Source organism: Simochromis diagramma, unplaced genomic scaffold (genome assembly GCF_900408965.1).
Source record: "Simochromis diagramma unplaced genomic scaffold, fSimDia1.1 OVJJ01000337.1, whole genome shotgun sequence".
In the NCBI taxonomy this organism is placed as follows: Eukaryota; Metazoa; Chordata; class Actinopteri; order Cichliformes; family Cichlidae; genus Simochromis; species Simochromis diagramma.
The window spans coordinates 605797-727692 of NW_024386982.1; the positions used below are offsets into that span (position 1 = coordinate 605797).

Consider the following 121896-nt stretch of genomic DNA (forward strand, 5'->3'; position numbering starts at 1 on the left):
TCCCCAAAGGTCTTTAAAAGGTCTTTATATGTTGGTATGACCAAGTGCAATTTGTCTATGTGCATGACTTCTAATTTCTGAGGATGTCCTAGTTCAGAATTATGTGTTTTCATATCAAATGAAAACAGTTTTACAAAGTATGCATCATTCTAACTACTACAAGGTCAACAACAAGTTTGGGTCCATTTCTTGCTCAGTAGCTCTGAATTTTTCTAACTCTCTCCTAAGCTGGTAGTCCTTGCTAATATTTTTGAGCTAAGAGCTCAAAAGGATTTTCAATATTTTGTCATGGTGCGCAGCGCTACATGCTGTTGATTAAATCCAAATACTTTTTACAGTTGTCTAATATCAGATGTGAGTGTAAAATATTTCAAATTGTTGTAGCAGAGTCCTGCTTCTGGTTGGCTCGTCTTTAGTTTGTCATTCATGTTGTGACAGTTGCCCGGGTGACAGATATAAATATTAATGCTGCTGACTTCCTGTGTGGTTAGCTAGGATACAAACCAAAAAACAAACCCCTTCACTTTAAGCAATAAGGTTGCAAAAACACAGCACATCATATCTGCACAAAGATATCCTCAGCAGGAAATAGCACACAGATGGCCGCCACTGACTATTTCACTTTAGATGTGTAAAGCCACAGCACTTACAGTGATGTTGATTTTATTAATCTCAAAGTGATATATCAACCTCTTCTTCCAATAACCATATCTCTTCATTTAAACACTTCCTTGGAATTTTAAGTCTTTGACTTTTTTAAACATTTGATGATATTCTGGTGTCCCTTCAAAAAAACAAAAGCTAGCCTACCTGAAGTACTTCTGCCCCCACTGTACACTTGTATGATATATAACACATAATGTTAATTTTAGATTATTGCAATCTGCCAGTTGTGGTCAGATGTTTACATAAACTCATGAATGCCATGAATAGGCATGAATATCTTGTTAATTTAGGGGGTTTTAATTTTTTTTTTTTTCATTTGAGTTACGAATTTGCATTTCCTCTAATCCACACAGGATCATACAGGCTGAAACACACATATATGCACTCATATCCTTATAAATAAAACACAACTTGAACAGATAGTTGTTGACAGGCTTCTGGCAAATTGTGGTTGGATATTTGACCACTCATCTTGGCAGAATTAGAAGACTTAATTTAAATTGGTATGGTAACAATATTAAACAATAGTCTGTCCAGTTTTTACCCTGCCCTTCACACCCACCCACAACAATTATTTTATTTGAGCTGAGCACATAATTTAGATAAAAAGTCTGAGAAATCGTTCAGAAACTCTTAGTAAGGCCCAGGTGGATGACAGATAACAACAAGTAAAACTGTTTTTTGCTATTTCCAGCTAAGGCTAAGAACCAGGCTTTCAAATTAATTCAAACTCTGTCTGGGTGTTTGGTTAATTAACAAGTTGGAGTGGAAGAGTTTTTGAACACCACTCAGACTCAGACAGTCAGGGTTTTCAAACAGGGGGCTAAACGGGGTCTCCAATTCAGTGATCCTGGCCTCCAGAGCTGCAAATAGGCATTTGATTACAAGTATCATTGTTACTAAAGTAGGCCAAGGAGTAAGTAAACATCTGACACAATGAGCAGGAAAGTGCAGGAGGAACAGGTGAAAAGACCATGCTGCTAGAGAGTCTGCTATGAGCTAATCTAAGCGAATCCCTAGAGACACATTTAGTGAATACTGTCAATATAATTAGCAGATCAATCAACAGAGAATGTATATTGTATAAAGTATGTGAAGACTATACTTTGAGATAAGATGTTGTCTATATGTTTTTAAGTAAAATCTATGCTATCTAATCAAAACTATATCTTCAGTCGATGTCAGCAGCATCACATGTGTAAAATGCCTCTTCCTCTCCTGAAATATCTGATGGTTTAACAGAATTACTTTGAGGCTGACCAAAAGTCAAATAGGAAATGGCCGCATGCTGTTTTTTTTATAAAATTTATTTATTTTTAATTTTTAGCAGGATATGATTCATGACTTTCTGTTCCTTAAACTTCTGCAGAAAAAAAAAACTGAAATAGCTCAATGGAAACTACACTACAAGACATGTTTTTTAGTGAATTAGCAAAAGAAAAAAAAGAAAAAAAAAACAAAAAAAATTAGAGATGTGAAAATGGTCAGATGTGTTGTAATGAGAATGGAATATTGATGTCAGGGATCCACCGAGGATACAGGATCAGCACAATTTCTACCAAACTAAAATGACTAATGACAAAATACTAAGAATTAAGTATTTTAGTACTTACCACACTTGTAGATCATTTTAAGCCACGGGTGTTCTAATAAGAATGGGATACTGATTTCAACTTTCAAAAATAAAGGGACAGGATGAGCATGCCACCAGATTCTTTCAGAATAATAACAAAATCCCTACTTCCTGCAGACCCGTGGTGTAATTCATCATATGAGAATCAAGCATATGCACGAGCCCTCCGACTCTACCGACAAGAGAAAGGATGCTATGAATCCTGGGAAATGCTGCTGGGCACTGAGGAACAAGTTTGTACACACACACACATTAAAACTTTAAGCCTGTCTGTGTTCTTCATTTCACTTTAGTTCAATTTATTTTTATAGTGCTAAATCACATTAATAGTTATCTCATGGCACTTTTTTTTATAAAGACCCTACAATAACATGCAAGAATTAGAAAAGTTCAACAATCAGATGTCCCACTACGAGCAAGCATTTGGTGACAGTTGGAAGGAAAAACTCCCTGAACCAGGCACAAGGAGGGAAAACCTCCTTGTGCTGCAACCAGTTAGAGTGTAGGGAAGGGAGACAGCAGAAAAGACAAACTGTGGAAAAAAGACAGAGATTAGCAATAATTTATGATTAAATGCAAGGTGTTGTAAAAACAAAGCCATAAACAGTGTGCTTGTGTATGTAGGTGCTTGCCTCCCAGGTGATGGAGGAAGTGTTGCCATGGTTACACAGTCAGCTTCAGTCCAGGATAAAAGGCAAGAAGACTGAAAAGATACGGCAATGGCTCGCAGTAAGTAAAAATATGACACCAAGTCTCTGCAAATTCTGAGTCTATCTATTTATGAAATGTTCCTGTTCAGGATTGTTTTAGTACTATGTCACTCGTTTAGCATGTATGTGTAGCATTTAGCAATATTCTAACTAGCACTACTGAATGGTACGGTAAAAGATGATCAAAGCATTAAGCAACATTCACAGGAATTATCATCTAATCAAGCAGCTCTGAGCAGCTTGCGAACATATGAGGTAATGAGCTGCTTTGCAAGATGTGTTTAACAATATATTTATATTTAGCAATACATAGGGGTATTTCTTTTACTACACTTTTTCTCCATGGCCATTTATGCAAATTAGAACAATGTTCAAAAATGTAAACAAATATTTAGATAGCTGTCTAAAGATAATGTAATGTGTCATTGGCATATTTAAATATAAACCTTGTATTACAAAAGTCCCTATTGTAATCAACTGGGGATCTTAAGCAAAAGTTCCTTGTTATGCTGCCCCCACGTGGCCAAAAAATAGCATTTTTTAAAGTGAACTTCAATTCAGCCATTTGATTCATGTTAGAGCAGCTCATGAGTGAATGAAGATGGTGCAATAAAAGTACTTTCAGAAGTATTGGGTTGGCTGTAGCTAAGGAGCAGTAGTAGAGCAGGTCAGCTGCTGACTGGAAGGTTGGTGGTTCGATCCCTGGCTCCTCAAGTTTGTGTGCCAAATATCCTTGGGCAAGATACTAGATACCACTTTTTTTATGTCCGATACCGATATCATAAATTTGGATATTGCCGATACCGATATGAATCCAATATAGTGTTTTTTAATCAATAAAACTGTTTTTTTAATATCTTGCTGCATTTTGTATAAGTTCATACTCAAGTTTAAAAACAAACAAACACTAAAGCTATTCTGTTATACCTGTATGCAAAAAAGTACACTGCACCCAAAATATTTCATAGTTCAGCAATACTAATCAATCTAACGGTACTGCACCTCCTTACCTGGCAGAGCTTCTTAGCATTTACCGCCCCAGGAGATCTTTGAGGTCAGCAGACCTGATGCTTTTAGATGTTCCCAGGTACAGATTAAAGACTAGGGGAGAGAGGGCTTTTGCTGTGGCTGCACCCAGACTGTGGAACAGTTTACCTCCTCACATCAGATTCTCCACAAGCCTAGGAACTTTTAAAACTGCTCTTAAAACTCACCTCTTCTCATTGGCTTTTAGCAAGGTTTAACTTACTGTTTTAACTTATTGTTTTATCAGTGAGGTGTTTTATGTACTTGCGTTTTATTGTATTTTATATTTGTATTTTATTGTACAGCACTTTGGTCAGCCTTGGTTGTTTTTAAATGTGCTTTATAAATAAACTTGACTTGACTAATAAACTTAAACCTACTCCATCCTCCCTATTCTGGTATTTTAAAGAGTAAGCAACCTAACTAATAGGGTTGCAAACTCCCAGCAAAAAAAAATAAAATACGGACCCACCCCCCACCTCATGATGCTTAATCGACGTAATCAAGTTTAATTTGATGCAGGGTGAAAAAAATGCACAGAAATCAATTATTTTTCAAGAATAATTAAATAGATTCAACATCTTTCTTCAAAAGAATTGCAGACTGCACAGATGGTACCTTCCCAAAGGAAAAAGTACTATAGCTTACTAGGGTATATTAGACTTAATAGTTACTATATACAGTAATGGACTTCTATACATTTTACATCAGATTAAAACTTTGGGTGTAAGATTCAGATAATTATTTATTAAAAGCTAGATATTTTAAATGAGAATAAGAAAGAAAAGTATGTCTTTGTGCCCCCTTTTCCCTGTTCATGCCCTATTGGCCCCCCTGGCTAAACTTTGCTAGATCCGCCCCTGCACAGTGTCAGCTGCGTAGAAAAAGATCCTGGTCTAGAAAGTAATATTAAATAAATTCTAACAACTAGTGATGGGATTTCCGGCTCTTTTTAGAGAACCGGCTCTTTCGGTTCGGCTCACTAAAAAGAGCCGGCTCTTTCGGCTCCGAACCGGCTCTTCAGGTTGTTTCGTTGCTTTAATTAATTTATTATTAACATTAATATAAAATTATGCACAAAAGGAATGACTAATGTAAAAAAAAAAAAAAGTGGTTTTATTTATATATGTTTATATATAAATATATGCGGTGGCCCCTAGAGACAAAACACGTACAAACTCCAAAACACATTTCTAGCATTTCTAGCATAAGTGATCTAGGTAGCTCTGAACTTCCAAACCTGAGCTACCTAGATCACTTAAATTACACAATTGAAAGCATGAAAGCATGTGTGTATTGTTTGTGTATTTATACACAAGCATTCATATATAGTCAAATAATTAAAAAAAAAAAAAATGTTCGTTTACCTGTTATTACCACACACCAAATCCGGTTGTTGGTACTTGCTGGGTTGTGTAGCCACTAGGTAACAAAAGTTCAACACTGCCCCTAGCATCCTGGAGTACTTCTGTTGTCTTTTGTACGTGTTTTGAGTTTTTATGTGCTTCTGAGTTTTTATGTGTTTTGGAGTTTGTACGTGTTTTAACGTGTTTTGTAGTTTGTACGTGCTTCAGGGTTCGTACGTGATTTGAAGTTTGTATGTGCTTTGTCTGTAGGGGCCATCGTCAATATACTTTTATTTATTCACTCCACATAAAATGTAATAAATAAATCATATAATACAAAACTCAACTATTCACATTTCAACTTTTAACTACTTAAATTTTCAGCTTTTTCCTTTTACAAATTTAAAGTGAAACAACACAAAACACTGCAAACCACAACACAATTAAATATAAATTATAATATGAAAACAAAAAGAACATGCATATTCTCTGTCATATGGACCTGCATGAATAAACTTTCTGAATCCTTTATCATCTGCAACTGAAAATAGTTGTGGATGATTACTATACCTTTCTAATGTGACGTTGTTGTCCCTGGCTCTCTTTCTCTCTCTCTCCCTCCTGCTCTGTTCCAGTGCTACTGCTACCGCCCCTCCCCCCTCTTCCCAGCGTACAGCACAAGGCTCGCATGCTGAGTGAAGTGGGGAAAAAGTCTTGTGGGGGAAAAAAGTGCGAGAGAGAGGGTGAGTGAAAGAGAAAAAAAACAACAACTTATGATAAAGTAAACAAAAACACAAGTACATATGTGCAAATAGGACTAAAACCAATACTGTATGTAAAAGTTTTCTTCAAACAGACCATCTTTTCCATATGTGGTTTAATCAGTGGCATTTAATATTAATATGCCACCATGTATTTAAAATATACATGTTAAACCATGTTATCAAAGCAGGCATGTTATATTTAGCTTCTTTTTTTAGAGTTTGTTTTTGTTTTATTTTTTAAGTGCATGTTCACAGAGACAACTCTTTTGAGATCTCATTGCTGTTAAAAAACCCCAGAAGCATTATGAGGAATACCCAACGTACACTCTTGTTTCTATTTAAACAGCCATGAGAAATGATGTGCTAGGTGACTGATGATCATGGATGGGTTTTTTGTGTTTCTTTTTGAAACACATTTTGTCAGTTCACAGCTATCTTTCCTCAAGGAAAGGATTTCTGGCCTTATTTTATGAACACTGCATTAAGTGTGGTCTGACAGGACAGATTTCGATTTAGCAAGTCTGTGGGGTAGCAGCTCAGAAACATCACATAAATGTAGTGGTTAGAAGAAGAGCTCCCCATAATACTGCTGTGGTTTTGACATCTGTTATAACCAAATTTCAAACTACAATAAAGCTCAGGGCGCTTTGAGACTGGGTTTGCATTTTTTAAATATTAATTTGTATGTGATGTACATACACTTTGAAATGCATGCAGAAAACTAGAGGACAATGGCAAAGACTAAGAAAATGAACTAATGGCACAGTACCACCTGGGAGTGCTACAAAAAATAAGAAACAAGCATCGTTTACCAATTTTCCTTCTTGGGAATTGTATTTGAAGTCATTGCTGTTTCTTACAATTTAAATCATTAGCCAATGAGATCATGAAAGACATGACGAAATTTTATTTTTCAGCTTGTAGTAACAGAGATGGAAACAGACAGCACTTCACTATTGCACATCAATATAAAAAAAAAAAAAAAAAAAAAAAAAAAAAACAAGGGGGCGGGGGGACAGGTGTTTAAAGCCTTTGCAGTTTCCTAATTTCTAATAATGCTAACATAGAATTTCACTTAAGGAGCTGAAGAATTTTACAGTTAAAAAAAATGTCAATGCGGCTCAGCAGACTATAGCCTGCTCTCCTCTCTGCTGCAGACTTGAGGCTAAACCAGCGGATCACAGAATGATTTGAACAAACTGTCAGCAACTACACTGCCCTGCAGGTAATGTAGGCACCAGGCTTTTATCTGTTGGTCAGCATTCAGCTCCTACATCAACTTGGACCTTTTAACAGTCACAAATTTACTTATGCAACATTTAACATGAACTGAAATCTATCCCCGACTAATACACAAGGAGGAAGTCTTTTTGTGGAGATCCAGTCTAGCTGGCCAGTGTGAAAGCACCCTAGGCTGTAACAACAATGTTCCCATTTTACAGTGACATAGATAAAAGAAACATGCTGTAAACTCATTAAATAAATGTCACATGTTGACATGGTTTTGGAGGAGCCAAAATGAAGGATCTCAAACAGTTCAACAATGACGTTGAATATTTTTGTATAAATATTAATTATCACATAAGAAAAAAAAGAAAAGCAAAACCTACCAACATACAGCAGCAAATTTTAAAGAAAGACGTAACTAGTTCTGCTTGAGATGAATGTAAATAGATGAAATAGCTAAGTGAAAATTGTATGCAATCTGCAGTGTTAGTGTGGTCTGTATTAATAATTTCAGCATTTGAAAGCACTGTCTGAATAACTACAACTATTCTTAACATGTCAAGATGAGGCATATGAAATGCTACACTGCAAGGGGCTGTCACTTTAATAAATTAAACAATGAGAGTGGAGTTGTAGATAATGTGTGAATATGCACTTGGTGGAGAGGAATAGATCAAAGACGATGTGAATAAAGCAGACTCAAAGTGTCTATGAGTACTGATAAAAGGGCTGCTCATCGGGTCTGAAGCCATAGGCCGTGGCTGGTCGTGCAGGTGATGAGCTGGTCTGGTCGAAAACATCGCCAATGTCTCTGGTAAACAAAGTTAAAAAAAAAAAAAAAAAAAAGTCAATTTAACAGTATGAAAAATAAAAATGTGAAACACTGGACTGGGATTTTATAGTGTGGCAAAAGAGGTGGAGGCTTTGATTGCCTGAATTTAAAATTCAGTAAGCTGTAGAATGGCTAGAATGTTTCTGTCTCCTGTTAACTCACCCTGCATGGTGCGAGTCTCCATTCTGCGGTTGCAGGTCACTGAAGAAGTCTGGGCTGACTGAGCCATCTCCTGGAGTTATTCCATCTAAAAGATTGAAGAACACAACAATAAACCAGCAGATACACTTAATTTAAAAAGTGTAAACAGACTAAAAGTCTAAATTTCAAGTTCTAGCCTATTTTGAGTCCCTGCTATGTAGTTACTTACCTGTAAAAGTCAGTTTTTGCTTTTGATGTTAAATGTGAATTTACTGAATGCAGTGACATTCAGTACAAATAATAATTTAATAATATCACACAGAAGACATCTCTTCTTATTTCCATCTCTTAAGAGAACCGTCAGGTGGGTTGTTTTGTTATTTTAAAATGACATAACTGTTAGAAAGATCCCAGTCTTTCGATTTCGATTATTGATTACTCATTCTGTGAATTTTGTGTGATAAACTGGAATAAAAACAAACAAAAATGATAATTTATGCCTAGAACTGCCAAATAAGTCATTTTGACCCCAGAGAAATGTAAAACACTAATCAGTACATACTTGGCTGTATTGTGTGTAAACAAAACAAACACATTATACATTTAGATCAGAACGCTGCTATATCATGATCAAAAGCTAGTTAAAGATAAATAACTATTAGCACAGGCGCTGTAGCCAGAGTTTTTGCTGGTTGAACACAACAGAGACCTGAGTGTTTGTACTAATCCGCACAACAGTGAAATCCAGAGAGGAGCAGCCAAACCGGATGGTTTTAAGGGGTGAGGACTGGGTGAAGGGCTACAGATGGGGGAACAGTCGATGGTCGGTGTGGGAAGAGGTCCAGTGGCATAAAACAGAGGTGGACAGATTGATACATTTTCAGTATTCTATGTTTACAATAATTTATTTATTAAAATTTGGTTTATTTTGTTGTAGCCGATTGTATGGTAAACTTTTAAATGTAGTCAATGAGCTGTTTCACAGTGAGTTCCTTGTTATTAATAGCTTCATTATGTTTGCTGTACTCTTTGTTTAATTGTGGACACTAAAATATATTTTACCTTTACAATCTGTAATGAAATAAATCACTAGACAACTTCTAAAAATTCATGTTAAATGCTTATTTTGTCAAATCCTAATCATTTATAAAAATTAAACATCAACTTCCTCAGGAAATGATTTCCTTGCCATTTCTGCTGTTGTTATGGGATGAAGTCAAAATGACAACCTGCCAGTCCCCCCCCCCAAAACAAACTGTCAAGTCTTGTTGGGAAGGTAAAATTTACTGTCAGGCTGGTCAATTTTCCTGTTCTACATGCACAGCTGAGTCTTTGCTCAGTGTACCTGCACTGTAGAAGAGATCAGTCCGGTCATTGTCGTTATCATAAAGATAAGGCTCAGACTCATCTGCTTGCCGACTCTCAACCATCTCCAGCCACTGGTTGTTGTGGAAACGGAACTTCTCTGACTGAATTTTCCTGCCCCACTCTTCGTCATATTCCTTGGAGGAGACAGACCAAAAATATGAAGGTGCATTTCTAGTCCTTATTTTAGAAAACAGACATCCATCAGTAGCACATTGTTAACTTACAGCAATAATATCAAGGGTGTTGTCACACACTTTTCTAATTTCTGCATTCTTGTCATGCATCAGATCAATGAGGTAAGCTGGAGCCTCTACAAAGAGGGTTAAAGAAAACCCACAGAAATCCTCAGATAGTGCTGTAAGACAGACAGACATATATACATACACACATACAGAGAGAGAGAGCGAGAGAGAAATGAATCACAACCTTGGCCAGCCGCTTGAAGAGGTACACCAGAGAGACCAAAGGCAGGAGAATAAACCAGCTGTTCTCCACAGAACCATCCAAGGTGTACTCTCAGTAGCATTGGAACAATATGAGAACAGCACCACCAAGACAGGAGACAGAACAATACTGGAAGTGCATATGTGAGAAGGACGCAACCCATAACGGCAATGCTCAGTGGCTAGTGGATCTGAGGGCAGACCACAGCAACCTTCCTGAACAGGATCCAGTAACCACCACAGTGACAGACATCCAAGAAAGGGTCTCCAATATCAAGAGTTGGACAGCACCAGGCCCCGACATGGTTCACGCCTACTGGCTGAAGAAGCTGACTGCACTCCACGAGCGTCTGGCGGCACAAATGAACCAGCTGCTAGCTGCAGTGACACCCAGAATGGCTAACCGAAGGCCGGACAATCCTGATCCTCAAGGACCCCCAGAAGGGACCGGTCCCCTCCAGCTACCGACCAATAACCTGCCTCAGCACCGCGTGAAAGCTCCTGTCAGGCATCATAGCAGCTAAGATGAACAGGTACATGGGTCAATACATGAGTGGGGCACAGAAAGGGATGGGCAAGAATACCTGAGGCGCAAAACACCAGCTACTGGTAGACAGAACAGTCAGCAGAGACTGCAAGACCAGGCTGACCAACCTGTACACTGCCTAGATTGATTACAAGAAGACCTATGACCTATGCCCCACACATGGATCCTGGAATGCCTAGAACTACACAAAAACAACAAGACCCTAAGAGCCTTCATCAGGAACTCAATGGGGATGTGGTGGACAACACTAGAGGCCAACTTCAAGCCCATAGCACAAGTCACCATCAAGTGCGGGATCTACCAAGGAGATGCTCTGTCCCCACTGCTGTTCTGCATAGGCCTGAACCCCCTCAGTGAGATCACTGACAAGACTGGCTACGGATACAGACTACGGAAGGGAACAGTTGTCAGCCACCTCCTGTACATGGATGACATCAAGACAGAGACAAGACATCAATTCACTGATCCACACCACCAGGATATACAGCAATGATATCGGAATGTCATTCGGACTGGAGAAATGTAGTCGGATGGTAACAAAGAGAGGGAAGGTAGTCAGAACTGAGGGGATCAAACTACCAGAAGGCAACATTGCAGACATAGAGGACAGCTACAAGTACCCGGCCATCCCACAGGCAAATGGAAACCACGAAGAGGCCGCTAGGAAAGCTGCAACCATCAAGTACCTGCAGAGGGTCAGGCAAGTCCTGAGGAGTCAGCTGAACGGTAAGAACAAGATCCGGGCCATCAACATGTACGCCCTGCCCGTGATCAGGTACCCGGCTGGGATAATAAGCTGGCCAAAGGAGGAGATAGAAGCCACTGACATAAAGACAAGAAAGCTCCTGACCATGCATGGAGGGTTTCACCCCAAGAGACTGGTGAGTGTCAGCACCACGGTCCAGGACGAGACAAGGAACATCCACGAATACATCACGAAGATGGCCCTAACCGACCGTGTGCTCAGTGAATACCTCAGGCAGCAGAAACCCAAGAAAGAGGGGGAAGACGAGGAACCATCATGGAAGGACAGGCTACCTCCGCTATCTGTACCACCGGCAGATAGTGGAGGTGGCTGATATCCAGAAATCCTACCAGTGGCTGGACAAAGCTGGACTGAAAGACAGCACAGAGGTACTAATCATAGCAGCACAGGAACAAGCTCTGAGCACAAGATCCATAGAGGCTGGGGTCTATCACACCAGGCGCAGGCTGTGTAAAGATGCTCCAGAGACAATCCAGCACATAACAGCAGGGTGCAAGATGTTAGCAGGCAAGGCATACATGGAAAGCCATAACCAAGTGGCCGGCATAGTGTACAGGAACATCTGTGCCTGGAAGTCCCGAGGTCAAAATGGGAGATGCCCCCCCAGGGTGGTGGAGAATGACCGAGCTAAGATCCTGTGGGAATTCCAAATACAGACGGACAAAATGGTGGTGGCTAATCAACCGGACACAGTGGTGGTAGACAACCAGAAGAAGATGGCCGTAGTGATGGATGTAGCGGTCCCGAATGACAGCAACATCAGGAAGAAGGAACATGAGAAGAGCGCAGTCCTAGGAACAGCTAAGATACTGCGCAGGGCCCCCAAGCTCACAGGCTTGAAGGATTGACTGCCCGAAGGGCGAGCAGGGAAATTTATATATATATATATATATATATATATATATATATATATATATATATATATATATATATCAATCAAAGACGGGATGAACTGTGGGAAGGATACGGGTGTCTTTGATGATCACATCTCGTGTAGCTTGGTGAAACACCATCTGATAGAAGACGTAGACAATCTGGCATACAAACTCATCGTCCTCCTGCTGGGCTATATTAAACACAGGAGACCCATGATAAGCAGTTTATAGACCAAGGACACAGGAAAGTTATATGTAATACATTTTTGGGGAAACCACTGGTATGCATGTTACCGTTCAGTAGCTCAATAAGTGCAGGAATAATGCCAGATTTAGCTAACATGACGGCACAGGCATCATCCATGGATACCGTTCCGATCATTATGACCACCTCCAGGATGAGATCATCCTCTGCTGAACCTGAAACAGACAGAAGGAAGTGTAGTTTTAGAAAGTTATTCCAGTCAAAAGAGAGCAGTTAAGTTAACCATTTTCTGACTTTTTGATAGTTTTGCAGTATTTATTTAGCACTAGTTATAAACAACTGCTTTATAGTAGAACAAAGAAATAAACATCTTTAATATGGGAACAACAAATACAATGTTAGTGTAGCTGCCGTCATGGGCAACTCTCGCATTTAGGTTCCTTTTATTAGATATTTAAGGTTGAAACAATAAGTAGTTGAAATATTAATAAATAAGAAATAAATAGTAATTCATGTTTCGTTGATTAGATTTATATGTTTAAATGTGTTATTTGTGCTAATTGTGCAATTAGATAGGAACCTTTTCTAAAGTTCCGTCTGTTGTTGCTAAGAGGGCATTTTTTTGGCTGTCACACTCAGCAAGCTAATTAAGAGAAGAGCCACGAGGTTTGCACGTCTAGAGAAAGTTATAAAAGAGTTGGATCTCCCCACAATGTAAAGATGAAAGTTTTATTCCCTTTGAGTGAGGCCAATGAGGTAAATGTTCTGTTTCTTATCGTTGTATGTAAATACGCGAGTGTTGTGTGATATTCCAGTGCAATTACCGCAGTGAGAGCTGTAATGTGTACTTTATTGATCCTTTTTTTGGAATGTTTCGTCATATATAACGCTTAAGGACTTTATTAAGAATATTCATTTAAGTTTGTATTTCTTTTTAGTTCTGACGGCATTGTATCGGCTGTGGTTGGACATCATTACATGTTAAGACATGTCGAAGAATCCTCCTGTCTGAAATAAATGTCAGTTAAAACGCAAAGAACAAGTTGAGCTTTATTAAGACTCGAGGGGAGTAACAGTTAGTTTTTTCTGTGAAAAGAACTATGGCCAAACCATAGCAAGTTTCCTAGTACTCTCTGTCCCAACAAGTGCACAAATTCCACTATATTAAAAGAGATGAAATGAAAAATTATGTGAAGGCACCTGGTTTAAGTCTGTCTTTAAGGTAAGGTACTAGATTATACTCCTTCAGCACCAACTCCCAGTCCAGGTCAGGGATGGTGAGGTTGGCTAGAGTCCCCAGACACTCCAGAACCCAATCTTCTTCTTCCTCTTCTTTAATCTCCGCTGCCAGGTCACCAACATAGTCCTGACAAAGCAAGAAGAGAATTTACACAATTAAAAACAAACAATCAAAAAACAAAACAAACAAACAAAAACACCCCACCTCAACCATCCTGAAAACAAGGCTGATGTTTACTATGGGTCAATACTGATCACAGCAATTTCCGTACACAATGATTATTAAATAATGACTGATAATAATGATAATTATGATAATTTTAGGTTGTAACGTTTTCTTTATTGCATATAACTCACTATGAACAGTGATTTGGTTTGGCCATCATGTTGTGAGATGTTTCTGATCATCTTCATGAGGAGGCAGTCTTTCATCTTCAGAGCTCTTTTCATAAGCATCTTCAATCCATCTCCTAGGAATGGAGAGACACTCAGAATAATCTCTTCCAAAAGCCATACAGACATCTGGTACCTGTGATGGTGAGGCAATGGTCTAATTTGTGCAAAAAGTAAAATACCTTCACACATGAGTTGTGCATTCTTCTTGTTTGCAGCCAGGTTGATGCAGATGGAGATGAGCTCAGTTTCAATTTCCTCCTCACCATGCTCGTACAGCATTTGCATTAGCTACACACAGACACACAAAATTGTACCTAAGACTTTAGAACTCAGGCACTATGAGTGTTCAGCTCGGTGTACATTTTGTACCTGTGGTATGCAGTCAGTATAAACAAACATGCCCTTGAACCGGTCATCCATGCTGATGTGGTACAGGATACGCATTGCCATCTGTCGGTTGTTCTCATCCCCTGAAAACACACACAATAACGATGATACCATTACCATGTTACAGTTTTGCATAAAATGCCAAGGGTTCACAACAGCTACACTGCAAGGCTATTAACTATAAAAGTAAAACGCAGAGATAAATGCATTTCCCAAATCTGGGATATATAAAGAGCATCTTTCATCTGGTGCTAAGCTAGTGCAAGATTTAAACCAAGGTTTTTGTGTTCATTAAAGAAGTTCCCTAACTGAACTAAGTGGCAAGAAGTTGACTGAAGAGGCAGTTGAATTTATATTGTCCAAAGAATCTCAAATATACAGTAGCTTTAAAAGCAGGCTGTAAACAGGACACAGTTTGAAGTAGGTGAGTTTAACCCTTTATTTTAAAGCTACCTGTGGCTTTTTTTCTAGTTTGGTTGTCATTAATTTAGTTTTAAATTCCATTCCAACTATTCCTTTCTTTGTTCTACTCAAACAACAAGTGAATCTCTGTACCCTACTAATTCATGCCAACTTGTCAGAATTGCTTGAACTGAACTTTCTTTGGTCAACAGCAGATTCCTGCAGTCACCTGTAGTTTGAAGACGCAACTTGTCTGCACACACCTACCATTTACTCGCAAAGCTGCAGTGAAAGGTGGAAAAGGTGCAACCAAAAAGGGAAAAACAGAGATCATTTGATGGACTGAACGGAGACTGAACAGAGATCTCCCTGTACGGGCGACAATCTCAGTTTCTCGTTTGGGTTGCATTTTTCAGTTTGATCACTGCTGAAGAGGACATTTTCAACCTAAGCATGAAGTGCTTTTATAACACCAGGAGAATGTGAACAATTTTTATTCAGGATGTAACAATCCACAGTGTTGATTGTGTGTCGACTTATCAGCAATACTTAAAAAGCTGTAAGCTACACGTTTGTTCCCAGCAGTCACTTTGCTAAAAGTACTGTGAATGGATCGCTATGTGCTGCATGCTATTAAACTAGCGTGCATCATTACCTAACAGGACAGTGAGTTTAGGTAACAGGCCAACTTCTACCATCTTGGCTCTAAGTCCAGAGTCAAAGGAGAGGTTGAGCAGCAAACGTAGAGTCAAGTTTAATAAGTCTTCATGTTTACAGGGAACCAGGCGAGCCAACCGCTCCACTGTATCCACCTCAGCCTACAAATCAGAGACAAACACAGATTATAGCAAATCTAATGATGGTAAATTCAGCAGAAAATAATTTATGCCACCGACAAGAGCTGAATGAACATCAAGGGCATCACAATAAACGAAAAAAGACAAATTCAGAAATCCAAAGCAAGGATTACTATTATTCTACTGTTTACCTACTTTCCAATATTAGAAGCTAATAGCTACATATTATGTGGAGCTTGTCAATAAGACACTACCATTTACAGCCCCCTCCCAAAAAAAACAAAACAACCTAACCTCTGCACTACAGAAGACTTACAATACTGGAAGACAACTGACTTACAGAATGTTTCCCCACAATCATTACCAGAGGAAGAAGGAATAACAATGCAAAAACAATGCAAACCGGGTTTTTTCCCCCCCTATTTTTAAACAAAGGATGTAGAATAAAAATAAATGAAGTTGACTTGGTTAACAACAGATCTCTGTAACATAAAAATGATCATCAGGACTGTTTCTCCTATGCTCCTGGCAAGCGTTATCGAATCTGAAAGTCTTGTTTCTACCACCCACCATGTCATTCTTATTCTCAAGAAAGATGGAGAGTTTTTTAAGGAAAGAAACCACCAGGACAAGCAGCTCCTCATCATCACGTTCAAGAACTTTGACCAACAAGCCAACAATGTTTTTATTCCTCATCTTCAGTTCTGTCCTCGTATCCTCAGCAAGGTTCAGCAAGAGGTAAAGAGACACTAAGAACCAGAGAAAAACATTCCAGCAGAAGTGAGGAGGAGAAACAGAAAATTAGAGATGATATAGTAATTTCAGTTACATCTGATCAACAAAAGTTCTGAATGAGGAGATTAAAAAAAAACAAAAAACAAAAACAAAGCCTACCTCTGAGCAGCTGTTCCTGCTTAGCCAAAAGGCCATGGTATTTTCTGAGAGCCTTGTCCTGGTCTCGTCTCAGGGAGCCATTCTCTGGTGCAGACTCACGTGCGCAAAAGAACATTAAGGAAAACATTATTTTTGCTGACTTAATGAGTACATTCTCATTAAGTCAGCAAAACTATAAAGGGAGAGAGCAGAAAAGTAAGCAAAAAACACCAATAAAAAGGATATAGGCCTTGTTTTTCTTGCGTAGCTCCTCACGCCATGCGTCGTATCTCTTCAATTCATGTTCCACCACACTCATACACAGGGCGCCTATTTTATAATGACTCACCACCCCGTGAAACTGGGAGAAACTGGAGGAGGAAAGGTAAGAGGATTAAACACAACAGTGAGAATAAATGTGATGGAAGTGAGCTGCTATGTAAGTGTGTGTGTTACCTGGAGAAGCAGAAGAATATATAAATGATGATGGTGGCTAGGTCTACACTCTGCTTCCAATCCTCCCTTAGTACTCTGGCCAAAGCACCAAGAGCTGTCTCTATTAGGAAAGACAAGGGAAGTTTTCACATCATAAGTACAGCAGATAACGGCACAATAATATATTGTGATGTAACATGTGCCAGCTAACAAATTTTCAGTTAGAAAAAGATACTTGGGGCAATAGAGAACCTATTGAGCCCATTTCCAGGAGCAGATTTTTGGTCTTGGAGTCTTAAAGTAGCTTTACATGTTTCGCAGTTCAAAATCCTTAATCCTTAGTCGTATAGTCTGTGTAGCCCATAACTTTATTTTCTGTCTCATATTTGCCGTTTTATGGGGTGCCTGTTAGCTCAGTGTGTTGAGCGGACGACCACATGCCATGCGGCTGAGAGCAGCTAGCCTGCGCCCACTTACAGTTTATCGTGGAATATCTAGGACAGACATTTCGCAAGCTTACTTGTTACAACCACACTTGAATTCATTGAGTTCTTTAGAGCAGTGTTTCCCCAACCACTGTGCCACAAGAAATGATCAGGTGTGCCCTGGAAGATTATCTGGGTCCACCTGATTAGCAATATAAGCCATTGGTTCTCCAACTGTGGTACGTGGGCTCCCTCTAGTGGTAGGCAGGAAGTCTCCCAAAAAAAGTTTTAAGATTAAATAATATACCATGTTCTGATTGATGGATTTCTGAAAACTTAAAACGTACAGCTCTGCCATCACTTCTGACATAAACGAAGACAGAAAAACTAAACAGCAGTGACGTTTGTAGGGTTACTGAAGTTGGTCTAGCTAGTATATGATGATGTGCTACATGATGGCTAGCGACACAGCTATGTTAGCATAATATAAACAGTGAAGCTGGAGGAGGAATGCTAACTTTTTCCACTCGATAAAAGTTAAAGCAAGGGTTCCTGATTAGGGGTGGGTTTTGATTATTGATTTATCGATTAAGATCAATTCTAGCTTGGATAACGTGATATCAATTCATTAAAATCCTGAATTGATTTTAAATATAAATTTATTTTGCCCGAAACGCCAGAATCTCAGGTTAAACCTTACAAGATTTCAACAACCACCAAAGAGCTAAAACAGTAAATGGGAGCAGGTACACGGATTCTGCACAAAGACGTAAACACAAAGCGCGGACCCGCCGACGCATCACAATCAGTGAGATGTCGCCTTTCTCACCCAGCGGCACAGACACGGTCAGGGCTGAAAGCAGGCAGCTCACTGATTCTGATGTTTCAGTGGGTCCATGCTTTGTGTTTACGTCCTTTTTGCACTAGAGTCTGAAGCTGCAGGTTTTATTTCTCTCCAAACAATATTGACTGAACCAGCAGCAAAAGAAGATCCAAACTACGCTTCACATAAACATCGTCATGAATTCCCTCTTACTTTACTGCATTATTCGCTCGCTTATTAGCCACCAGTCTGCAGAATATTTTTAAGGCCATCTGCTATAAAATCCCAGGCCAGGAAAATCGCCTTCACGTTTTTCTGTTTTATCCTCAGTTACTTTGACACAAAGGCATCTGCTGTGATGCTTACGCCTTCGATAAAGTCTCGAAAGTGTCAGCTTTCTTTTTACAAAAATAAAAATATGGATATGTACTGACACGTGATCAGAATTATAATATTTGAATCAAATCGAATCGATTTGGGACCTTGTGAATTGGAATCGAATAGATTCTAGAAATCAGTGACGATACCCAGACCTATTCCTGATGGTTAGGGACAAACGCAACTGCGTGGCAGGATGCTGTAAATGGACTAAACTTCAGTCAGGAAAACAACTGAGATAATCCATCCACAATACGAGGTTAGTCATTAATATACTGCTGCATGGCATAAAGCTTTGAACAGTGGTAATAAAAACCGAGAGTAGCTGAAGGTGATCACTGCCTTTTTTAGGGGCTTTTTCAGATTAAATAGAACAAGATACAAAGCATTAAAACATGTTAAAAACACAACAGCCTTGATAAACGCAGAGTAGTTTTGACCCAGAAGTAGAGTTCATATGTCATCACTTAAAAATTGGATATCCCACCTGCTGTGAATGTTTTAATGCAGTACAGTTGTTATTATTATCATCACTTGTCACATCCTGTTTATGACAGTTAAAATTAATAACATTGATATAAGAAACTGAGCCAATTTTGCCATACCTGGTGCGCGGGGAAAAATTATCAATATGCTTTTTGTGACATTTTTGTTTGGTGGTGTTCTGTGTGATTTTTCTAATGTGAAATAAGTGCCATGGCTCCAAAAGGTTGGGAAACACAGGTTTAGAGTGACCCACTCTTTCACTAATGTTTGTAAAGCAGACTGCATGGCTAGGTGTTCGATTTTATACACTTGTGGCAATGAGAATGAAAACACCTGAATTCAAACAGGTAGCCCAATACTTTAGTCCACACAATATATCTAGCATCAAATACCATCATAACACAGATGTCAAAATGGAAGTATTCTAACAATAACCCAAAGAGACGACCTTCGAGTCGATACTGAGCACTGGTTAGGTTCAGTTATTTTGTAGTGCAGAAAAAAATGGAAAAACATGCTAAGAACTTGCTACTGCTCTGGAGAAAATGACAATTATATAGAGCACAAGTAAAGCATGCTGCCTTTAATTATTAGACAATTAGAGAATCAAATGTTCTTTCTGTATGCAGAAAAATATAGCTAAATAAAAATCAATCAAAAAAGGTAGTAAACAATGATGAGCTCTCAGGGTGCGTTTGTACCAATGATGTTACACTAACTTGATTAAATGGTTTGAGTCAAACCATATAAAATATTTTTAAGAGATGACACACTTAAACTATCCAGGAATGTCAGGAAACTGCTGTAGGTACGACCATCAGAATTAAGATGGAGAATAAAAGTGTACCATTGTGCAGTAGCTCCTCCAGGTTATCAGGGTTACGGGCAAGCTGCAGGATGAGAGCTGAGCCTCTGATCTTCTCTGGAATCCCTTCATAGAGCAGTTCAATATACTCATCCACTCTAGTTATACTGGCCTCCTCATTTAACTACAAACACAAACAAACACACAAAGTTGTTGACTGATAACAAATGCATTCTTTCACCAGCCAAACTATTTAAACAACACATTTGAGCAACTTCGGGTTGTTGCTATAATGAAGACAGAACATGTGCTTACTGCTGTGTGAGATCAAACTACAGTGGAACAAATGGTTACCTCTATGCCTTCAAATGGTGTCAATTCTTTGGGCTTGACTGTTCTTTTTCCTTTTTTTTCTACTGGTGACAAAACACACACATACATAAACAGCCAAAACAAAGCACATCAGCATTAATTCCAAACTTGAAACTTTAATTGCATTAGTTTACATTTTCTTTTATTAGCATCACAGTGCATACTTTAGGTCTGCCATTACACAACCTCCTTACATGTCTTAATATTTCTAGAATGTTTACAGTACATGCTGGACTAACAAGCTGCCAATCTACATGTGGGACTGAAGTTAGCCAAAGTCGGAATTGGACAGTAAAGATTTTGGGCTCCAGAGCACAGGTGCAATGAAGGTGGTATGACTAACCGTTGCTCTCCACCGGGGATGATTTTCTGTTCTGCAAGTAGTACAGGAGCTGCTCCACCTGGGGCAGACGGGAAGCAGGGATCATCTTACACTCCTCCAGCACTTTCTTTGCCAAAGCTCCCACATCTGTACTAGGAGAAAGACTTTTCATGCGGATACTGGAGCATGAAAAAAAGAGCAGAAGAGAAAGCAGAAGCTAGCAGGTTTCATTAAATTCAAAATAAATATACTGATTGTAAAACTGTGGCCCAATAGCCTTTTTTTCTGGCATAAATAATACATTTTTTACTTTTTTAATCCTTTCCACAGGCAGAATAGTCCTCTTTTCACACACCTAATGCAAAAGACACTGTCATGATGTCACCCACTAGTTTGTTTGTGAGGTCCTGTTGTGATGTAAAACCTAAAGACAGATGCGCTCAAATGGTTATAAAATATCTAGTTAGGCCTGCCTTGCAACAAAACCTTATTTATCAGCGTTTATTAGCAGCAGTTAAGACCACAAAGTCATTTTCCAATCAGATAAATCCTTTGCTGCTGATTACTGGGACCTACTTTTCAGACCTAGAAGCTACATTTGTCTTTTATATACCGTATATCCTGCCCAATTATGCTAACGTCACTCACTGGCAGAATGAAATTAATGTAACAAACAAAACAGATAAATATGAGCCACTGACACAGATAAATGTTACCTTATTTGCAAATAGGTATATATATTAGTAAATGGGGCAATATTAACTGATAGAAATATGTCAGCACATGACCAAAACTTTGTTTTGTAACATGGCTTTGTTACCATCCAGCAACGGAATAAAAGTCCATTGCAAAAGAAATGATTAAGAATTATCTGTCCAGTTTAGATGGATTAGACTGACAAAGGCTAATTTGACATAAAAATCTAATCCAATCAATTTAAAAGCTCTTCTTTTTAAGGAAAAAAAGATTTAGAGTTCAAAAGGAAACTGAAATGAAGTGTTTAGGAGCTGTGAGTCAAGAGGCCACTTACATTTTTTGTCCCTCCTTGCGTTCTCCAAGCATATGTCCTCCACTCTCTCCAAGGATAGATGCCTCCACCTCATAGTGGACTACAAGGGCCTTCTGTGTGGGATGGACGTCCAGACCGCCCACAGTCACTTTGCTTTGAGCGATCAAGGACAGGCAGTACAAAATACAGTAAAGACATAAAACTCCAGTTATTTAATTTACATCATACCATATAATAACTGCATCGGACGCAAATCAGCTAGCAAGTTAATTTCACAACAAAATGACTTTAAATGTTACTACAGAAAATAGGTCGTTAATTGCCAAGCCAGTAAAATATCCGCCGCCCATAACAATAACACATAGGAAGACACGCCCAGACAGTAGCATAATATTACTATACTGGCTAACCGGCTAACAATAAAACACGATTCCACAGAGAGTTAAAGCATGACAAACACGAGCTAAACTCGGTGTAAACCCCTGATTGCAAATAAATTCAACACTACGTGCAATTAGCTAGCGATTATCCACCACAGTTTAGCACGGAAGCTTGCTAGCTATGTTAGCTCCAATTCAGATTTCCAATCCCCCTTCCTTCAGGTAGGGAAGGTAATAATAAACCCAGTTCAAAAATGTTTCCTTTTATTGGCGGATTTATAAGTCAGTGGAAAACGTAAAATCAGTCGTTATTTGTTTATAAGTTGTCATGCACAGTAGGCTCCTTTTAGAAATAATTGGGTAACTGTGCTAACGAAGGGGATGTGAATACAACCATGAAGGCTGATTTAAATTGTGAGAGATTTTAAGTGACCTTTCTGTCAACTGCATGTACGCCAAACTGACCGTTGTCGTTATTTATTTAAAACATAAACAATTATATGCTCGCATTCTGCACCGAGCAAGAAAACAGGAAATTTCCCAAATTGGAAAGGTAATTAAACATCGCACTATATAGAGAAATGCCATGGATCAGGGCAAGCTAATTAGCAAGAATTTCAATTTAAAAAACGCTTCCTCTTATCTTCCAAGTGTTGGTTAGACGTTCACAGTAAAGCTAACGTGATAGTATGGACACCATATATTACTTAAATTGGTGACCATAGCTAGCAAACACATTACTCTTAGAATAATAAACTCACGTTATGACTGACCGTTTGAGATAACGTGCATCATCCTGCATCTTCCTCAGATTTAAACTTCAATATTTTTAATGAACGTAACAGTAGTGATGTGTCGGGTAATCTCGGGGGTGTTTTTGTGAAGCGCGTATCGAGGCTTGCTTTGATTATGTATGCAGTGACGTTCGTACCACGTGACTGATTCAGTAACTGGTAGTGATGGGAATTACGGATCTTTTTAGAGAACCGTCTCTTTCGGCTCGACTCACTAAAAAGAGTCGTCTCTTTCGGTTCCCAACCGGATCTTCAGATTGTTTTGTTGCTTTAACCCTTTAAGACCTACCACAGAACCAAGTCCGCCAGAGCTTATATTATATTTTTACATGCTGTAGTGCCATTTTTGGGAGCATTTCAAGTTGCTAAACATCAATACAACCATTATAGCCCAAATTTTAATAATATGTATGCATTAAGTGCATAGTAATTACATAAATTGTCACAAAGTGCAATAAACTATAAAAAATTGAAAATCTTTTTGTTTTTTTAACATATATTTCTAGTTAGAGAAATTTAAGAGGCTTATCCCTCAAAACTGTAAATACAAAAAAGTTGTACAAAATAGTTTCCCACCACAGGAAATTTATTTTGAGTGTCTTCATAGTTTTATTTTTGAAATACACCAATTTTTATATACTGCAGGAAAAACGAAAATAAATATTATAATGCAAATTTGCAAAAAAACCAGCATATGCATCAAAATAAACTATTTTCAGCGGTTCAATTTGACTTCTAAGCATCCCAGAAACGACACAGAAAGTCATAAAGTCAAACATAACTTTTAAAAACACCACTATAGGCTTACAAGGCACTGATGGTAAAAAAAAACTACATTTCCGCGAAAATGACGTCACTTCCGGTTTCGGGCAGGTAATGGCGGACATGTGATAGTTCGCGCTGACATCTATTCCAACGTAGGAAGTGTTATGAATAGCTGATCATTTTGGCAAAGCATGTTTCTGGAATATTATGTTTTTGTTGCTGCAAGCGCTTTTTATGCAATTTTTGCAAAGCAATATGTGGAAGGAAACCGGGACCTAGGGCAAGCTGATGGCATAGCATGTAAGTACAACTCCTCCGGTTTCATATGCCAAAAAAGTATTGCGCCAGCTTACGTGGTTGCAGTGCTACCGGAATTTAAAAATAGTTAGGGAAAACGGACCGCCTTTAAAGGGTTAATTAATGTATTATCAACAACAATATAAAATTATGCACAAAAGGAATTACTAATGTAAAATAAATGTGGTTTTATTTATATATGTTTATATATAAATATATACGGTGGCCCCTAGAGACAAAGCACGTACAAACTCCAAAACACATACAAACTCCAAAAAGCACGTGCAAACTCCAAAGCACGTACAAACTCTGAAGCACGTACAAACTAAAACACATTGCTAGCGTTAACTGATCTTCGAAAACAGAGCTACCTAGATCACTTAAATTACACAATTGAAAGCATATGTGTATTGTTTGTGTATTTATACACAAGTGTAACCGGTGTGATTCTGCGTTGTGCCTGATAAAAAAGGTAAAAGAAAGAAAGACCTCCAAGTAAATAATTTGCCCACTCCAGCTCCTCTCCCACAGGGGAATTGTAGAAAAGGGCTGGCATTTATTTTTACATTAAACATAAAGTATGCATTTACACGTAACATATTTGACATAAGATAAAACAAAAACAACAACATGAAATCCGACATACCTGATAAAAAAGGTAAAAGAAAGAAAGACTTCCAAGTAAATAATTTGCCCACTCCAGCTCCTACGACCAAATACAAACAGTGGGGTATGAGGGTTAGCTCAACCCACCACAACTTCCAAGCTAGCAAGGAGTATATATTCATGCTAGCATTTATGGCGCCTGAAACACATTTATGATACACACATACTACACACTTATAACATCTAACAAAAAACAGGCTTAATAATGACAATAATTGAACTAAAATCGCAATCAACATCAGGATGGCTAAATATGAATTATATGTGTGTTTTAAGGTGTTGGAAAGAAATGACACTCATTGGCTCAATGAGGGACTGGAGCATGTAATACGTGCTGTTCCAGCGCGTCTGTACGTCCTGCTGCAGTCTCTTTATTGGCTGGTTGAGCTGTCCCTGAATGTCCTCGAGGCGGGAGTAGGCTAAGGCGGAATGTTTAAAATGCCCAACTATTTTCCGTCCCACTGTTATAGCATCAGCTATGCTCCTCTGTGCTAATAAGCGTGGGTAAATAAGCGTGGGTAAACTCTTTGTACTCGTTGTTGTGTTGGGATTTTAGGTGCTTGATTAAATTGCTTGTGTTAAATGCGCTACCTTTAGAGCCTCCTCTGGACAATTTCGCTGAGCACAATTTGCAGTCCACCTTTGTTTTCGCGTCTTCGTTCACTTTGAAATAGTTCCACACAGCTGATATGTCTCGCCTCGCTTTCTCCCCGCTCTGAGCTGCAGCCGGGGCCTGGGGGTGGGCACTCGGGGCCTGGGGGCGGGCACTCGGGGCCTGTGATTAACCCCTTACATGCCGCTCAAACATAGACAGGTCTCAGACCGTGGTATCGGTCCTCGGTATCGGGGGACTTTTAACGAGTACGAGTACTTTAGAAAATGTGTTATCGAGGCCGATACCTGATACCGGTGCTTCCCTAGATTGCACCAAAGTGTTGGAAAGAAATGACACCCACCTCTCCCACAGGGGAATTGTAAAAAAGGGGAGAGGCAAAAGGGGTACACTGTATTTATAGAATTGTACCAAAGAAGAAGAAGAAAAGAATGAGGAGGGGCTCTAACTGATAATGAACATAACTACAGGCTTGGAGGTCCTAAAAGTCAGGTATAAAAGGAGCAGTTCGGGGGTTTAGAACACATTTTGTGTAATTATAACAATGTGATTTATGACCCTCTACATTCACCCCCCAAGAATTACACAAAATCCTAAAGAGTACACCAAAAAAAATAAACCCACAATAACAGATACAGTGGCCTCAAACAAATTCACATCACATATACAATGAATTAGATCAGCAACATAGCTTCCTCCAAGGAGGATAAGAGACCTGAGACCCGCTTGGCGCCTAGCAAGATCCCAGGACACACTATAGACAAAATGAGGTGCCATTTACACCACACAAAACAGGCCATAATATCTATGGGCATCACCATCAGACTGCACAGACTGACAAAATACAGTCAACTCTGTGCTTGTATTATTCTTTTCCAAAAACAATAGCAATGGAAAACAGATGTGAAGAGCAGGATCCAAGTCGACTACAGTGTACACAACAGGTTCCCATTTGTCAGAGAGCTTCCTTTTTCCTCTGACTCCCTTGTTTGCCAACAACACCTGATCCCCTAGTGAAAGAGGCAGACCCTTCACCTTTCTGTTGTACTGGTCAGACTGGTGTCTCTGCTCCATCGTGCTGTGCTGCTGGGCTTGGAGCATGGCAGAGCGCAGGTCATCCATCAGTGACTTGACATAGGTATCATAGTCACAAATGGTGTCATCATGAAGGACATCCCGAAATATGAGGTCAATTGGCAACCTCGGGAGATTTGGCAACGCCACCCAAAACCAGAAGCTCTGCAAGCAGCTCACTCTCAAAACTAGCTCCCTGGTCAGAGTGAATGCGCTGAGGGAAGCCATACACACAGAAGAATCCATCCCAGAGCTTTTTAGCAACTCTCTTAGCTGTCTGATCCTGGCATTGGAATTGTGTACTAATTTTGTGAAGTGGTCAGTAATCACAAGGACATCCACAGACTTGTTGTTGCTGTCCTCAGCTGACCAGAAGTCAATGCACACAAGTTCAAGTGGAGCACAGGTCTTAATGCTTTCCAACGGGGCCCTAGCTGCTGGCTCTGGGGTCTTGCTGAGAACACACCTGCGGCAATTTCTCACATGATCGTGCACATCCTTCTCCATATCATACCAGAAGAAACGCTGACGAGCCAAGGAGAGTGTGCGAGGTTGACCTTGATGACCAGCATTGTCGTGTATGCCAGACAGCACCACTTGTTTTAGGGAGTCAGGTACCACAAACTGGAATCTCTTGTGTTTGGTCAGTGGGTCCCTCACAACTCTGTAGAGGACACCATTGAGGAATGTGAGCTTATCCCATTGTTTCAGGTGCCGCAATGTATGTTGGTTCTCATGACAGCGCTCACGTCTGGAGGGTCTGCGCTTACGCTCAACATAGCGGGCTACTCTGGAGATCACAGGATCCCCTGTTTGATGAGACAGGAGATCAGCATGGGACAGCGCATGAGTAACAACACAGTCAGGTGGACTGATGGAGGTCAGGTGACCAGCGAGGGATGTTGCACGCTGGCGAGAAGCAGACTCCCACTCACAGAGGGAAGACATGAGAGAAGACACGTCATCAGTTGACAGAGACACATCAAGCACAGCAGAGGGTGGAGCACTGCGTATCGATTGAGGTTGACAGGCACCTGGGATAAGACAGCACCCAGCCCATCCATGGAAGCGTCAGTTGAAAGGATGAATAGCCTCTCAAAATCAGGATGTGCAAGCACCGCACAGCTGAGGAGTGCACCTTTGAGTCCCTCAAATGCCTTCTCGCAAGCAGGATTCCAGTCTTGAGGGGTGAGCTTGCGAAAGGTTCCAGATTTCCAACTCCCATGGCAGCCTTTAGTCCTCTTCTGACCGGCAGTTAGAGCAAAGAGTGGTTTCGCAATACGAGAGCACCCTGGAATGAAATGCTGGTAAAACATCACCATGCCAAGGAAGGATCTCACTTTCCTCTGAGAAGGGGTGCAACCGTCACCATCCATAAGGTCAGTCTTCTGAAAACTGGCGATAACCCTCACTTTATCCTGATCAACCGAGATACCACCAGCATCCACGACATGACCCAAAAACCTCACAGAGCGTCTGAGAAAGTGACATTTTTTCTGCGCCAGCTTCAGATTGCTGGTCCTCAGGTGAGAGAAAACAATCTCAAGACATTTTAGGGCCTCCTCTTCTGAAGGTGCAAACACCAGCAGGTCATCAAGAAAACACACAGGAAAAGTTCAAGTCACCAAAGATGCTGAGCATCATCCACATGAAAGATGCTGGGCTGTTGCATAGACCCTGGGGAAGTCTGTTGTACTCATACAGGCCAAGAGGTGTAGTGAAAGCCGTGTACCGTCTGTCAGACTCATGGAGGGGAACGTTGTAGAACCCGGATGTGAGGTCCATGGTGCTGAAGAAAGCATTCCCACCAAGGGTAGCAAGACAGTCAGCCTGATGGGGCAGTGGGTGAGCATCCTTAACGGTTTTGGCATTGAGCCAGCGGAAGTCAGTGCATATCCTCAAGTCACCTGACTTCTTCCAAACCATTACCAGTGGCGAGGCGTATTCGCTGGTGGACTTACTGATGATGCCTTTCATCTCCATGTCTGACAGCACCTCTCGCAACTTATGATAGTGAGCCGGGGGTACTCTGCGATAGGGAAGCCTGAAAGGGCGGTCGTCAGTGAGGTGGATACGATGGACAAAGTCTTTCACCTCACCACAGTCCAGTTTGTCTCTAGAGAACACATCTTGGTAAGTCAACACAAGCTCCACCAATTTCCTCTTCCACCCATCTGACACTTCACAGCCCTCAATGTCAATATCAGCCAACCCAGCGTCTTTGAGTAGCTGTGCAGAGTCAGGCACAGAGTCTGATGAGGGGGGAAAACTGGTATGCTGGTCAGTCAGAGTCTCACAGAGACCTTGAGTGATGGGCAGGTCCTCTACAGCAATACAAGGAAAGATATCCGCAATCTTAGCATTGTGACGAAGTGTCACAGGGCTCTCTGTTGGGTTAAGGACTTTCATAGGGACCCAACGATCTCCCCACATGGGTGTTATAATGCGCCCCACCATTATGTTCTTTGGAGTGGAACAGGCTCACGTGGGTTCCACAACGACAGTACTTCCTGGAGACACAAGGGCAGAAGGTGGCAGCTTTCCCCAAACTACATATTCTTTTTGTGGCAGGAGAGTGACACTCTTCCGCAACCTGACTGTACCTACTTTATCTGGCAACACAGGAGCAGACCACCGTGAGATACAGCTCAGCAACTGCAGGAAGTCTTCACAATCAGTGCTAGTGTAATTGGAGTTAATAAGCTCCCAGTACTTTGTATCAGCCTTCATCTTCTGAATGATGGGCCGGATCACATTGCTCCCCACGATGAGCTCATCTTTTTGCCCAGGAACCACAAATGTTGGCACAAGAAACCTAGTCCCATATACTTCAATGTCCAAATCATAGATGCATTTCGGTTGTGTGAGAAGGCCACTGCAACCAACCAGCACCACATTTTCAGGGGCATGCTGCTGAATCAGAGCAACACCAGCAGCTCTTAGCTTGCTATCAGCCTCTTCACTTAGTGTGCATGACATACTTCCTGAATCAAGCATGCCTGTCAGGGAACACCGGCCACTGACCGACACTGGAGTGTAAAACAACTCACTAGCCCTGCCAACTCTTTGTGAACCCAGAATAACAGTCTTCTCATCAGAGAGGCTACTACAGCAGTTAACATATATGGCTTCTGGGTCTGTTGCATTTCTGAGGGTTTCATCAACACTGCCCATGCTACCCCTCTCGTTACATGGGCTGGCTAGTTTAAAGCAGCATTGGTGGGAGGAGGGACTAAAATGCTTGGTTTCTGGTGCAACTGTGGGCATTCACGCCTCATGTGTCCAGGGTCAAAGCAGCTGTGTCATAGCTTGTACAGCCTACAATGCACATGGGTTGTGTGTTCATGTGAGCCACACACTCTGCACGATGAGCACTGCGGTGCCCATGGGAATGACCTATGGGTTGTGGGCACCTAGGACCAGTGGCTAGTGATGCAGTGCACATGGACAGAACCTTGTCAAACAGTGCTACCATCTGTTGAACACCTGGCTCAGCTGGAGGAGGGCCGGAAACTGGCAAAGATGGGGGCATGACATGTAGAGTCAAAGGAGGACAAGCAGAGGGCTGCTGCACACTTACCATGCCATCAGAAGAGAGAGGCTGACATGTGGCTGCAGAGGGAACAGAGGGCATAGGATACGAGGCTGGCTCATGTGTTACTGGGACTGCTTGAGCACCGCTGGAGTGGGGCTGGCTGTTAACAGCAACAGGGCTCTGATGTGGGATGGACAGACTTGCTGTATTATGAGACAAAACACTAGACTGTCTCATTTTCCTCACATAGTTGTCCAGACGGCTCTGAACCTCAGCTGCAGTCCACTCCTCAGGGGTCTTCAGTTGAAAAGACAACGCAAGACTGTGGTCAGGACAGTGATTAATGAACATCGAAACAACCTCACTACTGGGGTCCTCTACCAGCTTGCCGCGCCTGTGGAGACACTCATCAGCAGCGTCAATAGACTTGTTCAACCGGATCCAGTAATCCATGGCGTTCTCACCTGGACGTGGCACAGTACTGTAGAAGTCTTTCATGGGCAGGCTGGAATATGTCAAGTCGCTGAAGTTAGACTTCAGTATGTCAAACACAGCAGTAATAAGATCATTCCGATTCAACTCAGGGCGGCAACGAAATGACACCTTGACCACATCTCTGGCTTTGCCAGTCAGTCTAGACATTAATATGGCAAACATTTCTTCATCTGTATCACAGCTGATTCTGTGCAGATAACATCTCATCATGTCCTCCCATTCACTGATGGGAACTAGATCTGTGTTGTCACCCTTGAAGTATGGCGGAGCTATGGTGTCTGACTGAACAACAACCTTCAGCTGGGACTGGTCATTGCAGCTCGAGGGCACATTCTGGGGAGACTGTGGTTGGGTGGGGGCTGGCTGGTGCATAGAGTTAAGAGAGGATGTGATATTTTCCCCAATTTGCTTTGCTAAGTCAGTAATCAAGCTGCTCAACATGTCACTAGTGACAGCCTGGGTGTGTGTTTGGCGTTCGCAAGCAGCTGGTGTGGAGCTAGCTGCTGACATTAATGGTGAGTGCATCACTGACTGGTCTACAGTGTGGGCACCAATACCAGGGACTACTGGCCTACCCCTCCCAAAATACTTTGGAGCAATCTGATGACCCCTCCCCAAACCAAAGGTCATATTACTCCCCGCAGAGAACAGATCAGGCATAGCGCTATCCACAGTTTCCTCACCTAACATGTTGGCCCAAGTGAGATATCACTGTTTAACAGCAAAAAAAACAAGCCTAACCCCCACACACAATTATGCAAAACTTCACAAAACAATGAAATGTGGGGTGAAAAAAACATCAAAGAATCAAAACACCATAGAAAATAAAATAAAATGTTGTTTTCTCCTCTCAATTAAAACAGGCTGTAAAAGCCAATATCAATAGAAAAAAAAAATTACAATCCGTGCCTGTATAATTTGAGGCAACAATATGAAACAGTGACTGAAATGATCATCTACGTATTTGCCCTTTAAGTTCACACGTGACAGAGATGCCTGCAAGCCAAATTGCGGGGCATCGATCACACACAACATAAAAACCTGTGAGTCAAAGTGCAGGGCACAGGACCCTGGCACACAGCTGCAGAGAGTATGCGGGAAAACAGCGGCAACAGAAGGAGGAGGAGGAGATTGCGGATTGGCGATGTGACGGGTCAGCGGCAACAAGTGTAACTGGTGTGATTCTGCGTTGTGTCTGATAAAAAAGGTAAAAGAAAGAAAGACCTCCAAGTAAATAATTTGCCCACTCCAGCTCCTCTCCCACAGGGGAATTGTAGAAAAGGGCTGGCATTTATTTTTACATTAAACATAAAGTATGCATTTACACGTAACATATTTGACATAAGATAAAACAAAAACAACAACATGAAATCCGACATACCTGATAAAAAAGGTAAAAGAAAGAAAGACCTCCAAGTAAATAATTTGCCCACTCCAGCTCCTACGACCAAATACAAACAGTGGGGTATGAGGGTTAGCTCAACCCACCACAACTTCCAAGCTAGCAAGGAGTATATTCATGTTAGCATTTATGGCGCCTGAAACACATTTATGATACACACATACTACACACTTATAACATCTAACAAAAAACAGGCTTAATAATGACAATAATTGAACTAAAATCGCAATCAACATCAGGGTGGCTAAATATGAATTATATGTGTGTTTTACGGTGTTGGAAAGAAATGACACCCACCTCTCCCACAGGGGAATTGTAAAAAAGGGGAGAGGCAAAAGGGGTACACTGTATTTATAGAATTGCACCAAAGAAGAAGAAGAAAAGAATGAGGAGGGGCTCTAACTGATAATGAACATAACTACAGGCTTGGAGGTCCTAAAAGTCAGGTATAAAAGGAGCAGTTCGGGGGTTTAGAACACATTTTGTGTAATTATACAATGTGATTTATGACCCTGTTACACAAGCACTCATATATTCAAATAATTTAAAAAAAATGTTCATTTGCCTGTTACTACCACACACCAAATCCGGTCGTTGGTACTTCCTGGCTTGTGTAGCCACTAGGTAACAAAAGCTCAACACTGCCCCTAGCATCCTGGAAAAAATTGCGAGAGAGAGGGTGAGAGAAAGAAAGAAAAAAAAACACGGCTCGTGTTGTTCATTTCAAAGAGTCGGCTCTAAGAGCCGTTTCGTTTGCGACCGACACATCACTAGGAACTGGCTCGCTGGTGTTCTGTTCTGACAAAACGTTCTACTTTGGCAAAACGTCCTACCATAAGTAGTTTATGCACATTTCTGCTGTCACAGAGTAATTCCAGCACAAATGTAAGTAGGTATGACGGTTTGCCACTTAACTTTGCCCATCAGAGTATGCTTGTAGCTCACATTCATAAAGCCAGGACGGTTTGCCACTTCATTTTACCCGTTAAAGTATGCTTGTAGGTAACATTCACAAAGGTAGCATGGTTTTGCACTTCATTTTACCCGTCAGAGTATGTTTCTAGCTCTTATTAACAAAGGTAGGATGATTTTGCACTTAATTGTAGCCGTTAAAGTATGCTTCTGTTCGCGCCAGATTCGAAATAAAATGGGCAGCAAAACACAGCTCACAGTACATGCTTTGGAGTTTGTATGTGCTTTGTCTCTAGGGGCCACCGCATATATTTATATATAAACATATATAAATAAAACCACTTTTTGGGGGGGCGCTCGTGTACACTGATGGAGTAGGACGCACTCTTCTCAGCTCCGCACTTTTCTTCTTTTTTTCCAACAATTTAACGCGACACCCTGCCTCTTTACTTAACTGGTCAACAGCACTACTGCTCTGCATCGACTACAATAAAGACTGGACGACATGCCGCCTAAAAAAGACGCAACACACTTCCAGAAAGCAGTAGCTGAAATCTCTGCGAGCACCGACGCCATATTAGCAGCTATCGCTAGCCTAAAAACTTCTATGGAGAGCCGCCTTGACACAATTGAGTCAACTCTGTCTAAGCTCTAGGCAGATATCCGGTCATCCGAACAGCGTCTAGATGTTATCGATGAGTCGCTTACTACAATGGGCGGCCGTGTTTGTATGCCTGAAGCTACATGCAAGGAACTAATGGCGGCCACCGATAACCTGCGTGGCAAACTAGGCCAGATGGAGGCGCGCTCGCGTCGGGCCAACATTAGGATTGTTGGAGTGAAGGAGGGTGCTGAGGGCGGTAAGCCTGCGGACTTTGTTTCATCCCTGCTGCTGGATGTGTTGGGAAAAGACAACTTTATTAACCTGAAAAAGTGGAGAGGGCACACCGCACCCTTAGACCAAAACCAACAGCTGGCCAGTGACCGAGGGCTATCATAGCCAAGTTGCATCATGAGAAAGACGTGTGGCATGTCCTGCGTCTGGCACGCCAACGTGCTCCGTTGAGCTGCGATGGAGAGAATCTGTCCATCTTCCCCTACTACACTGCGTAGGTCCTTGCGCAGTGGATGGCCTTCAATACGGTCAGGAAAAAGCTTAGCACCTCCGGAGCGACGTGCAGTCTGCGCTACCCGGCCCAGCTTCGGGTAGTTCACAACAACATCACTAACACGTTCAAGTCTCCTGCTGAAGCTGAACGTTTTGCAGACTCACTGTAATCGTGACCTGGTAATATATTTGTTCATGTTGTTGATGCGGCTGTATTTTTGAACATTCTCACTCTTCTCTTCCTATAGTGAGAGTCGCGATTCGTTCAATCATTTTTTGAATGCTTCTGTGGCGATAGCTTTCTATCATTGTTTTTGCTTTGTTGTTTTTTTTGCTACAACGTCTTAAAACTTTTCTCTATCGTGAAGTACTGAGAACGTTTATATTATAACTTTGGTTATACACAAGTCATTTTCTATGTTTGCGTCTTTTTTTCTTTTTTCTTCCCAATCAGTCGATTTATGGGTGTAACTATTGTTTTGATTAATGGAGTCTGGTGCGGAGCTGCCGTATACGAAGGATGTTTTTTTTCTCTTTTTCTTTTTTGTTTTTTTGTGCTCCTCTTCCCAGCAGTCCCCTTAATGCAGGCTGGGATGGGCCGCAGTGGTTCTTGTTCTTTTTTGCGGCCTTTTTCTTTTTGGGGGGGTGGGGTTCAGTGTTCTTGTTGTTAATTTTGTTCTAACCTTTTTTATGCCAGTCCTTTGTATTATTTTTCACCAGTCCATATGTCATACCACCTCTCATTTAGATGCGGGGTAACAATGCTACTGGTTTAGGAACGTGTCCTTTGACGTTTACATCCTGGAATTGCAAGGGCCTAGGCAGAGCTTTGAAACGTGGGAAGGTTATGTCACATTTGAAGCATTTATCTTCTGATATCAGGAAACTCATAATCACTTCAATGAACAGAGACGTTTAAGAGCAAATTGGGTGTCGCAGGTTTACCAGTCCACTTTCACATCTAAGGCCAGAGGTGTTGCTATACTCATACGGAAAACTACTCCATTTATATTTGGATCCGTCGTTACTGATCCGTGTGGGAGATTTGTTTTGGTCTCTGGGTCCATTAACTCTTTTCCACTGGTCTTGCTAAATATCTATGCCCCTAATTTTGACAACCCGTTCTCACTCCCAAAGCGTAACATTTTACACTAGGTGACAAATCGTCACCATATTACGTTTTCGGCTACCCACCACGTTCCTAAATGACGACCTCGGAAAAAAGAGGAAATATGAGAACCGTCTGGACTGAATCTACACATGTTTGCTCTTTTTCTTCAAATCCCTTAGAAACACGCTATTTAACATCATTATAGTCCTGGTTAAGGTCAGGAATAAGGTTATGGTCAGGGCTAGGGATAAGGTTAGGTTTAGGGCTGGAATACAGGGCTGGAACGTCTATTACTGCGGGAGCGTCATTGCACTGGATTCCAGCCATAACCCGCCGCGTACCATAAGAACGCCGAAGGTCTCCTTTTGCGTTCCTCAGGAACGCCGCGGGACGTGACAAAACGTCGACATGTTACGCCTCGGGAGTGAGAACGCTCTGATTTTGACTGTCCTGACTTCTTTTCCAAAATATTTGACCTAATTTCTGAATATAATATGTCTAATATAATAATTGGTGGCGATTTTAACTGCTATTTTGATCCTGTTTTGGATAGATCGTCTACAAAAACAGCCCCCACTACTAGATCCACGGCAGTTTTGAACAATCTGGTAAAATCACACAACATGGTAGACGTTTGGAGGCTTCAGCATCCAAATGACAGGCAATATTCCTTTTTTTCACCTGTACATTGTAGCTTTACCAGAATAGATTACTTTGTTACAGATTCTAGACTATTACCCAGTATTATCAGCTCTGCTTACCATCAAATCTTGATTTCTGACCATGCCCCACTTACCATGAAAATAGATTTAAATTTACAGCCTCGAATTTTCAATTAGAAATTCAATTCTACCCTTCTGTCAGACAAAACTTTCTCCACTTATATTTCCACTGAGATTTCAGATTTCTTAAAACACAACGACAACGGTGAGGTCTCTGATTCCACTCTTTGGGAATCATTTAAGGCAGTATTGCGTGGCAAGATCATCTCCTTTCTAACATTTTAGAAAAAAAACTAGATTAAATCGTCTGTCCCAAATTGAGTCTGAATGATCAACATTAGAGGAGGCACTTCGCCAATCTGATACTGAGGACATATCTACTGCCATTCTAAAACTAAAACTCGAATACAATCATATTTTGGGAACCCAAGTCGGAAGCGATATTATTAAATTGAAACAAAGACACTTTGAGTTTGGAGATAAACCCCATAAATTACTTGCCAGACAATTAAAAGATGTGCAAGCCCATCGCACCATACACAAAATTGCCTCCTCTACCGGTGAATTAATTACTGATCCTAAGCTGATTAATGACAGATTTGTTGAGTTTTTCAGCACACTGTACTCTTCTAAATCGAACGCCACTGACTCTGAGCTTTTTAGCTTTCTTAACTCTCTGAGTATTCCAACCCTTACAGAATCTGCCACCCAAGCGCTTGAAGCTGACTTCAGCATCACAGAAGTCAAAGCTGCTATCCTTTCTTTCCCTAGCGGTAAAGACTGCGGACCGGATGGGTTCAACATAGAATTTTATAAAGCCCATATTGATATAATCGCTCCACTTTTATTCAGAATGGTGAACTGCTCTATTGCACGGGCTCTTTCCCTGATAGCATACAGTGGGGCAAAAAAGTATTTAGTCAGCCACCGATTGTGCAAGTTCCCCCACTTAAAATGATGACAGAGGTCAGTAATTTGCACCAGAGGTACACTTCAACTGTGAGAGACAGAATGTGAAAGAAAAATCCATGAATTCACATGGTAGGATTTGTAAAGAATTTATTCGTAAATCAGGGTGGAAAATAAGTATTTGGTCACCTCAAACAAGGAAAATCTCTGGCTCTCACAGACCTGTAACGTCTTCTGTAAGAAGCTTTTCTGTCCCCCACTCGTTACCTGTATGAATGGCACCTGTTTGAACTCATCATCTGTATAAAAGACACCTGTCCACAGCCTCAAACAGTCAGACTCCAAACTCCGCCATGGCCAAGACCAAAGAGCTTTCGAAGGACACCAGGAAAAGTATTGTAGACCTGCACCAGACTGGGAAGAGTGAATCTACAATAGGCAAGCAGCTTGGTGTGAAAAAATCAACTGTGGGAGCAATCATCAGAAAATGGAAGACATACAAGACCACTGATAATCTCCCTCGATCTGGGGCTCCACGCAAGATCTCATCCCGTGGGGTCAAAATGATCATGAGAACGGTGAGCAAAGATCCCAGAACCACACGGGGGGACCTGGTGAATGACCTGCAGAGAGCTGGGACCAAAGTAACAAAGGTCACCATCAGTAACACACTACAACGGCAGGGAATCAAATCCCGCAGTGCCAGACGTGTTCCGCTGCTGAAGCCAGTGCATGTCCAGGCCCGTCTGAAGTTTGCCAGAGAGCACATGGATGATACAGCAGAGGATTGGGAGAATGTCATGTGGTCAGATGAAACCAAAGTAGAACTTTTTGGTATAAACTCAACTCGTCGTGTTTGGAGGAAGAAGAATACTGAGTTGCATCCCAAGAACACCATACCTACTGTGAAGCATGGGGGTGGAAACATCATGCTATGGGGCTGTTTTTCTGCCAAGGGGACAGGACGACTGATCCGTGTTAAGGACAGAATGAATGGGGCCATGTATCGTGAGATTTTGAGCCAAAACCTCCTGCCATCAGTGAGAACTTTGAAGATGAAACGAGGCTGGGTCTTCCAACATGACAATGATCCAAAACACACCGCCCGGGCAACAAAGGAGTGGCTCCGTAAGAAGCATTTGAAAGTCCTGGAGTGGCCTAGCCAGTCTCCAGACCTCAACCCCATAGAAAATCTGTGGCGGGAGTTGAAAGTCCGTGTTGCTCGGCGACAGCCCCAAAACATCACTGCTCTCGAGAAGATCTGCATGGAGGAATGGGCCAAAATACCAGCTACTGTGTGTGCAAACCTGGTAAAGACCTATAGTAAACGTTTGACCTCTGTTATTGCCAACAAAGGTTATGTTACAAAGTATTGAGTTGTATTTTTGTTATTGACCAAATACTTATTTTCCACCCTGATTTACGAATAAATTCTTTACAAATCCTACCATGTGGATTCATGGATTTTTTTTTTCACATTCTGTCTCTCACAGTTGAAGTGTAGCTCTGGTGCAAATTACTGACCTCTGTCATCATTTTAGGAGGGGGAACTTGCACAATCGGTGGCTGACTAAATACTTTTTTGCCCCACTGTATGTCTTCCATTTTCTGATGATTGCTCCCACAGTTGATTTTTTCACACCAAGCTGCTTGCCTATTGTAGATTCACTCTTCCCAGTCTGGTGCAGGTCTACAATACTTTTCCTGGTGTCCTTCGAAAGCTCTTTGGTCTTGGCCATGGCGGAGTTTGGAGTCTGACTGTTTGAGGCTGTGGACAGGTGTCTTTTATACAGATGATGAGTTCAAACAGGTGCCATTCATACAGGTAATGAGTGGGGGACAGAAAAGCTTCTTACAGGGGACGTTACAGGTCTGTGAGAGCCAGAGATTTTCCTTGTTTGAGGTGACCAAATACTTATTTTCCACCCTAATTTACGAATAAATTCTTTACAAATCCTACCATGTGAATTCATGGATTTTTTTTTTCACATTCTGTCTCTCACAGTTGAAGTGTACCTCTGGTGCAAATTAGTGACCTCTGTCATCATTTTAAGTGGGGGAACTTGCACAATCGGTGGCTGACTAAATACTTTTTTGCCCCACTGTACAAGACCACTGATAATCTCCCTCGATCTGGGGCTCCACGCAAGATCTCATCCCGTGGGGTCAAAATGATCATGAGAACGGTGAGCAAAGATCCCAGAACCACATGGGGGGACCTGGTGAATGACCTGCAGAGAGCTGGGACCAAAGTAACAAAGGTCACCATCAGTAACACACTACAACGGCAGGGAATCAAATCCCGCAGTGCCAGACGTGTTCCGCTGCTGAAGCCAGTGCATGTCCAGGCCCGTCTGAAGTTTGCCAGAGAGCACATGGATGATACAGCAGAGGATTGGGAGAATGTCATGTGGTCAGTGTGACAAAGTGGAGAAGCAGTTGCAATTCTCTCCATTTGTCCCATATGTGTTTACCTTTTTTTTGCACATTGTACACATTATTCTGTTTCTATGTATTTGCTATGATTTGCTATTTGTCAAGTAACATTGCTTCACTCACTATCCCGGGTTTGTTTGTGTAAGCGTTTTGTTGCCGGCAAATCAAACATTCTGCAAATTAAGACAAATACTAAGTTATGTTTCTTTATACTTTATTATGTTACAGATTAAGTCATTTGTTCATACTTACTCTGTTTGTCTTTTCAGTCATCATGAGTGTCAGGTGTGGGGAAACGCCCGCTTGGCATTTCCTCATTTTAAAGTCCTGATCATGTCACACATGACATCATCAGGTCAAACCATGTGGAGGGGTTTCCTTTTCCAGAGAGATGCTTCCTTTTGTCTGTGTTAATGTTTAAAGGGATTTGTTGAATGTTTTTCCTTTTGTTAATACTGCCATTTAGTTGTGTAAATGTGCATGTTAGAAGTGTGTAGAGGTTTTGTGTTTTTAGATAATCTGTGTAGAGTTTTAGATCCCTCAGTTGAGTGAGTGGTACTGGCTGGGCAATTGGAGGGAAATTGATGGCCCTATTTAAAGCCAGTCTCTACCAGATGCAGGAGAGAGGAGAGGTGAGCTGTGTCACCAGAGCCATGTTATGTTGAGTTTTTGAATTGATTTGGGGGAAGTTTTGTTAAGTTATACATTAAATTAAGTTCACTGCAAATAAATTGCTCACCTTGGAAACCTAAAATGTCTGCATAGTCTGCTTCCCTACCACCTTCCTTGACGTTCGAGTCTGACTACCTCACAGTCAGATGAAACCAAAGTAGAACTTTTTGGTATAAACTCAACTCGTCGTGTTTGGAGGAAGAAGAATACTGAGTTACATCCCAAGAACACCATACCTACTGTGAAGCATGGGGGTGGAAACATCATGCTATGGGGCTGTTTTTCTGCCAAGGGGACAGGACGACTGATCCGTGTTAAGGACAGAATGAATGGGGCCATGTATCGTGAGATTTTGAGCCAAAACCTCCTTCCATCAGTGAGAACTTTGAAGATGAAACGAGGCTGGGTCTTCCACCATGACAATGATCCAAAACACACCGCCCGGGCAACAAAGGAGTGGCTCCGTAAGAAGCATTTGAAAGTCCTGGAGTGGCCTAGCCAGTCTCCAGACCTCAACCCCATAGAAAATCTGTGGCGGGAGTTGAAAGTCCGTGTTGCTCGGCGACAGCCCCAAAACATCACTGCTCTCGAGAAGATCTGCATGGAGGAATGGGCCAAAATACCAGCTACTGTGTGTGCAAACCTGGTAAAGACCTATAGTAAACGTTTGACCTCTGTTATTGCCAACAAAGGTTATGTTACAAAGTATTGAGTTGTATTTTTGTTATTGACCAAATACTTATTTTCCACCCTGATTTACGAATAAATTCTTTACAAATCCTACCATGTGGATTCATGGATTTTTTTTTTTCACATTCTGTCTCTCACAGTTGAAGTGTACCTCTGGTGCAAATTACTATGCAAATTGTCATCATTTTAAGTGGGGGAACTTGCACAATCGGTGGCTGACTAAATACTTTTTTGCCCCACTGTACCTGTTTGCTACACTTGAGAAATTTGGCTTTGGTAGTAATTTTACAACTTTGGTACGTATGCTTTATGCACGGCCAAGATCATCGGTACTGACAAATTTTGATAGATCACATCCGTTTCTACTCCACCGGGGGACTAGGCAGGGTTGCTGTTTATCTCCACTGCTCTTTGCTTTAGCTATGGAGCCTCTGGCCATTGCAGTTAGAAGCAGCTCTGATATTGTGGGTATATCCTGTGGTCCTGTCAAATCCACTATAACTCTATATGCAGATGATGTGGCTCTAACACTGTCTGATGCCAGGCTCTCTTTGCCTCTCCTGCTTAATCTCATTAACAAATTTGGACAACTCTCTGGTTTCACAATTAATTGGGACAAGTCCATTTTTATGCCATTGGCAGATGGGCTCGACTCTAGCTTCATCTCTAGCTTACCTTTTAAAACCACCAGCAGTCACTTTAAATACCTAGGTATTAACATTCCCAGAAACCGTAAGCTGCTATTTAAATTGAACTTTCAGGTACTTATTGATAGTATTAAAGCTAAGATAGATAAATGGACTCTTCTCCCACTTTCTTTAATTGGACGTGTCAATATTATTATTAGGAAGTACTAATTATTATTAGTACTTCCTAAATTTATTCATCTTTTCCAAAACATACCCATTTTTCTCACCTCATCCTTTTTTAAAACTATCGACTCTATCATTTTGTCTTTCATCTGGGCAAATAAACCCCATAGAATTTCAAAGGCACACTTGCAGAAACTCTCCTCTGAGGGCGGATTAAGCCTCCCAGTTTTCAGGCACTACTATTGGGCTTGCAATGCCAGAACGTGGGTTTTCTGGAACAGTGTTTCAACTGTTCCTGCTGTTCAGAAGGGAGGCGGTCCTTCTTGGCCTTTGATAGAGGCACACAATGCTAAATCAATTTTTGGTACATCACTTGATGGTATTCTGTTTTCTACGCCCAACATACCTACCAAACTTTTAAGTAATGATTTTGTCCTAAGTCATTCTCTTAGGATCTTAAAGCAAGTTAGGGGTGCTTTGTGCCTTCCAGACCTATCAGTTCTTGCTCCCATAACTGAAAACCTTTCTTTTTCACCTGGCATGATGGACCATGTGTTTAAGCATTGGTCAGCATTAGGTCTTCACACTATTAAGGATCTCTACATCGACAATTGTTTTGCTTCATTTGCTCAGCTGCAATCAAAATTTATGCTCCCCTCTGCTCATTTATTTAGATACTTACAAATGAGGAATTTTGTTAAACACTCTTTTACCCATCTGGATAAGCCCCCTGCTCATAGTGACTTTTATGATTATTTGATTAAAAATCCCACTTCCAAACACCTAATCAGCCAATTTACTACACTTTTTACACTTATACCACCTACTAACCACATCAAGGATGCTTGGGTTAAGGACTTTGAAGTAGACATATCGGATGCTTTGTGGGCCAATGGGTTGAAGAAGATTAAAGAATGCTCTGTTAATGCCAGACTACAACTTATACAGTTCAAGGTCCTTCATTGTTTGCATTTTTCTAAAACAAAGCTATGCAGCATTTTTCCATCTATTTCGTCTTTGTGTGACAGATGCAAAGCAATGGATGGAACCCTTGGTCACCTTTTCTGGTCTTGCCCCACACTCAGGAGTTTCTGGGCAGAGATATTTAATATATATAACTGGATTTATGACTTAAAATTAGAGCCGGATGGTGTACTTGGAGTGCTAGGCTGCTCCCTAACCTCATTGGCACTCAGACGTCCTCTTCAGAAAGCCTTAATGTTTGGCATGATTGTAGCTAAAAAACTTATTCTTAGAGCCTGGAAATCACCATCTCCTCCATTGTTCAGGGTTTGGCTACGTGAGATGATTGCTTGTTTGTATATTGAAGAGGTTCGTTATCGTTTGGCTGACACCCATTTTAAGTTTGTCGAAATCTGGGGCCCTTTTCTCAATCATATTAATGGGAATTTAACATAAACTTTAACCCATTTGACTGCACTTTGTGTTTGTGTGAAACTGCACTTCTGCCGGACCCTGATTCCTTCCTGGACATGTTTCCCACATCTTCTGGTCTTGGTGAACTCTCTGTTGCCCTGTCTAAACTCACACAGAAGATCATCTTCTTTGGACAATGGTGTTTCTTTTGAACTTTTGATTTGTACTGGCTAACTGGTGTATTTTTATTTATTTATTTATTTATTTTATTTTTATTTTTTTCCTTTTCTTTCCTGTCTTGCTGTTTGGTTTTTTTTTTTTGTTGTGTTTGGTTTCTGTTTTTTCTTTTTTCTTTTTTTCCTGTGCTTAAATGTTATTGTTTTTGAATCTTATGTCCTTTGTCTGGTGTGACGTTATGTAACTTTGAACTTAAAATCTTATAAATAAACATTTTAAAAAAATAATAATAAAACCACTTTTTTTTACATTAGTAATTCCTTTTGTGCATAATTTTATATTATTGTTAATAATAAATTAATTAAAGCAACAAAACAACCTGAAGAGCCGGCTCTTTTTAGTGAGCCGAGCCGAAAGAGCCGGTTCTCCAAAAAGAACCGGAAATCCCATCACTAGTGTGGAGCGTGACTGGAACATCGCTCAAAAAAATCAAACAAACATAAAAAAACACCCTAAAATCCTCCCTTACTCCCTTTAAAAAAACTGGAATAAGGCCTGATAACTTTTACCTCTAGAATTGAGTGTTCCTCTTCTCCTTCTTGTTAGTATTTGTTGGCGGTTAACATACAGCAAAACTGCCGCCAATTGGTATTGAGTGAGAACTGAAATGTCACTCAAAAAACAAAAACTTTCAAATCCTACTAAAGAAAGTAGTCTGTTTGTTTTGGACAGTTAAAAAATAAATCCGGTTTTATTTTCATGTAACTAAGGTTTGGGATCAGTTGCCCCCCATTCTTCTGCTTCTTGTTCTTCTTCCTCTGTTTTTATGGCTGTTGGAAAAATGACTTTCAGGTGCATTACAGACACCTCTAGATTAGATTGATTAGCATGTACCTTACTACCATCATTGAATTGACCTGCAGTTCAAAAAAGCGCCCCTGCGACAGCCAAACCCATCTATTCTCTGATTGGATAGTTAAATTTCTGATTGACATGACATTGGCCAATCAGATGAAAGGAAGAAAAAAAGGGGTCAAAATTCATACTTGTAATGTGAAACTTGAGTGCAGAGTTTCACACGTATTTTTTGGCTAAGTCCACACACAAATCTTTTTTACGCACACACAAATTCTTTTTACACATACAAATCTTTTTTACACACACGAATTCTTTTTACACATACAAATCCTAATTTACAGGTACAAAACTGATTTAACTGATTTACAAGGACTAAATATTTATGACCACAAATTGAGCCCATACATAGGGCCATAGCGCATATGTGCAAACATTTGCAGTAAAGCGCTTACTATTTAAAAGATGTTAGGAAGGAAATATTAGCTTTTGCGATAGATTCACAGAAAATTTCCTGATTAGTTTCAGTGCATCTAAATAAATAAGTGTGAATTCCAGTGCTTTGTTTAAACTGTATGATACTAATACTGACACAGGCTCAATGTAAAATAAAATCCAAGATGTCTGAACAAAGTCTGTCTCCTTTAATCATGCATGAGAAACCTCAGGATCCAGGATTATTGGCATGCTTTCCTCCTGGCACAACTGTTACACCTAAGAGTAAGTTAGAAACTTACAGTCATGTTTACATGATGTAAAACAATACTGTAAGTGATCAGTGATTTAGATTAACAATAAACATTTCCAGTCCTCAACTTTAAACAGTACCTGTCTGTCTGTGTCCTTGTGGAACCATTTATAATCAGGTGTGAATCAGATTGCATCAGCTGAATGAGCTATTCATAAATATCAGTGTTTTTTTATTCAGGTGTGGGAAAATACTCCCAACCTCCAGGACCATTAAAATGAAGGTGGTGAGGAGACGTACTAAAACACCACAGCACTTTACAGGAAGGGCCAGAGTCGTCTCTATTTTTTGAGGCGACTGAGGTCCTTCAACATATGCCAGAAAATGCTGAGGATTTTCTATGAGTCTGTTGTGGCCAGTGCGATCCTCTATGCTGTTGCATGCTGGGGGAGCAGGCTGAGGGTCGCAGATGCCAACAGACTTAATAAACTAATCCGTAAGGCCAGCAATGTTGTGGGGATGGAGCTGGACTCCCTCAAGGTGGTGTCGGAGAGGCGGATGCTGTCCAAGATAAAGACAATGTTGGATAACACCTCCCACCCACTCCATGACATGCAGGTCAGTCACAGGAGCACGTTCAGTGAGAGACTGAGATTACCGAAAAGCACCACTGAACGAGACAGGAAATCTTTCCTGCCTGTGGCTCCCTGTACAACGCATCCACTTAACACACTGGTTACTGCTACAACTACACATGTTTCTTTTCCAGCTATTTATTTATGAGTGACTTATGTATGTATGTATATATATGTATATATTGTATATTGTACTATTCTTAGTTAGCGTATTGTCTGTCTTGTCTTAATGTTGGTTTATAATGGCTCATTGTGTGTGCGCCCGGAGCAGCTACGGGGGAAACACATGGGACAACTGACCAGTTTGGGGCCATGGTTTATTCAACGTGTATTTTCAGTGTGGTTTAACTTGCTAATCTGATCTGAAATACTTTCCTTGAATGTGCCTTAATTTCACCTCTTTTTTCTTTCTTCTTTTCTTAGCTTACTGAAAATGTTGGCGACCAAAGGCCGGATCCAGGGATGTGTGCTGCTTGTGCTACTGGCGTTATGTGGACAAACTGCTCGCTGTCAACATCGATACAAAGGTAAAGTGCAATCCCAGGGTTGTGTGCTGCTTGTGGTACTCGCTTTATGTGGACAAACTGCTTGCTGTCAACATCAATACAAAGATAACAAAAGAATAGCCTAGTGTAACGTAGTGTTTTATGTTTTTTTTTTTCTAGAATGATTCAAATGTTACTATCATTTCCCCAACCCCGCAGGCTCTGCGACCCGTGAAGAACTGAGACTCCTTCTGGTCGGTAAAACAGGATCGGGAAAGAGTGCATCCGGAAACACCATCCTGGGGGATGCGAATGCTTTCAAAGAAGACGTTTCGCCTGAGTCTGTCACCGACGGCTGTCTCAGAAAAGAGGCAGAGGGCGAAGATGGAAGAAATATCGCTGTGATCGACACTCTGGGGCTGTCTTTTGGATGAAATAGATGAAATGGTGGATTTCAATGGAGGAAACCACTACACCAACGAGATGTATAAGCCGGCCCAGAAGAAACTCGAAGGAGAAAGACTGAAGAGGAGAAAGGAGGAAGAACAAAGAAAAAGGGAAGAAGAGGAGAGGATCAAATTGAAGGAGCGGTGTAAATTCTTCTGCCTCGCTTCCCTGGGATTATTTGGCACAGGAGCGTACTTTACATCTTATGTTCTCATGGCGCTCGGTGGAGCCCTTCGATATTCTCAGTTAAAGACGCCGAGCTTGACGGTTGGGCGTCTTCTTTACTCGTCGATACCGTGAAAACTGCGTAGGTGTATCACCTACTCGACCTAGTGATCAACGAGTACCGCACCGAAGCATGCAACGGGTGCAAGACCAATCACCCCAGCCAGAGACAACACGAGTGTCTGCGAGTCTTGGTGTCAGGGTCCCTGTGCCTACCCGGTCGGCTCAGTATGGCTACATATGTTTTTCATTTTGTTCCTGCTCTCTCCCTTCCTCTCTTTCCCTCCTCCCTCTGCCAGGGCGGAGCTCACCTGTGGGCTTCTGCCCTTGGTCCACGCACCTGGTCGCCATCACGCACCTGTGGCTCGTTACGAGAGTGTTCCAGCTCCTTTATAAGACGGCAGCTCTGTGTTTCTCGTCGCTGGACCGTTGCCGACCCGCATTCCCTGGACCAACCCCTGTGTTTCCTGAGTGATTGAGTGTGTGAGGAGTGGAGTACATCATCGTGTTTTCTGTGGAGTGTGGAGAGGAGCGTGAGGAGTGGACGGAGTGCGTGTGGACTTTCAGCATCTTTTCCCTTTGTGTGTGGACCCCCGGAGCCCAGCTTCCCCCTCACCTCTGTAAATAGATCACCTGGTGTGCTGTAATAAAGATTCTTGTGTTTCCCAACTCAGAGCCTGCGCGTGTGTCCGTTCCATCCCGCTGTGACACTTGGAGGATGACTTTTACGCTGAACATTATTACAGCATCAGGAAAAGACTCCTCACGCCGTGTTTCATTCCTTCCATTCAACGTCTCCTGATCATGTATTCACAGCCACCGAAGGCGCTGTACAGCACCGAGCACCTGAAACACGGACAGTTTGTTGATATTGTAATCAAAAATACAGCCCCGGGGGGGGGGGGAGGCATTTTAAAAACGCACCCTCCCTATTGCGCATGTCCCTAAAAGGTATGGCCTTCCAGATTGTCTCAGTTGTATCGTGAGTGTAATTTCAAATAAAATAAAATAAAACTCAGAAGCGTCTGTGTGTTGTATTCTTCTTTTTCTTCTTCTTCTTCTTCTTATGATTATTATTATTATTATCATTATCATCATTATTAGCATTATTGTGATTATGCTTCATTTTTATGTACTGGGGTATCAATGACCCCCACACTGCCGCAGCAGCTTCTGTGCGTGGCCCCCAAGTGCTACGTTTTCTTTCCCGATCCCCTGACGAACCCATTAGAATCGCTCTGGGGCACTCTTCGACCCCAAATGATCGTTCTGTTTTTTTCATTTTCATTCACCTGTCTCTACTGAGGGTGGGGTACTTTGGGACCCCCGGGGTCTGGGGCTGCCCCGAAGGGGAGCACAAGGGTTAACAGTTGTTTTTTCAGAGATCAGATGTCCTCACATCTTCAGCAGTAACGTTAATCCATATTGCACAGAGTGCATGTTTTGTATGATAAATCTTACCCATACCCTGCAGAATGAGAGACAGAGCAGCTGGGCTATGTAAAAAGTGTAAGGGGGCGTGTTCACGGTCACGTCCAGTGGGTGTGTGGGCAGAGACGCTTCACCACGAGTTACTACTGAGCAGACTCTGGCTCCAAAAGTGGAACATGGCAGCTCCCACAAGTGGGATATTTTGGCTTCATTTTTGCACAATGGGAGGAAGTGCTGTCGTGTCGTTCATCTTTTATACAGTAATTGGTTAGGACCAATCAGCCAATCAGCAATCTTCTCCTTAAGAAATTTCAAAAATATACAAAACAATATATGTAATTTCATAAGTCGACAAAAATAAAATCCAGAAAAATCATGTAGCTTTTCAGATTCATGATTCTTTCGGTTGCATCATAAAGATGTTTCAAGTTCAAGTTTATACACTTAACCTTAAGTTGAGGTCTTTCATGTCTCTTTAACAAAAAACAGAAACAAAATCCCTATTCAGAAATCTCTCTTCTATATGATGGTTTGTGTGTGTAAACGTGTATGCGTGTCTGTGTGTCCACACACAGCAAGCATTTGTTTGGCCTGCTGATATGGCGCCTCGAGCAAAAATCCTGGCCACGCCCCATCCCTTAAGATCCCGCTCCAAAGTCCTATTAACCTACAGATTTAGAAAGAAGACACTGCATTGTTAACTCTGAGGGAGATGGAGAATGAGTCTATTTCCAAAAAAGTGGAGTGTGTTCCTTTAAATACTATATAGTATATATTGTTAAAAACTAAAGTGTACACACATACACACACACACACATACCATCATATCATATCTAAAATATCTTTTGAAATGTATTTTGGTCTGAAACTAATAAAGATCACACTAAAGTTATGGTTCATCATAGAAAGGAAGGCTTTCTCTGAATGAGACAAACTCAGAATCTGTGTCTTTCTTTTCTTGTTTAGAGACTTCAGGAACTTCATTTTTTCCATATATGATGATGATGATGATGAATTATGATCACAGCTGGCTCACAGCTCAGTGGACATTTAGATGAGAAAATATATATTTAACACATTTAAGGAAAATGCTAATAAAATAAAATAAATGTTTATTAAGCAATTTTAATAGGAAATTGCTTAATTTTAGAAATGTTTTTGCTCTTTTTTGCTCTATAAAATAGTTGTTTTCTTTTAGAATCATTCATCTTAGCAGTAGGATTTACATGAAAAGAGAAACAAATTAACTCATTCACTGCCATTGACGTCTATAGCCGTCAATTGCAGTGAATGAGTCAGTGGGTTTAACTCATTCACTGCCAATGGCTGGCAGTGAATGAGTTAAGTTTGAGTGAAAATGTACATTTTTTTGCACTCTCTGGTCAACTGACTCAGTGAATCAAATGACTCAAAAAACCGATTCACTTTGGTGAGTGACCCATTAAAACTCGATTCAGTAAACAGAGAACAGAGATACGCAAGTTTCTCCGTGACTGCAGCTGTCAGTCAAAGCTGTTATGATGACGTTTCACCCCAATTTAACATCACCGCGGTAGGAATTAGAATCAAACTTATGGGAAAGGAGACCCCTTGAACATCAATCAGCGTGATGAGAGCCATTGAAAACAAAAGAAAGAATCTTTGGAAAAAAATTATCTAAGGAGAATTAATTAATTTTAGTCTGACCCCAGTCCCATCCGCTAACATGGAGGAGGTGGGGTTTATGACCTATACTGCAGCCAGACAACAGGGGGCGATAGAGACGTTTTGGCTTCATTTTTGGGGAGCTGTCGCATCGTCCATGTTCTCATCGTCCTCACAGTCAGTTCAGTCACGTGATACTTTGTCGCCAAAATGTACAAATAAATGAGACTTTTCAAAGAAACTGATTGTAACAGCTTTTTCAATACATTCTTTGTCTGCTCTTGACCTTACAAACTACACCCATTATTATTTGATTAACATTATTTTTGGTAAAATAGGCAAGGCAATGACAGGCATAAAGTCCAAAAAAACAAACATGAAGCATTTTAACAGAAAAGAAATGGCACTGAGAGCCAGATTAAACAGAGCAGGTCCTAAAGCTGTGTTTGGACAAACTCAATGGACAAAAACAATTCACCTTAAACAAAAATCCGCAGGGAGTGTCGGGGAGAGCAGCCCCACAACTACAATTCATCTCTTCACATCTGTCAGTCAGAGGCAACAGTATCGAACAGCAGTTCGAAAAAAAAAAAAATCAACGTCAAAGGAATGGTGTTGGTATTAAAATAAGATGGTGTGTACAGAAAAGTCCTTAGGTTCACCTTTCAGAAGAACATGTGCAAAATACATCAAACTCTACATTTCATCTCTTTAAAAAAATAAACACAAAAAGTCAAAGCAGCGTTGGTCAGGTTTGATCCTACACTGATCGTGTATTCATTCTCAACCCTGCAGCCCACGCTTCCCAATGTCAAGAATATGGTCATTCATACTAATAAGACCTTTAATAATAGTGCTAGTAAGTAATACTGCTGAGCGCTAATTAATGCGTCTCCATGCTGATCCCACTCCTAACAGTAGAGGGCAGCAGAGTGATCACACCAGCTTAAAAGATGCGTCATATAGACTGAAGAGGCAGCAACACTGGCTGGTCTCAAAGATCAGAGGGCTTGATTTCCCAGCAGCTTCTTATCCAAAAATTCTCTTTGCTCACAGGCACGTGAAGAAACAAAGAAAGGAAACTTTGGAGAGACCAAGCCCTCGTCTTACTTATGTATATGTATATATATATTTATCAACACGCCTCTGGTTTAATATAGATTACGTATAGAGCAACATTTGTGTTCATTACACACAAACAGATTGGGCCGTTTCCTCGTACACAGACATCAGAGGGTATTTGGTTGCCGACATCCACAGAACAGCTTTGGAGCATTGCTAGTAAAAAATGACATTAGTGCAAATATAACCTCAAAAGAAAAAAACAAGGTAGAAAAAAAAAACATTGGTTGCAAGGTTATAGCACACTGGAGACAAACATGTTCTGTGGTCAGAGTGGCAGCAAGGTCTACATATAAGTGTGCATCAGGACATGGCATCCTAAAGTTTTCAGTCTTTCACACTCGTTTCAAAGCATATTTCTTCCTCGCCGTGCTTCATCTGCTAAACGCAGTAGCAAAAAGAAAGAGTGTGTTTTTGTGGGGGAAAAAGAAGCTATGGCTCAGTTTGCTGGTATCAACAATTTATGGAGTAAACTGACTGACGAGCAGGAAAACGCTAATGGTCTTAGAAAATACAGGGTCTCTAATGTAACTGGATGTAAGGAGCTGATTGGCTCCTGCCATCAGCGATCAACAATGTAAATGATTGGTTGATCTGTGAGTGAGCTAAGCATTCAATGGTAAGCACGAGTGAAAACCATAAACTAGAGCTAATGAGGCCAAAATCCGAGCTCCTTTTCGCTCTGTGGACTAATTTATACCTCGTCTCTCCATCTTCCCCTTAGTCCATTTGCAGTGTGTGGTATCCAATAAAGCAGTAATGTAAAAATGACCTTAAAAATAAAGTTGCTTTAACAGTGACGAATAGAACAGTTTTTTCTCTGGGACCAGCCAAACAAGTCTGAATCAGATATTGAAGTAGTATAAAAGCAAAAGCTCGACACATGTAAGTTCTTCAATGTTAACCAAGAGTTCACACTGCACCCCTCAGCTAGACCATACCATGTGTCTTCTGCTTAGCACCAGGCTTTAGGTCATGCGACGACCTCAATAAACAACATTCAGTGTGCTAACACTCAGTGTTCACTAAATCACAACACTACTGACACCCAGCAGTGAAAAACAAAAAATGTGGAGAATTTCTAGACGTTATAAAATGTTAAGACTTTGTCATGGTATAAAATACAACCATCAGTAATCGATAGTCTGATCAATTTTTAGATAAATCGTGGCACCCAAACACTATGAAATGTACAGCGGTGAAAGTTAAAGCTGTACAAACAAAGGCAGGAGCAAGCATCGCCCTAAATGTTGGGCATCAAAAGGTAAGGAGTAAAAGCATGACTGTAGGGAGAAAAAAAGAAAGAAAAAGCCGTGATGGAAATCCGATTTTCACATTTTCTGGACATGGTGTAAAATTCCCAATTCATTCTGAGATGAGATTACTGCATCCTGTTTTTGTATTAAATTTGAATCCCTGTGAAACATTAACATTTTTGTAAAGCTGCGATCATTGTCTTCTTTTTTTTTTAGTTTTTTAATACCGAGTGATGAATTTCTGCTTAGAGATCGTTTTAGATCATTTGAAACATAACATGGATATGAAGGAGTTGGACATGATGGGAGAGCCAACAGCAAACAGCTGGACAAGTAGAATGGGGGATTATTTAGATGTGTGATTATATATGCATGTATGTATTCAATTAAATTTTATTTATATAGCGCCAAATCACAACAAAAGTCGCCTCAAGGCGCTTCATAGAGACAGAGAAAAACCCAACAATCATATGACCCCCTATGAGCAAGCACTTTGGCGACAGTGGGAAGGAAAAACTCCCTTTTAACAGGAAGAAACCTCCGGCAGAACCAGGCTCAGGGAGGGGCGGCCATCTGCTGCGACCGGTTGGGGTGAGAGAAGGAAGACAGGATAAAAGACATGCTGTGGAAGAGAGACAGAGGTTAATAACAGATATGATTCAATGCAGAGAGGTCTATTAACACATAGTGAGTGAGAAAGGTGACTGGAAAGGAAAAACTCAATGCATCATGGGAATCCCCGGCAGCCTACATCTATTGCAGCATAACTAAGGGAGGATTCAGGGTCACCTGGTCCAGCCCTAACTATATGCTTTAGCAAAAAGGAAAGTTTTAAGCCTAATCTTAAAAGTAGAGATAGTGTCTGTCTCCCGAATCCAAACTGGAAGCTGGTTCCACAGAAGAGGGGCCTGAAAACTGAAGGCTCTCCCTCCCATTCTACTTTTAAATACTCTAGGAACAACAAGTAAGCCTGCAGAGCGAGAGCGAAGTGCTCTAATAGGGTGATATGGTACTACAAGGTCATTAAGATATGATGGGGCCTGATTATTTAAGACCTTGTATGTGAGGAGCAGGATTTTGAATTCAATTCTGGATTTAACAGGAAGCCAATGAAGGGAAGCCAATACAGGAGAAATATGCTCTCTCTTTCTAGTCCCTGTCAGGACTCTTGCTGCAGCATTTTGGATTAGCTGAAGGCTTTTCAGTGAGTTTTTTGGACATCCCGATAATAATGAATTACAGTAGTTAAGCCTGGAAGTAATAAATGCATGAACTAGTTTTTCAGCGTCACTCTGAGACAGGATATTTCTAATTTTAGAGATGTTGCTCAAATGGAAGAACGCAGTCTTACATATTTGTTTAATATGTGCGTTGAAGGACATATCCTGGTCAAAAATGACTCCAAGGTTCCTCACAGCGTTACTGGAGGCCAAGGTAATGCCATCCAGAGTAAGAATCTGGTTAGATACCACATTTCTAAGATTTTCAGGGCCGAGTACAATAACATCAGTTTGATCTGAATTAAGAAGCAGAAAGTTAGCGGCCATCCAGGTCTTTGTGTCTTTAAGACATTCCTGCAGTTTAACTAATTGGTGTGTGTTATCTGGCTTCATGGACAGATAGAGCTGGGTGTCATCTGCATAGCAGTGAAAATTTATGCTATGTCTTCTAATGATGCTGCCTAAGGGAATCATGTATAATGTAAACAGAATTGGTCCTAGCACTGAACCCTGTGGAACTCCATAATTAACCTCAGTGTGTGAAGAGGACTCTCCATTTACATGTACAAATTGGAGTCTATTAGATAGAGACAATACAAACCACTGCAGCACAGTACCTGTAATACCTACAGCATGTTCTAATCGCTCTAATAGGATATTATGGTCGACAGTATCGAATGCTGCACTGAGGTCTAGCAGGACAAGCACAGAGATGAGTCCACTGTCAGAGGCCATAAGAAGATCATTTGTAACCTTCACTAAAGGTGTTTCTGTGCTGTGCTGAGCTCTGAAACCTGACTGAAGCTCTTCAAATAAACCATTCCTCTGCAGATGATCTGTTAGCTGTTTGACAACTACTCTTTCAAGGATTTTTGGTATGAAAGGAAGGTTGGAGATTGGCCTATAATTAGCTAAGACTGCTGGGTCTAGAGATGCTTTTTGAGTAAAGGTTTAACTACAGCCAGCTTGAAGGCCTGTGGTACATAGCCGATTATTAGAGATAGGTTGATCATATTTAAGATCGAAGAATTAATTAATGGCAGGACTTCTTTGAGCAGTTTTGTAGGAATGGGGTCTAAAAGACACGTTGATGGTTTGGAGGAAGTAAATATTGACGTTAACTCAGAAAGATCAATTGGAGAAAAAGAGTCTAACTTAACATCAATGGTACTAAGAGTAGCTGTAGATAATATTACAGATGATTATTGGTAATTTTTTCTCTAATGAAAATTTTATTTGTGAAGAAGTTCATGAAGTCATTACTAGTTAATGTTAAAGGGATGGTTGGCTCAAAAGAGCTCTGACTTTTTGTCAGCCTGGCTACAGTGCTGAAGAGAAACCTGGGGTTGTTCTTATTTTCTTCAATCAGTGACGAATAGTAAGATGTTCTGGCTTTGCGGAGGGCTTTCTTATAAAGCAGCAAACTATTTCTCCAGGCTAAATGATGATCCTCTAAATTTGTGACATGCCATTTCCTCTCCAGATTACGAGTCATCTGCTTTAGGCTACGTGTTTGAGAATTATACCACGGAGTCAGGTACTTCTGATTAGAGACCTTAGTTTTCACTGGAGCTACAGTATCCAGAGTCGTACGTAGTGAGGAGGTGAAATTATTAACAAGATAATCGACCTCTGTTGGGGTAGCGTTCAGATAGCTGCTCTGCTCTGTGTTGGTACAGGTCATTGAAGATGATAACAGTGGGTGGATTATATTCTTAAACTTAGTTACAGCGCCTTCAGAAAGACATCTACTTTGATAAAGTCTAATCTCCACCGCTGTGTAATCAATTATTGTAAATGTAAATGTTATTAGGAAATGATCAGACAGGAGAGGGTTTTCAGGAAACACTGTTAAATGTTCAGTTTCTATGCCATATGTTAAAACAAGATCTAGAGTGTGATTAAAGTGGTGGGTGGGTTCTTTTACATTTTGAGAGAAACCAATTGAGTCTAATAACAGATTAAATGCCATGTTGAGGCTGTCATTTTTAGCATCTACATGGATGTTAAAATCACCCACAATAATTATTTTATCTGAGCTCAGAACTAAATTAGATATAAAGTCTGAGAAATCAGACAGAAACTCTGTGTAAGGCCCAGGTGGACGATAGATGATAACAAGTAAGACTGGTTTTTGAGTTTCACAGCTGGGGTGGACAAGGCTAAGCATCAGGCTTTCAAATGAATTAAAAGTCTGTCTTGGTCTTTTATTAATTAATAGGCTGGTGTGAAAAATTGCTGCCACACCGCCCCCTCGGCCTGTGCTTCGAGATTTCTGGTAGTTAGAATGACTCGGGGGTGTTGATTCATTTAAACTAACATGAAGTTAGTTTAAATGAATCAACATCAGTTATTTGCAGACAAGAACTGATGCCACCGTTAAGTCAGGAAATCAGGAAAGAAATCGTTCTCAGTGAAACAGGTGGAGCAGAAGTGAGTTTACTTCAAAGCCTGTGTTGTTATAATTTTGACTCCAGGCTCACTTCTAGGGCTCAGTATTTAGCTCTTGTCTCCCAGAGTTGCTTGTCAAACAGGTACTCTGCCATCTTGTTTGTGTGGGCATCCATGCGGATGAGGTTAGTGATGTGGTCACCCAGCTTCTTGATGGACTTCACCTGCTCATCCAGGTAGTGGCTCTCCAGGATGTCACACAGCTGGGAAAACACACACAAACTACAGTTAACATTTGATGATTTGTCAAACATACACTGCATGAACTAGTTCAGTCTTTAACCCCAAACTCTTCCCTCCTACTCCCGCTTACATGAGGGTCATTATGCTGAGAAGCCAGCTTGTGCAGGTCCAGCAGAGCCTGGTTGACTTTCTTCTCCAGCTGCAGAGCACACTGCATGGCCTCCAGCCCGCTGCCCCACTCGTCACGCTCTGGTTTCTGCCCAACAAACAATTCCGTTATAGACTGAACACTCTTAAGCTTTGTGTACACACTAATGCAACAAGAAGAAGAGAAGAAGTGTCATAACACTGCTCATTAATCCCAGTTTCTGTGTTAGAGACTCAGTCAAGTATGTCACAACAGGACCAGTTCAGTTTGTACACACCTTGATGTCCTGGAGTAAGATGCGACCTCCTCTCTTGTCCTGGAAGGACAGCAGCTTGTCAGCGTGCTCCCTCTCCTCATGCCTGTTCTCCTTGAAGTAGTGAGAGAAGCCTTGAAGGGCCACATCATCACGGTCAAAGTAGAAGGCCTGAGAAATCAGACACAGGTTATTAGTACTGTTGAAATCTCCCAATTCTTTTAATCTTTGGGCTGAAGGAAGGACAATACTCGGTGTATATATGCTCAATCAACAATCATTTATTTCCATACAATTCAACAATCAGAGCATTACAGCGTCCGGACGGGAGAGATGCTTGCAGAGGGTCAACAGCATGTCTCAAAATGGTAGCAACTTTCACAGACTTTTATAGCTAGTAACAGCCCCCCTCCTTGTCATAAAAGCTGCATCTTCACATGTTTTTCTAATTCTTAGCGAGCCTGGCTCCTGACCTTGCCTCCCTGTCTTTCTGTGTGAAGTAGGAAGGGGGGTAAGGAATGTGGTTTTATCTCTTCTGCCCAGACACCTAGTCCCCTTCTTACAGCCTTCTTCACATGATTCAGCAATAAAACATTTCAAGAAAACAGTGTAAGACATTCACAGCTGATCAAGGATACAGAGTAATGCACACTTTATCTAATGAACTACAAAATGATTATGTTTCTTTTATTCAAGAGTATAATAAAGACTAAACTACATACATAGCACACCATCAGAACTAAAGGATAATATATGGCCTACAGCTGTTAACCTAATTTACTACATTGACTACTGGTCATAAAATGGCATATGTTTAACTACTAGTCTCAACAATCCCCCTTTGATCTCTTTTCTTCAAAGAGATCACTTACAACACGCATTCCAGGGTCACAAGGTCCACGTCTCTCCACTCCTCAGGCTCATCCTTTAACAGAGGCATCATGACACCCCGGCCCTCCGGCCCTGAGGCTACGGCCAATATCTTTTCGTCGGGTGATTCTCGACTTCTTTCTTCAACCTCCGGGGTGGACTACCCTTTGGTCGTTGCACAGATCAGGGGATTATTCTGCCCCTTCTATACTAAAATCTGTGTTTTTTTGGGGTCACAGCCGTGTCCCCCTTTTTCGCCAAGAGCCTCTCCGACCGCCTAGGCTCCTCTGCCGCCGCACACTGGCTCCAGTGGTACCAAGTGTCGCCTTTGCCCCTCAGCTGGACCGCGTGAGAGGTTCGAGTGGTCACCTCGAAAGGTCCCGTCCACCTGGGCTCGTCCCACTTCCGCTTATACACCTTCAGCCACACCCACTTCGCCTCTGGAGTGGTCACCTCCTTTCCGGTTGGATCTCCCACCTGCGCAGTGAAACTAGAGACAAGAGCTTTTAGTGCTTTAAACTGTTTCACATGTTCAGACACGTTTACCTCCTCTCTTAATTCTTTTACACCTGCTGCAGGGCCTGGAAACTGTCTTCCTGTCAGCAGCTCATATGGAGTGAACCCAGTGCGCTGATTAACGGCGCACCTTACACTCATTAGGGCTATGGGAAGAGCATCAACCCAATTCATGTTTGTCTGTGCACAGATTTTTGCCAATTTGTTTTTAAGATTTTGGTTCATTCTCTCCACTTTTCCCTGAGATTGTGGATGGTAAACTGTACCATATCTATGTTGCAACCCCAACATACATTCCACCTCAGCGAGATCTCGATTTTTAAAGTGAGTGCCATTATCTGATCTTACCTTCTCTGGGAATCCATGCCAGGGGACATAATAATTCACCAGACATTTGATCACTGTTTTACTATCCTCTCTGCGTGTTGGCCACGCCTCTGGCCAGCCAGTCAGAGCATCCACACACACCAACAGATATCTAAACCCTCGAACAGTAGTTATCATGTCAGTGTAATCAATCACAATTTCCTGGCCTGGTCTTTCTGGCAAAGGGAACTTACCCATTTCTGGTTTCACGGTGGGCTTCGGATTGTATTGTCCACAAATCAGGCAGGTTCTCACGTGTTCCCTTACCAGGTTTTTCATGTAGGGATGCCACCAATGACACAAATCCCTTTCCATCTGGGCCACTCCCACATGACCTAGCCCATGAGCTTCTTTAATTTTCTCCTGGGCCATTTCTGCTGTGAGTACTGGCCGCCCGTCGGGCCCTCTCCACAATCCTTCTGATTGTACGGCCCCTCTTTCCTGCCACACCGCCTTTTCCTCGGGTGAGGCTCCTCCTTGCGCCTTTTCTATGTCCTCTCGCTGTTGGGCTGGCAGGTCTCCCCATTCCATACCCATACTTACCATTTGTTTTCCTTCCTTATAGCCTGCCGCCCGTTTTGCTTCCTCGTCGGCTGCTCTGTTTCCTTTTGCCACCCAAGTGTTAGACTCGTCATGCCCTTTACACTTTATGATGGCGACCTCCAGAGGTACTTTCAGAGCGTCCTCCAGCTGTCTCATCTCCTCCTCATGTTTGATCGGTTTATTTGTGGCTGTTCTGAATCCAGCCCTCCTCCATTGCCCCAGTTCCACATGTGCTGCCCCAAACACATATGCTGAGTCTGTATAAATGTTAACTCTTTTTCCTTTCCCTAATCTCAGAGCTTCTATTACTGCAATAAGCTCTGCTCTCTGTGCTGACTGAGGCCCTTCCAGTGTTCCTGATTTCTCCACATGCAGCTGGTCTCCAACTCCTTTCACCACTGCATAACCTGTTTTCAATCCTTCACTCGGATCTCTAAAACAACATCCATCTGTAAAATAATCATCTGCCTCTCTCACCGGTTCTGCTCTCAAATCCGACCTTACTTTCTCTTCAACCTCTACTATTTGTGCACAGTCATGAGGTGTCCCCCCCCCCCCCCAATCATTTGATCTGCCATATTAATCCCTTCATGTGTGAAGGTCAAGTTTGGAGACTCCAGAATCTTAGTCAGTCTCTGTTGTCTCAGTGGGGTCATTGTAAATGCCTGTGAGTTCACATAGGCCACCACACTGTGTGTTGTGAGCACTTTCAGTGGGTGCCCTCTCACAATGTGAGCCACTTTCTGAATTATTTTTGCTACACCTGCTGCATGTTGTGTGCACATGGGGTGTCTTTTTTCTGTGTTATCCAGGCCGATGCTGATATACATCAGCACTTGTCTCCTTCCCCCTTTTTTCTGAAACAACACACCATTTACTACTCCATTTGTTTCAGAAACATCAACTAAGAAATCAGAGTTATAATCGGGGATTGCCAAATCTGCTGCACGAGACAGGGCCTGTTTTAGTTCAATGAACCGCATTTCAGCTTCAGTGGTCCAGTTCAGATTAGCTGTGAGGTCTCTCATGCCGTGTTCTTTCACCAAATCCCTCAGAGGTTTGTTTTTGCCCACATAGTCAGGAATGTAGTGTCTACTGTAACCTGTGAGCCCAAGAAATGACAACATTTCCTTAACTGTACGTGGCTGGGGGTGTGACATAATTGTTTCCCTCTGGGATGCCAACATGCCCACCGTCTGCATCGCCACCACACGACCTAGAAATGTAACTTCAGTTCTGACAAGTTGGAGTTTTTCTCTACTTACTTTAAAACCTGTTTTAGCCAGCTGACGAAGCACAGTCATCGTTGCTTGAAAACAAGCATCAGCTGTTTTAGCGGCAATCAGCAAATCGTCCACATATTGGATCAGTGTGCATCCTTCAGGTAATACACATGGAGAAAGAGCATTTTTAAGTACCTGATTGAAAATCCCAGGTGAAAGGGCAAAGCCCTGCGGCAGCCGTGTGTAACGCAGCTGCTGGCCCCTGTAAGTAAATGAAAAAATATCTCTCAAAGATGGATGCAGAGGGAGACAAAAGAAAGCATTTGCCAAATCTATGCATGTGAACCACCGCTGATCTGGAGATAAATTAGTCAGAGCTGTGTAGGGGTTTGGTAAGGTCATGTGCCATGCGATACTTGCCAGTGCCTGATTTTTCAACTGGGAGGATCGGAGTATTCCATGCAGAGGAAGACGACTCCAGCACACCCACCTGCAGGAGCCCTGAAATTGTTTCTGCAATCCCATTATCTGCCTCTGGACTGTGTCTGTATTGTGAACGCCAAATAGGGGTGTCATCCTTTAACTCAAATGTGACGGGTGAACAAAATGTTAAACCCACATCAGTGGGACCTTTAGACCACAGAGTGTCTGGGAGTTCTGTTAAGCCTTTAACAGCTTCCTCGTGATCAGATTTCTCCCTGCCATGTGTTCGCTTTAAAAGTTTGTGTTCTAACACACTCTGATCAGTGGCAGTCACAGAAATTCGATATGTTTTACAACTGGGTGAGTATGAGACATCAGTGAGTTGTGTTTGTTGCCAATCTGTGGCCCTTGTGGCTGTTCTCACCATTGGGCCTAAATCTTTTGCTTGATGACCCTCATGTACTGCCAAGGACACATGGGGAACCGCTTCATTCCCCATTCTATACCAACTCATTTTATCTTCAGGGAGTGGAACAAACGCTGCCACTCCAGCTGAACCAACATAAATGTCCTGAGAGTTAAGCTCCCAAGTTGTCTCATCTAAACACTCATTAAATATTTCCTCAAACCACTCAGTGTGCTCGCGATCGTAAAACAAGGTCACGTGGTAGGGGTCACGCAGGGGTGAGTAAACAGACATGGACATTATCCAGGGACGCCAGAGTTGGTACTGTGCCAGAATTCCATCTGATGTGGTCAGTCGCGCCCAGTAAATCTGCGCTGTGCGTTCACAATCCTCAGATAACAGCCACTGTCCTCTCATTCCTGATTGCAAACAGGACAGCTGTGTGCCATCTTTCAAAGTCACTGTTAATCCATCAGCTCCACACATGATAGTGGCTCCAAGCTTAATGAGCAGGTCCCTGCCCAATAAATTAACTGGAACTTGTGGTGAAATCATGTATGAATGTGTTAAGGACTGGCGTCCTAATTCAGTTTTTAGAGGGACGGTCACTGGCAGGGTCATTGGTACCCCAGAGAAGCCGATAACACTGATTCTGGTGTCTGTGAGTGGGATGTCGTCAGGAGCAGTACGAATGGTGGAATACGTTGCTCCTGTGTCCACTAAAAAGGGCAGGTTACGTCCTTGAACCCTCAGTGGCACCAGGGGGTCTGCCCCTCCCCCTATGCCCAAGCCTCTCTGTGGGGTGTGTCAGTATTGTCCCTGCTGCCAGTATTCCACTGAATACTGCCCTGGAGGAGCCATCTGTGGGTTTGGGGCCGACCAACGCCCCCTTCTGGCCGAACGTGGCATATTGGTGTTGTACTGCTGAGGCGGGTCAGGGCACTCTCTAGCCCAATGTCCAGTCTGACCACAGTTGAAACACGCAGTCCCTGGCACGTACGGACCTCTAAGCGCACCCCTTTGTCTGCCCATGCCGCCGCCTCCTCCCCGTTGACCACCACGTGAACCCCAATTTCCTCTACCGACCCCACGGCCACCCCAATTTGTGCCTCGCGCAGGTCCCTGTGTGTCTACTGGCAGTACATTAGGATCAACATCTGTCCCCATTTGCTGGTAACCTTGAGCTACCATTACTTTTGCTATTTTTTCCTCCTTTTTCTTATCATTTGCCTTACCCCTCATTTCACCCAGCTGTAATTTCAACAATTGCTCTTTCATGTTATCTGTATCCTCACTTTTAGCCATAACCTCATCATGAGCTTTCTGCAGGCGATGCACCAGATGTTTCTCCCACACGTGAGACTCCGCCCCCTCCATGTCGGGATTATCAGTCATGGCCACTCTGACCTGTTCGGGCACACCTTTTAACACAGCTTCTCTAAACCACAATTGTTGCATCCCCTCCCTACCAGGATGCTGGCCAGTGCTAAGGGCCCACGTAGCTTTAGCCTGTTCTATGTACTCCCTTGGAGTTTGATCAGGCTTCCACAACAACTTCAAAATCTTAGCAGCATTCGGAGTGGGATATTTTTCACGTAATGCATGTGATATTTCATTCACAACACGGCAAAACGGGGTGCTATCACCCATCAATGCTGTACCTGCTATCTTCTCTATGTCATCCAGTGCTGTGCCTTTAACACATCTGGCAACCACAGCTCTGAAATCACCTAGGGCCAGTTGAACACCTGTTGTTGCTCTGTCAAACTCTCTCAACCACCCCGCACCTCCGTCTGTAATAGGAGGTAATAACTCAATCAATGCAGTTACATCTCCCACCCCGTATGGCTTGTACTTCATGTGACCCCCAGCGGTCACCACCAGGGGGAATGTCCCCGGCAGAGACAAAGTGTCCCTATCTTCCTGGCTCCGACGCATCATGGGGTGTGGTTTGTTTGCGGGTTTGGGCTTGACTACTCTGCCTCTTCCTGATTTTTCTCTAGCTGCTCTATTGTGAAAGGCCCCTTCTAGCTCCGGCCCTGCATCTAATTTCTGCTTTTCCCAGACACTTACTGGCGTATTATCATCCAGTGTGCCGGATAGCCAGCCCTCGTATGCGTCCCCATCAGGCCCGCACACCTCACCTTTCTCAACCTGTGGTGCAACCACTACTCCACTTCCTGCCTCATCATCAGAAATTTGATGACGCTGCTCTAGAGTTATTATAGCTGTTTCAAGCAGCCGCACAGCCCGCTCTTCTTCAGTCTCTACCTGCTGGGGAGACTGTTTCATGGGCGGTGACTGCACTCCGCCACAAGCTCCCTCCTCATTAACAAAAGTGGAGCTTTGCTTTATTCTTTCACCCTTCGGGGCTGGAGTAGGTCGTTTGGGCTCTTTAGATATATCACAATCTACATATCCTCCTGTAACTTCTAAGACTTGGCCATTCTCACCAGAGAGACAGCCCTGCTCCACCCTCAGCACAGGGTAAAGGGGGGCGGGGGCCTGATAGGGAGGGGGAAAGCCAGTGAGCGATGACTTCACCGGAGATGCCGGCAGCATCAGCTTCTCAGGCTCCTCCCTTCTCTCCCTCATCCGGTGCTCCACCCCCTGGCATGTCACAGGCCACCTCGTTACACGGGCTTTCTCCTCCTGCACCTTCTGCAACTTTTTTCCGAGGTTCCGCCTGTTCCAAAGAGAGGCCTCCTCTAACTGTGTACTAATCTCCTGCTCTTCCTCCTGGAGCTTCTGTGCTATTCCCAGAAGCACTTTTGCCAACGAGCCTCTTGATTCTCCTCTCACTCCTTCCTTATCACACAACTCTTTGACTTTTGTTGCCACAGCTGCACCCTCTGATTTTTTCTCAGGCGCGCTGCCAGGTCGCATGACCTTCAGCGCCCGCAACAACTCCTTTCTCTGTTCTTCAAAAGTTTTCCACTCACCCTGCATTTCTCCTCTTTCTATGTCAGATTTAAGATCCGACATATTCACACCACCAGACACTTCTCACCTTTTCTCTCCCTTTTTTTTAAATACTTTTTTTAAATGCTTACACCACAGAGTAATACACCCAATTATGCCAGTCTATCTCTATGTGGCTCCAAATTCCCTCTTTATTTAATTTCACACTCGTCAGGGGACAGGCGCACACAACAATTTCAACCACTGAAACGAGGAATTCACCCTTTTTATATTTCACCTATGATAGAACTCAACCTTAGATGTAAAAGCATTCTCTTGTTCTAGTCCGGAATAAATGTGAACCCGCGATTACGCTGCGGTCCCAGTGTTATTCCGTAGCTATGCGGGGGCCCTCACCTCCCCAAGTCACCACCTCGGCATCCGGACGCCGCCGGTCCTGGCCGCGCGTCCACGAACAGGAGGGTCGCCACTCCTAGGGCAAAATTATTTTCCACAGGTACACTAGACATCAACCTTTGATCTTAAAGCATCCTCTTCGCACTAGTGTCCTCCTATTCAAACACATCAACCGTCACTGTCACTGTGTTCACGCTTCACACTCACAAAAAACACACTCAGAGCGCGCCTCACTCACACTCAAAACAACACCTAGAGCGCGCTTTACACACCAGACAGCACCCAGAGCGCGCCTCGCAGCTTCGCACACACTCACTCAGAGCGCGCCTTCACACACACACACACACAACACTTTTCCTCAGCGGAAATTTTACACAGAAACTTCTGAGCTCAACTGTTAGATCTCCTTAAAGCACACTGCACCATAGACCAAAATACCCCTTTCTCTGCGCTTATGGCCGCCACAACGGGGCAAAATCGCATCATAAAAGTGATGCCTGCGTCCCCTGAAGTTATACTGATACCATAAACCAGGTTTTGCTCTATGTACTTCTTGGCAAGTAAAATTTTACTTTGTTTTATGACCGCAGCCCTTGAGACTCGACTGACGCCATAAACCACCGTCAAACCTCTATTCAACGTACTGAAACCAGCACCAACCACTACTGCACTCCATGGCCGTACCACCGGAACACGGCCGTATCATAAACCAAACCTACGGACGTGTTTCGCTTCCGCGTTGCCAGTGTTCAACTGCACCGTGAGCCAGCATCTGCTTTTCCTTAAATCAACTTCTATTTCATAGCCGGCAAGAGCCAGGACTTTACCGACACCATAAACAACTTCAAAACCTCGACTTCAATGTACTGAACTAATGGCCGCGTCTTCAGAAGAAATTCTAATGTATTATTGCTACAGAAGCCAGTATTAGACAAAATTAAATGTGGAAGGTAAAGTGGCTGCAACTAGCTCAACGTAGTATCTTATTAGTTTCTCGGTAGAAGCAGTTTATTTAACACACTGAAATTCAGCCTCAACTTATGTTGTTAGTATCTCGCACCAAAAACCAGACACCGACAAATTTAATGTGAAAATACATGTGACTCAGCGAACAGATTAATTTGGAAAGCCCAATATGCACATTTGGTATAATACAACAGGCTGTGCTTACCTTTTTGTTGTTAGACCGGTCTTCCGTTCGCCTCGCCCCACGATCTCACCAAAGGCCAAATCTGGACTTCCTCAGCACACCAAAGATCCGGGTCACACGGCACCAAGTTGTTGAAATCTCCCAATTCTTTTAATCTTTGGGCTGAAGGAAGGACAATACTCGGTGTATATATGCTCAATCAACAATCATTTATTTCCATACAATTCAACAATCAGAGCATTACAGCGTCCGGACGGGAGAGATGCTTGCAGAGGGTCAACAGCATGTCTCAAAATGGTAGCAACTTTCACAGACTTTTATAGCTAGTAACAGCCCCCCTCCTTGTCATAAAAGCTGCATCTTCACATGTTTTTCTAATTCTTAGCGAGCCTGGCTCCTGACCTTGCCTCCCTGTCTTTCTGTGTGAAGTAGGAAGGGGGGTAAGGAATGTGGTTTTATCTCTTCTGCCCAGACACCTAGTCCCCTTCTTACAGCCTTCTTCACATGATTCAGCAATAAAACATTTCAAGAAAACAGTGTAAGACATTCACAGCTGATCAAGGATACAGAGTAATGCACACTTTATCTAATGAACTACAAAATGATTATGTTTCTTTTATTCAAGAGTATAATAAAGACTAAACTACATACATAGCACACCATCAGAACTAAAGGATAATATATGGCCTACAGCTGTTAACCTAATTTACTACATTGACTACTGGTCATAAAATGGCATATGTTTAACTACTAGTCTCAACAGTACACAGCACCAATTATTCTGCAAATAAAGCATCGTGGCAAACAGTTATGGAGACAGACATGATTCATCACCAATAGTTTAGCCAGTGTAGACTGAGATAACTGCTGAAATACAGACTAAGACCCCAGTAAGAATGTCACGTACACTAAATCTTGCTGTTAGTTATTGGTGGACGAACAATTCACATTGTGACCTTTAAACTTTCACTCTAGGTCCCAACTGAGTCTAATACTGTTTAAAAATAAGCTGCCAATTCTTAAAAAGCTGCATTAACACAATACATGTGTGCCACAATTACATCCCTGTTCTAGCTGTGCCATTTAACCTTAATATTCATTATAAAATGATTTCAAATTTAAAAAGCACACAGTGCCGTCATTTAAAAATAGTAAACATTCCTCTGCATTAGATCCCTCAGAAAAGACTCTGCTTTGATGATGGACTTTTTCTGTGTTCTCACCATAGAAGTGTAGGTGTAAGACGCAAACAGCTCCATTTTCACCATCCGGTTGATGGCGGCCTCGCAGTCGCGGTGGTAGTTCTGACGCACTTGGGACTCCATTTCAGCTGGCATTTCTTGTGGTTTTGATTAACAAAAAAATGGTACAAAAATAAAGAGTTACATCGAATTTATCTGTAGTTGAAATGTAAAGCAGGACGCAGACAAGAAGTTCCGTTCAAACACTGTTGAAGCAAGAACTCCTCAAAGATTTCTCCCCTGGTATGAAAAAGCACACTCGCTGGTCCCTGTATTTATACTCCACGGTGGAGCTCGCGACAGATATGACGTCTGTTTCCACCAATCACTGAGCACAGGTGAATGAGGATGAAGTTGCATTTTTTCCCCTCCTGATTCGTAGAAAACTCATCATTAACTTTAATGTTTAATGTAACCTGCTGGGAGATAGTCACGTGCAATGAAAAAACATTTTCATATTTCAACAGGAAACAAGCAAATATTAAATATAACAGCTGCTGGCTATGCTTCTAATTTTTGGTTGATATTGTAGTATTTTATTACACTGGATGTCCAAATTGAGTGAGACAACTTTAGGTTTGAATAGGAGTTACGAGTTCAATTTGAGCCCATCTGATTTATAAAGCACCAATTCACAATAATAGCTGCTAGATATAATAGATTAAAGACCTTAAAATAATAGAGACAAAACCCCAACAATCAAATAATCCCCTATGAGCAAGCACTTGGGAAATCCCAGAAATAAACCCTAGACAAAGCGAATCTGTGAACTAAGGTATAGATCCATTAGGTTACGTTGTGGTGATCCTCGTGTTGGGGGATGGGTGTTCTGCAGTGCAAAATTAAAACCAATGGAAGATGGATAAGAAAAGTTCAAAGCCATCAGGTGCTCAGTTTAGAAAAAAAAAAGAAAAGAAAAGGAGGAGAAACGAGCAAAAGATACAGGTAAGCAGCTGTTTCATTGGTGATAGTGGCTCAAGAGTTGGGAGTTTGCCTTGTAATCGGAAGGTTGCCGGTTCGAGCCCTGGCTTGGACAGTCTCGGTCGTTGTGTCCTTGGGCAAGACACTTCACCCGTTCCCTACTGGTGGTAGTCAGAGGGCCCGGTGGCGCCAGTGTCCGGCAGCCTCACCTCTGTCAGTGCGCCCCAGGGTGGCTGTGGCTACAATGTAGCTGCCATCACCAGTGTGTGAATGGGTAGATGACTGGATATGTAAAGCGCTTTGGGGTCCTTAGGGACTAGTAAAGCGCTATACAAATACAGGCCATTTACAGGCCATAATGGCAGGTCATTTATCCTGAAACAATCAGAATACTTTATTAATCCCTAAGGAAATTATGTGGGTTTCAGTTGGTCCAAAAAGAAATATGTACAGATCATACAGGGAGTGCAGAATTATTAGGCAAGTTGCATTTTTGAGGAATAATTTTATTATTGAACAACAACCATGTTCTCAATGAACCCAAAAAACTCATTAATATCAAAGCTGAATGTTTGTGGAAGTAGTTTTTAGTTTTAGCTATTTTAGGGGGATATCTGTGTGTGCAGGTGACTATTACTGTGCATAATTATTAGGAAACTTAACAAAAAACAAATATATACCCATTTCAATTATTTATTTTTACCAGTGACACCAATATAACATCTCCACATTCACAAATATACATTTCTGACATTCAAAAACAAAACAAAAACAAATCAGCGACCAATATAGCCACCTTTCTTTGCAAGGACACTCAAAAGCCTGCCATCCATGGATTCTGTCAGTGTTTTGATCTGTTCACCATCAACATTGCGTGCAGCAGCAACCACAGCCTCCCAGACACTGTTCAGAGAGGTGTACTGTTTTCCCTCCTTGTAAATCTCACATTTGATGATGGACCACAGGTTTTCAATGGGGTTCAGATCAGGTGAACAAGGAGGCCATGTCATTAGTTTTTCTTCTTTTATACCCTTTCTTGCAGCCACGCTGTGGAGTACTTGGACGCGTGTGATGGAGCATTGTCCTGCATGAAAATCATGTTTTTCTTGAAGGATGCAGACTTCTTCCTGTACCACTGCTTGAAGAAGGTGTCTTCCAGAAACTGGCAGTAGGACTGGGAGTTGAGCTTGACTCCATCCTCAACCCGAAAAGGCCCCACAAGCTCATCTTTGATGATACCAGCCCAAACCAGTACTCCACCTCCACCTTGCTGGCGTCTGAGTCGGACTGGAGCTCTCTGCCCTTTACCAATCCAGCCACGGGCCCATCCATCTGGCCCATCAAGACTCACTCTCATTTCATCAGTCCATAAAACCTTAGAAAAATCAGTCTTGAGATATTTCTTGGCCCAGTCTTGACGTTTCAGCTTGTGTGTCTTGTTCAGTGGTGGTCGTCTTTCAGCCTTTCTTACCTTGGCCATGTCTCTGAGTATTGCACACCTTGTGCTTTTGGGCACTCCAGTGATGTTGCAGCTCTGAAATATGGCCAAACTGGTGGCAAGTGGCATCTTGGCAGCTGCACGCTTGACTTTTCTCAGTTCATGGGCAGTTATTTTGCGCCTTGGTTTTTCCACACGCTTCTTGCGACCCTGTTGACTATTTTGAATGAAACGCTTGATTGTTCGATGATCACGCTTCAGAAGCTTTGCAATTTTGAGACTGCTGCATCCCTCTGCAAGATATCTCACTATTTTTGACTTTTCTGAGCCTGTCAAGTCCTTCTTTTGACCCATTTTGCCAAAGGAAAGGACATTGCCTAATAATTATGCACACCTGATATAGGGTGTTGATGTCATTAGACCACACCCCTTCTCATTACAGAGATGCACATCACCTAATATGCTTAATTGGTAGTAGGCTTTCGAGCCTATACAGCCTGGAGTAAGACAACATGCATGAAGAGGATGATGTGGACAAAATACTCATTTGCCTAATAATTCTGCACTCCCCGTATTAGTGCACGGTGGCACAGTGGTTAGCACTGTTGCCGCACAGCAAGAAGGTCCTTAGTTCAAATTCCACCATCAGGCCGGGGTCTTTCTGTGTGGAGTTTGCATGTTCTCCCCGTGTCTGCGTGGGTTCCCTCCGGGTACTCTGGCTTCCTCCCACTGTCCAAAGGCATGCAACTTGTGGGGATAGGTTAATTGGATAATCCAAATTGCCACTAGGTGTGAATGTATGAGTGAATGTGAGTATGAATGGTTGTCTGTCCTTGTGTGTTAGCCCTGCGACAGACTGGCGACCTGTCCAGGGTGTACCCCGCCTCTCGCCCTATGACAGCTGGGATTGGCTCCAGCACCCCCCGCGACCCTGAAAAGGATAAGCGGTAGCGAATGGATGGATGTACAGATCACTATAAATATCAAGAATTAACAGAGAGTGGGTGTTCACCCAGGGCACCAAACAGGCTAAGTCTGCTACTGGGAACATACATACAATCCTTTCAAAGAAAAAGGAAAAAGCTCCTCTCCAAGCTTTCTTCTTATTGGCTACTTCACACATATAGAAGGTTTACACTGCACATGGGTGAGGCTGTGTGCCTGAGATGACCACAGTAGTGACAGCGTCTCTCTGTCAAGACCAGAAAACCGGCTGTTTGGAAAATGTGACGCCTGAACTTGGGGCTTAAAGGGATTACTTTTTACATACACACTGACCTGATTATTTGAAGATTTGGCCATGATCATGATAAGCTTTTAAATGGGGAAATATAATAGCACTGTCATAATACTTAAAGTACAAATGAAAATATAGAAATTAGTGTTGTATAAATTTAAAATGATACAATGAACTGCCTAAGGGAACTGTAAAAATTAATATAAATATGGAAAATACAGAGACATTCGATACAGACATCTGTAGAGACACAGAATTAATGAACAGAATGCAATAATACATTAAGGCCACATATACAAGGAGAAGCGGAAAACAAACCATAAGGGGAGATATATCTCATCTCAGATAAGCAGTTAGGAAGATGCTTTAAAACAGTTTCATTGCACTGTTAGAACTCAGTGCAATGAACTATCACAAACTATCACAAATTTCTGTCATTTTACACATTTATTGTGGAGTTTCACTGCACACACAGCCCACTTATGATCGAGTGGGCTGTCATGTCTCATCCAGTCATGCGGCACACAGCCCACTCGATCATAAGTGGGCTGTGTGTGACCCACGATGTGAAACGAGTTTGACACCACTCTTTATAATATATGTTTTCTGTGGTTTATTTTCTTAAACAAATTTAACGAGTTAAGAAGAGAACAGACTTGGGGTTGGTTTTGTAATTCTAATGTTGCGTATAAAGAATCTGGCAACAGACTAAATAACATCCTTGAAAAACTAAACTAAAAGTTGCGTTGTCTCTAGAAAAAGAATCGGGGATTGATGAAATCTTGAAAGCTTGTGGATTTTTTCCTCGCGAGTTAGATCGATCATGTCGCAGGTTGACTGTTCTCGTCTAGCAACGTGACGTCACGTCCGGTAAAAACACGCCGATTGCCACATGACTGGATGAGACTGAACAGATGCACGAAAGCACAGCAGCCCATCCTCATGAGCAGGCAGTCGTGAAAACTTCTCACGAGTCTTATCCGGATCCAGGAAGAGTAACGGCAGCTCACCTGCTTTCACTGCCGTGGAGCTTCACAATGCTCACATTACAACCTTAAGGACTCTGCAAGCCTGTTACTCTGAGGGAGAGGAGTGCGACAGACACGGCTCTGAATAACATGCTCTCCTCAGCCTGAGCTTCACTCTGTGTTTTGAAAGAAATGGCAACAAAAGGCAGGCTGGTGCTGCGGAGTGTGTTCACAGGACTCAGAGCTCATGCTGTCTGGTATCAGAGCTCAGCTTCGACTCCCAGTCAAGGTCGGCTGCTGTGGAGACCTCAGCTCAGACATCTGAGCTGCTCATACGGACTCTGCGGGGCTGCTCCGCCCTCCACAGGTACTCATCAGCTGGCTGTACTCCAGCCTCTACACTGACGTGACGTGCGTACGCCCAATGCCACTACTTCTTCTACTGCTCTTCTACTGGTCTTCGCCTGTCTACATTTGTAGTTATTGGACAGGATTCTCAGTTGAGTCCAGCTTGTCCACATCATTCATGTTTCATTAGAATCCTTTAGAATCTTCCACTTTGTAGGAGACGTGTTTGCTTGTATTATCTAAGACTTTTGGACACTTTTATTATTTTGTAAAACATTTGTTCTTCCGTCTCTGTAAAAACTGTAATTCTATACATTTCTGCATATCTGTTAATGCGGCAGAAATTCACTTCAGTTTCAGTAAGTACTTAAAATGAGTATCAAAGTGTAACTTGTGACTTGTGTCCCAAATCCATCTTATGATCAGGTCCCAGCAGTCTGTCGTTCAGGAGTCACACCTGTGGAGAACTGCGATCAGATGATGTGGGGAAGAAAGTCACTCTGTGTGGCTGGGTCCAGTATCTCAGGTAGTCAGCCATTGGTTGATTGATATGACTGAGCCCCCAGTGTGTTTTACAGATGGCTGTAGTAACCCACTGTTGTACCTCTCTCCTGACCTCCAAAACCAAAAGTGTCCAATTTGGGTTAATCGCTCTATAAGACCTTTGCCGGTTCTTGTGTAATTTGGCTTTCCCCAGCCTTTTCTCCCTGTTTCCCTTGCTTAAGAATGGCTTCATGACAACCAGCTGAAAATGGTCAGGTGCAAGGACTGGACTGGAAATGAGTGAAAAAGCAGCAAACGTCTTAAGAAAACCTCTGGGTGCTGGTTTAGCTCACTGGGATGAGCAGGCCGTATGTCTGAGAGTGGCCAGCACAGGTTTGAATCCGACCCACAACCCTTTGCCACACGTGTTCCCCTCTCTCTCCGTCACTCTTCACTGTACTCTATCGAGTACAAGCAGAAAAAGGCCAAAAAAAAATTAAGTAAAACTCTGAAAGTTCTCAAGAAAGCCAAAAGAACTAAGATCATCTTAAAAAAAGTTCTTTCATCATTCTTCAAAGGGTCTCATATAAATTTGAGAAACAGTATGTGTCTCTGCCCCCTACAGGCAGGACCTGTTCGTCATCCTGCGAGACTTCAGCGGCTTGACACAAATTCTAATTCCTCAGGAAGTATGGAAGAAAACAACAAAATACACTAACATAACCAATGAACGCTGTGCTGTAAAATACAGAACTAAATAGTTTGTTTCCTCTGTTTTAAGTCTCCAAGTACTTTGAAAGCCACGTTGTGCAATCTGACGCCCGAGTCTGTCATCAAGGTTACAGGAACAGTCAGGAACCGACCAGTGGGGCAGGAGAACAAGGTCTGTACGTGCTTCTGAAGGTGCAGTGAAACACCACCCACCTGCAGGGGGTGGTGAGGAAAGTTTAGTTCCTGTACTTTGAGTTTAACCCACATGGGCCAGGAATCCTAATTACTACAGCATCCAGTCACACTGTGCTTAATATACTGAGTGCCTGGTTTTAAACGTGGAAGGGGAAAAAAAGTACCAACACTCTCTCATCAATATATTTCACTATATTTATCAAATAGCATAATAATGTTCTGTCCTTTAATGAACTTAGTAAAGGACAGGGATCAGAAACTTTCTTTTCCAAGGAGTGACTGTCTGTCCTAAATAATCTGGTGAATTGATACCATTTCATCAATCTTAAATTGCTTTCTGTAGCAATATAATGAGACTTTTGGTGATTAGTCACCTAATTCTGTTTTGAATCGTGTGTTTAAACCAGGGGATGCTGACAGGAGAGATCGAAGTCTTGGCAGAGAATGTGGAGGTCTTCAATGTGTGCCAGAAGCTGCCGTTTGAGATAAAAGACTTTGTCAAAGTAAGTAACTTAACGTTACATGGATGTGGAATATTGAGCACACTGTAATAATTTAATTTTTTTTACTCACCAGAAGTCTGAGTCATTGCGGATGCAGTATCGCTACCTGGACCTGAGGTCATCACAGATGCAGAAGAACCTAAGACTGAGATCCCGGCTGGTGATGAAGATGAGGGAGTATCTCTGTAATGTGCACGGTATGGACAGCCATGTTTGTGTTCTGTCTTTAATTTGCTCAGACATAAAAGGTCACAGGACTGTCACTGATGTTGTTGCTTGTAAGAGGAAACCAGGTGCAGCAACTAATCTCTTCTTGCTGTAGCAAGCTCTGATTTTCATATGCTTTTTGATGTTGTTGTTGTTTTGCTGTAATGAATAGGCTTTGTGGATGTGGAAACTCCCACTCTGTTCAAAAGGACACCAGGGGTAAGACATTTGTAGACATTTTTACATGTTTACCAGGTTAAAGAGCAGAAACTTGCACAACAATCCACCTTTAATGGTCTATAAGAACAGTTTCTAAAAAATTCTTTGGTACTATTAAATATAAATATAACAGCAAAAACCTAATTTGGCTTCCATGTTATGGTTTCATATCTGATATTTTAATGAACTTAATGAGTGTTTGTGTTTTAGGGAGCCAAAGAGTTTGTGGTTCCCTCCAGAGAGCCAGGGTTATTTTACTCTTTACCCCAGAGTCCACAGCAGTTTAAGCAGCTTCTCATGGTGGCTGGTGTAGACAGGTGGGTGCAGGCTCCATAATCTGCTATTTAACAGAAAGATGTTTGTTGTTTTTAAACGCTGCACTGATCCAGATCGAAAACAGAGTTAAAAGGGAACGAATAGTGAGCATACAGTTCTGGTCACAAGTTTTCATCCACTCGTCGGGAGCATGAATGTCATGGTAATTTGGGGCTTTTAATGATGATGTACATACATGCGTCTTTAATGTATGTATGTACAAGGTTCTACAGTGTCTTTTAACGACTGGTTAGTGATCATGATTTTGCCCTTTTTGCCAGTATAAAAATGATTTTTTGACAGCATTCATTGGACTGACCAGCACTCAAGAAAGGGGAAAGAACTCACTTAAGGTCTTGGAAGGAGACCTGTAGATGTATACAAACTGGGAAGGTCTATTGGAGACCTTTCTAAACAACTGAATACTGCAAGATAATAAATTCAAACAACTGCATGTAAATGCAAATTGTTTGGATTGTCTGGAAGAAGACCAATTTCTCCCTCAGAGGAGAGGAAATTGATTAGGTTATTCAGGAAACAACCCAGGAAGCACAGGGCTTAAGACTGCCATGAACTTGAACATTAGTGCCACTTTCCCAAGTGAAAAAAGTTTTATATTACATGGACTGAGAGGGTGCTGACCCAGAAAGTGAAGAGGTTTTATGGTTTGACGAGATAAAGATTGAGCTATTAGGCCACAATTACAAGGGGTATGTTTGGAGGATTAAGATGAGACTTTCAAATCTAAGAGGACCATACCAACCGTCAAGCATGGTGGTGGTAGCATCAAGCTTTGGGGATGTTTTGCCACCAGTGATACAGGCAAATTGCCCAAAATAGAGAGAATAATATAGGAGGACTACTTCCAAATTTTTTTCAACAAATCCACAGCTGGACAGTTGAAACGGTCTTCCCAATACTGCAACCTCAACCTAGTTGAAAATTTGTTGGTTACACATAAAGGCTGGGACCAGGAAACCAACCAATTTAAATGAACTCTAAAAATTCTACCAAGAAGTGGTGGTCAAATATCCATCGAGAATTATGCCACAAGCTTGTTGACGGCTACTCAAAGCGTCTCGTCGAGGCAAAGCATTCTAAGGGACATTAGAGAAATAATAGTCAAGTTATATTTGTTATTAAATATGTATGCTGTACATAAAGTACATGTATCATTCCACCCTGGAAAAAACAGTTCAAAGAGGTTATTTAAAATTACTGTCACATTTATGTCCACGATGAGCGTCTGCAAACTTCTGACCACCATCAGCTAATAAGAAACCATTTTAACCTCCTAAGACCCGAACTCTTTCATGGCATGCATTTTTAATTTCTCTTTGATATTTGGGCTGATTGGGACCTGATGAATGTAAAAACAAACAATTACCAGTTGTTGTTTTGTTTTTTTAACCTGATTTTTGTTTCTAAGAAAAATGAGAGCCACATATGAGGATATTCGTTTAAAATTTCGATAGAACAGTAGCATTATAATGTCCTCGTAAGTGGATATCAGGCCCCTGTAGAGCAAAATTGAGTATTTTGTTCTAAATAACCCAAAATATGATGTCCACATATGTGGACGCCAGGTCCTAGGAGGTTAAAGCAATTTGCTATACCAGCCTTAAATGTGATGACTAGGCATGGAGCAAATACTGGAGATTCGTACTCTGTGTGTGAAACATGTACTTGGATAAAAGAGAAAAAAGCCTAGGGGTATTAATCTTATGTCACTGCCTATATACCGGGGAGAAGAACCAAAGGATGATTGCACTCCCATACTGAAATAAAGCACTTAGACCTGACTGATTTCCACTGCTGACAGCTTTGCACACATAACAGAATTTTTAGAAGTCCACCACGTTAGAGTCAGAACCTGCTGTTAATGGCCAACAACCTCTGTCTTCTGTCTCCTCCGTGGCAGGTACTTTCAGATAGCCCGGTGCTACAGAGACGAAGGCTCCAAACCGGACAGGCAGCCTGAATTCACCCAGGTGAGATGGAATACACACAAGTTTGAAGCGCCACAGTTTAAAAAAAGAAAAATACATTTTTCAGTCTGTTTCAGACATGAGATACTTGAAATTGCTGGCCAACCTCCCATATATCTATTTACAAGTAGTCCTCTTCATGCATGTGTGACATATGCAGCACACGCGCAGCAGTGCAGGCAAATAGTTGTGTGCACACTCACAGACACAGCTGAACATGGACATTAAAAAAAAAAAACAAAAAAAAACTAACAGGAGAAGTTGCAAAAGCTATCCAGAGCTCAGAGCCAACTGCGGTATGAGCAACAAATCAAAACAAATGACAGAGATGCGTGAAAAAGAGAAAACGACTGATGTCCTGTTAGCTTTGAGTATATGATTAAACTGCCCTTTCCTATACTGGGAGTCAAACCTCAGCTACCTGTGTGAAAATCTGGAATCTTAACCACTAGAAGTTTGTTCAGTTTCTGAAATAAAATGTCTGACTTCAAACCCGATTTCGTACCACTTGTGTGTGTAGACCACCTGTTAGTTTTAATATTTTATCAGCTGACTGGTGCATTCAACAGCTAATTAAACTGTGTAGTGTAGCTCACCTGCCTGAAGTACAGGTGAGCATACTGGGTGTTGAATCCAGGCCACTTGTGTGAAAAACAGGAACCCTAACATGTATCAAAATGTTATGCTTCAAATCTAATTGCGTGCCGTTCGTGCATGTAGTCCAGGATTCTCCTTCTCAAACTAATGTGACAAATTGGATATTTTTGTCCTCTGCTGAGCCTAAGCATTATGGATTTTTTTTAAATCCACAAAAGTTATATATAAAGGTACTGCTAAGATTTGATATTTTATCACCCCACTGTTGCATAAAACTGCTAAAAAATAATAATTTAAAATGCTAAGAAATGTAATAATAAAGTACTTAAAGGACTAATTTAAAAAAAATAAAATGATACAGAATAATTAAACTGTACTTCTTACATGGCAGCTCACTTGCCTGAAGTAAAGCACACAATATAATTTACTGTAAATCTTGATCGAGCCTGTCTCGATGTTTCAAGTTGATTCCAAAGCTCTTTTTTTTTTGTTTGGATCCTGCTGCTGCTGGAATTCTTTTACAGCTGTGAGTGAAAACATTGCAAACAATGATGTGCGTAATTTAAAAGGTTTGCTGATTTTGCACCAAAATAAGATTTGCAAACACATACTGGTGCCATCTTTGCTCCTATGATATTTTATCACAGATTTCAATTCAGGATTGTGTGAGTACCATGTGTCTCTCCTGTAATCTGAGTACATACTGAGCAACATATAGTCCGATTAGTCTGGCCCATAGACCGGCCTGTTGTCACATACATGTGACATGTTGGATCATGTCATGTTGTCTGAATTCTGAAAATCCTCTCGTCGTTTCTCCCAGGTGGACATAGAGATGTCTTTTGTGGACCAGGCAGGTATCATGTCACTGGTGGAGGGTTTGCTGCAGTACTCTTGGCCTGCAGAACGTGGTCCTCTTAAGGCTCCTTTCCAAACTCTGACATATGAAGAGGCCATGAGGGACTACGGTGTGGACAAACCCGACACCAGATTCAACATGAAGGTGTTTGATTTCTTGGGGTCCTAACTGAAACTATGTTCTTACTGAACATGCTACATCTTTTACTCTTTTGTTTAATGTACAACATGAGTGAATTATATGATTTTTTTTTTATTTGTCTATTTGTGCAGCTAATAGACCTCAGTCAGATCTTCCTTTCCACGGAAATTGAATTCCTCCAATCAGCTCTTGGCCAACCAGGAGGCTCCGTTCGGGCCGTCTGTGTCCCCAGTGGAGCAGTAAGAACAGAACCATTTCCTGTGGCAGAGAATGCTGAAAATGTAGAACAGAAGATGTGTTTTTGTGCCACAACAGAAGCTGACAACTCTCATATGTGAATTTGTGTGTCTCACATTATGTTTTCTCTCTTGTAACAGAAACTTTTCACTGGGAAGGATTTGGAAGAACTGAAACAAATAGCCAAGACTCAGTTTGGACAGGTAGGTCTCTTATTCCTTTTCTTTCTTTTACGCCTCACGTTGTTCTGAGATAAACACTTGTGTGTTACAAACACTAGTAGAAAGTCACAAGTTGTGTTTTCTCCTCGTGCGTTAAGGAGCTGAGCCTGGTGCTGGTCAGAGCAGACGGGACATTGAAGTCTCCCCTGAAGAAGCTGCTGTCTTCGTCTGTCACAGACGAGCTGCTGAAGTGGACTGAAGCCAAGCCAGGAGACCTGCTTCTGATAGCAGCAGGCTCCCACCACACTGTTGTAAGAGGCTTGGTTTGAGTCAGCTGTCAAACAAAGAAGCACAGAGCTGATACAAACGCTCCCTTCATCTGACTCTCTTTTCTGCTCTCAGTGCCCATTGCTGGGGCATCTTCGCCTGCAGTGTGCAAAGCTCCTGGAGTCTCATGGTGTGGTCGTGCGTGACCCCTCAGCCTTCCACTTCCTGTGGGTCGTGGACTTTCCTCTCTTCTTGCCCAAAGAAGATGATCCAGAGGAGCTGGAATCAGCTCATCATCCATTTACTGCACCAGTGCCAGAGGACACACGGTTACTCTATACTGATCCACATAAGGTACTCGTGTAGTACTTTATTAGTTATTTTTAATTATGTAGAAAAATGCAGGATGTTTATTCTGTTTGTAAATTTCACAGGTTCGTGGTCAGCACTATGACCTGGTGTTAAATGGCTGTGAGATCGGAGGAGGCTCCATTCGCATCCACAAAGCCTCAGAGCAGTTTTATGTACTGAAGAATGTCCTTAAGGTCAGTGGCTTCCTCCATCTTGGTGCAGTTCAGTCTTTCACTTATGAAAGAGTGGGACGTTTCAGTGTTAACACTGTTTCCAACTGTTTTTGTGTTTCAGGAGGACCCCGGACTTCTCTCCCACCTCCTCGAGGCCTTGGATTCAGGAGCGCCGCCTCATGGAGGCATTGCTCTGGGTGAGCTCAACTCTGCTTGATTTATCACTGAGTTCGTATATGACTTACATGTGTGCATACACTGGGTTTTTACTAACCACACGGTATCAACCTGATATCATTGCTTTCACTCTAAATACTGTTTGTAGGCGGTCCAGTTTCCCTAACCACTGAAAAGAGATCAGTGTATTTTCTTGAATTGCCCTTAGCGCTAACACATATCCATGGCAACATGCTTGATTTTAGTTACACTTGTTTCTCCATTAGTTGTATATAAATCCCCACTATAGCACTAACTGAGTAATTATTAGTGTTCCCATGCCATTCATTAGGCAGGTCATTCTTCAGCCCACAAACCACTGTCTCGTGCTACAACGCCAGGAGCTAAAGTCCACATAATTATTTACAGTGCTGGACCAAGACAATAAGGATGGATCAGTGTTTTATAATTCATTTGTGGGATTTTTATTTTTTAGCTCATAACTGTATGAGATTTCTCAGAATGTTTGTTGTTCAAACTTAGAGTTAACATTTTTCTTATACTTCCTTTTTTCCTTCTTATCTGTTGTTTAATGTAATTTGTATTGGCTTTTTTAAGAATGGTACGCTGAACAGAGAAGGAGAGACACTTATAGTTGGATGGTACTTTTATTAAAATTTCTGGTCAATTTGTGCATCCGAGTTTGTGAATGAATAATTTAAGGCTGGTCTTTTCAGTTATATGGAGTAACTGTGTGTGTTTGGTTTTTTTTGGGGGGGGGAGGGGGCTGTTTTTTGGGTTTTGTTTTTTTTTCCAATTTTGTTATTATATATTTTGTGCCATATCACAGCATCAAGCACCTTAAGACACCTAATATTGTAAATATTCTCTAAAAAATAATACAGAGAGAACCCAACAATCTTGAAATGTCCTTTGAGCAAGCACTTGGTGACAGAGGGAAGGAAAAGCTCCTTTTTAACAGGAAGACACATCTAGCAGAACCTGCTGTGACTGGTTGGAGGTGAGGGGAGGGACACAGGACAAAAGACATGCTGCAGAGACACAATCCAAACTGCTCTGTAGTTTGTGAGTCTTGTGGTTCTTTGTTTGGTATTTGTTTTGTGTGAAGTGTGTGAATAGAAATGATAAAGTTGAAAGCTGTACTTTCTGGTTTGACCACATGGTGGCAACACTGTGTCACTGTTTGTGTCATTAGCTGGCACACAGTGACACCTGAATAACATGTTCAGAGCAGAGCAGCACTGGGCCTGAATGGAGTTTCAGTAACTGTGAGCAAGTCAGTTATTGTGCAAAATGATTTGGGTTTGGAAGATGTGACTTGACACATGCGCAGCAGTGCTGAACTTGTCTGACTCTTACTATTAGCCCATTTCAGCTGTATCTGTCTGTACCATTCGACTGAACACGATCAAGCTTTTTTCTGCCAGGTCCTTAGTATAAAATGCATGTATTGCGAAGCCTGCATGGACAATTGAACAGTGAATTCAGAGTAAATTGTGCAATATTGAACAGTATATTGATCAAGTTGTCTCTTTATTTCTTTATCCTTTTCTAGGTTTGGATCGACTGGTCTCAATAATAGTCGGAGCTCCCAGCATCCGCGACGTAATCGCCTTCCCCAAGTCATTCCGCGGTCATGACCTCATGAGCCGTGCACCCGACTTGGTGTCTGAAGAGGACCTGAAGTGTTACCACATTTCTGTTAACTGGCCAACGGAGCAAGGAAGAGAGAGGAAGTGATTAAGAAGAACCACAGACATCGAAGGATGTCTGTGTAGTCCCAGGTCTGGTGAGGCTGAGGAGATGTGCAGACTATCAGCAGACAGCAAAAAGACTTTGAGGCTGTAAGATCTGTGCCAGATGGCAAAACAACAGAGACAAGAGATACTTGTGGCTGCATTGATGCTGCCGTCCCTCTATGTTTGTGGTCCTTCGTATCAAGTTTTTTAGATATTTATATCTTTTTACTGATTCTGTACAGCTGCTTATTATGGGGTGGTTTGGTGTTCATGTTCAAATGAGGCATTATATGAAATAATAATAAATCTATAATGTCATTGTTTTTGATGCCAAGAAGTTCAATTTCAGCATGTGCAGAACTTTAAAATCCAAAAGTCAGAGATTCTCACTTATGATTTTCATGATGATCTTCATACATCTTCTGTGTAATGTAAATAAAAACAGCAAGCAATGATTTGAAAATGATATAAACCCATATTTTAGTCTCAGTACGTGTATCATTTCATGGGAAATATTAGCTCAGTTTGAATTTGATGGTCGCTAGATACAACTAACAGGTCAGAAACAATAATGAGAGCAATAATGAGTGAATCTGTTTCTTAGAAGTAAGAATGGGATAGAGGTTCACCAGTCGGAAGAACACTGTTTACAAATTATAGAATGATTTCAGAATCATTTCCTCAATGTAAAATTGTGATGACTGAATTTTTTTTCTCATATCGGTGCATAATATACCAGAATCTGGAGAAATCTCTGTGCGCAACAATTAGGCTGAAATTTGTGTGTGTGATTAGTGCATGGACTCGGGAGTAATCCCAGAACTGTGAACACAGTTTGCTGTGGCACCAAAATATACTGATTAAAGCAAAGAAGAAGCCATATATGAATATGATCCAAAAGCACTGCTGTGCTATCTGTGTTAATAAAATTGACTGAGGCAAAGTGGAAACTGTTCTGTGGCCAGACAAATCTAGCAACTAGCCAACTTTGATAGTAATCTGGATTCGTAAAATAAATTAGTATAGAGTATAGATAAATAATAAACATGTTTATTTTTTCATTCGTTTATTAAAATAAACGGGAGGTTTGCACATACTGTAGGCGCATCCGTCATTGTCAGTGCACAGTATGTGTAGTGTTACATAAAACTTGTGAATTTGTCTACTGAAGATATTGTTTTTAGTGCATGTCATTCACCTTTAACTAGAAAGGGAACCAGTTTCTCCAAAAAAAAAAAAAAAAGTAAAGAAAAGAAATAAGGAAGTCACTTATTAGAGACTTTGCAAGCCTACAAGCTATATGCTTGCAAAGTCAATATTATGCATTTATAACTCGCTAATATGCATAAGAAGTCAAATTAGGATAGCATTAGGATAAAAAGAACCCAATTTTAGTAAAAATATTAAAAACTAATAATTTTCATAAATCATGAACATTTTTGTGACAAAATATGATTTTTTGTTAGGTAAAGATCGGTTTCCAAAGCTTATCTAATATTTATTGGCTATAGTAAGTTTTTTTTAATCATCCTAATGTATTTTTTCTAAATGGCAGAATTTTAGTAGTAATAAAAATAAGTGCTGTCTGGAAGTTAAACGGCAATTTAAAAAAAAAATGTCAAGACGTGGAAGAACTGACAGCAGTGACGAAAGCAGCAATAACCCGGAAGGGAAGTGAGCAGTCGCGACATCTGTAGGTGCATAGGGAAAATGAGTGAACAGAGGTGTGTTTGTTCCGCTGTGCCTTTTACGCCAGTGAACACTTGGCTCGTTTCAGTTAGTTAACAGCGAGAACCAGGAGCGGGGGAACTGTCCAAGAATCGGAATGTCGTTCTAAACGGGAGCGGTGGCCTCGTTTTTGGGTGAATTCTCTCAGACATGTCGGACGATGCTAAACGGCTAGTCAGCTGCTAAAAAATAGCCAGTGTGTTGGGTTATTTGACAGCTTGTTTCCTAGCTTTGTTTTAGCACAGTCGACGTGTTTATCAGAAGATTAGCTGGCAGTTGTGAGGCAACGCGGATCTAGGTTTTCGTGACTGGCGGCGGGGGACAGCCACGTCAGCTAGCTCCTGTAAGCACTTATGTGCTTTTATTTTGGATTTGAGTAATCATTTTCCGGCTAAAAAACCCGAAAAGACTCTCCGTGTAGCCATGGCTCCGATGGGTATCCGGTTGTCACCGCTCGGTGTGGCGGTGTTCTGTCTCCTTGGAGTCGGTGTCATCTACCACCTGTATTCCGGGGTCATCTCCAGCCGCCTGGCTGCCTTCAGGTCCCAGACTCCCCTCTCAACACAGTAAGTGGTAAAACGTGACAAAACTTGTCACTGCTCGTAGAGTGTCTGTCTGTGGTTTTATTCTCATGTACATGTCTCTAAAATGCATTTATTTTCTTGTCAGCTGACACAATTCTTTGTTAATAGATGAAGCGCGCGAGTTTATCTGGTGACAGTATGACGCTAAAGAACTGCTGATGCGTGTTCGTAATTTCGCCAAAGTTCAGTAAATTCTCTCCCTGACGTTCTTATTCGCACACATTTTTATGGGATCTGCTGTTAGTGAGCCCTACAACTGCAGCATACACTTTATACCAGGGGTGCCCGATCCCACTCCACGAGGGTCGGTGTCCCTGCAGGTTTTAGATGTGTCCTTGATCCATCACAGCCGATTTAAATGGATAAATGACCTTCTCAACATGTCTTGAAGTTCTCCAGAGGCTTGGTAATGAACTTATCATGTGATTCAGGTGTGTTGACCCAGGGTGAGATCTAAAACCTGCAGGGACACCGGCCCTCGCGGACTGGGATTGGGGACCCCTGCTTTATACTATCTGTACTCGGAGGGGATGTTAGTCCGCTCCTGGTATGCTGCCAGCGGGGCAGTCCAACCAGATTAACCCGTCACATGTCTGCACCGTGCACAATACATCATACATGGCGTCTGCAGGTGTCAGTGGTTTTATGTACCGTTCCCTCACAAAGAAACTACCTGTAAGGTTTCTTAGAAAGGAACCTATTAACACCTTCTGGCAGATGATCTCAGATTTATTGATGTAATTGTAACTCAAACTCTGATGTTAATCTTCATGGTTGAGCTGAAATCTGGTCAGAATGAAGAAGGTGCACATATGTGACAGGTTAATCTGGTTGGCAGCATACAGGGAGAGCTCACTAACATCCACTCTGAGAACAGATAGCAGTTGGTACCTCACTGTCACCAGGTAATCTGAAACACAGGCTCATATCACTCTTACATTTACATGTAACACTTGACAGTTTCAGGCAGTAAAATTAAAGTATAAGTGTCTTTATTTTTCAATAAGTTAAGGAAATAACTTGCCACAGTTTCAATGGATTTAGTTCTTCTCAAGGCTGTCACTTCATGCAGCCCCACTATGATGCAGGGCTTTGAGAGGCACATGCAACATGTGGCAGGGCTCTTTGTTCTGAACTTGACTCTGAATGATTTTTGCCTGTGCAGTTGGGTTTGTTGTCCTGCAGAATGAATATGCCTTTCTAAACGACTCTGTGTAGTTTAGGAAAAAAAATAATTGAGAGAGAGAACTGGCTTTAGTTAAGAGGGTTGTAATCAGTGTGGGTTTTGTGAATACTGTGATAGCACTGGTATGTTTTGCTTAAAAAATGTCTAGGACTAGCCTCGATGTAGTTCTGTGACACTGTTCGAAACTAAACACTGCCTCAGCCCATTTTAAAATCTCCAAATCTTTGGCTAAATACCCACACCTATAATCACAAGGCTAAGATGAAGCTATGTCATCCCTTTTCTAGTTCTTTATTGACAAGACCAGCCAGCAAATGAAGAATAACATTCAGTACTGCGCAAAAGTCTTGATCCAGCATTTATTTCTTACTAAAAAAAAAAGTTAAATAGCTGCAGCAATTTATTGAAACATGCAAGCATACAACAAAAACATGTTTGTGTAATTTCAAAAAGTTTGAAATGCTGAACTCTCTTAGGTAATCTTTCCTATAATTTCTTTAAGTAGTCGAAGGACATTCAAAGTTCTTCTTTGGATGTTGGCTGCATTTTGTTCCGTTCTCTTGTCAAAATCATCCCACCCTGAGTCAATAATGTTTAAGTCCCAGCTCTAAGGATGCCACTCCATGATTGATGCTCTTCCATTGTCCATTTTTCTATCCGGGTACTCTTTTACTACGTTTGCAGAGTCTTTGGGATCTTTTTCATGCTGAAAAATGAAAGAGTTTAAGATACTGCTTATCTTTATTTTTTAGGCCTCCCACTTTTTCTTTTGTCCTCTACTTGTTTAGATTCCTCAACATTATTTTGCTAAGGATGCACTTCGTACCATGCAGAGATAGTCCAGGTTTTCAGCTAAAAGCTGATAAGCATTTTATTATTCGATGCTTTTCAACCTGTTATCTTGGGTATTTTTGTAACTTCAACTAAAGAAATTGGAGTAAACTGTATTTTTGAGATTTATTATACTGCTGCTAATAAAGTGCTTAAATAGAATTTAAAATTGGCTCTTTGCTAAGTTGTCTTTCATGTGTAGGCAGAACGCTGGCTCATCACTTGAGCTGGATGCCTTTTTTATGTGTGAATGATTTATATGTCAGTGTTAAGTGGTTTAAGAAAGAAAGAAATTTATTCATCTCACAATGATCAGGTTCAAATACTGGACTGAAAATGAGTGAAATGTCAGAGGTCATTCAAGCTCCCATTTCAACAACATTGAATTATTAAATAGTTACCAGAAATGTCAACCTGGCTGGTGTGCGTGTGAATTTTTTATTAGCGATCACCCGATAGCAACATTAATCATTGTCATTAAGGTAGTGGCTACCAGACTGTAGTTGGATAAAAGATCAATAAATATTGCAGGCTGAATGGTTTGCATATTGAGCTGTGGCAGAGCTGTGTGGAGGACCAAAGAGTGAAATCCAGAACGGAGCAGTCAAATCAGACTGTTTGAGGCCTGAAGAGCTGCGACTGAGGCAGAGCAGTGTGAACTTTTTTTTTTCCAGTTGTTTTTATTTTAGCATAAGCTCACTTTATCCAAAGTTCATTTTTAATATTTTCATAGTGCTGCTCTTTTATAATAATTAAATTATTTGGATGTGTTAGGTATTGTATTGTTTGCTGTACCCTTTGTTTATTAGTAGGTTCTAAAATATAATTTACTGTCATGATCTGTAATGAAATGATCTAAATGAAATGATTAAAACCTACAAACTTGATCCTAAATACGTAGCAGAGTAAAATTAACGTGTAACTGGGAAAATTTGACTAAAAAAAGTTAACAAGTTTACTTTGTCAAGAAATGACGTACTTGTCATTACTGCTATTACTTCAAGATGAGCTCAAAACTTTCCCCATAGTATCAAAAGTACTACTAAATATTATTGAGTTTGAAATTCTAGCATCATATAAAACCTGATAAGGCTCATACAGTTTCAGCAGGTTAGCTCTGAGAAAAAGTTCATTGGGAAGCTAACGATCCTTGTTTTGTCCATTTATCCATGCAGGCAGAGAAGAACAGTGGATTTGAGGGACCTGTTGGCTGTTTCAGTGGAGGCAGCAGAACTAGGTGGCAAAGAGGTAAGAGTTCAATTTTACTTCGGCCCCATATGACTGAAAATAAAATTTCTCGCCACTGACAAATTTGTGTCAATCTCTGATTGTAGTTAAATATTGATGTTTTTATGTTTCAAAAGAAAAAAACCTTTCTAAACGACTCCTTCACAGATATCAAGCAAACCATCTGCAAAGTGTAGAATAAACTGGATAATGAATGAATTTATAGAGAAAAGTAAGCCACACACAGTCATCATTAGCTGGTGAAAATGTGAGCTTTGTTTTGTTTTGTAAATCTCTCTAGGTAAAGCAGGTGCGTGAAGAAAATGTCCTGCAGGAGAAATCAAAGGGCAAAACAAAGGAAGGAGCAAACGATCCACTCACTATGGGCGACCTGCAGTCTCACAGAAAGATGTTTTACCTGCTGAAGAACACATTCCCTGAAGTTACGGTGAGCCCAGATTTCTTTACTTCTGCATGCTGCCTTGAAATCTCCTGGGAAAACACAAATTATCTTGCCTTGTATTTGTTGGCAGGTGAGGGCTCTCATTTATAAGCGGCTCCACAAATCTGGGAGTTAAATCACAAACTGGGACTAATCTCCCTCTCTGTGTGATTGTTTTTAGGTGAACAGTGAAGAACACGACAACATGGAGGATAATTCAATACAATGGAGCCAGAACATTCCAGGTGCAATAAGTGAGAAGTTTAAGGGGAGCAGTGACATTCCAGTCGAGAGCATTACTGTGTGGATCGATCCCCTAGACGCGACACAGGAATACACAGGTGTGCATATCACTGACGCTCAGCCAGCCTCATCTCATACTGATATCATATTTGAAGTTCCATAGGAGAACGGTATATTCAACTAATAGTGTGGCAGCTTGTGTGCTCTCAGTGAGGTTTTTCTTATTTTGTGTATGATGTTTGATGATGTCAAATCTACCATTTTCAAAACAAAAGATACAATAGACTATAGAGGGTTTGTGTGTGTCTGTTTATTCTATTCAAAATGGGACACGCACTCTAGGGTGGTTGAGCATGGCCGAGCTAAGATCCTGTGGGACTTCCAGATACAGATTGGCTAACCAACCGGACATACAGGGAGTGCAGAATTATTAGGCAAGTTGTATTTTTGAGGAATAATTTTATTATTGAACAACAACCATGTTCTCAATGAACTCAAAAAACTCATTAATATCAAAGCTGAATGTTTGTGGAAGTAGTTTTTAGTTTGTTTTTAGTTTTAGCTATTTTAGGGGGATATCTGTGTGTGCAGGTGACTATTACTGTGCATAATTATTAGGCAACTTAACAAAAAACAAATATATACCCATTTCAATTATTTATTTTTACCAGTGAAACCAATATAACATCTCCACATTCACAAATATATATTTCTGACATTCAAAAACAAAACAAAAACAAATCAGCGACCAATATAGCCACCTTTCTTTGCAAGGACACTCAAAAGCCTGCCATCCATGGATTCTGTCAGTGTTTTGATCTGTTCACCATCAACATTGCGTGCAGCAGCAACCACAGCCTCCCAGACACTGTTCAGAGAGGTGTACTGTTTTCTCTCCTTGTAAATCTCACATTTGATGATGGACCACAGGTTCTCAATGGGGTTCAGATCAGGTGAACAAGGAGGCCATGTCATTAGTTTTTCTTCTTTTATACCCTTTCTTGCCAGCCACGCTGTGGAGTACTTGGACGCGTGTGATGGAGCATTGTCCTGCATGAAAATCATGTTTTTCTTGAAGGATGCAGACTTCTTCCTGTACCACTGCTTGAAGAAGGTGTCTTCCAGAAACTGGCAGTAGGACTGGGAGTTGAGCTTGACTCCATCCTCAACCCGAAAAGGCCCCACAAGCTCATCTTTGATGATACCAGCCCAAACCAGTACTCCACCTCCACCTTGCTGGCGTCTGAGTCGGACTGGAGCTCTCTGCCCTTTACCAATCCAGCCACGGGCCCATCCATCTGGCCCATCAAGACTCACTCTCATTTCATCAGTTCATAAAACCTTAGAAAAATCAGTCTTGAGATATTTCTTGGCCCAGTCTTGACGTTTCAGCTTGTGTGTCTTGTTCAGTGGTGGTCGTCTTTCAGCCTTTCTTACCTTGGCCATGTCTCTGAGTATTGCACACCTTGTGCTTTTGGGCACTCCAGTGATGTTGCAGCTCTGAAATATGGCCAAACTGGTGGCAAGTGGCATCTTGGCAGCTGCACGCTTGACTTTTCTCAGTTCATGGGCAGTTATTTTGCGCCTTGGTTTTTCCACACGCTTCTTGCGACCCTGTTGGCTATTTTGAATGAAACGCTTGATTGTTCGATGATCACGCTTCAGAAGCTTTGCAATTTTGAGACTGCTGCATCCCTCTGCAAGATATCTCACTATTTTTGACTTTTCTGAGCCTGTCAAGTCCTTCTTTTGACCCATTTTGCCAAAGGAAAGGACGTTGCCTAATAATTATGCACACCTGATATAGGGTGTTGATGTCATTAGACCACACCCCTTCTCATTACAGAGTTGCACATCACCTAATATGCTTAATTGGTAGTAGGCTTTTGAGCCTATACAGCTTTGAGTAAGACAACATGCATGAAGAGGATGATGTGGACAAAATACTCATTTGCCTAATAATTCTGCACTCCCTGTAGTAGTGGTGGACAAGCAGAGGAAGACGGCTGTAGTGATAGATGTAGCAATACTTAATGTCAGCAACATCAGGAAGAAGGAACACGAGACGCTCGAGAAATACTGAGAGAAGGGCTCGAGAAGATATGGAGGCGGAAGGCAACAGTAGTCCATGGTAATTGGAGCACTCGGTGCAGTAACCCTGTCTCGAAAACATGTAATTAATTCCCATTTCTTGAATTGAATCTGCAAAAATAATAAATATATTTTCATAGGCATTAAATAGTATTTCTGCACCAAAAAGGTGATTCTGAAAGTGCTGTTAGATGGAAACGTGGTGTATTTTGGCATGGTGTGGACAAGAGAACATAAGACAAATAAATAAGGGATTGCTCAAGTCTTTTGCACAATACTGTATAAAATCATTTGTTGGAAATTGATTAAAAGAAATCCAGTTACACAAGTTCAGTAAAGATCTGTTTGTTTCCTTGACACAAGGCCATTGAACATGCTCAGAATTGCACAACTGAGATGTTTTGGTTTATTCTAAAGCTCATTATTTGTTATATAAAGAAAAATATATCCTGATAAAATGTCTTTACAGTCAGTATTGTTATATAAAACAGTGTTATATAACAACAATTGACTTCTTTATTAATATAGAGCAGGAGACACTCCGCTGTATTCTCGTTTTAATATAAATTAATAATTGATATTAAAATGAGATTAAAATTGAATAATAATTTATTTGTAAAATATATCAAGTCATTCTTTCTCATGATGTATCCGGGTAACAGTTTAAATGTTGGCCTGTTTCGTTGGCAGCCTCCCAGATGGAGGAACACGCTGGGTGCTGATGTGTATTTGTGAGACTGACTCTGTGAACATGTCCTTATGTATGCGCATACTGAGTCTCTGTGGGTGACAGGCTGTGCACATGACCTACTTTAGTTTAAAATTAGTATGCTGGTTGCTGTATGCTTGAAAAGCGTGCAGTGGGCGGTAATTAAAGCAGAAGTGTGTTTAGAGATGATTAGTTGATTTAGGTGACTGACAATGAGTCGCCGACGTCCAACGTTTCCACCGGCCACAGTGACGTGTTCTAAACTGAAGCATGTTGATTTCTTAAGAAGTAGCATGTGAGGCTGCGGAAAGGCTTTCAGTGCCATGCAAATGTAATATGAAAGTGATACTTGTATTGTGCTGGGATCCATAACTGTGTTATTAAGGAACATTTCTGTGGAAAAAGTAAAGCCAGAGAGAGTCATTTTCAAACGCTTGTATATCAAGCTTAAACATTTAAACTGCCACGGGACCCTTTGGGTTTTAACAACAGCATAAATTATTGTTGTGATTCATGCATTTTATTCTAGATTAAGATGTCTTTTTATCCGTTTCTGTCTTATCCTCATTCTGCCTCTTTGCTCATCTGTCCACAGAGAATCTGGTGAAATATGTGACCACCATGGTGTGTGTGGCTGTAGATGGTAAACCTGTGATTGGAGTTGTACACCAGCCATTTGCTGGCTTCACTGGTAAGGTTAAGTGCTTCAGCCGCTTTCACATTAAACAAGGCTCCACATTTTAATGTTACACGTCCAGTCCAATAATATAAGGTCATTGATGAGCAAAGTCAGCTTCTTGGGTGATTGGCCAAGTCCATCACTTGGTGAGTTTCCAGGGCGGTTTCTTTTTCTAAGTTATTGGTCTTCCCATTTGGGAAGTCATCTTGGTAAATAAGTAAACTGTAAAGCACAACTGCGTCACAGTTGCTGTGTTACGGTGCAGAAGCAGCAAATTCTGGTGCTACACAGTTAATCAAATGTCAAGTGCCGGAAACCATTCATTCCTCTTCCTTTGGAGCTTGGCCAATAGAGGCTGGCTCTAAAAGTATCACATTCTCTGTAGACTTCCCTGTTACAATGCCCAATTTGGCCATAAAGAATTTTTTAATAGGCTGGTATAAAAACCTGTTGTGCTGTCAGTGGATATTTCTCACTTCAGCAGCTGTACAGGGTTGAATATGTTTACAACTTACCTCTGGATTTTCTTAAGGACTACTGTTATTAGGGGCATGGCTGCTTGGACTGACAGTTGAAGGCACAGGCAGCTCTATCTGATGGATGTCTGCGAGGCGTCACCTTCGTTAATAGTTTGGCTATTTTGCTGTGAGGCACCGAACACCCGATACACTTTGTGCATACATTGTACGTTTAAAAAAAAAAAAAAAAAAAAAAAAAAAAAAAAGCTTCTTGCTCTGCATTTTGAAGCCTCTGTGTTCGTGTCTCAGCTCCTAAAAACAGATCTCCCTCTTTATGTTCTAAACATTCACCAGCTGCTAATGCAATGAGCAGCACACACCATTTTAAAGCCAAAATAATCCAGAAGACTTATTGTGTTTATTTGTATTCAGAGCGCCACTATTACACTGCACACACCTGCATATTGGCATTTGTCAGTCACTTGGAAAAGTTGAACATATACAAAAAACATGTGTAACTTTGGGCCAAATTGCTTTAAATGTATTTGGGGTTTTTTGCAAACATTTATTTGAACATTTATTTATTTATTTTAAATGTAAAAGACTTTTTTTTTTCTCTCTGAAAAAGAGACATTTACAGCTTCTTCCGTCTCTCTGTGTACTTTTCATCATTCCTTCAGCCTGGGCGGTCGTAGGTCATGGATCAAATGTGAATCGCCGCTCATCCTACGACGCCAGCCCTAAGAAAGTGATAGTATCACGTTCCCACTCTGGAAAAGTTAAAAATCATATTCAGAATGCTTTTGGAAACAGCACAACAATCATAGAAGCAGGTGGAGCAGGTGAGTGGTCCTTTACATTTATTTAATATTTAAAAGTCAAAGGCTTTAATTGCACTTAAATGTCTAGTTTTCAAATCCATTTTCCATTCACACAAAGACTTTGTGTTGCAGTCAGTTAGTTAGTTTCTATAATTTAAGAAAATACACTGCACAGTGTGTTTTTATTGTTGCTTTTTTTTTCTAATGTATGTTTTTAAATTTTAAAATTTTTCCTTTTTTCCTGCTTTCAAACACCAGTACAAGATGTCATACCTCAGCTATGGCGGATGAGGATGCTAACATGGTTTAATATTTCTGTCTTTCTCAGGATACAAAGTACTGTCACTGCTGGACACACATTCAAGTGAGACAAGCCTTACAGAGGAGGCAGATGTTTACGTCCACACCACCGTTATTAAGAAGTGGGACATCTGTGCTGGTGCTGCACTACTGACTGAACTGGGTAACGTAGCAAAGATTTTTTTCAGCCTGTCCTGTTTTCCCACTTCATGAAATTAACAAGAGCATTGTGAGATGGTACGTCTCAGACGAGGCTAAAAAGATCACTACACAATAAGCATGAGTCCTCGTCAAGAAGCTTCTGGTTCCAGTTTCATTTAAAAAGATTTAATACATTATTCTATTTTTATATAACTGTCCATAATATTTTGGACAATCCAAACAGCAAACTGAACCAATCATGCAGCCTCCTTAATGAAAGTAACAGTTATTACCTTAGGCTGCATGTTGGCTTAACTACACCTAAACAGATACTTCAAAAGGATTGAAATACTAAATGCAGCTGTATTGTTGTCCAATGACCATTTCAATCATGTGATCACTGTGATTGTAGGGGGCCAAATGACAACTCTAAAGGGAGAGAACATCGACTACAGAGGAGCTCCAGTAAATGAAGGAGGACTGGTGGCCAGTGTAGGTATAGATCACGAGGCCTTACTGAAAAGACTACGAGGTAACACAGACAATGACAAGCAGTGAAACACACGGAGACAGGGCCATAGGTGGTTTGATTAGGGTGACACAGCAGCCAGCAAGAGTGGGCTGGAAACATAATCAGGCCTGCATGATTTCATCATCATGGGACACCAAACATCTACCATCAAGTTGCACTGGAGTCACAATTACCAGCATGGACAAAAGAGCAGGACTGTGGAGCCAAATTGGCTATGACTGAAAACTGCAACAGCTGGCACAATGGCTCTGAATACTCACTCCTCTGAAAGCATACTTTCTTGCAGCGTGGAGAACCGACATGTCTTCCTTTTGTCAGGAACTTGCATACAAGGACATACAGTGGAAAACAACACCCCACCCCCCCCCCACCCCAAACTGAGGAGCACAACACTGAACACTGCAACAAAACCCACAGAGGGACATCTCTGGTGTTCATAGTCTTTATCACAACAATCAGAAGAGAAAACAAGAATAAGAAAAGAACATGTTACAGGCAAGCACACTAGAATACTCATCAAGATTGAGTAATCCCCCTCCTCATTATTATTATTATTATTATTATTAGTAGTAGTAGTAGTAGTAGTAGTACCATAGTAGTAGTATTATTTGAGACTGGGCAAATACACTCCATATGTCTTCATATCATAAACTTCCACTGTAATATGGGGTTAACTACCCTATGTTATATGAACACATCACAGTTCACTTGGTGTAATAGTTTACTTTGCTGTTCTTGATCACACTTGAGCTGCAGGTCTATCAAACTGTAGTCCAGGGTCTCTTGTAATATATACTCCCATCCATCCATCCTCTTCCGCTTATCCTTGTCAGGGTCGTGGGAGGGCTGCAGCCTATCTCAGCTACACTGTAAAATGTATTCAGTCACGAGTCAGTCAGCACATGTATTTCACAAGATGTAGTCCAAAATGTCTGCTTCTACTCCTATAAAAATCAAAAGGCTATTTACGGTCTGATCCTGGGACAAATACAAATTGATGATGTAGCACGCTCCTGACCTGATAGACCACCTTTGGGCTTGGACACTGAAAGCTGCTTTTTAGTCTGCGAGTTGTGACTCACGGCCTGTTTCTATTCATCCTGAGAGCTGCATGAAGGTTTGGTCGTTTCGACACAGGTTGTGATGTTTGCTCTCTGTGAAGTCCAAATATGAACTCCCAGAGAGTATGGGAGTCCGATATGACTGCAAGATTGAACAACCATACCAGATTTAAATTGGATTATTATTTTTAAATGTGTACAGTAAAGGGACTTTTTCCCACACCACATGATGTCCTTCCTTTCTCTTTCAGTGATGGGAGCTTTAATCAGCTAAAATAATGCAAAAGTTCCTATATTTCTGCATTCATCTTCAGATTCCTGCAAATACATGAGTCAGACTTAGCGTGACGTCAGTCAGCACCTTCTCAGCTACTTCACACAGCCTCGCCTCCACCGTTTTACATACATGAGCAGAACATCAAAGCTAAAGACTACAGATTATACAGCAAGGGGATCTCACCTCTGCCGAGAGCAGTGTACAAGTCCCACCACATAAGCTCAGTCAAAATCATTGACATCAATTTAAAAGCAGACCGTCACAAGAAAATCAATCGTGTGTTTCAGTGGTGTCATGTTGCCATCAGCTAAATGTAAGTTTTCTAAAAAACCTTTCATAGAGAAATGTATTTCACAGATGTGTATGTAAAACAACCCGAGATGGACTGATGTATATTGTCTCCAGTTTGAAAACAATTTCTGCTACTGTGCAGTCTACACACTTGGAAAATTAATTGACGGGAAAAACTGCTGAAATGCTGGTGCCAGATTTGGTGGATGCTAAACTGTACACTGACTCCATGTGCATGGTTTTGAATTTTGATTAGCCTTTTAATTCTCTAAGTACTTCATCATACTGAAAATGTTGAACCTCTTCCTGCTTACTGCTCTGAAATCTTTCTGTACCGTCTGTCTGATATTTCTATAACCCCTGAAGCTGGACTGTTTCACTGTGAAATAATGCTACATTGTGAAAAATCCCAGCGAAATACAAAGTCAAGGATGTGTCTTGAGCTTGTGAGTGACCTGTTCCTTTAGTTTGACTTGGGACCTTTTGGGTTGTTCCAAAAGTTCAATGGTGGGATTGGTCTGTTACAGACTGATGGTACTGCAGCTGTTTGAAGGCTGTTAGATGTTGGGTTTGCTAAGTGTAAAATATACAGTGTGACAAATTTCCATTGTACCTGATTTGAGTGTGTTTGATCTGCACTAAACTAGACTGTCAATGAATGTTTCTATGCTAACATCGGTTGATATACCAAGCGTCATTCTCTGTAGGCAGTTTAAGAGGGATTAGAGAGACTTTTCAAGTACTTGGGTAATGTTTCTTTGTGTTTGTTTTTGTGAGTGCTGTACATTGCCTTACCTTGTGCTTTTGTGTGAGAACTGTTTTCTAAGCTGGTGGCTCCATAAGGAGCTGCAAGAAATCTAAAGTCATTTTAACACAAGAACACATGTGTGCTACATATAAGAACTGTGGAAAATATCCTGAGCTGATTTTCTGAGGTGAAGATTTTTTTTCTGCATAAAGTCTGCAGTAGATTTTTTTTTTTTTTTTTTTTTTTTTTTTTTTTTTTTTTTTTTTAAATTTACTCAAGCGTTAAATCTTTTTTCCCTTCCCAAATGGTTAGAAAATGGAAAGTAAATTCCCAGATATCTTGGCCTTGACTGAATGTGAACCAGTTGTGATGATATGTTGTTTGTTTGGAACCAGAAAACCCTGGAACTTCATGTGTGAAAATGTCTTCAAGTGATGCTATTTCCATTAGTTTGTTGGTTCTACAAGAAAAGTTTTGAATTAAATAAGAAAAATATAAGAAAATATTATTAAGATAGAAGTCAGTTACAGACCTTTTGTTGCCTTCTCCTCACACACTTGTAGGCAGCAGGTTTTCATTAGGAAAATCAATCTACAGTGAATCTGTAGGATACAATTATTAGACATTAAACAGGGCTACCATGCTCATAGACACCTGTAACTTTTGCTTAAATGGTGTATTCAGTTCCTTAAGCCTTGAGCACAGTGGGTGCTTTAGTAGTCGCAATGTCCTGCTCCTGTCGGACACTTTTAGAAACGATAATCAGTTGACCAAATGTTACCAAATCGTGTAACTTTTGGAAATTTACCAGAGTCCTTCCATTCTGATGTGACGTATTCAGCTGCAATGCTTCAGATGAAATGCATGTAAACCAGTGTTCACACTTCCGACCAGGGGTGGGAATTTGAATACAATATAGACAGAGCCTACTCCTCTTGAATTTGTTTTGTTTTATTTTATTCTGTGTGGTTATCTGGCTGTCCCTGCCTTTCTAACAAGAGTAGGCTCAATTTGCATTTGGTTCGGACAGGGGATTCACATTTTATTCAAAATAAAACTAATAACAAATGACTTATTATTGGAGTGGGGTAGCAATGAGTTGATAGCCACTTCAGTTTACTGGTTTTAAATACTGTGTCTTCTATAGGACTCTGACACCTGTTTAAATCGTTCTGGTTCCAGCCATACAGAGGTCAAATCAGTTGTGTGGTTAACCTGACCACTCACTCTGCCTCTAACCAGCACATAAGGGCAATAATAATAAACTGTTTCTTTGAATTTGGAAGCTGGGTGGCATATTTATTCCAGTGTCGTCTGGGGCTTTTTACATGAAAGGGTAGTGGACAACTAAATCAGAAGCAATTAATGAAAGTTGGCGTGCTATTTAAAGGTTATGAAGTGAGGGTTACTGTCAGGTGGTTTGCTCTGTGAGTGATTAATCATTCTTTTGCTGTGAATTCTCAATAAAGCATATGTGTGCATGAAGGAATGGGCTGCGTAGTCTTTGATATTACTGTAGCAGACACATGGTAGCACTGAAACTGTTCAAGCATGATATAAAAATAGCACTTTTGTAGAGTTTTAATAACATAAGAAATGCAGATAGAAGACAAAGTGTTTGAATACATCGCTGGTTTTAAGCGTGGTGGTTCCATGGTGTAATGGTTAGCACTCTGGACTCTGAATCCAGCGATCCGAGTTCAAATCTCGGTGGAACCTGGTTCTTTTTAAGCTGCATGTCAAGTTAACTCGGACGGATCTGTAATAAATACAGTTGTGGAAATAAAATATGAAATATTCCAGCGAGGAAAGTGTGACAATATTTTTTTTATGAGGACCAACTTTTGGCCTGCGCAATGCGTCCATATCACACATGTCCGACGCCTTGATATATTTATTTTCACCTTGTAGACCTCGAAATGCTACCAAATGTCAATATAAATTAATCAAGGCACATGTATTTGTGTGATTATTAATTTGACTTATTTCCCAATTCTGACTATTTCGACCTATGGTCTACGCCAGCTACAATAGTTTCGAGTGAGACTTTTAATTTGAAAAGACCGGAGCACACGTCTGCTGGCTAAGGCGGAAGTGGAATAACGAATGGCCGTGTCCAGTGTGACCGTGTAGATAACTTTAATATTTAACAAAACATTTGCTTTTTGTACCACGAATATATACTCTTACCATCTTATCTCGCATCCATGATGTTCAACAGACAGACGAGTCTCTGGATGGGTGATGTATGTTTGAAATCCATGTTTCTGTGTGTGATCTTAGCTTAGCTATGTGTGGCGATTGCTAGCTAGGTTGAGTTAGGGTAACCTACTACTTGTAAAATGTTGGACTAAACTGTCTTCCAGTGTACACAGTTTGAAAAGATTTGGTGTAACATAATTCAATAATACCACATATTAACGATTAACGACGATAAGTCATCAAACAACTCTAATGTCTACGTTATTGTCTGTGGCCAGGCTCCTCCTCGTATTGTGGCGAGCTTTAGCAAGTGATGCGAGCTAATCATTAAAGTTTAAATATAACGCCAACAAAGATTAACAGATTAAGCCGTAAAAAGTGCCACACACAAAATTATTCTCTAAACTCAAAGTTGGTATAGGGTTAAGCGAAAGGACAATTTTTTTTTATTTTTTTTTTAGTTTGGAAAAAAAAAAAAACCCAAAAAACAACCTCGGTCTGGAGGCGCGCTGTGCCTGTGCTAAAGACACACAGATGATCGATCAAATTCAAATTTTATTTGTCACACACACACACACACACACACACACACACCCATACACAGTATGACATGGGGGTGAAATGCTTGTAGCTGTGCAATGCCCGACCATTAAATGACAGAAAAAAGTTTTACAGTATTTACAATTTACAGGTTACTACAAAAATTTACAAATTAACTTAGAAATTTACAGTAAAAAAATGTGCAAATAGCAGAAAGAGATTATAAAGATTATAAATTATAGGAAGTTTAATCAGTTTTATTGGTTGTGCATTGTGACTTTTGCTGTGGGTTTGGGCGACACCAAAATCCCAAATGTGTCGCTTTTTGTCAGTCATGTTAGTTGTGCATTTTCTCATGTGATTTCGAAACCGCTTAATTACATAGGAATGCTAAAATGAGGTTTAATTTGTGTGTTTGGTTATTTTATTAAATATTCTGTAGTAGCTTCTGTAGTAGAAACAAGTGTCAGTTAGGCTACGTTCACACTGCAGGTCTTAATGCTCAATTCTGATTTTTTGATCAAATCCAATTTTTTTGTCTGCTTGTTCACACTACAAATAAAATGTGACAGCAAACGCGCTCTAGTGTGAACCCTCAAAGCGGCCCGCATGCGCAAAAGAAGACGTCACACACGACGCGCTCTGTTTAGACCCAGAGCAAACAGTATTGTTTGACTTATGGCCCTTAATGTAAAGACTTGTTTCGGACTTTACGTTTCCCAATTTTGCTTTAAGTTATAAAGTTATTTTGTTATTTACATTTGGCCTAATAATGATCCTTATTGCTGTTTTAGAGAGGAGCGGTGCTTCAAAGGATAGTTGCAGATTTCTGTCAGAATCTGCAGATTATACAGTACAAATAAAATGTTCACGTTTCTCCAACGTCGTCTTCCCAACAGTTTCACTGACCTCTACACTGGATGGCCAGGAAGCGTTCACGATGTCTTCTCCAGCGCTGATAATTGGCATCTGTCTTGTGTCAGTGACGTAAAAGACGGATTTAATGCGACATGACCGTTCAAACAGCAGTCGCTTTCTAAAACATCAGATATGTATCGGATTCAGTACCACATACGAGAGTGACCCAGATCGGTTTTGAAAATATCGGATTTGTGCTGTTCACACTGTCATACCATGATCGGATATGGGTCGCATAGGGTCAAAAAAGTCGCATTTGATACGCTTTCGCCTGCAGTGTGAACGTAGCCTTAGAACAAAGAGCCATGCTTTGTTGCATTGTACTGTATTACTGTGTAATAACATACAGTAAATCATAAACATGCATTGTATTATATTGCACAGAACCTAATGTGGTGCATATGATGTTTCTTTGTATTTGTGTGTAGCTCGACCCATATATGGATGAGAACTTCATCAAACAGGCCTTTAGTGCTATGGGAGAGTCTCCATTTGGGGTCAAGATCATCACTCACAGGATAACAGGGTAGGATATATGCATCAGCCTAAATGTATATGTATTAACTCCGCTAGACCACTGAAGTTCTGCTGTGGTATCTGCACCAAGATGTTACCAACAGATCCTTTAAATGATGGAGGCCACACCTCACAACTTGCAGAACTTAGACTTGTTTGTCCAGCACATCCCACAGATGCTTGATTGGATTGAGATCTGGGGAATTTGGGAGCCAAGTGAACACCTCAAATTCATTGCTGTGTTCCTGTTCCTGTTATCAGGGTGCATTATCCTCCTGAAATAGCCACACAGCCATCAGGAAAAAGAGTTACCATGAAAGGTTGCACACGGTCTGCAGCACTCATTAGATAGGCGGCAAGTGTCAAAGAGACATTCACATGGATGGCAGGACCCAAAGTTTCCCCGAAGAATATCGCACAAAGCATTACTCCACTCTCTCAAATTCTAAGCGTTGCCCATTTCTCCTGCTTGTAACACATCAACTTTGAGGACAAAATGTTCAGTGGCTCCCTAATATATCACCCACCAACAGGTGCCATGATGAAAAGATAATGAGTGCTATTCATTTCATATGTTAGTGGTCATAATGTTATGCCTGATCTGTCTGCGTTTTTCCCGCCTCTTTCTCGTTCAACACTAAAAGTAGCTAACGGTTCTGTTCTCTTGTGCAGCGGTTCAGCAGGATACTGTTTTGTGGAGCTGGCAGATGAAGCGAGTGTGGAGCGGTGTGTCCAGAGACTCAACGGGAAACTGGTTCCTGGATCAAACCCGGTCAGTTCTGTAGTGCAGTTGATATTTACTCACATATATTATTCATCATTATTATTTCATCATAAATACAAAAATATTGTTGACATGTAATACCGCCTTCCTTTTTCAGTAGAATTATCAAACAGTACTTAACTGTTGATCTGTGGATAGTGGAGCTCAACTAGTCTTGGTCCTGCTTTGTTAGGACAGAAACACAGTGTTAGGTGCTTAGGAGTCAGTTTAACATCCTGTTGTTATTGTCTCTGTGAACACACCAGATTTTTGTTGCTCTTAGTGCTGTCACTGTGATGATTTCCCTGTCAGTTTAAACCAGTTTTATCAAGAAGCAAAACTAGTTAAACATCATGTTAAGTGCAGCTGTCTCATACTAACTGCAGAGACGGCTGGTCCAGTTAAGTCTGGTGATGCAAGACAAAAAAAGGCATCCCATCTTTCAAATTTCAGTTCCAAGTGGTTTGGGAAGTTGTGAGCTTTAGCTGCTTGCTCCTTGGTTTGAAATGCTTTTGGCCCCGTGGGCTGGCCAAGCTACTGGGCTCCCCTGTTCACTGGGCTGTATCTGCTGCTGAAGGTGGCTAAGAGGCTTGTACATGAATGTACTTTGTTTGAAGCTGGTGAATAGAGTCTCTGGTAGGAACTAACTGAGGAATGGGCTAAAGGCTGGTCTGGGTGGTGGAGGTATGTAAACCCAAATAACAACCATAGTAACTCCACTTTTTATTTCCAGCAATATCAGTGCTATACTACATGTCTTTGGTGTGTCTGCCTAGCTTAGTGTGTGTTCTTTCTCTTCCTTTGTGCAGCCCCGGAAGTTTAAGCTAAACTATGCCACCTATGGGAAACGGCCAGAAGCAGGGTAAGGCTTTACTTCCATTCAGTCTTTGTTTGCTACATAACTCCAAACTTTTGGAGGCAGTTTTCTGTAGAATTTAGTTCCTCCAGCTAACTTGTCTAGCTGGAGGAAGAGAGGGCACAGAAAAGAGGAACGAAAACAACGGACGGCAATCGGGGCAAAAAATAAATGAGAACAGAGAGAAGATAGAAGTTAATGACATGCAGCAGTGGCATACAGGTCCATACATTTTTGGACAATAACAGTTTTCTATTGATTTATTTTGTTTTACCCTGAGCCATAAAAGGCTGCTGGGGTGTTGCCATCACCTTGCCAGGTGGGTGGGCGGGCAACATGGGCCACCCACCCTGAGAACGAAGCACCGTAGGAGTTTCAAATTAAGGCCTCTGACCTTGACCTTGAGGTCAAAAAATCTGGTGAATGCAATAACTCAAGAAGGAAGTCATCTAGGATTTTAAAATTGATACTATAGGTATATAGTAAAATGGTTGTAATTCATAAGCGATTAACACAACACTTCACTTGAACACCTCGAATTAAAGCTGAAAGCCTCCACGTCAATCACATTTTGATTGCTTAATTTAAAATCCACTGTGGTGGTGTGTAGAAGCAACGTGACAAAAAAAATGTTGTCCATGAACTTCTGGCCCTCATTGTATAAACAGTGAAAGCTGAGGGTGACATGCATCATGGGAGGGGGTCCAGATTGTATTATAGGTAGGAAATGGGCAATTACAATTTTATGATCTAAAACTGAACAAAGTTGTTCCGTAAATTATCCAGCTTCCAGTACACTTCCTGTTTAAATACGAAGGATAACTTGCATAACAGTCCATAACATAAGTGGGATGTGGGCTAAAGCAGTCAACATATCAGTCTATCAGTCTATCATACTGAGTAAGAATATTTGATCTTGCTTCTCTCAGGCCAGAGTTCTCAGTTTTCGTGGGCGACTTGGCTTCTGAGATAGATGACTTCCAGCTGCATCAAGTTTTTAAGAAGTACCCTTCATGCAAAGGAGCCAAAGTAGTCACCGACCAGTATGGATACTCAAGGTACGTCAGCTCATTGAGGTGCACGTGACAGCAGCAGCAGTATTATTCTGTTTGACTGTGAATTTTGTATTTCTTCCTATAGTATGATGTATTGCCTTCTTGTATGAATGTTGTAAGAGTATACTGTAATATTTTTTTTCTGTTTTCTGTGCTATAATAATGATTTGGATAGCAGTGCTATGGACGTTGACCATCAGTGCATCTTCATCTATTTTCGGAAAAAAAAAAGGCTGAAGAAATGTTTTCTTGCCGTCTTAATGCTAAAACTATTGTTTTCCCCATATAGGCTAAGCAAGAGCAACTCACAATTCAAGTGATGCTACCTCATGTTAAAAGTAAAACAACAAGTTTCAGTTCTACCATAATAATACCCATTATATTCTGTTTCTCATTATAAGTGGCTATTAAATGCCAAGTATGGAGTGTGCGTTGGCGGTGCAAAGGAGGCGTAACTGTTCTCTGACTTGCAGAGGCTATGGCTTTGTCAAGTTTGGAGAGGAGAGCGAGCAGAAGAAGGCGATCGAGGAGTGCCAGGGTACAATGCTGGGAGGAAAGCCACTCAGGCTCAGTATTGCTGTTGCAAAGAGGTAAGACCCAGACAAGGATAAGAGAGAATAGAATAGAGAAAGTGCCAAAGAAAATAGGACAGAGGAATTTGGATTCACCTGAACTCAGTTTTATTTACTTGGCGCCAAACCACAACAAAAATCACCACAAGTGATTGTATATTGGTAGGCAAAGATTCTACAATAATGGAGAGGAACACCCCAACATTCATGTGATGGCCTATGAGCAAGCACTTGATGATGGAAAGGAAAAAAAACCTTTTTAACAGGAAGGAGGAAGGAGAACTCTGGCAGAACCAAGCTCAGGGAGGGCCATCTACTACAGTCGGTTGGACTGAGAGGACAGAGAAAAGCAGTGGGAGGTGGGATAAAAGACACTCTGAATAAGAGAGTCAGAGTTTAATAATGACCAATTGTTAAATGCAGAGTGCTTTATAACCATAGAGAGGGAAAAGAGGTGAGTGACCAGAGCCTAGGATGATTGTAGCACAGGGTCAGTGCTGGTGAAGGCTTCACTGAGGGCTAGCAGGACACGAGAAAGAGAAACCTGGGGTTTTTATTATTATCAGGTCTTATTTGATAGTCTTTTAGTAACCAAAAGACTGAACTAAAATCCACACTTTAAAATTCAATCTGCCTCAAAGTCAGCCTGACTGGAAAAATACAGTCATGTAAAATGAAAGTAGACCCTCTTTCGATTTCAAGATTTAGGACATAATAACATAATAGCAAGTCTTAAAATGAGTAAATGCAACCTGAGATGACCAACAATATATTATACTCTCATAATTTACAAAGAACTATGATAATAATCAAATAGATGTAGTTAAGTGTGACCACCTCTGTAAAAGCAGATGTTTTGGCAGTTTGCTGGTCTGGAGAGTTCATGTGTGTTTTAACACAAAGCTAAGAAGGTCTTAGGGAAGCAGTTATTGTTGCGCATCAGTCTGGGAAAGGTTAGAAGGCCACTTCAAAACATTCTGAAGTCAGTCATTCTCCAGTGACAAAGATTATTCACAAGTTTAAAATATTCAAGACATCTTCCCAGGAGGGGACCAGTCAAAGTCCAGACCTGCATTTTGGCTCTGTTTTTGCTAACTGACATGATGCAGTATGCCATGTGTTACTGGTTTGATGTAGTGTTTACCTAAACTTTAACACCTGCTAAGGACCCGGTTAGGTTTATTATATAGATATCCAAAAGCTTACTTAGGTGTACTTTTTATCATTACCGTATGACTGATTTATATTTGATTTGTCCGTAACAAAAGTATAGTCCAGTTTACTGTTTCAGCATATGTCTACACCTTTAAATCCATCCAGGCTCCTCTGAGACATGTTCATTCATGAAGATCTTTCATCAGATAACCTTCCAACAAACCAAAAATTGTTCTTTTTGTTGTTTTACAGCCAGAAGATGAGCAGCTACCACGGGGGCCAGGGCCAGAATTACCAGAGCAACTACAACCAGACTCAGTCTGGTTACTATGGCAGCCATAGTGGTGGAAGCCAGGGTTACTATTCTCAGTGGGGGGGCTACGACCAGTATGGTGGCTACAACAGTACCGGCTACAACAGCGGCTATGGCAGCGGCTACAACAGTGGCTACAACTACGGTTACGGAGCCTATGGATACCCACCACCAGGTCACATGATGCCACCACCTCCCATGGGGATGCCACCAATGTCCACAGACATGTCAGGAGCCGTAGAGGTAAGGGGAACACTTTCACACCAGTGCTTAAAGGAACCCTGACATTTCAGGAAGTTAGCAAAGCTTAGCAAAATGACTTTTAGCGTGAGAAACTGCTAACCTTTGCTAAAGAACAATCAGCTTCCTTCCAAAAGTTTAAGATTCTCATTTACATCATTTATCATGTTATATAGAATGCTCACAAGTAATTCATCCAAACACCAGCTCTCTTTACCCAGAATGGGCCAATTGAACAAAGCAGCTTCAGTGTAGACAGGACAAGTGACACTGCTGAGTTAACTGACTACAAACTGTTGATCTTTCACTGCCAAGTGAAAATGTTCACTGAAACATGTTCACTGTATACACCCAGTACACGTAGCACAGCTGACACATTGTCCATGTTTATATTGTGTTAATTAGTGCCATGTATTATCACATCCAGGCAGTTTTCAGATTTATTTCCATGTTTGAGAAAGTAGTTCTAATCCCTGATGTCATTCTGCAGCAGAGCCATGTGGAGGCTGAAGACATAGATGAGGATAATGCAGAAGGTAAGGCTGAGTCACATAACATTAGGGAAAAAATCTATCCAGAGAAATGTCGGAGACACTCACAGAGTGAGGATTTGCATTGTTGTTTCTTTTTTCTAGAGCCCATTCCCGAGTGTGACGTCGACCTGTGGAACAAAGATTTCATGCAGCGCAGCGAGGAGCTCTACGATGCCATGATGAATTGTCACTGGGAGGCTCTGGACTCTGTTGACTCCCCCATCCCCTCATTCTCTTGATAATGTCCCCCACCCCCCCTGAAATTTTTCATTTTTAAAAAACGTTTTTGGTTTTTTATCCCCAAAATCTTAACAACACACTGACACCTTCTAGAGGCCAGCTTTCATTTCCTGTGTCAGTTCTCACTAAGACTGATAATACAAACACGTTCCTCTTTAAACACCTAAAATATTCACAGACTTGGCTGTAACATTTACCATGTTAGCAACAAACAGCAGGTCAGTCATTATTCAGTGAAGCTGCTCTGTAGTTTATACCATCTGAGGTGCTGCAGCTGACCAGCGCTCAGAAGCTGTAGTACTGCAGACTTGAGTGTCATCCACCACCACTGAATTATGCCACTGAGGAACCAACTGTAGTTATTTGGTGATGGAATGACCAGCAGATGCACATTCAGCAACGTTGAGATTGACATCTGCAAACAAAAAGGAAAACCATGCCTTTATTGTCTTTTGTCATGTACTTCCTGTGAGTCCAGGATGATCATTAGAATTGCTTTGTACATACACAGCATCGATCCTTCTCATCTTTTTTTTTTTTTTTTTTTTTTTTTTAAATGAAGGATTTCCTGTCTTTTAGAAAAATTTCTGATAGATTATTGAACTCATTTAGGAAGAGTTGAAAACTGAGTTTACACCCTACAGAAAAACACATCAATTGGAAACGTTATCTGTTTTTCAAACAAGAAGCTCACAATCTTTCTATGTGCTAGATGAACGAGACAAACTCCCAACATGTTCGAGTGCTGTGAAAACTGTGTAAGGACTTTAACGGCTGATTTGATGTCAGACTTCGAGGCAGCCATCAACTGCTCTTTGATGGCTGAAGTTTTGTATATATTTTCTTTCTGGAGATGTTTTATCAATAAAATGAATTAAGGTGGAAAAATGTCTCTTGAGTTTGTCTTTACAGCCAATGCTGGAAGGAAAGTATTAAAATATACAGCAATAATAAAAATGCTGTTATAAGTTAAGAAGACATTCAGTTGTCTTCTTAAACTATTTATTGTATACAGAAGATGGGCGAAGAAACATCGATATTACCCACTTTAAGTCATAATGTTACCAATATGGCTACAGTAGTGTTGGTAACCGTATTTGGTGGTGTGATAAGTTATCAATAAATAGTAGTTTGCTGGGTTGCTACATCCATGAACGGTATAGGTGCATTTTGTTCTTGAAAAGCATAATAAAAATAAATCTTACATATGTCAGAACACCTGTGAGTCACACAAGGTGGGCCAGTTAGAAAAAAATAGAAAAGAAATGTACCCTCTGTACAAGGAAGGAAACTTAACTAGAGGAATATAAGGGTTGGCTCCCGAGGTTGCCATTTGTTTTGGATCCACAGCTGGAGGCCTCAATCGCCTTAATCTCTCTCTTCTGTCTTGTTTTTTGACCCAGTATTAACCATTTTTGAAGGGCTAATTGCAAAATTATCAGCGAGCAAGTGTAAGAATTTTACACACCTCTAACAATGAATAGGGGTGAATCCTAAGCCTTAGTATAATTTTAAACAGATACATACAGTGGGGCAAAAAAGTATTTAGTCAGCCACCGATTGTGCAAGTTCCCCCACTTAAAATGATGACAGAGGTCAGTAATTTGCACCAGAGGTACACTTCAACTGTGAGAGACAGAATGTGAAAAAAAAATCCATGAATTCACATGGTAGGATTTGTAAAGAATTTATTCGTAAATTAGGGTGGAAAATAAGTATTTGGTCACCTCAAACATGGAAAATCTCTGGCTCTCACAGACCCGTAACGTCTTCTGTAAGAAGCTTTTCTGTCCCCCACTCGTTACCTGTATGAATGGCACCTGTTTGAACTCATCATCTGTATAAAAGACACCTGTCCACAGCCTCAAACAGTCAGACTCCAAACTCCGCCATGGCCAAGACCAAAGAGCTTTCGAAGGACACCAGGAAAAGTATTGTAGACCTGCACCAGACTGGGAAGAGTGAATCTACAATAGGCAAGCAGCTTGGTGTGAAAAAACCAACTGTGGGAGCAATCATCAGAAAATGGAAGACATACAAGACCACTGATAATCTCCCTCGATCTGGGGCTCCACGCAAGATCTCATCCCGTGGGGTCAAAATGATCATGAGAACGGTGATCAAAGATCCCAGAACCACACGGGGGGACCTGGTGAATGACCTGCAGAGAGCTGGGACCAAAGTAACAAAGGTCACCATCAGTAACACACTACAACGGCAGGGAATCAAATCCCACAGTGCCAGACGTGTTCCGCTGCTGAAGCCAGTGCATGTCCAGGCCCGTCTGAAGTTTGCCAGAGAGCACATGGATGATACAGCAGAGGATTGGGAGAATGTCATGTGGTCAGATGAAACCAAAGTAGAACTTTTTGGTATAAACTCAACTCGTCGTGTTTGGAGGAAGAAGAATACTGAGTTGCATCCCAAGAACACCATACCTACTGTGAAGCATGGGGGTGGAAACATCATGCTATGGGGCTGTTTTTCTGCCAAGGGGACAGGACGACTGATCCGTGTTAAGGACTGAATGAATGGGGCCATGTATCGTGAGATTTTGAGCCAAAACCTCCTTCCATCAGTGAGAACTTTGTTCCCCCACTTGCCAAATCTCACTTTACATTCTTTAAAAGAAAAGATTATTTTACTTATTGTGTCCTAAACAACAGATTCAAGCTGGGTGCATTCATTAGAATTTAGATTTGACTAATATGTGTATTCTCATGTACTAATATCATTTTAATATTATATTAATATAGCGGCAGGTCCAGTTATCTATGCATAAAAATGGTTAGTAGAATTGTCCTTCAAGGAGCTGCTTTTCACTTTCTTTTTCTCTTGTACTTGAGTAAAGAAGTTTAATCACTACTCTTCAACTTTTACTGGAGTATTTTTTTTAATGCAACTATTGTACGGTTACATTGTAACCTTTGTTCTCTGAGTGAGAGACTATCGCTCCACTTCATTACATATTCCATATGTACGGGGTATGACACCATGGCCAATAGGGGTCATACCCCGTACATATGGAATATGTAACAGAGTGCAGAGATAGTCTCGCTATGATAAAGAACTGCACTTCTGCTTTAGAACAGAATGTCTATATTTTCCCACCTCTGGCTACAAGTGACACGACTGTAGCTTTTGGCACTTCTTCATTGCCTTGAAGTCCACAGCAAAAAATCTGGACAAAACAGAAAGTGAGCAAACTCGACCAAATTAATGTCTCTGTAAATCTGCTTCTATGTTCTCCATTTGTCTTTCCAGTGCTGGGTTGATTTGGCTGTCACACAATTCTAGCTTTCAAAGGAAGAGCAGATGTGAATCATCGGTTGTACATAACAGAAAAGGTAAATAAACATATTTGACATGAAAGAATTAAGAGGTCTGATTACCCACACTGTACATCTGTTTGTTTGGAATTCAATTTATTTTACAGTTAGTTCTCAAATGTTTGTTTCTTTGTTTGTTTTTTAAGTTAATTGCAGTGATCGTGATTCGGTTGTTTCAGTTGTGCATCCTCCACGTCATTACTGACAGCCTTTATGTTAAGTAGTCCCAAACCAGGCCTCCCGGGGCAGTACCAGCTGGGCCCCAGGCGGTACCAGCCCTGATATAGTCCTCTCCAGCTGAGACAGCCAAGAGCACCCCCCAGCAGCTGGGTGGGGAACTGAGGAAAGTAAGCTAAGAGACAGAGCAACAAGAAGATCCAGAGCCAGAGCAGAAGAACACAGAACAGAAAGAGGATTCTCAGTGGGGCATCTGAGATTCCCCCAAGGCTCAAATAAGGTCCAAACACAGCTGTTTCCTCTACCAGCAGCAGGCAGCAAAGGCAGAGAAGGAAAATGTCTTCAGAAACCTCATATCCCCTCCACAGCATTCCAGCTTTCAGACACTCAGACTTGCTCTCCCCCTCTCGCAGCACCAGCAGAGTCTGGCCATTTGTGACCACTGTTCCAGCTTCTAAAGGTTCATAGCAGCTTCCTGTGGCATTCTCCAGGAGGTCCAAGAGTTTGCAAAAACCAAGCCATAGTCCACCGGCCACCGCAAGCCGTGAGAGGTGGCGGATGGAGAGAGACAGGGAACGACGGACGGAAAAGGAGAGGAGGAAAACAAAAGAGCCAACAAAGATGCAGGTCCAACCCCAACCAGAGTGCAAGAACATCCTGGAAGAAGGAGAACAGAGATGAGAGCAGTGGAGACAGGACGTGATGGAAGAAGAAATTATATCGACTGAATATGAAATATTAAATATCAGGACAGGACAAAGTTGACAGGAAGTGTAACAGGAAGCAGTCTCACCTGTAGAGGAAGTGATTCTTCTTGGCAAAGATGCTGTGGTGAGACACCCAAAGACTCAGCATGGGACCGAACATCACCAGTGCTGACAACAACAGGTGGAAGTGCCGCCGGAACAAGGTGGTACCCATAAACCTGGCTGCCAGGTCTGTCAGGACTACAAGGACTGTGCTGAGGAACATTTGGACCAAAATGCTGACTGAATTTCAAATAATATACAAAAGCCACCTGCTGCTCGCTGTGTTTGTGCAGATTATCCACCTCAGACCCAACAGTGTTCACTGTTTCATGTGATGAATCTGTAATCCTCTACAGAATGCATGTAACGCTAACCACACATTACATTTGCAGAAGAATTCAAGAAGAAACAAGAAGAATTCACCATCTTATGTAGTCCAGGAGATAGTAGCAATGACCAGACAAATGCAAATGCACAATAAAGTCACTGAATTTGGGGAAACAAACTGCAGTTTTCAAAGATTAGATCCATTGGAGCATGATTATTAATGATGATTGATCCTCCAGAAATCCACTGTTGCTTAGGGGTGTGATAAAAGTCCACTAATGTTAGCTGCTGTGACGTTAGTATTTACTTCCAGGGATATGTATGAATGAATTGACAACCCATGAAATCCAGCCCTAAAATTCTTCAGTCCAGCAGGCACTTCTACTGAGTCAGGGAAGTTTGCTGTTCTCCATTCACAGCTTTAGTTCAGAGCTGAGTGAGCTTCTGTTGAAGAAGTTCTCTCCTTCCTGGTTTCCTGCCATGCGACTGTGAGACTGTGCGTTTGTCACTGGTCACGCCTGCACTGATTCTTCAAAAATGCAGTGTCAACCCAGCTGTGACACTCAGAGACATCCCATAGTTGTAGCTCCAGAATACTCTTCTGCTATCTTCAGTGTAACAGTAGCTTCTCCCTCAGTGCTCTTGTCATTCACAACCACCCAATATGTACATAGTGTGCTCTTACCCGTGTCACATTGCTCATATTGGAGTAGCTGAAGGTCGAACCACTGACATGGATTCCTTGACAGTAAAATGAATATCATAGGGTTTCAGATTATTCACATTAATGCAAAGCAAAGTTAAAGGGTGAGAGTAGACTGAGCAATGCTGACTTGAGCAACGTCATGAACCAGAAGTGACATCAATTAAATTAAATGTGTCACATTATGTGTGTGTTTGTATGTGTCCTGGTGTATTAATAGCTATAACCTTTGTACTGTATCTGAGCTGAGGCTCAGCTGCTGTAGAAGTCTGTCTCTGTCAATCACTTGCTGTCCTTTCTTGCTCTCCGCGGTCTGCTGTCATTCTGTTTCATTTAGTTTCTTTAATTGAGCCAAATTGACCAAGGCACTTCTGTCCTCTCAGCACCCAGTCACTTAAAGTCCACAGAGCTCTCTCTGTAACAATTTCTGTTATACACAGTGATCCTTCAACTCTTAGTGGCTCTTACATCATACCAATAAATGGCACTATTATTATTATTGTTATTGTTGTTGTTGTTGTTACGTTGTACTGTTGTGCTGTTTTAGCATGCTCTAAATAAGTCCAGTTTTTCTTATTTTTTTCTTATAATTTCATCTGCATTGGTTGTTATTAAGTCTTTGTTTTTGTTTACTTTTTAAATATATAGCTGTTTTGCTTTTTAGTCAGATTAATTTTCAGTTATATTCATGCTACATATCAACTGTATGCCATTCTGTAAACTTCACTTTCATTTTAAGCAGCACTAGATCTTTCCTGCTTAGCAGTCTCAGTGTTGTTGCATTAATTACTTACAGTCAATAGCTTTGTCTTCAATGTAGACTTCATAGAAAATTAGTTCTGATAAATTCAATATTTTGGGAAATACATTACATAACTGTAACCAGCATCTTAATGAAAGACCAAGACAGACTTTTAATTCATTTGAAAGCCTGATGCTTAGCCTCGTCCACCCCAGCTGTGAAACTCAGAAACCAGTCTTACTTGTTACCATCTATCGTCCACCTGGGCCTTACACAGAGTTTGTCTGATTTCTCAGACTTTTTATCTGATTTAGTTCTGAGCTCAGATAAAATAATTATTGTGGGTGATTTTAACATCCATGTAGATGCTAAAAATGACAGCCTCAACATGGCATTTAATCTGTTATTAGACTCAATTGGTTTCTCTCAAAATGTAAAAGAACCCACCCACCACTTTAATCACACTCTAGATCTTGTTTTAACATATGGCATAGAAACTGAACATTTAACAGTGTTTCCTGAAAACTCTCTCCTGTCTGATCATTTCCTGATAACATTTACATTTACAATAATTGATTACACAGCGGTGGAGAGTAGACTTTATCACAGTAGATGTCTTTCTGAAGGCGCTGTAACTAAGTTTAAGAATATAATCCACCCACTGTTATCATCTTCAATGCCCTGTACCAACACAGAGCAGAGCAGCTATCTGAACGCTACCCCAACAGAGGTCGATTATCTTGTTAATAATTTCACCTCCTCACTACGTACGACTCTGGATACTGTAGCTCCAGTGAAAACTAAGGTCTCTAATCAGAAGTACCTGACTCCGTGGTATAATTCTCAAACACGTAGCCTAAAGCAGATGACTCGTAATCTGGAGAGGAAATGGCATGTCACAAATTTAGAGGATCATCATTTAGCCTGGAGAAATAGTTTGCTGCTTTATAAGAAAGCCCTCCGCAAAGACAGAACATCTTACTATTCATCACTGATTGAAGTAAATAAGAACAACCCCAGGTTTCTCTTCAGCACTGTAGCCAGGCTGACAAAAAGTCAGAGCTCTTTTGAGCCAACAATCCCTTTAACGTTAACTAGTAATGACTTCATGAACTTCTTCACAAATAAAATTTTTATCATTAGAGAAAAAATTACCAATAATCATCTGTAATATTATCTATAGCTACTCTTAGTACCATTGATGTTAAGTTAGACTCTTTTTCTCTAATTGATCTTTCTGAGTTAACTTCAATAATTACTTCCTCCAAACCATCAACGTGTCTTTTAGACCCCATTCCTACAAAACTGCTCAAAGAAGTCCTGCCATTAATTAATTCTTCGATCTTAAATATGATCAACCTATCTCTAATAATCGGCTATGTACCACAGGCCTTCAAGCTAGCTGTAGTTAAACCTTTACTCAAAAAGCCATCTCTAGACCCAGCAGTCTTAGCTAATTATAGGCCAATCTCCAACCTTCCTTTCATATCAAAAATCCTTGAAAGAGTAGTTGTCAAACAGCTAACAGATCATCTGCAGAGGAATGGTTTATTTGAAGAGTTTCAGTCAGGTTTCAGAGCTCATCACAGCACAGAAACAGCTTTAGTGAAGGTTACAAATGATCTTCTTATGGCCTCTGACAGTGGACTCATCTCTGTGCTTGTCCTGCTTGACCTCAGTGCAGCATTCGATACTGTCGACCATAATATCCTATTAGAGCGATTAGAACATGCTGTAGGTATTACAGGTACTGCACTGCAGTGGTTTGTATCATATCTATCTAATAGACTCCAGTTTGTTCATGTAAATGGAGAGTCCTCTTCACACATTGAGGTTAATTATGGAGTTCCACAGGGTTCAGTGCTAGGACCAATTCTGTTTACATTATACATGCTTCCCTTAGGCAGTATCATTAGAAGACATAGCATAAATTTTCACTGCTATGCAGATGACACCCAGCTCTATCTGTCCATGAAGCCAGATAACACACACCAATTAGTTAAACTGCAGGAATGTCTTAAAGACATAAAGACCTGGATGGCCGCTAACTTTCTGCTTCTTAATTCAGATAAAACTGAGGTTATTGTACTCGGCCCTGAAAATCTTAGAAATATGGTATCTAATCAGATTCTTACTCTGGATGGCATTACCTTGGCCTCCAGTAACGCTGTGAGGAACCTTGGAGTCATTTTTGACCAGGACATGTCCTTCAACGCACATATTAAACAAATATGTAAGACTGCGTTCTTCCATTTGCGCAACATCTCTAAAATTAGAAATATCCTGTCTCAGAGTGATGCTGAAAAACTAGTTCATGCTTTTATTACTTCCAGGCTGAACTACTGTAATTCATTATTATCAGGATGTCCAAAAAACTCACTGAAAAGCCTTCAGCTAATCCAAAATGCTGCAGCAAGAGTACTGACAGGGACTAGAAAGAGAGAGCATATTTCTCCTGTTTTGGCTTCCCTTCATTGGCTTCCTGTTAAATCCAGAATTGAATTCAAAATCCTGCTCCTCACATACAAGGTCTTAAATAATCAGGCCCCATCTTATCTCAATGACCTTGTAGTACCATATCACCCTATTAGAGCACTTCGCTCTCGCTCTGCAGGCCTACTTGTTGTTCCTAGAGTATTTAAAAGTAGAATGGGAGGGAGAGCCTTCAGTTTTCAGGCCCCTCTTCTGTGGAACCAGCTTCCAGTTTGGATTCGGGAGACAGACACTATCTCTACTTTTAAGATTAGGCTTAAAACTTTCCTTTTTGCTAAAGCATAGTCCCTGCAGAATAGCGAACAGTTAATGGGTCACTTTAAACTTAGAGCCAATCCTCCCTTAGTTATGCTGCAATAGACGTAGGCTGCCGTGGGATTCCCATAATGCATTGAGTTTTTCCTTTCCAGTCACCTTTCTCACTCACTATGTATTAACAGACCTCTCTGCATTGAATCATATCTGTTATTAACCTCTGTCTCTCTTCCACAGCATGTCTTTTATCCTGTCTTCCTTCTCTCACCCCAACCGGTCACAGCAGATGGCCGCCCCTCCCTGAGCCTGGTTCTGCCGGAGGTTTCTTCCTGTTAAAAGGGAGTTTTTCCTTCCCACTGTTGCCAAAGTGCTTGCTCATAGGGGGTCATGTGATTGTTGGTTTTTTTTCTCTGTATCTATGAAGCGCCTTGAGGCGACTTATGTTGTGATTTGGCGCTATATAAATAAAATTGAATTGAATTGAATTGAATCTTGTGAGCAGGCTTTGTTGATGAAATCCATGACATGAAAGGATCTGAATCACACTTTTTGATACCTGACCAAGACTACATTTAGTGTGCTGAGTAAGTTACAAAACATGTTTGTGTTCTAGGAGTATCGTTACAGGCCACAGTATTCCCCCTCTGTCTTTTTATGTCACTGTAACTCTTTCAGCATGTTCTTATTTAAGCCCTTGTTCAAGATTGGTGCCTACTGTCAGTCCTGCCTCCTGTACTGAACCAATGGTCCAGTGCAATCCTCCAATGAAGCTGGACAGCCTATGTCAAGACAACACTAATGCATCATTAAGATTAGTCTGCTAGAAGCAATGAATAGTGGATAAGCTCCGATGAATGGATAAACAATTAAAATAGAAAGCTTCAACTATATATAAAACTATAGTTTTATAGTTTTTGTAAGCATGAAAAAAATGATGAGAACTCAATCAGCCGCTGAAATATGTTTAGTATTTTTATTTACTCTCATTGTATTACCTAAATTAATGTCTCTATTAGTGTGTGTGTTTCTGTGTTATGTGTTGTTACACTGTAACACCGTCTGATTTACAGGTGTATAATTTTACACAGACTGCCGCATCTCTCTGCACTGTTCAATATTTTGGCTAATGTACATATTCAGCATGAACAAATATGAGTGAATAATTGAAAAATACTTTATCTGAGATGTGGCAAATTCTTTTGTTACAGCAGTTGAAATGATGATGAAATCAGGTTCATCTTCCTTTAACTTATTATTTGACCATTCATCTGCATTGTTACTTCTATCCCGAGCAGCTCCACCATCGTGAGATGATTTCCACATGATTGCAAACAACAGCGTTTGTAAGATAGGTAATTCAGAGAGGTAGATTCAGTGGCGCAGTCTGTAGCGCAACAGCACTCCCAAGAGCAATACGGAGACCCTCTGTGCTTGGATTTCATTATTGTAGTGCTGCTGACATCTACAGGAAAAGCTTTTTTTTACTTGAAAGAATCCCCCACCCCACGCGTCTTAAAAAAATGTGGATTATTGAGAGTCAATGAGAACCATTATCTTGTTGTTAGAGCTACGCTTTTTTAATATTCAGTTTGGAGAACTGGAGTTTTGACTGAAGAGCGATCTGTTGAAGGTTATTTGTATTTGAATACGCATTATTGGACAATCAACATTAGCCTAAAATTAAATATGGAGAAATGTTGTTTTGAGACTGTCATGGTCCATCTATTTATACAGAGCCAAAGCACAGCAACAGTCTCCTCAAGGGGCTTTATATTGTAAGGTAGACCCTACAATAATACATACATGTTTTTTTTTATGTCCTTGTTTAAACATGTGCTGTGGTGTGGTCTCACTTTGCTTGTGACTTCTTCATGTTTAGAAATATAATGGATAAAAAAAACACATTATATTTAATAATGCAAAGCACAATCTTATAATAGGTTGGTAGCATGCTTGTGCTATGAACTCCCTGCCTCCACATGCTCATGTGATCGACCAGTGGACAGGTACATTTATATATAATATATTAGAACTTGGCAGCACGGTGGCACGGTGGTTAGCACTGTTGCCGCACAGCAAGAAGGTCCTGAGTTCAATTCCACCATCAGGCTGGGGTCTTTCTGTGTGCAGTTTGCATGTTCTCCCTTTGTTTGCGTGGGTTCCCTCTGGGTACTCCAGCTTCCTCCCACTGTCCAAAGACATGCAACTTGTGGGGATAGGTTAATTGGATAATCCAAATTGCCACTAGGTGTGAGTGAAAGTGAGTGTGAATGGTTGTCTGTCTCTGTGTGTTAGCCCTGTGACAGACTGGCGACCTGTCCAGGGTGTACCCTGCCTCTTGCCCTATGACAGCTGGGATAGGCTCCAGTGCCCCCTGTGACCCTGAAAAGGATAAGCGGAAGCAAATGGATGGATGGATATTAGAACTTATATGTATAGTGTATGCTTTTGAATTGGGGGTGAACAAAAACCCTGCCACTCTGTGGCTCAGCTGAGACATAACAGTTTAGTGCAACAGGTGTAATAGTCACAGTCACTTTCATGTAATAAGTAATGGACAGTATGGACCCTAAACATAACCTGAACTCAAACAAGCCTTCACCAGTCTGGTGATTTTCATTAAGTAAACTTGGTTTGTGCCCCCAAAGGATGACTATAAAAAATATGACTATAAATGTCCCTATGACACACACACACACACACACACACACTTACTTACATTTACATGCAGGCACACACCAGTGATCAGACCAGTCAGACCATAGTAAGTCAATGGTCACATTCTTCCTTTTCAATCTCAATACTCGTAGTTGCTTTTCAAAATCTGGTGATATCATTGTGACAATGAGTCATGCTCCTGTTTACCAGGATGCCATTGCTGCGATCCTCTGGTGTGACAATCCTGTGTTCAGCTGTAGCAGACCACAGAGTCGACAACACAAAGTAATGGAGGCATCATGTAGGTACAACTGTAGAGCAGACAGAACAGTGGGGGATTTAAAGATACCTAATTCAAAATTTCGAGTTATGCATGTCAAAAAAACTTTGTTCAGTGGCGGAAACAAGTTTCAGTACCCCTCTGATGCCAACAGTCACTTCTGAAAAGGAGACAGAATTGAACATTATTTATTGATATACAGATTTCAATTAATCTATTTGGCAGTTAAACTCTGACGGCCCAACACAGCAGAATGATAGGAGTTAGAGCAGGACCCAGTGGAGTCTAGATGCTGGTGGTGGAGATGAAGATGGAGGCTTGGATGGAGCCTGAGTAACTTGTAAGGTAAGGAGGAGATGGGGAGGAGATGGGTTGCATGAAGGCATCTGCAAGGCAGAATGACAGATGCAGTGAGATTTAAAGTATGGGGAGTGGAGGCTGATTGGCCTTGAGAACGCAGGGAGAAAGATAATTGGACTAGACCAGTGATGTCCACAGTGAGCTTGACAGAGTGGGAAAGTGATGTAAAACTTAAATTAGCCACCAAAAACCTGGAAAGCAGACAGATGTGTGACCACAGATCTTTCTGATTGAACTTAAAATAATTATATAATAATTGTTATCCAGCAAAAAAAAAAAAAAAAAAAAAAGTCAACTGACACTTGTCTCTTATATGTCTTCAAGTAAGCTCCCAGTTAATAATGTTAACTTATGAAAATAGTTCTTCAAAGGGAGCATTATGGGTCAGCATGTTGGACAAAATGATGACCCAGACCCAGTTATCCTGCTGACTGCTTGGGGTTTTCTTTCAAACTCTTCACATAGCTTTCTTCTTCACGATTCCTTGCACCTTGATGAGATTATGCTCCCTCTTCTCAGGAAAACAGAGGGAGAGAGAGAAAGGGAAGATATGCTGCAAAGGGCAACGGATTGGAACCAAACCTAGGCCGGCTGCTCTCTGCAAGGCAGCATATGGTCACCCGCTCATCCCAGTGAGCTAAACCAGCAGCCAAGTGAAGTGCAACCTCGCACTCCATTCCTCTGCAAGGTTGGAGTGATTGTTTTCATTGGAACTACATTTCCCAACTTGGCTAAGTCATTCACAAGTGTTTTGGCCATTGTTATGGTGTCTCTGGACACATCTCTAGGTAATTTTCTTTCCAGAATCTTTGAAATCTTTCGCTTCCTACATCTGTCAAGCTTGTTCTGTACTGTGTGACTCTGAATTTCTCTTTGATGTGATAGAAAGCTAGTAATGCTGTGCTGCCTCTCCCACTTCCAGATCCATTACAGGGTCGGCTATCTGTGTGGCAGTCATCGAAGCTGTCAGCTGTGGGATCTCGCCTCTAATCCCCCTTAAAGACTGACTGGCAACACAAACAGCTGCTGACCTGATCTCCTCTGCCCTGTCCTGCTGCTGAAAATGTTCCAAACTGGAAAGCCAGAAAGGACAGACAGGGTTAGACATGCTGGAGTCCTCTTTCATACTTTAACATATAATTTTATGTTTTTTACTTTATTTTTTTACTCACTAAACTCATTTTGTATTGTCCTTTGTAGTTCAAAAAGTAACATTATACCAGCCTGACAATAACCGCTTCAGCCTCTCCGTGTAGTTGTGGTGGATATTTTTTCTTCTATGACTATATCTTCTGTGCATGGCTCAGATCTGTTCTTGTAAAAGCAAGCCTTTATCTCTCCACCTGCTATCAGGCGGAGAATGCTACTGATAGTGTGGACAGTACACAGGCTCTAACAGTTCATCCAGTCTGCTCATGCAGTGGAAAGCAGCGGGGTCAGGCAAGGTAGCAAATAAAAGGTCTATTATTAATCTATCACACCGGCAGTTATTAAAGTGCACACATGCTTAATACATAAACAATGACAGGACAAAAGCGAGCGCTACATTCTATTGATAGGCTACTCTAAACTTAGTATACTAGTAACTAAAAAAGTATGCTTGACTCTGAATGGTTTCGATCCAGTCGTTCTCTTAGAGGAGAGGTTCACTTCAGAGAAGTAAATAAATGTTCTGAGTGATAGCATCATTCATGAGGGGTCACTAAAGGATTTAATGAACATGATGATGTGAGTATGTCCTGTTTGTTAACACTGTTAATAAATGGTACATTAATAGTGAAATAAATTGTAATAAACAATTACTGTTAATAAACAATTAAATTATAGTATACACCAGGGGTGGGCAATTCCAGGCCCCGAGGGCCGCTGTCCTGCAGGTTTTAGATCTCACCTTGGGTCAACACACCTGAATCACATGATTAGTTTGTTACCAGGCCTCTGGAGAACTGCAGGAGCTAATTTAGCCATTTAAATCAGCTGTGTTGGTTCAAGGACACATCTAAAACCTGCAGGGACACCGGCCCTCGAGGCCTGGAGTTGCCCACCCCTGGTATACACTCACCTGCCAATTCATTGGTTATATATTGATAGTACCAGGTTGGACTCTCTTTTGACTTCAGAACTACTTTAATTGATTATGGCATGAATTCAAAGAGTTGCTGGAAACATTCCTCAGATGTTTTGGTACATTCTGATGTCACATGCCAAAGGTGCTCTATTGGATTGAGATCTGGTGACTGTGGAGGATATTTGAGTGGAGTGAACTCACTGTCATGTTCAAGTAAACAGTCTAAGATGATTTGGTCTTTGTGACATGGTGTGTTACCCCATCAGCAGCCTGAACCATTGATATGAGGAAGCTCTGCTTTCATGTTGGTCACACCAAGTTCTGACCCAACACTCTGAGTGCTGCAGCAGATATTGAAACAAATCATTTCTTGCAATTTTTCTCCAATCTTCTATTGTCCAATTTAGGTGAGTCTGTGCAAATTGTAGCCTCAGGTTCCTGTTCTTAGCTGTACAGGAGTGGCACCCAGCGTGGTCTTCAGCTGCTGTAGTCCATCCGCTTCAAGGTTCCCTGTGTTGCGTGGCTGATGCTGATGTATGCTCTTCAGCATACCTTAGTTGTAATTCAATTCAATTCAATTCAATTTTATTTATACAGCGCCAAACCACAATAACAGTCACCTCAAGGGGCTTTATATTGTAAGGTAGACCCTACAATAATACACACAGAGAAAAACCCAACAATCACATGACCCCCTATATGAGCAAGCACTTTGGTGACAGTGGGAAGGAAAAACTTTTAAACTTTTAACAGGAAGAAACCTCCGACAGAACCAGGCTCAGGGAGGGGCGGCCATCTGCCGCAACCAGGTTGAAGTGAGAGAAGGAAGCAGTTGTAAGCTAGTAAGAAGTAGTTGTTTAAGTTCACTCTCAAGTTCACGTTTTAACCCAACCCACAATCTCTTGCTAACCTTCAGCAAGCTCAGCGAGCGGTTGTGGCTCGGGTGGGTTCCACCAGTTGGAAGGTAGGTGGTTCACTCTTCAGCTTCTTCAGTCCACATGTCAAAATGTCTTTGGCTAAGGAAACTGAATGCCATACTGTCCCCAGTGGATCCATCAGAGTGTGAATGTGTGTGGTGGTTAGAAAGTACTTAAAAGAACACCAACAGAGTAGAAGACTGCTAGTAATTACCACCATATTTTCCATATAACAGATTTAGTTTACATTTATTAATGATGATGGTTATAGTAGTAGAGGATCTTCTACATTCAGGTGTTCATTCCTGCAGTAGGATGTCAGCTTTGTTTAAGTGAGGCTAAAGGCAGGAGGTCCTGACAGAGTTGTCAGGACCTCCTGCTTGCTGAAGTTAATATCCACACACATAATCAGACAACACCAAACACCACTCTCGTCTACATATTGCACCTCTATGTAACCTCGTGCACTTTTTTTTTTACACTCGACTGATGTCTGTCTTTTTTTCTCATTCATTTGAGCATCACATGTAGCGTGCAACATTAGCTATACACACACAAGTATGAGCATACTGGTCACATGGAATGTGCATGGAGCTGTTTAACCAGCTTAAAAAAACTACAGACAGACTCATAGACCTGTCACAGCTACAGATGAAATTAAAACATGATGATTATAGATCATTGCTAAAAAATGAAGATTTTATTCAATATTTTTGGGCTTAGATGGTGAAGATGTGCCTGAAACATCAGCATCTGTTCTCTGGGAAGCAGGGAAAGCTGTGATGAGAGGTAAAACAATTTCATTCTCATGAGATAAAAAGAAAAGAGTAAACAAATGTATTCAGGAATTAGAAGAAATCATCAAATCCTTAGAAGAAGTCTGTCTCCTGCCTGTGACAGCAAATGCTGAACAAAATACATAAAGCAAATCTAGAATTAAATAAAATTATTAACAGAAAAATTTAATATGAAATCTTTTCTTGCAAATATTGAACATGGTAATAAATCAGGTTGATCTTAAGTGAACCAGAGAAAGTGAAAATAAATAAAGAAAAAACGACCATATGTGCCGTTATCTGGGAACACAGTATATGACCCTAAAAGAATAAATAACACCTTCAGAGACTTTTACAAGACTTTATATTCACTTATGTAAACCCATCCAATGACGAAATTGATCAGTTTCTTGATGTTTCTTGACATAAACCTTCTGAAATTATTAGACAGTCAAGCAATAGCACTGGATTTACCGCTGACATGAGGAAAACTCCAGGAAGCCACTGTTTACCCAATAATAAGGCTCCAGGTCCAGATGGATTTCAAGCAGATTTCTACAAAGAATTCTGGACAATTCTGGCACCAGTATTCCATGGAATGTTGCAGGAAATCAAAGAAAATGGCACACTACCACTAAATATGAATTCTACCAAAATTTGTCCCCTGCTAAAACCAGGAAGACCCTGTATTTCCTACCAGCTATCGCCCAATATCACTTAAAATAATCTGCAAAGCTCTCTCAAAAAGATTAGTGAAGATAACCCCCTTTTAATACATCCTGACCAAACTGGTTTCGTAAAATCATCCTCCAATAAAATTATAATTCATGTTGGCAGTAATGACACTCGGTTACGTCAATCGGAGGTCACTAAATTTAATGTCTATAATGTCAGACTGTAGACTTCATCACAGTAGATACCTTTCTGAAAGCGCTGTAACTAAGTTTAAGAATATAATCCACCCACTTTTATCATCTTCAATGCCCTGTACCAACACAGAGCAGCTACCTGAATGCTACTCCCACAGAGGTTGATTATCTTGCTTATAACTTTGCCTCCTCACCTCGTATGACTCTAAATACTAGATCCTGTGAAAAATAAGGCTTCAAATCAGAAGTACTTGACTCTGTGGTATAATTCTCAAACACGTAGCTTAAAGCAGATGACTCGTAAGCTGGAGAGGAAGTGGTGTATCACAAATTTAGAAGATCATCATTTAGCCTGGAGAAATAGTTTGCTGCCCTCCGCAAAGCCAGAACATCTTACTATTCGTCACTGATTGAAGAAAATAAGAACAACCCCAGGTTTCTCTTCAGCACTGTAGCCAGGCTGACAAAAAGTCAGAGCTCTGTTGAGCCAACCATCCCTTTAACGTTAACTAGTAATGACTTCAAGAATTTCTTCAAAAATACAATTTTAACCATTAGAGAAAAAAAATTACTAATAATCATCTCACAGATGTAATATTATCTACAGCTACTTTCAGCACCATTGATATTCATTTAGTCTTTTTCTCCAATTGATCTTTCTGAGTTAACTTCAATAATTACTTCCTCCAAACCATCAACGGGTCTTTTAGACCCCATTCCTACAAAACTGCCATTAATTAATGCTTCAATCTTAAATATGATCAACCTATCTCTAATAATCGGCTATGTACCACAGGCCTTCAAGCTGGCTGTAGTTAAACTGTCTTGACCCAGAACCCATTAGCCAATTACAGAATAGACTTTATTCTATTTGATACATTAGTTAAACAATATGGATTATCAAAACTGGATTTGTTGAATGTCAAAAAATTAAATCTATTTTGAAAAAGAAATTTAAGCCT

The 121896-nt window shown here is 41.2% G+C and overlaps 8 protein-coding genes and 1 non-coding gene across 14 annotated transcripts in view; 5 read left to right on the forward strand and 4 right to left on the reverse strand.

The window, feature by feature from the left end:
- Window positions 1–3559, forward strand: part of LOC120738367 (protein Niban 1-like) — a 12135-nt gene extending 8576 nt beyond the window's left edge. The window contains exons 6-7 of the mRNA XM_040039550.1: window positions 2417–2532; window positions 2924–3559. Coding sequence (XP_039895484.1) covers window positions 2417–2532; window positions 2924–3067 — 260 coding nt within the window. The 3' untranslated portion in view covers window positions 3068–3559. The remainder of the gene's footprint in view (window positions 1–2416; window positions 2533–2923) is intronic.
- Window positions 3560–7032: 3473 nt separating this feature from the next.
- Window positions 7033–22987, reverse strand: LOC120738361 (kinesin-associated protein 3-like). Of its 3 annotated transcripts, none has more exons than XM_040039541.1 (20): window positions 22840–22987; window positions 21720–21851; window positions 20711–20868; window positions 20350–20408; window positions 20038–20179; window positions 17100–17199; window positions 16890–17014; window positions 16665–16763; window positions 16341–16519; window positions 15629–15791; window positions 14554–14654; window positions 14364–14472; window positions 14146–14258; window positions 13750–13915; window positions 12639–12764; window positions 12437–12535; window positions 9938–10023; window positions 9691–9847; window positions 8367–8451; window positions 7033–8183 (listed from the first exon to the last, which is right to left on the reverse strand). In XM_040039541.1, exons 1-20 carry the CDS (start codon window positions 22878–22880, stop codon window positions 8081–8083), a joined length of 2343 nt encoding a protein of 780 aa, XP_039895475.1. In that variant the 5' UTR covers window positions 22881–22987; the 3' UTR covers window positions 7033–8080. The 3 variants fall into 3 exon arrangements, with proteins under 3 accessions (XP_039895475.1, XP_039895474.1, XP_039895476.1); XM_040039540.1 differs by having other exon boundaries at window positions 20350–20411; XM_040039542.1 differs by having other exon boundaries at window positions 20350–20411; window positions 22852–22986.
- A 31965-nt stretch (window positions 22988–54952) lies between these two features.
- On the reverse strand, window positions 54953–65955 carry LOC120738356 (ferritin, middle subunit-like). Of its 3 annotated transcripts, none has more exons than XM_040039536.1 (4): window positions 65265–65357; window positions 55713–55887; window positions 55418–55543; window positions 54953–55307 (listed from the first exon to the last, which is right to left on the reverse strand). In XM_040039536.1, exons 1-4 carry the CDS (start codon window positions 65297–65299, stop codon window positions 55146–55148), a joined length of 498 nt encoding a protein of 165 aa, XP_039895470.1. In that variant the 5' UTR covers window positions 65300–65357; the 3' UTR covers window positions 54953–55145. The 3 variants fall into 3 exon arrangements, with proteins under 3 accessions (XP_039895470.1, XP_039895469.1, XP_039895468.1); XM_040039535.1 differs by lacking the exon at window positions 65265–65357 and adding an exon at window positions 65727–65955 and having other exon boundaries at window positions 55004–55307; window positions 55713–55859; XM_040039534.1 differs by lacking the exons at window positions 54953–55307; window positions 55418–55543; window positions 55713–55887; window positions 65265–65357 and adding exons at window positions 60816–64665; window positions 65727–65841.
- Window positions 59559–60668, reverse strand: LOC120738359. Its single transcript, XM_040039538.1, has one exon. The coding sequence runs from the start codon at window positions 60654–60656 to the stop codon at window positions 59574–59576; it is 1083 nt and encodes a 360-aa protein (XP_039895472.1). The 5' UTR covers window positions 60657–60668; the 3' UTR covers window positions 59559–59573.
- Window positions 65956–70230: 4275 nt separating the features above from the next.
- dars2 (aspartyl-tRNA synthetase 2, mitochondrial) lies at window positions 70231–80457 on the forward strand. The gene is made up of 17 exons (XM_040039537.1): window positions 70231–70675; window positions 71083–71182; window positions 71765–71828; window positions 71921–72022; window positions 72453–72548; window positions 72622–72745; window positions 72928–72974; window positions 73185–73291; window positions 75211–75280; window positions 76698–76877; window positions 77006–77113; window positions 77252–77314; window positions 77431–77583; window positions 77675–77893; window positions 77974–78084; window positions 78185–78260; window positions 79796–80457. The coding sequence occupies exons 1-17, from the start codon at window positions 70501–70503 to the stop codon at window positions 79978–79980; spliced, it is 1980 nt and encodes a 659-aa protein (XP_039895471.1). The 5' UTR covers window positions 70231–70500; the 3' UTR covers window positions 79981–80457.
- A 1180-nt stretch (window positions 80458–81637) lies between these two features.
- bpnt2 (3'(2'), 5'-bisphosphate nucleotidase 2) lies at window positions 81638–95814 on the forward strand. The gene is made up of 8 exons (XM_040039528.1): window positions 81638–82273; window positions 85484–85556; window positions 85837–85983; window positions 86159–86318; window positions 89616–89711; window positions 90838–90999; window positions 91307–91441; window positions 91832–95814. Exons 1-8 carry the CDS (start codon window positions 82131–82133, stop codon window positions 91975–91977), a joined length of 1062 nt encoding a protein of 353 aa, XP_039895462.1. The 5' UTR covers window positions 81638–82130; the 3' UTR covers window positions 91978–95814.
- Window positions 95815–95975: 161 nt separating this feature from the next.
- trnaq-cug lies at window positions 95976–96047 on the forward strand. The gene has a single exon. It is a non-coding gene; the product is annotated as a tRNA-Gln (tRNA).
- A 373-nt stretch (window positions 96048–96420) lies between these two features.
- trnau1apb (tRNA selenocysteine 1 associated protein 1b) lies at window positions 96421–105119 on the forward strand. 2 transcript variants are annotated; one of them, XM_040039530.1, is made up of 9 exons: window positions 96421–96574; window positions 98417–98514; window positions 99177–99276; window positions 100077–100129; window positions 101053–101181; window positions 101652–101768; window positions 103158–103461; window positions 103949–103994; window positions 104094–105119. In XM_040039530.1, exons 1-9 carry the CDS (start codon window positions 96536–96538, stop codon window positions 104228–104230), a joined length of 1023 nt encoding a protein of 340 aa, XP_039895464.1. In that variant the 5' UTR covers window positions 96421–96535; the 3' UTR covers window positions 104231–105119. The 2 variants fall into 2 exon arrangements, with proteins under 2 accessions (XP_039895464.1, XP_039895465.1); XM_040039531.1 differs by having other exon boundaries at window positions 103952–103994.
- Window positions 105120–107635: 2516 nt separating this feature from the next.
- Window positions 107636–110386, reverse strand: fitm1l (fat storage inducing transmembrane protein 1, like). The gene is made up of 2 exons (XM_040039532.1): window positions 108531–110386; window positions 107636–108394 (listed from the first exon to the last, which is right to left on the reverse strand). The coding sequence occupies exons 1-2, from the start codon at window positions 108707–108709 to the stop codon at window positions 107707–107709; spliced, it is 867 nt and encodes a 288-aa protein (XP_039895466.1). The 5' UTR covers window positions 108710–110386; the 3' UTR covers window positions 107636–107706.
- Between the last annotated feature and the right edge of the window lie 11510 nt (window positions 110387–121896).

What these genes read in the sequence shown, in the direction of transcription:
- LOC120738361 (XM_040039540.1), bottom strand. Translation starts at nt 22,880, where the DNA reads ATGCAGGATGATGCACGTTATCTCAAACGGTCAGTCATAAC. An exon ending in TGTGATCATCAAAGACACCC is followed by an intron (nt 10,024 to 12,436) that starts GTATCCTTCCCA and finishes CCCTCTTTGTAG; the next exon opens with AGGCTCCAGCTTACCTCATT. An exon ending in TGATCTCTTCTACAGTGCAG is followed by an intron (nt 8,452 to 9,690) that starts GTACACTGAGCA and finishes TCAATCTTTTAG; the next exon opens with ATGGAATAACTCCAGGAGAT.
- LOC120738359 (XM_040039538.1), bottom strand. Translation starts at nt 60,656, where the DNA reads ATGACCCTGCCAGTGACCGTCCCTCTAAAAACTGAATTAGGACGCCAG.
- LOC120738356 (XM_040039534.1), bottom strand. Translation starts at nt 63,020, where the DNA reads ATGTCGGATCTTAAATCTGACATAGAAAGAGGAGAAATGCAGGGTGAG.
- dars2 (XM_040039537.1), top strand. Translation starts at nt 70,501, where the DNA reads ATGGCAACAAAAGGCAGGCTGGTGCTGCGGAGTGTGTTCACAGGACTC. An exon ending in CCAAGACTCAGTTTGGACAG is followed by an intron (nt 77,315 to 77,430) that starts GTAGGTCTCTTA and finishes TCGTGCGTTAAG; the next exon opens with GAGCTGAGCCTGGTGCTGGT. An exon ending in TACTGAAGAATGTCCTTAAG is followed by an intron (nt 78,085 to 78,184) that starts GTCAGTGGCTTC and finishes TTTGTGTTTCAG; the next exon opens with GAGGACCCCGGACTTCTCTC.
- bpnt2 (XM_040039528.1), top strand. Translation starts at nt 82,131, where the DNA reads ATGGCTCCGATGGGTATCCGGTTGTCACCGCTCGGTGTGGCGGTGTTC. An exon ending in CAGAACTAGGTGGCAAAGAG is followed by an intron (nt 85,557 to 85,836) that starts GTAAGAGTTCAA and finishes AAATCTCTCTAG; the next exon opens with GTAAAGCAGGTGCGTGAAGA. An exon ending in TGCACTACTGACTGAACTGG is followed by an intron (nt 91,442 to 91,831) that starts GTAACGTAGCAA and finishes CTGTGATTGTAG; the next exon opens with GGGGCCAAATGACAACTCTA.
- trnau1apb (XM_040039530.1), top strand. Translation starts at nt 96,536, where the DNA reads ATGATGTTCAACAGACAGACGAGTCTCTGGATGGGTGAT. An exon ending in CGAGTCTCTGGATGGGTGAT is followed by an intron (nt 96,575 to 98,416) that starts GTATGTTTGAAA and finishes ATTTGTGTGTAG; the next exon opens with CTCGACCCATATATGGATGA. An exon ending in GGGAAACGGCCAGAAGCAGG is followed by an intron (nt 100,130 to 101,052) that starts GTAAGGCTTTAC and finishes TGCTTCTCTCAG; the next exon opens with GCCAGAGTTCTCAGTTTTCG.
- fitm1l (XM_040039532.1), bottom strand. Translation starts at nt 108,709, where the DNA reads ATGTTCCTCAGCACAGTCCTTGTAGTCCTGACAGACCTGGCAGCCAGG. An exon ending in AAGAATCACTTCCTCTACAG is followed by an intron (nt 108,395 to 108,530) that starts GTGAGACTGCTT and finishes TCCTTCTTCCAG; the next exon opens with GATGTTCTTGCACTCTGGTT.